General features: G+C 49.2%; 4 protein-coding genes across 6 annotated transcripts in view; 2 read left to right on the forward strand and 2 right to left on the reverse strand.

Annotated features, from left to right (window-relative positions):
- Window positions 1-6,320: 6,320 nt before the first annotated feature.
- LOC137434744 (protein mono-ADP-ribosyltransferase PARP6-like) lies at window positions 6,321-43,138 on the reverse strand. Its single transcript, XM_078785080.1, has 12 exons — window positions 42,657-43,138; window positions 41,954-42,008; window positions 40,096-40,230; window positions 38,930-38,995; window positions 28,742-28,809; window positions 28,482-28,530; window positions 26,143-26,255; window positions 21,666-21,738; window positions 10,532-10,601; window positions 10,200-10,240; window positions 10,039-10,099; window positions 6,321-6,409 (listed from the first exon to the last, which is right to left on the reverse strand). Exons 1-12 carry the CDS (start codon window positions 42,833-42,835, stop codon window positions 6,321-6,323), a joined length of 999 nt encoding a protein of 332 aa, XP_078641206.1. The 5' UTR covers window positions 42,836-43,138.
- A 716-nt stretch (window positions 43,139-43,854) lies between these two features.
- On the reverse strand, window positions 43,855-67,876 carry LOC137435803 (uncharacterized). The gene is made up of 5 exons (XM_078785081.1): window positions 67,752-67,876; window positions 67,296-67,556; window positions 62,739-62,775; window positions 61,439-61,483; window positions 43,855-44,046 (listed from the first exon to the last, which is right to left on the reverse strand). The coding sequence occupies exons 1-5, from the start codon at window positions 67,757-67,759 to the stop codon at window positions 43,855-43,857; spliced, it is 543 nt and encodes a 180-aa protein (XP_078641207.1). The 5' UTR covers window positions 67,760-67,876.
- A 54,199-nt stretch (window positions 67,877-122,075) lies between these two features.
- MRPL49 (mitochondrial ribosomal protein L49) overlaps window positions 122,076-144,179 on the forward strand; it is a 195,079-nt gene continuing 172,975 nt past the window's right edge. The window contains exon 1 of the mRNA XM_078784178.1: window positions 122,076-122,298. Within this exon, the coding sequence (XP_078640304.1) occupies window positions 122,203-122,298 (96 nt within the window). The 5' untranslated portion in view covers window positions 122,076-122,202. The remainder of the gene's footprint in view (window positions 122,299-144,179) is intronic.
- Window positions 126,987-144,179, forward strand: part of HGH1 (HGH1 cochaperone) — a 29,124-nt gene continuing 11,931 nt past the window's right edge. Inside the window, exons 1-2 of one of the 3 annotated variants that reach the window (XM_068129481.2) lie at window positions 126,987-127,082; window positions 130,485-130,869. In XM_068129481.2, the coding sequence (XP_067985582.1) occupies window positions 130,501-130,869 (369 nt within the window). In that variant the 5' untranslated portion in view covers window positions 126,987-127,082; window positions 130,485-130,500. Of the gene's footprint in view, window positions 127,541-130,484; window positions 130,870-144,179 lie in introns of all 3 variants that reach the window. The other 2 variants (XM_068129480.2, XM_068129482.2) reach the window with 2 other exon arrangements.

Genomic DNA, 144,179 nt, shown 5'->3' on the forward strand with positions numbered 1-144,179 from the left:
TGTCTTTTATACAATATACCTCTTTTCCGGTGCTCTGAGCCTGCTGCTCACTCTCCCACTTCTATTTGATTTGATGTTTAGTTAGGCTACATTGTGGCTTGAGTGGGAATTAGGTGGGAAGGTGAGTGAGGCTTTATATTTCGTGATTGGCAAGGATTCGATGATGTGCAATTGGCGCAGGCCTCATGGACCGATTGGCTGTTATCCTCCCTGAGATTTGGTTGTATCTTGTCAAATCAATAAACATTGCGTACACTGGAAGGCATGCCAGAACATTAAGGTTGATAAGACTATAACTGCCCAATGATACATGACACCTTTGTTATGTATTGCATGGGATTAAACCGGAAGGCGGATATAAAAGAGGCGGGGCATACTGCATGGCAGAGGAAGCTGGGCCTACGCTGGGCGCTTGTGGTTTTCCCGGCTGCGCAATAAACGACCGATGGTGCACTCAAACTGTCTTCCCAGCCTGATACTTTACTTGGCGACGAAGGTGGGATCCTGGTGAGCGCGTGCAAAGCAAGCTGAGCTATTGCTGTTAGCTATTGGCCTGCCAACTCGTTATTTCACGGCATACGCCACTTGAGCACCATGTCCTACGGCCGGATTGACGAGTTCAACCCGCGCGAAGGAAGCTGGGAGGCGTACATTGAGCGTCTACACTACAGTATTAATACCAAGCTAACGGCATCGAGGATGATGCCAGGAAGAAAGCAATCCTGATGTCGGTATGCGGCAGCGAGACATTTACTGTTCTGAAGAATCTCGCCATGCCCAGGACCACGATGGATTGAACACACGCCGAGCTTGTGGCAGCAATGAAGGAGCACTGCGAACCTACACCCTCAGTCATTGTGAGTCGATTCAATTTTTACATGTGTCGCCAAACCTCAACGCAGTCCATTTCGGCATTCATAGCTCACCTGAAACACCTTGCCCAGCATTGCCAGTTTGGTGCTACATTCGACGACATGCTAGGGGACTTGCTCATAGTGGGAGTGGAGCAAGATCGAATTCGCCGGCGCCTACATGCTGAAAGGACTCTGACATTTTCCAGTGCAATAGACATTGCTATCGCAATGGAGTGTGCAGACAAAAATGCTGCAGACATTGCACGCTCCATCACTTACCAGCCTAGAGCTGACGTGTCATCTGTCAACCGGGTGGGACAACATCCGACCAGAAAATCCAACGCCAAAACACCTGGAAACTGCTTGGCAGCTGGTGCTGACAAATGTTTCCGCTGCAAATGCCACTACGTGCCGTTTCAAGAATGCCGCTTGCAACTACTGCCACAAGATGGGTCATATCGCCTCTGCGTGCTTGTCTCGAAAACGGAGGGCAAGGAGAGAGGAATGCAAAACCCACCTCCTTGACTCAGAGCATAACCAAGAAGATGTGACTGATGGAGACAGCCCTAACAGCCACAGTGTTCAGTTGTATGACCTTTTCCACACAAAGTCTGGCAGACAGTCTACTCCAATACTGGTTATAGTAGATATAGATGGACGGAACATGGAAATGGAGATAGACACGGGGGCTGCCGTCTCACTCATGAGCAAAGCAGCTTTCCGTAACCTGTGGGGGAATTGTGAACATCCCAGCCTCCATTGGACCCCAATCCAACTCACCACATATACTGGTGAGTCAATACAAGCCCGCGGGTCGTGTGATGTCACAGTAACCTACGGAAACAACACTCACCAATTATAACTCTTGGTCGTCCCTGGGGATGGACCCACACTTCTCGGGCGAAACTGGCTCGATGTTGTCAAACTCAATTGGGAACACATCCACCAACTACAGGCTTCCAAGCCACCAACTGTACTGCAGCACCTCCTCGGGAGATACCCGGACATCTTCAAGGATGAACTCGGGATATTGAAGGGCTTCACTGCCAAGCTCAACATTGAGAAAGATGTGAAGCCAATTTTCTGCAAAGCACGCCCAGTCCCTCTCGCATTGCAAGAAAAAGTTGGCGCAGAATTAGCCAGACTGGAAAAGTTAGGTATCATTGAGTCAGTTCAGTACTCAAATTGGGCTGCTCCAGTTGTTCCTGTTGTGAAGGCAGACAGGTCGATACGCCTTTGTGGGGGTTACAAAATGTCGATCAACAAATGTTCCACCTTGGACAAATATCCAATACCAAGGATCGATGACTTATACGCAAAACTGAGTGGAGGACAGTCCTTTACCAAGCTCGACATGAGATCGGCCTAACTGCAAGTCATTCTGGATGAGGATTCCAAAGAATATCTCACCATCAACACGCATCGGGGGCTCTACAGATACAACCGCCTGAGTTTTGGTGTCAAATCGGCGCCAGGAATCTACCAACGCTGTATGGACAGCCTGTTCGCTGCTGAACCACACGTTGTTGTTTACCAAGACGACATCCTAGTCACTGGCCGCTCAGAGCTTCATCATCTGGACAACCTCGAACGTGTGCTACGTATTATTTCCGACTCTGGACTACGCCTGCGGAGAGACAAGTGCGAGTTCATGGTTCCGTCGGTGACCTATTTGGGCCATCGTATCAGTGCTGAAGGCTTACATCCCACAGAAGAGAAGATCAGAGCAATCAAAGATGCCCCTGCTCCGACAAACATTTCTGAACTCAAGGCTTACATTGGCATGCTGCAGTACGACAGCAGGTATATCCCAAACATTGCTACCATACTGGGCCCACTGTATTGCCTGTTAAAAAAAGGCATCAGCTGGAAATGGGACATTCTGGAGTCAGCAGCCTTCCAGAAGTCAAAAGACATGCTGCGGTCTTCAAATGTGCTAGTTCACTACGACCCAGACAAAGATATGGTCCTGTCGTGTGATGTGAGTCAGTACGGGGTTGGTGCTGTTTTGTCACACAACATGCTAGATCACACAGAGAGACCAATAGCATTCGCATCTCGTACACTGTCTCCTGCTGAGAAGAACTACAGTCAGCTGGACAAAGAAGGACTCGGCATTGTATTTGGAGTTAAGAAGTTTCACCAGTACGTTTTCGGTCGGAATTTCACGATTTACACGGACCACAAGCCACTGATTAGTTTGTTTGGTCCATCAAAGGCTACCTCAGAGGTCTTACCGCCTCGGATCATGCACTGGTCACTTTCACTCTCGGCTTATGATTACGATATTACGTACAGACCTGGCTCCACAATTTCAAATGCAGACGCCATGAGTCGCCTACCACTTCCGGACACAGTGTTTGACCCCCCTGTACCTGGCAGCGTGATATCTCTGATGGACTTTTTGAATGACAACCCAATTGATGCCAACCAGATACGGACCTACACCAGGCGTGACCCACTTCTTTCCAAGGTCATTCGTGCTACTGGGCATGGGTGGGGCCTTCTACACGATGCTGACCCTGAATTGAATTCTTACAAGGTCAGGCAAAATGAACTAAGTGTCGAGAATGGCTGCTTGCTGTGGGGATGCCGAGTGGTCATTCCCCCAAACTTGCGCACAAAGATTTTGGACCAGCTTCACGATTGTCATCCAGGCATTGTAAGAATGAAATCGCTGGCACGGAACTATGTCTGGTGGCCTCACCTCGACTCTGACATCGAACAGTGTGTGAAACATTGTTATCCATGCCAAAGCAGTCGAAACGCCCCTGCTAAGGCACCACTACACCCCTGGGAATGGCCCACTGAACCATGGCAGAGGATTCATCTTGACTATGCTGGACCCATCGAAGGCCGTATGATCCTTGTTGTTACGGACGCTCACACTAAATGGATCGACGCCTATGTAACACATACAGCAACCTCACATGCTACCATAGAGAGGCTGTGCCAGTGCTTTGCCACTCATGGTTTGCCACGCTTGAGAGTCATGGACAATGGGACCTGTTTCTCAAGTTCTGAATTCACTGAATTCACCCGCCTGAATGGTATAATTCACAAGTTTGTGAGCCCACACCATCAAGCTTCAAATGGATTATCTGAAAGCTCTGTGAGTTTTGTAAAGTCTGGTCTAAGTAAGATACACGGCGGAAGCCTTCAGACCAGACTATCACCTGTGCTTTTCGCTCACCACATCACTCCCCACACAACGACAAGGGTGACACCAGCTGAGCTGCTGATGAAACGACGTGTGCGTACACGACTGGATTGTCTAAGACCAGATGTGGTGTCGGTTGTGTATTGGAAGAACCGATTGGTTGTTTCCTCCCTGAGATTTGGTTGTATCTTGACAAATCAATAAACATTGCGTGCACTGGAAGGCATGCCAGAACATTAAGGTTGATAAGACTATAACTGCCCAATGATACATGACACCTTCCTCACAAGAATTAATACCTGTTAAAAACACTTTGCCCCCCTTGTGGAGACGTTTATTATTTTTTAGGGAATGATGGAATGTATGCTGCAGCAGAGGGTCTTCAGCACATGCTCCACCTCAATTAAACTTTTTGCATCTGAAGGTCTGCAGCTTTTCCTCTTGTATAAAATGCACATGAGGATAACATAATAATAATAATGCACAAGTTCCCTACCTGAGGAATTTTGACACAGGAGGACACCATTAGGCCCATCAAGGCCTGAGCTATTTTGCCAACCTCTGTTTTGTTGTCAGTACTCTATCCTTTTAAACGATGAGCATCAAGCAAGGAAGCAGCACGTACAAGGAAGCAGCACGTATTTTTTAAACTCTCTGGTGGGAGTCAGCTGGGGTTCGAACTGTCGACCTCCCAGAGTCAGAGTGGGCATTTTAACCATTAAGCCACCAAAGATGCCATAATATTAGCTAAGAAGTGCATGCATGGAAGGAGCAACACAAATTTGCTTTGTGAGAGATGGGAATGTATATGCCCTTTAAAGCTCAGAATATTCCTTTCCCTTATTATTATTATTTTTGATGGGATATTGCCCGCCACAAAGCCATAAGGCCACTCGAGGTGAGGGCTACAGGGTGGGTGCCTTAAATAAAAAAACGAAATAACATCTCATAAGACAAGAATGGCACTCGGCAGAGTGCCTACCTCCGCCAGGCTGAACATTTTATGTTTTGCATCCAAAGAATAGGCCAGATCTGCATCCGAACATTGACTAACATCTAATGAGCTTGTTCTTGTCACCTACCCAACTCATCCACCAAGGTTTGTCAGAATCCGTCCATAACCTTTTGAGATATCATGCTATATGGACTCGGACCCCGACATTCGCGGGGGATACACTCCTGGAAAATGACGCGGAAGTTGGAACAGCGAATGTGGGGGCATTGTAAAAATTCAATGATAAAAGGAGAGATAGGTTCTGGGCATTTCAAAATCCGCAAATGTTGAAGAAAATCCACGAATGTCAACGAAAATCTTGCGAATCTTGGGACATTGTTTCATTGTGGATAAGTGTTTTCATTCTATGCAGTAACACGTGGGGGATGACATGTTATGCAGCTGGTGGAATATCCCGTGAAGCAATGTTTACCATGCGAATAGCGGGATATCATGTGAAGCAATGTTTACCATGTGAATGGTGGGATATCCTGCGAAGCAATGTTTACCATGTGAATGGTGGGATATCATGCGAAGTTTGCTTATAGCACAGCTAAAATATTTTTATGTGGCCACTAACAGGCATGAAAACACGAAGCGCAAGGCCAGGAATATCAATGCAGGTCATGCTTGCGGCTCGTGGAATTTTTATGTTTTTGTGCCCACAAAAAACCGCGAATTCACCAGACACAAGGCCACGGATGTAGAAGCCGGTCAGAATTTATCAACCTGTGAATACGCGGGGTCCACAAATGTTGGAACCGCAAATGTCGGGGTTAGAATGTATTGTGTTTGACCCGATCTCTCAATGATGAAGAATCACTTCAAAAAATTGAAAACTCTCATATCTGGATCCGGATCTTCACCAAAATGGAATCAAATCGTCCTCATGGCACGGCCAACCTGTCTACCAGGTTAAAATATTTCACCAACAGATATTCCTGGATTTAACTCACCAATATGATTCCCCACAAAAATATATGTATTTTGGAGCCCTGCATGACCGGTGACAGAATCAAACGACTTCTTGACGAAAATAGCAAAACTACACCCACAAGTGACTAAGGAACGTCACACACAGATTAGGCAAATTCAGCCACAACATGTGAGTGAGACCAAGGGGGATCACACTGACGTCATGCGAGACCGAGAGTGGCATCTCCTTTGATGTTCCTGGAAGCTGCCGTTGATCTGATGTCAAGTATAAATGTTTTAAAAGTCCAAATGGAAAAAAAAAAATCAACTTTGGGTGGCCTCAGGTAATTTGGGATCAGCTTTGTATACCTGGAATCACTATTTCATGGATCAGTACTTACACAAATAGAAGGCGGATGCAGATGTGGTGAGGGCGTGAAATACGCCAGACGTTTCCATATTTCTTCAGGGAATCTGACTTGATCACTGATGGAGAGGGAATGCTTCAATGAATAATTCACATAAAGGTTTAGGTGCACATAACAACATGGATAACAAGAACGGCATTCAGTAGATAGCATACCTCCGCCTGGTTGGCCATATCACTCAATGGTGCAAAATCATTCAAAAAAAATAAATAATTATCATATCCGAATCCACATTCAGATCTTCACCAAAATCTAATCTATTTGTCCTTGTCACACACACAACTTGTCCAACGAGTTTCGTCCAAATCCATCCATAACTTTTTAAGATATCTTGCGATGTATCATTTTGGCCCTATCTCTCAATGGTGAAGAATCACTCAAAGAATTTAATAATTCTCATATCCGAATCCAGATTCAGATCTTCACCAAAATCGAAGCTATTTGTCCTTGTCAGACACCCAACCGGTGGTCCATCAAGTTTCGTCCAAATCCGTCCACAACTTTTTGAGATATCCTGCTAAGTATCGTTTTTGGCCCGAACTCCCAATGGTGAAGAATCACTTTAAAAATTCTAGTAGCCGGATCCGAATCCGGATCTTCACCAAAATCGAATCATTTCGTCCTTGTCACATACACCACATCTCTTCCAGAATCCATCCACAACTATTTTAGATATTTTGTTCACAAACAAACAAATGAACAAACAGAAAATCGGTCAGAGACAGAGGACTTGCCGGAATGTACTTTTTTTCAGGAGTGTTGGTTAGAAGGGAACCGGATAATGTTTGACAGTTGTTAGTAAAAAAAACAACTGTTTTTGACCCTGAGTTTGACCTTTCAAGGTCACTCAAGGTCAAAGGTCATGGTGCCAAATGAAATGTTGTATGTGACTTCCTATATGTCAGTAACGGTAAGTGTATGCATATCTCTGGTACTTTTAGAGTTGCTAGGGCATGCCCGTACTATATATATATCTAAAATTATATCCCCCCCCCCTCTATTTACATGAAATGGTTTGGTCCATTCGCAAAGCCAAAGCGAACGGCTTGCGAGTACGGTGACAATCCTCCCCCCCCCCCCCCCTCTATTTACATGAAATGGTTTGGTCCAAAGTGAACGGCTTGCGAGTACGGTGACAATCCCCCCCCTCTATTTACATGAAATGGTTTGGTCCAAAGCGAACGGCTTGCGAGTACGGTGACAATCCCCCCCCTCTATTTACATGAAATGGTTTGGTCCAAAGCGAACGGCTTGCGGAGTTTGGTAAAGAAATCGCCATAGCGTGCACAAACGCGCAGGAAAGCGAATGAATCGCAAATTAGTTTTAATTAGTTGTAAAACATAGTTTAACGCCAACATAGTTTGCCAACGTGAAATAAATGAATACGCTCTCAAATGTGCCGTCCGAGGCAGAGTCTGTTCGCCACGTTCGGCACACGTGATAGCTCGCTGCTCTCTGATTGGTTGAATCGTTTTTTGGACATAGCTCGGTAACCACTTGTCCGATTAATTTCAAACCTTGAAAAGGCACATCCTCGGGTCCCCAGCAATATACCTGGCAAGTTTAAAGTATATCGGACCGGTAGTTGTCGAGAAACAGCGGTCGCATACAGACACACACACACACACACACACACACACACACACACACACACACAGAGATTACTGGAATTATAGATAGATAATGGTTTGAAATATATGTTAAATGAAAACTCGACCCCCCTGATTTCACGTTTTGGGTGACCTGGAGCTTGACCTTGGGCCTAGAGAGTTAAAAATTGGGCACAGTATATTCCAGGGCAAGGCAAATATGTGTGTAAACTATGGCGATGCTATGTGCAACGATGTAGACGTAGTACTGCGCACAAACAGACAGACAGACAAACCAACCGACCAACATACAGACTTGGCAATTAATATGGAATATTTTTTTTTTCTTGACTTTGGTTTACTTTCTTAACTCAGTATATCAATCTAGTGAGTTTCTTTTACACTTTGGTGATTTATTTGTTAAAAGAACCGTCACTGATTGTCTGTTGCAGCAAGAAGTCAACAACAGGATTATATCACAGGTGCCGTGGCAAAATGTACGGACAGGTGCATTTGATGATTGGCTTCACAGTCGGGTATACAAGGGTTGTTGCGTTCTGTATTAGTGGAAAACAACTGCTGCACGTCTCCAAAAGTTATTGCCGCTTCCTCTGGAGATGGTCCGTCAACTCGACAATGCTGTTTGTCATGGAGTGGTGGCTTTACGAAATTACGGCATGAAACAGCGTGCTATTGCTCGGCAGTATGGCATCACTCAAGGTCAGGTGTCAAAGAATCTGAAACGAAATGCTCAGAGGGGTGTCCCTACTCCAATACCGAGGCCAGGATGTCCCCGCAGAACCACAAGGAGGGATGATCGCCAGCTACACCGGTTAGTCCGCAATGGCCGTACCAAGTCAGCTAATCGGCTTAGGGCTGAGTGGCAGCAACTGACAAATGTGCCTGTATCCAGAAGGCTAGTCAACCAAACGACTGGTTCAAGCAGGCTATCGTGCCAGGCGTCCCCTGAGAAAGCCACGCCTGACCAGACAACACCGCCAGCGCCGATTGCAGTGGGCCAGAGAGCACCGTCAATGGCAGCCAGGACACTGGAATCATGTGATCTTCAGTGACGAGTCTAGATTTCTGGTCTATCGTCAAGATGGTCACGTCCGAGTGTGCAGACAAGTGCATGAAGCCTACAACAAAGATTGTATAGTGCCAAGAGTCCAAGCTGGAGGTGGTGGGGTGACCGTTTGGGCTGCTTTTCATGCAGGGGGCAAAACTGACCTGGTTGTTCTGAATGGAAACCTGAACCAGTTCAAGCACAGGGCCATTCTGGAAGAAACATTGCTTCCATTTGCTCATGCAGCCTTTCGAGGAAACTTTGTCTTCCAAGATGACAATGCATGGCCTCATCGTGCTTGCATGATCCAACACTTTCTTGCTGACCGTGGTGTAGAGCATATGGAGTGGCCTGCCATGTCCCCGGCTATGAATCCGATAGAGAACTTGTGGGCAGAATTAACGCATCAAATCGACCACTTGGACCAGCAGCCGACCTCTGTGCGTGAATTGCAGCAGGCTATTGTCACTGCATGGCAAGCGATTCCTGTCCAAACCTTGGCAAATCTCGTTAACAGCATGCCTCAACGTGTACGTGCTCTCCTGAATGCTCGTGGGGGTTACACGAAGTACTGAACTGTAATTTTACTGTCCGTAATCCCAGTCGTAATTTAACTTTTGTTTTTGTTTAAAAAAAAATTGGCTAATGTGCAAAATAAAGAGATACTTCTGGAAAACGTGCAGAAGTTTAACACAGTACTGTCCATGAATTGAGTTCGATATCAGTTTACATCACTTTGAAGGATCAATTTATTTGTTTCGAAATGTCAAATGTGGTTTTTGTTTCTTTTAAAGGTCACATTAACAAAATCTAGAATAATTTCAACATAATTCCAATGAACTTTTGGTTCGAAGACATCTTGAAAAGTAAGTTCACCCCCACAAAAAAAATATTCCATATTAAATGCCAAGTCTGTAGTTGCCGGGATCTATTCCGGCAAGTAACAAACAGACAGGGGTGAAAACATAACCTCCATCCACCTTTGGTGGCGGAGGTAATAAGGAATTCAAATGAGAAGAAAAGTAGCTTACCTTCACATAAAGCAATGCAATTCATGTTGATGTTGGACTTAAACAATTCCTCGCTTTGATACTGGAGTGAAAGGAAAACATTGCGGAATGTTAGTCGCAACGATACCGGCTTACTTTGGAATGACATTAAAACTTTCTATTCAAAAATTCCTCAACATTACCTCGATGGGTCTGGTGTTGGCGATCCGGTTCACATCGATATCTGCACAAAGAAGAAACACAACATTTGAATAAAAGAAGCACAACCGATGTACTTTTGGAATGGAAACGGCAAATAAGAATATTGATGAATATTAACAGATTTCTACTGGAATGATGAAGAAATAAAACGTCATTTCTGCAGATGAATTCTGCAAATTTCTGCAGATGATGTTTCTTCATTTCTTGATGAGTTTTCAACTGGCAAGGATCATTTAGAAGAAAAATGTTTGTGATGTGTGAGCATGAGCGGATATTTGTCATGTCTTCATTTAATTTTAACACAATGACTCACAGGAGTAACGGCAGGCGATATTATAAAGCGGGGACGTATATATACCCGCTCCATACATTGCTCCATGTTTCTAAAGAAGAAAGAAAGACAACAACAACAAAGAACACAATAGGTTAAGCATGGCACGTGTAAAGTTACACTACCCCTCCAAAACCTTTCAATACAATCGCATCACGTCCCTGCAATGCAAGAAACTCACATTATAGGTGGGTTAGACGCCACCTGCGAACTTATTCATGGCCACAACCTCGTTGCAGCTGTCCACCACCCTAAGTATTACATTGCTACCAACATCAAACAGAGACAACTATCGGGGCCGCCTCTTCGTGGTGGTTGTACCCCCCAATGCAAGCCACGGGCCAAATCTTCCCCATTTTCACCTGCTGCCTGGATTCGTTAGGGCAGCGTAGTCACGGTTAGAGTGCCGATCGGTCCCCATGAACCAGCCCTTTCCCTCTTGTCCGTCTCTCTTTTTCTCTCTTTTTTTTTCTTCTTTTTTCTCTCTCTCTCTCTCTCTCTCTCTCTCTCTCTCTCTCTCTCTCTTCCTCTCTTCCTCTCTTCCTCTCTCAATGTTTCACTTAATTTAATTAAACGCTTAATTTTGCTCTTGATGTGGTCATAGCTCTTGCATGAGCATTTCCTTTAAAATTGTTTGTGGTTTGTTTGTGTCTTCACCTTTGGTTTGTAAAAATTTTATACTTGCTGGTTTCCTTTAAATATCCTTTGCTCCTTTTGGTGAATTCATGATCCTTACGAAATGTTTCTTTAAACTGGTTGCTTTGCTTACAACCGCTTTGTGGAATTGCTTGTATTTTTATAATAAAAGGGCACAAAAGTCTCTCTCTCTCTCACCCCCTGCAGGCCGTTTGTGTTGGGCATGGCGTCATGGCGGCTGTGAGCAACTGATCTGTGTTGTAGTGGGTCCGTTGTGAGATTTCCTCCTCTCCTGCCCTCCCCTGCCCCCTTCCCTCTTCCCTCTTCTTTTCCATCCTGTGTACTTTGACATTTTGTTTTCATCCGTTCTACACCTTTGTCTTCGAGAGAGAGAGAGAGGATTGAGAGCGGGCCCATTTTGGGTGCGGCCTACTGGGTTTGACGGCGCTTTGTAAGCCATTTTTGTGCTTGTAATGCACGTTTATTATTTACTTTAGTTCGATTATTTAGGTTTGATACGTTCTTGTCCGGTTCGGACAAGTGGAGGGATGGGGGGTAAATTCGCTGGTATGGCGAATACACACTCTCGTTATGAGGCGTTCGAAAATTTAACACATAAGCATGCATTCGCATGTGTTCCACCTGAAGGAGCTCCTACTGAGGACATTATCCTTGCCGTGGGATCCATCATCGGAGACGGTAATGTTCGAGCGGCATCACGAATGAACCAGAAATTTGTTGTCTTCGTGTCGGAAGAAAAGTTCGTTCATGACGTCGTTAGTACCGGTCTAACCATAAATGGTGGTCATTATATTACGGTATCCCCTATGGATACGCCAGCTACCAAGATAACAATATCCAATGTACCACCGTTCATGCCAGGCGAGAAACTCCTATCCGTTCTGTCTCATTATGGTAAAATTGTTTCCCGATCTCAATGATTCCGCTCGGGTGTCGCAGCGATCGTGTGAAACATGTAATGAGCTTTAGGAGGCAGGTGTACATGATTCTCCCGGATCGCAGAGCCGATACAGGTTTAAATATATCCTTCAAAGTATCGATGGACAATCGGGAATACCACATGTATGCTTCCTCAGCCTCCTTAACATGCTTTAATTGTGGAGAATTCGGACACGTTAAAAGGTTTTGTCCGAAGACCTCTTGTCCAAAGTGTGGTTAATCGGGACATAACGAAAGAGATTGTAAAAAGGCCAATCCCTCCACCGCGCCTTCCGACACCCCGACCGTGCTCTCTGACACCCGGACCGTATCTCCTGTCACCCCTACCGTACCTTCCGTCACCCGGACCATACCCTCTGACACCCTGACCGCACCTTCGGACGCCCCAACCGTACCTTCTGACACCCCGACCGTACCTTCTGACACCCCGACCGTACCCACCGACCCCCCGTCCGTACCTTCTGACACCCGGACCGTACCTTCTGACACCCCGACCGTACCTTCTGACATCCCGACCGTACCTTCTGACGCCCCGACCGTACCTTCTGACACCCCGACCGTACCTTCTGACACCCCGACCGTACCTTCTGACACCCCGACTGAGTTGTCTGACACACCGGTGCTCTCCGATTCCAATGTGATGACACCCACCGATGTGACTGACACAACTAGCATTGCCCCCTTTCCCGAACCCATGAACGAAGAATCCATAGTGTATGCTAAAAAGCGAAGAGCACCAGTGCTAAGCAATTTCGCTGGTGCTGCAAAGAAGGCGGTCATGGGCGGCACCATTCCCGTTGCACATGTGTTCGAGTGTCCCTCTGACATTCCCTCACTAACTGAGTATATGAATACCATTGCCAACGATACCAGCGAGTCTCATTATGTAAATGAGCCGAAAAATATAATTTGTACCTCTCACCTGGAAGTTTCCGAGTGCGAAACCTCTAGTGAAATTACTACCATTTCCGAGCTGGGGAATGGTTTTCCGCTTGTTTCCCCTTTAAATACCGAGCAGACTAAGGATTCAATAAACATTCCCAGTTTACAAACGGGGCCGGTAAATCTGAGTTTGCCGGGATCTCAAACCCAAGCTCCAATCCCAGATACAAAAAATATCCACCAAAGTGTTAACGAGTGCTCACGGGAACACCTTGGGAAACTTGTGAAGGTGCCTCCAGACAAGATCGCGGGGGCAGCAGGTAATACCCCAGAACCTGACGACATGTTATCTGACGTGTCTGAGTCCGAGGATGACATTGAGGCAACCGAGCTGTCACAATCGGTGACAGGTCACTCACAGGTATCCCCTCAACTCATTTTTACCTTCCTTAACGAAACGTATCGTCACCGTAACATCGTAAATAAAGACTATTTCCCTGACTTGGCAGCATTCATTTGCACCGCAAAGTCAATAATCAAAGCACATGAGGATTTTGACCTGACGAGATCTCAATTCCACAGATTAAGAAAGTTTGTTACTCGAGCAGGTACGGAATGTTCCCAAGCACAGGTCGATTTCATTAACACGGAATGAAAAATATCTCCCTTGCGACCTTAAATATGAATGGTGGGGGTGCAAGTCACCTCCGTCAGGCCCAAGTCAAAAACTTGTTTGATCGTTAAAAGGCAAATGTTCTTTTACTGCAAGAGACCCACATCACACCGAACGGGGAACATGACTGGTGCCAAACTTTTAAAGGGCAATGCTATTTTAGCAATCTGTCAGCCTCAACTGCTGGGGTTGGTTTTTTTCGAAAGCCAGGTCTAGCTTTCGAGTCTTGCTATTTTCATGAAGTCATAAAAGGCCGGCTTATTTCCCTTCAGCTTATACATCAAAACTTCCGCTGCACCATTTTTAATGTGTACGCACCCAGTGAGAGCAGGGATCGAAAGGCCTTTTTCACCTCCATGATAAATCACCTGAAATCAGTTCATCTCGACCAATGTGTGTGCATCGGTGGTGACTTTAATTGCACCTTTGACCCTTCGAAGGACAGAAATTCTGCAGAACCTCACCCCGAGTTCCATGCGGACCTGTCCCGTTTCTTTAAGACGGCCGGTCTACTTGATGTTTGGCGATTGCATCACCCCAGCATAGCCCAGTATACCTGGTGTCGATGTGCCAATGGTAGGGTGTCTTCGGCAAGACTCGACCGCTGGTACATTAATGTACCCTTTAGGAACGTCGCGGCCTCTTCAGGTTGTTTTCCGTCATTGTTTTCAGACCACCATATGGCAACCTTAGATCTTTCTTTTCCTCGACCCACATGCAGAAATAGTTACTGGAAGTTTAACGTTAAACTTTTAGAAGATAGTTTATTTACAGATTCCTTTCGTGATTTCTGGGCTGAAATGAGTACAAAAAAAATCTTCTTTCTCCTCAATTAGTCTTTGGTGGGACAACCTAAAGGCCCAAATTCGAGTATTTTGCCAACAATTTAATTCACACTGTACCAATGTAAAACATATCACGATGGCTTGCTTAGAAGCAGATATCTTTAGGATAGAGGGCAAGCTGGCCAATGAGAGCAACGCAGTGAACTATCGGTTGCTACTCGAGAAGAAGGCCCAATTAAGGGATTTGATCGATGAAAAAGCAGCGGGCACACTGGTTAGGCTAAGAATACAGAATATCAAGGTTTCAGATACACTGACTAAGTCTTTCTTTCATCTAGAAACTGTAGATAAACCAACACGACTTATATCTTCGGTTTTGGACCCAGGGGGGAACATCCTTACTAATCCAAGTGATATAAGATTAAATGTAATCGATTTCTTTTCTGATCTTTTCAAAGCCAAAACGGTTTCTCATGAAATGATGAATGTTTTGACCTCTCATCTTCCTTCTGTGACTGAGGCCCAACGTCTAGAACTGGATGCTCCAATTACCCTTCCAGAGTTAACCGGTGCACTTGATGAGATGGAGTCAGGAAAGGCCCCAGGCATCGATGGCCTACCCGCCGAATTTTTTTTGGCATTCTGGGACATTTTGGGCCCAGAGCTGCTCAACGTTCTGGATGCGTCTCTTTTATCCAGAGAATTGCCGCTCAGTTTTAGAAGAGCAGTACTCTGCCTGCTACCAAAGACCGGCGATCTCCGACACCTGTCAAACTGGCGTCCGATCTCTTTGTTGTGCACGGATTACAAACTGTTTTCCAAGGTCCTTGCGAACCGGTTGAAGACAGTTATTGGTGATCTGGTGTCACTTGATCAAAGTTGCAGCATCCCTGGCAGATCCATCTACGACAACATATTCCTAATAAGAGATTTGTTAACCGGTAAATGTGTCAAAGAGAATTTTGGATTGGTGTTTCTTGACCTTGCAAAGGCCTTTGATAGCATTGATCATAAGTTTTTGTGTCATGTGTTACAAGCTTGCGGGCTCGGTGCTAATTTTAGAGCCTACATAGTTTTGTTATATGCAAACATCTCCAGCTTGATCAAAGTTAACAACGAATTTTGCCCACCCATAAAGGTTCAGAGAGGGGTAAGGCAAGGTTGTCCACTTTCAGGTCTATTATTTGCCCTCCCCTTGGAGCCTCTCTTAATCGCTCTCAGAAAAGATATCCCTGGACTTGTTCTTTCTCCAGGACACCCACCTTTGACCCTGTCTGCATATGCCGACGACCTATGTGTCATCATAAAAAGAAAATGCGACAGTGACGCCTTGGCAAAGTGTTTGTTGGACTTCAACCTTGCCTCATCATTAAGATGCAATTGGGGGAAAAGCAAGGCTCTATGGTTCCCTTTTCCCAACAATGACTTACCTGTGCCACCGTTATTACCACCACCCCCCTTCCTGCAGAGCTAGTGTGGGCAAACGATGGCATCAAATATTTGGGCATCTTCCTCGGTCCTCCTCAGTATGTCCAGAACAATTGGGAGAGGATCATTGACCAGGTGGATAAGCGTTTGAGCTGATGGAAAAGAGCCCTACCCCACCTTTCCTCTAAAGGTCGTGTGCTGGTTGTCAACAACCTCGTCACTACCCTTTTGTGGCACCGTTTCATCTGCCTGCAACAACCGGAGGTTTTGCTTCAAGCTATTCAGAGAAAACTGGTGGATTATTTTTGGGGAGGCTTCCACTGGCTTCGACCCAGCGCCATATGTTGTCCCTCGGCCGAGGGTGGACATGGTCTTGTTGACGTGAAATGCCGCCTGTTGGCCTTCCGACTCCGCTCCATCCAACGCCTGCTTTATGCAGAACACTCACCAGACAAGCCCTTGGCCTGCTCCATTCTTCAATCAGCTGGGAGGCTCGGTTACGGACAGGAACTGTTTTTGACCAACCTTCAACACGTCGATGCATCTCTGCTTCCAGTCTTTTATCAGAGCCTCTTGAATGCCTGGCAGGGCGTTTCGATAAGTCGTCAAACAGACTCGTATGGCACTAACATGTTTGCACACGAGCCTTTATTTTTCAATCCACTTTTCCCCGATATCCTGAGGAGACGCGATTTCTGCCAACATTTTATAGTGGCCAACATTTTAAAGTGTGTCATCTCCGGCATGACTCTGGACATGGATGGAAACCTGCGAACGAGCTGGCGGACCTAACAGGTGTGATCCGAAGAGGCCACCAGCTAGGCCTACATTGGACCCAGGATGCAGAGGTTGAGCCCACAGTTCCAAAATTAATTGTGGCTTTTACCCCAAATGATCTGCCCCCCATGAGTACAGGGTCACCCCCCTTCCATGCTATGAGCAGCAAGAGCATTTATAGGTCTCGTGTGAAACTACTTCTTGGGGACCCACCTCTAGCTGGAGTTACCCGGTGGAAAGGACTCTTGCCTCCCAGTCCCCCCTCTGAGCCTTTATGGGATACAATGTATGCTGGACTTATATCTAAAAGAACAGGTGACCTTCAGCGGCGTTTGGCCCACTGGATTGTTCCTTCCAATGCTGTGATTCGTTTTTTTCCCCCCATTTCCGGCTGTTGCCCCTTTTGTCCGGAGAGGGAAGACTTGTTTCATGCCTTCATTAATTGTGAAAGACTTTCTCCTTTGCTTTATTGGTTAAATTTTATTTCCCATAGATTGCGGATTACCTTTTCTTTGAAGGCTTACATCTTTGGTTTTCCTCCCAAAAAGGAAACTACATCTATTGTATTCGGTTTCCTAACCGCTACCGCTAAACTTGCCGTATACCTGTCACGGAAGGCGAAACTGGGTGGTAGACCCATGCAAGAATGCTGTATTATGTTTTTTTTTAGTTCTTTGGTGTCAGCAAGGCTCAAACTTGAATTCAACGATGCCCAAACTGCAAACGACCTTGCAAATTTTATTGCGACCTGGTGTGTTGAAGGGATTTGTAAAGTTCAAGATAACAAATTGATAATTTATTTATAATATATTTCGGTTGTTCTCATACACTGTTCCATGCTTCTCCTTGCCGGCCTTTTTCTCCCCCTTGTCTTGACCTACTCTTTCTTTCTTCCATCTCTCCTCATGTTTGCAAATGCGAATGTAAATTTGTACATATAAAATTAATTATGCCTAGTTCAGAAATTACACCTCGGTTTTCTCCTTGTTTTTTTTTGGTATTTTCGCCTTTTCTGTTGTTTGGATTGCAGTGCACTGATTGTTTTTTCCTTGTGGGATTTCTATGACTTTGCTGATTTTCCTTGAAGAATTTCCTTTGGTGTTGCTCTTGTTTTATACTTTTATAATAAAAAGAGTTTAAAAGTCAAGTCTCTCTCTCTCTCTCTCTCTCGCCCGCGCCCTGCTGGCTGTTTGTGTGTTGGGCGTGTCAAGATGGCGGCTGTGTATGTGTGGTGAGGTGCGAGCTGCTCCGACTTTCGATCTTTCTACCTCCCCCTTTTTTTTGGTCGTTGTTCTCACCTTTCCTTTCCATTTTTGTTTATTTTCACATTGTGTATTCTCTGTCTCCCCCCACCACTCCATTTTCAACAAACCCGGATACCACAACCCTCGTCCTCCCTTCCCATTTTACCTCCCCCCCCCCCCCCCCCCCACCTCCCAGTTCCACGCCCGTTCCCCCCGCTCGGTCTTCCCTTCCTCCGACCGTTCCCCCCATCCCCCCCCCCACTCGTTCCCCTCCTCCCCATACTCGTTCCCCTTCTCCCCCCACTCGTTCCCCTCCCCCCACTCGTTCCCCTCACCCCACTCGTTCCCCTCACCCCACTCGTTCCCCTCCTCCCCACTCGTTCCCCTCCCCGCACTGGTTCCCCTCCTCACCTCCCTTCACGCCTCCATTGCATTCCTCGCTTGTGTTGCTATCTCTATTTTTATTTTTTTCCACTTTCGTTTCTTCACCTGAGATACAGAGAGAGCCCATGCCTTTCGCTGAGATCGAAGGGTGAGTCCATTGGCAGTCTGACGGGTTGTCGTGATTTCTCACCCTTTTCCTCATTGAGAGGTGTGTTTCCTCACGATAGTTTCGATCGTGCTGGTGAATGCAGAGTAGCGCTTTTCCCCTTTTTCCCCCTACTTGCACAGAAAGCTTAGGCCGAGGGTTTTCCGATCGTTGTAATGTCGGCACGTTCCCGCTGCGCGGCCCTTGAGGGCTTGACGCGGAAACATGGCGAGGTTTGCGTTCCTCCTGACGAGGTCACCATGGACATCGTTATTGCGGTGGGTAACATAATGGGGCTTGAGAAAATCCGTGCAGCTTCACGGATGAACAACGTGTGGTTATATTCGTATCTGAAGAGCAGCTTGTGCATCAAATTGTGGCGACCAGTTTGTCTACCGAGAATGGACATTTTGTCCTGGTCTCCCCACTGGACACCCCAGCTGTGAAAGTCTTGATATCAAATTGTCCTCCATTCCGGAAAACGATTTAATTTTAAAAGAGCTTTCTCGGCATGGTACAGTGGTGTCGGAGATCATGATGTTATCTCTGGGGTGTCGGAGATCACGATGTTATCTCTGGGGTGTCGGAGATCACGATGTTATCTCTGGGGTGTCGGAGATCACGATGTTATCTCTGGGGTGTCGGAGATCACGATGTTATCTCTGGGGTGTCGCAACGAGCAGGCTAAACACATCTCATCATGTCCTTCCGGCGGCAGGTGTACATTGTGTTTCCTGCATCCAATGTGGACAAGGTGCTCAACGCGGTATTTACGTTTCGTGTGGATAATCACGAGTACCAGGTATATGCGTCCACGGAAACTTTAAAATGTTTCGGCTGTGGGAACTTTGGGCATCTAAAACGGTTTTGTCTACAAATTGCCCCCGCAGTGGCCGAGCAGACAACACCCCCTGATACTGTGACAGAAAACGTACCATCGACATCGAAAACGTCCGAGAATGAAAACGTTTGGGATGGTTTTACACTCGTCTCCTCTTTGAGAAAGAGGAAAACACCTCGGAATGTCCCTCCACCCCATAAGGAAAAGAAGGTGGTGTTAGACTCCGATGCATTGGACTCAGTAACACCTGATAAAACATCGATGAGTAATCGATATGAAGTATTGCTAAATGTGAATGCAGATCCTCTGCCTGCTGCCGATATGGACCCTCAGCCTAATGTGGAGGAGTTGCATGCGCTCCCTCCAGATGACGTTGGAGTGCAAACTACGTTAAATCCTTGTGCGGATTATGATGAGTCGGGTCGAGACTCGACTGGGGGGCAAAAGAGCAAATTTCGACCCCTCAGTGTTCCAACGCACCTGACGGCGATCATTCAAATCAAATAGTCGTTGTACCGGCCAATTTAGAAAATGTACATGAGCACAATAATTGTCCCGAGGAAGAACCTCAAATTGTGCAACAGGTTGCAGAACACACGACCACCCTCCCCCCCCCCCTCCCCCACATTACCTGGGGTTCTGGTAGAACCTCTCCCTCAACCTGTTCCGACAGAAACAGGGCAGGATGACACCTGCACACCTTACAAAGTATTCTGTAGTCTCAAGAGCCAGGGGTCACAGATAGTGTTTCTGACATGTCTGAGGAGGAATCCGATGACATTAAGGAATTCCCCACATACAGTGATTCCAACGTCTTACCATAGCAAATACTCAAGTTTCTGAACCAGACTTTTAGAAAAAGATATATTGAAATAAAAGATCATTTTTCTGATCTACATGGTTTTATTGAAACGGCAAGGTGTATTATTTGCCGACCCAGTGACCACAATTTCACGGAACCCCAATGTAGCAGGCTTAAGAAACACCTTGTTAAGGCAAAAAACGAATTAAAAGGATGATACGCAGATTTCCCTTTCCTTACCTCTTTTACATCTCCATGACTATTTTTGGTAGCCTCAATATAAATGGTGGCACGAGACAGTCTAGGATGCTCCAAGTGGTCAACCTTGTAAGGTTGGTCAGTCTCGGTCGGTCGGTCAGTCTCGGTCGGTCGGTCAGTCTCGGTCGGTCGGTCAGTCTCGGTCGGTCAGTCAGTCTCGGTCGGTCGGTCGGTCAGTCTCGGTCGGTCAGTCTCGGTCGGTCAGTCTCGGTCGGTCAGTCTCGGTCGGTCGGTCAGTCTCGGTCGGTCGGTCGGTCAGTCAGTCTCAGTCGGTCGGTCTCGGTCGGTCGGTCGGTCAGTCTCGGTCGGTCGGTCAGTCTCGGTCGATCGGTCAGTCTCGGTCGGTCGGTCAGTCTCGGTCTCTCTCTCTCTATCTCTGTCTCTCCCTCTCGCCCTCTAACCGCCACCAAGAACCCCATGAACAACAACAGCAATGCGAAGCTATTGTAGACCTGTGACTATAAACAATGACCTTTCTGCTTTCCTGAAAAATACACTGCACCCAATTTTGTAAACCACTCCATCATGTGCAAGTATGTTCATCATACCTTCAACTGCAAGACTAAATGGTGTCACTCGTGTATGCCTGTCTGAACAAAATAACGACATATTCACGAATTAGAACATGGAATTCAACGCATTAAAGTCCCACACTCTCACTAGCTCATTCCATAAGGATTGAATGGCGAATCATAGGCTACCCTCTGGCTACGGCTACCCTCTATCTCTCGGTGAGGCACAGTATAGGTGAGGCACAGTATAGGTGAGGTGAGGCTCAATGAGAGCTCCATAGCTTGGTGATCAGCCATAACCTGTCTTGGTCTGAAGGATGCTTGGTATTGTCCACCAAGTCCTCTTTGAACCATTTTATCTAATAAGTATGCAAAAAATACAATGGAAATCCAAACAGAATATTTTTCCCCAATTCAGGCTGGTGAAGCTGACTCTCCCTTTATTAACGTTGAGACTCTACCTTGTACTGAAAAATGTCATCTTTCAGCAAAGGGTAGAGCCTCAATGTCTGCTTCTCACTCAGTCTGGGCAGGATGGAGGCCTTGCTGTCCTTTCTCCTCTCTGTTCCATTGTTCTGTTCCATTGTTTTCCAGTTTATGAAACTTCTTTGAATTGGGCTTTATTACTGGGGAAAACCCTGTGGATTATTTTCACCAATCTCAAACAGCACCTCTTTAACATGGGTGTCAAAGCTTCCAGAACAGCCATTGTAGTTACGTCCACAAACAAACACGCGAATCTGCCTTTCACAAGAATATTGCAAACTACTCACGTCATGACGTACTTACCCGCTGTCGGGTGTAAGACTTGACCAACAGACCTTGGTGAATAATGGAATGCAACTTCCCAAAAGATGATCCACTGGAGGGCAGAAACAGTTAACATCAGAAATAAAACACAGCAGTCACCAAGCAAATAATCTGTACATATCACTGCAGGTACTGCATTTTGATGAATTAGAGAAAACAAGTACAGGTATTTAACGTCTAAAAAAAATTGTAAATCTGATTAATAACATTCAAATTTGATTAACAGCAACGGAACAACAAAAATGTAACTGGAAGTGGTGTTCAGGAAGTTTCTTGCCTGACCTATTTAATGACATCTTATGACCCAACAGATACTTATGATTTGATGTTTTACTTTTAAACAGGCTTTTTATGTTTGCAGGTGTACAAACTTGACAATGCGAGTTAGTCATTGGTGTTTTGAAAAATGAAGAAGACTGGAAACAGTGATCAATTACCTCCTTATCAATGACCCTGAAGGAAATGCATGAAAGCAGAAAGGAAATGCAAGGACAACGCTGTGGCCGATTGCCTCTCCCGGTCCGGCGCGAACGCCGTCCACCTGGGTGTGGATTTTGCCCGCATGGCGGCCGACCAAACCGCCGACCCCACGGTGCACGCCCTCCGGACAGCGGACACAGGCCTGCGGTTAGCCAACGTCCCCTTCGAGGACACAGGCACGGTTCTCCTGTGCGACGTTTCCCTGGGCCAACCTCGCCCCATCCTGCCCACCGGATGGCAGCAGCACATTTTTGACGCCCTCCACGGCGTTTCCCACCCGGGCCGGAAGGCATCGCAGAAGCTCGTGGCAGCGAAGTTCGTCTGGCACGGGCTCCGTAAAGACGTCCGCGACTGGGCCAATGCCTCTGTCGCCTGCCAGCGCGCGAAGGTCCACCAGCACACCCAGGCCCCGTTGGCACCATTCGACGTGCGTGCGCGGTGCTTCGACCACGTCAATGTGGACCTGGTGGGACCCCTTCCCTCCTCGCGGGGCTTCACCCACCTCCTCACGATGGTGGACAGGACCACCAGGTGGCCGGAGGCCGTCCCGCTGGCATCAACAACATCCGCCGACATGGCGCAGGCCTTCATTGGCACTTGGATTGCCCGTTTCGGCGCCCCATCGGACATCTCCTCCGACAGAGGCCCGCAATTCACCTCCGAGCTTTGGGGCGCGGTCGCCCAGGCCTTGGGGGTCAAGCTTCATCGCACCACGGCCTACCACCCCCAAGCCAATGGCTTGTGCAAGCGGTTCCACCGCTCGATGAAGGCCGCTCTCAGGGCCAGCCTCCAGGACGACGGTTGGGCCGACAGGCTCCCGTGGGTCCTATTGGGCCTCCGAACGGCCCCTAAAGAGGACCTCCAGGCTTCCACCGCTGAGCTGGTCTACGGCCAGCCACTGCGTGTGCCGGGCGAGTTCATCCCTGACGCCACCGGCCCCTGGTCCGCGGCTCGCCAACGCTCGGTCCTCCAAGACGCCGCCAGGAGATTCGCCCCCGTGCCCACGTCCCATCACGGCTGCCCCCAACCCCACGTCCCCCCAGCACTTCGCACTGCGGAGTACGTTTTTATCCGTAACGACGCACACCGGGGACCGCTCCGGCCGCCATACGATGGACCTTTCCGGGTCCTGAAGAGGGACGACAAGTCGTTCATCGTGGATATCGGCGGCGAACCAGACCACATCTCCGTGGACCGCCTCAAACCGGCCCATTTGGACCTCGACCAACCTCCATGGTTGGCCCTTCCTCCACGGCGGGGCCGTCCCCCGTCAACCAAGCCCCCCTCCCGACCATCCACCGCCACGCCACCTACCAGCCCCACACGAATCACAAGGGGTCGTTTCGGCCGGGTCATCAAGACCCCCCTCAAACTCACTCTCCCGGTGCAAGTTAATTCTGGGGGGGGCGCATGTAGCGGTTGCCGGAAGCATACACAATCACCTTGCACCGGCCGATGACGGCAAGTGAGTGCACACCCGTGGTTGTCACAGAGGAGGTGACCGAGGAGGGGGCACGAAGAGGTGTGTTGGTGAGGTGTACGAACGACGAGTGTGTGCCAAGGTGTGCGGTGGTCAGGTGTGTGACGAAGTCTATGAGTGAACCTGGAGGGTGTGTCAGAGAAGGTGCAATGACAAAGAGCATGGAGACAGCTGGATGTGTGAGCAAGGAACGGGCTGCGGGGTGTAAGCATGCAAGTGGAGCATCGACGGTAACCGGGATAGCAGTTCGATCGACCTGTAGCCGAAGCGGGCCCTCGGTGTATGCCGGGCTTCGTGTGCAGCGGGAACCAGCGGGGATCGTAACCACGGCGGTTTGGAAAGAACCGCCGTTCGCGATCCACGCCGGGCCGCGCTCCGAACGGTTGCGTCCTTGCTCCGCTCAGCGGAGCGGGCGGCCCGGTAGGAAGGGTCGACACGGCGACCCCTTTTGGTTGCGGCGTTCCGGCAGGGCAAGATCGGGTCATCAGGCAGGAGACCGAAAGGCTCCGCGCCGAGGTGGACCTTGGGATCTCGGCATGAGCGAACCCCCTTCCCTGCACCGAATGCCGGACGGATCCAACCGCCGGCAACGAACCACCCGCCTTCACTGCTCGACTTGGCGAAGCCAAGTTCTGAGCATGTAAAGACGCACCGAGGCTCGAGTTAAAGGACATTTGTTAGGGATAGGGAATTTGTAATTGGAAAATTTTGATTGGCTGAAATTGGATGGGCCAAATTGGTAGTGGAAGATACCCGATGTGATGGGATGGCAACTCTGCCATCCCTCACAGAGGGGGCAAAGGAGCAATAGCTATGGGGTTTGGCAGTGAAAACTAGCCCGGGAGGGTTAGGATAAAGTGTGTAGGGATCTAGAGAAGATGACCATAGGTAACGGTAAGGTTAGGAAGCAACATTGGACAGGTAGTTGGGGACATAAAGAGGGTAGTTGGATTATAATGACGAGGGAGCGCAATAGTTTAAAGGGGCGACTGGGAAGCGCGAGTTTCAGAGGGGAGTAGTTAGGTCAGATGATGCCGTGTGAGTGTTGGAGGTGTACTCAGGAGTGTATTGTGAGAAGGTGATTGTGAGTTGTATTGAGCGTGGAAGAGTATGGAGCAGTGAGTGAGGAACAATTGTGATTGCACAGGTGTGCAACTGAACAGGTGTATGGAGCAGTGTATGAGTGAGTGATGGTGATGTGTGTTGTGTTGACCAAATGGTCCTGGGAGGAAGGAGGGTGCAGGAAGCACCAGGAGGAGTGATTGCACAGGTGTGCAACTACAGGTGTATGGAGAATGGTTGAGTGGAATATATGGAGTATGGAATGGATGGTATGGAGTGAGTATGGTGGAAACAGTGGAGTGGAGTGGATGGTGCGAAGGTGCGAATGGGGGAAAAGTGGACCCTATCACGAATACCCGGGGAGGGTAGTTTAAGCGTTAGGTAGAGGGTACAGGTAAATTGTGGTTGGATATTGGCATCTGTGGTGCGTGGTGGAAGAATTGAGTTTGGATGGGTGCATTAGTGACGTGGAAATGGCTGGGCGTGTGGCCTGTTAGTGTGTGTAGTTGGTTGGGCACTCCACCACTGTGAGGATGTCGGCCAGGTGAGGCCGCAGGTGAGCTCTGGGAGCCGGTAGTTGTGGATGGGGCCCGAGGATCCGGAGGATGGACCCGGGTAGCCCAGTGCCAGAGAGGGCACCGAGTGGGGAGAGCGCCAGAGGGCCTTCCCCAGTAGATAGGTTAGGATAAGGAGCAGGTAAGCTCGGAGGCAACTGCAGTGGTGGAGGTGTGCAGGTGGGTAGACCTGCTGGGAGAGCCACACGACCCAGTCCTGAAATTGTGCAAGGGCACAGGGAGTTGAATCGGGGGAGTGAGACCCCAAATTGATGAAGCACCACAGTTTGGTCAATGGGAATTTGGTTCTTAAAACCGCACAGAGTAAGATTGCCAATGGTTTTGCAGGGAAAGACCCCGGGTAGTGTAAAGTGTATTAAAGTCATTTAGAAGATAGTTAGGATTAAGAATCTCCTCGCACCATCTACATCCACTCACCTGAGGTGGCAGAACTCCACACCATGCCATGGATGTTTTGATTCTTTTTATTGTGCAAATGTTTGGAATGTGAGACGCATCATGACATGGGTGTGACATTGTGCTTTGTTGTTCCATCTCTCCCTCCTTATGAGGATTGATGATGAATTGGTGATGGCAAATTTTGAAGTAGTGGGAGTAAAGACGAATTTGGTATAGGGGAGATATGGGGAAGACGAGACAGATAGCGACGGATTTGTAAGGTGTAGGGTAATGTGTAGATTTTTGTAAATATGGGGTAAGGGCAAGGGTAGAGTAGGTAACAGGGGGGGTGACGTACGGTAGGGACGAGCTGTCGTCGTCGTCGTCGTCTATGATGAGACGATAATTAAAATAAGTGTTGACTTTTGAGCAAACGTTTTTAAAATGCAATATAAAATACAGATCAACTCTCCATACTTACTGGAAGGCAAAGGCACTCCCATACTTCCTTCTTGCTGAAATAAATTTCGCTTCTGTATTACTTGGAGCAGTGAGGAACAAAAACTGATGCCGTGTGGACATGAAGAGAAGTTCCTGTGGAATGATTGACAGAAAGAGACGTTCAGAGAGAGGGAGAGAAAGAGGGAGATATGGAGAAAAAAAAACAAAGAGAGAGAGAGAAAGAGAGCGACGAAGGTGGAGTGAATAAATATTAATGTGCAACGTCTTTCCTTTCCCCTCATCAATCATTTGACAAAAAAGTACAAATTACAATATAAGAATATGATCATCAAATCTGCACAGTACTCCCATTGTTCTTGCATTCATCATAACAATTATAATCATTAATTTAACAGAAATGGATTACATAGTTGTACACCTAATGTATAAACAACAGCAACCCAAAAGCGAGTGACAGCTTTTCCGACAGCCCAAATCCCACGTTGAGCTCCGCTCGTCACAGAGAGTATGATCCCGTAAGCCCAGAATCTCTCCAAACGCTGGGTCAACAACCTCGGCTGTGGGCCTATATCTGTAGATCCATGACCTCAACGATGTCAAGGCAGTCAGCCAATCCGGCGAATGCAACCTCGTCATTCAAAATGTACACTTGCAACACATAGCATTACATGTACATGCTTAGCTATTGCTTAATTCACCAAGAACAAGACTGGCGTATTTAGAATACGGTATAAGAAACTTGAATACGGTAGAAGAAAACAACTTTTTACCTCCGCCACCAAAGCTGGATGGAGGTTATGTTTTCACCCCTGTCTGTCTGTCTGGCCGTTTGTCTGTCCGTTTGTGAACAAAATATCTCAAAAAGTTGTGGACGAAATTTGGCAGAGATGTAGCGTATGTGACAAGGACGGAATGATTAGATTTTGGTGAAGATCCGGATTCAGATCCGACTCATAGAATTTTCAAAGTGATTCTTCACCATTGAGAGATATGGCCAAAACTATACATAGCAGGGTATCTCAAAAAGTTGTGGATGGATTTGGACGAAATTTGGCAGAGATGTAACGAATGTGACAAGGACGAAATGATTAGATTTTGATGAAGATCCGGATTCAGATTTGGCTCCTATAATTTTCAAAGTGATTCTTCACCATTGAGAGATATGGCCAAAAACTATACATAGCAGGGTATCTCAAAAAGTTGTGGATGGATTTGGACGAAATTTGGCAGAGATGTAACGAATGTGACAAGGACAAAATAATTAGATTTTGATGAAGATCCGGATTCAGATTCGGCTCCTAGAATTTTCAAAGTGATTCTTCACCATTGAGAGATATGGCCAAAACTATACATAGCAGGGTATCTCAAAAAGTTGTGGATGGATTTGGACGAAATTTGGCAGAGATGTAACGAATGTGACAAGGACGAAATGATTATATTTTGATGAAGATCCAGATTCAGATTCGGCTCCTAGAATTTTCAAAGTGATTCTTCACCATTGAGAGATATGGCCAAAAACTATACATAGCAGGATATCTCAAAAAGTTGTGGATGGATTTGGACGAAATTTGGCAGAGATGTAACGAATGTGACAAGGACGAAATGATTAGATTTTGATGAAGATCCGGATTCAGATTCGGCTCCTAGAATTTTCAAAGTGATTCTTCACCATCGAGAGATATGGCCAAAAACTATACATAGCAGGATATCTCAAAAAGTTGTGGATGGATTTGGACGAAATTTGGCAGAGATGTAACGAATGTGACAAGGACAAAATAATTAGATTTTGATGAAGATCCGGATTCAGATTCGGCTCCTAGAATTTTCAAAGTGATTCTTCACCATTGAGAGATATGGCCAAAAACTATACATAGCAGGGTATCTCAAAAAGTTGTGGATGGATTTGGATGAAACTTGGTGGACCGATTGGGTGTCTGACATGGACAAATATATTCGATTTTGGTGAAGATCGGAATATGGATTCCGATATGAGAATTTTTTTTTAAAAGTGATTCTTCACCATTGAGAGATCGGACCAAAAACGATACATAGCAGGGTATCTCAAAAAAGTTGTGGACGGATTTGGACGAAACTGGGTGGAGAGGTTGTGCTTGTGCCAAGGAAGAATCGATTCAATTTTGGTGAAGATCCGGATCCAGCTAGTATAATTTTTAAAGTGATTCTTCACCATTGAGTTATATGGCCAACCAGGTAGAGGTATGCTCTCTACTGAGTGCCGTTCTAGTTCATTTATTAATTATTGCCAGATGCTCTTGGCTGTTGAGCTCTATTTATTTACCTTGGTCCACAGAGGAAAAAAACCCATGATATTTGGGCATGTTGCAGATAGCGACTCACCTGACTGGCGGGAAGTTTCACGATTGGGATTCCGACGCTTTCAATGACCCTGCAGGAGAAAAACAAAGGAATACATCCCGAATGCCTCATCTTACTTGCAACGGAAATGACCACCAAGTGCATAAAACAGCTGATGAATGCAATTGCATATCATTGGGGAAGACAATATGGGAGAAACATATGCACTTCTTAAAATTAACACAAACTCAAAAAAATCATCACAATTGAAGGAAACATGTCAACAGAAAAATAATTCTTACCATTTCAACAGAGGATACGCCAAAGGATCCTTGTTCTCCAAACGTTGTTTTATTTGCATGGAAGACCACTTAAAAGAAAAATTTTAAAAGCAATGTTATTTTGTTAGCCTTACATCACGTGAGTCGCAGACTCTATGTCTATGACATAGTACAACGGTTTTGGTGAATAATAATATCTCGCTCATATTTATATTAATAATATATTATAATAATATCATATTATATATTAATATCGATATAATAAAATCTCACTAATAATAAATAATAATATTGAATAATAATAAAATAATAAATAATAATATCAATAATAATAATATCTCACACATAAACTCCCTCACTCTTCAATCTCACTCCTCCCTCCAGGCCTTTAAGACAGCTGTTCACCACCATCTCTTATCTTCCCCCATCCAAAAACCTTGATCTTTTCTACCCCTGTTAATTCACCCCAGATCCACTTTTTTGAAATTTCAACTGCTTTCCTGAAAGTCCGAGCTGTGTCCATGTGTTTTATACCTCTCCCAACCCCCCATCCCCCCCTTCCCAAGCCTCCTCCCCCAAGCCCTCTCCCTCCCACAGATCTCCTGATGTCCCTGCTCTCCATCTTGTCTCCCGCTCCCTTTATCATATGTTTTATGCTTTATGTGTCAGTTTGTCTTTTTGTAATCAGTGTGAGCTCTTCCACGAGCCTCGATCTTGTATACAAAAAAACCCCCCAAAAAACGGTTCTGCTGTAATTAGTGATTGAGTGTGGTCAGGTTTCAAATCACTTTGTTAAACCACATTCGACAGCGAAGAAAAACACACTGTGGTAATATGGATCCTCTAAAGTCTAAAAAGCATCATTAAACAACAACGGTGGACATTTGAATAACGTCTGCAAAGATGTTTCAAATCGCTGCTTGTTGGAATTAGCGAGGGGTGCGGCATTCCCGAGAACAGGCTTCATCTTCACGAAGTTGAGAATGTCGTGGAATGACTCGTTATTTAGTATTACACACGACCATAGATGTAATCATTCATGTCTCGCAACACATGACCACGATTGGCCAATCAGCAGAGGATCCTAACAACGATTCTTCTTCTCGCTCCACCGACAATGCAGTGACTCGTTATTTGGTATTACACATGACCATAGATGTAATCATTCATGTCTCGCAACACATGACCACGATTGGCCAATCAGCAGAGGATCCTAACAACGATTCTTCTTCTCGCTCCCCCGACAAGAATATATTGCGGATAAGAAACTTTGGCGCAGGTAGAAGTCATTATTTCGCTCTTTATTTTTCCTTTTTCTTTTCTCTCTTTTTAGCTGCGACGAGCAGCTCTATGAGAGGACCGCGTTGTTGTTCGTGTTGTTGGGGTGCCTTTTTGAACAGCGCATGCGCATACACTCGGACGTGCGTTGGTATGAGGTAAGAACATCGCGGACGAAAATCGGGATTTGTTTGAAGAAACCAGAATAAATTTAGCAACAAAGACAACATGAAAGTTTTCATATCAATCTCGTTTCACAGAACTTGACACAAATTAGGTGTAATTAACATAAATATACATGAAAACAATTTGCACAGGGGCCGAGCCTCGGGGATGCTTAGTCCACCAGCAGAATCCCAGCGTATGCAGGTACACAATACAAATAGACATACAGCGGATTGAGAAATACCAAAGAAGCGACCACAGTGTGAGACTTGGCATATGGTCACACTTTACCGGTGAAATACGGTTGCATGGACATTTACCTCAGACCAAAACAGAACAGAAATAACATTCACGTCCATACATTATATGTAATCAGTTGATGAAGCATGTTGCATCGCAAAACAAAGGACAAGACCAGAACTGAAAGACAAAAACACGTGTATAATTTAATGACTGGTCGAATTTGGTAGCGCATATTGCAACAGATATCCTCATGATTCTACACGTCGCAGCTGGTGACCATACTGTGGTCATTTTTCTCTTTTTTGTCTATGTAGAAGTGAACTCTTGTAAACTACTTTTTGTAAGGCTCACTTATCTGCATCTGGATATGTTTTTGGGTTAACAGCGATTAACAGACTTCGGACTTCCGCTTCCGGTCTTGCCGGCGAGGTTTCGTGTATTCGCAGCTCTCCACGCTCTCCATCGAAATCGAAGTCAAGTAATTGTTCCCATTTGTATTTTCGTTATAACTGTATTTATTTTATGGTGTGTGTACGTATATTGTGTCCCGAGGAAGATTTTCGGTGCAAATCTTTCATACCTGTATTGAAAATCGTGTTAATTCGTGTCGTGTCTTGAGGCCTTGTACAGTGTACAACCTTGAGGCTTTGTTTTTCTCTCAGCGGTCCGTTGTTTGTGCTCCAATAACTTTCGTTCTCTGTTTTCCCAGTCTTTTCACCCCATAGCCTACTTCCTTGTGTAAATCTCAACTCAAAAAAACCAAGAAAACAAAAAAAAACATTTCCTTCTCTGTTCTTATTCTTTGTTCTCATTCGTTCATTCGTTCGTTCGTTCTTCGACCACGTGTTTCTCCCCCATTTCCCCAGATAGTTTTCACTGTTATTAACCTTACAATGTTTACACTTTCCCCTCAAGTTCTGTATTCCATCGTATATTGTAACACCTTTTTCTTCTTCTTCTTGAAAAGGCTGCTTTCGACTTGCTCACCAAATCTATTCATCCCAAAAAAAATTCCATCTCCTATAGTGCCTTTTTTCTACATTCCCTAAACTCTCCTGCACTCCATCCTCCATCCAGCGTCCTTAAACGTATTTTTGACTCGAAGGTCACAAGAAACTCATTTTGCAATAAATGTTCGTTTCCCATTAATCGTACACTTTCTAAAATCCAATCTCACCCCTCCCGTCCAAATCTTCCCCATAACCCCTCCCCTCCAAATCTTCCCCATCACCCCTCCCCTCCAAATCTTCCCCATCACCCATCCCTTTCAAATCTTCCCCCTTTCCCCTCCCTTCCTAATCCTCCCCATCACCCATCCCTTTCAAATCTCCCCCCTTGCCCCCTCCCTCCTAAACTACCCCCTCACCCCTCCCCTCCAAATCTCCCCCATATCCCATCCCTTTCAAATCCCTCCCCTTGTCCCTTCCCTCCCAAACTCCCCCCTAGCCCCCCCCTTCAAATCTCCCCACCCTCATTTCTTCTCAATTTCCCCCCTCTCACTCCCCCTCCTCAAAGCGTCCTTTCACCTCATTGTGCCTTACCTAATCACCATCAAACCTTTTGTCCGCCCCATCCTTCCCTTTCTCCGAGCCATTCTGAAATCTCTGACACACCTTCAACAGCTCTCCCTACCTCTTCCACCTCTTCCACATCTTACCCTACCCCTCCTCCCCCCTGTTCTGTATCCGATGCTCCCCCTTCCTCTTCATTAACGGTATGGACCTCAAACATCCGGGGCCTTCGTTCAAACTTAACTGATCTCTCCATACAGGTTGCTTCTGTCAAACCAGACGTGATCTGCTTAACAGAAAGTTTCCTCCTTCATGATGTCTCTGATTCCTTAGTATCTCTCCCGGGTTACTCCCTCCTCCGGTATGATAGACCTGAGCCTCGTCCTGGAGGTGGGGTTGCTATCTTTATCAAAAACTCTCTTCCTCACTCGCCCTGCACTGCACTCTCTCCACCTCACCCCCAGGAATACCTCTGGCTACGGCTTCCCCTTCGCTCCCACCTCTTGTTCATATGTGTGTTGTACCGTCCACCAAACAGTGATGACTCCATCTACATCTTGCTGTCTGATAATATGGACCAACTTCTATCTACTCATCCCAAATCTCTCTTCCTCATATGTGGTGATTTCAATTGTCACCATGCGAGTTGGCTGGGTGTGGGTACCTCTCTCACCAGCCATGGCTCCTCAGCAAAGGACTTCTGCGACTCACTGGGACTGACACAATCTGTCAATTTCCCGACCTGGATCTCAGTCAACGGAGCATCTTCTCTTCTGGACTTGGTTATGACTAACTTCCCTGAAAATGTCTGCTGCTCTTCTTCTGCTCCAATCGGATCATCTGATCATGTCCTTGTTAAAGTGGACATCTCTCTGACCATTCTCAGGGAGCCTGCTCAGCGTCGACGAGTCTGGCATTTCACTCAGGCCAACTGGCACGGTCTTCAAGCAGCCATCAATCATCTGGACTGGTCTCCCATCTCTACCACCTCTGACATCAACTCATCCTGGGAATTCTTCCAAAGTAAATTGCTCTCTCTCATGCACAGATTTATCCCATCTCGTCTTCAGTTGTCATACCCTTCCTCCCGTCCATGGTACACGGAATCTTGTGGTGAGGCTGTTGCCCGGAAACAACTTGCCTTCGTCTCCTGGAAAGCAAATCCAACGGAAGGAAATCTCATTTCCTTTCACAAAGCCCGAAACAAGTGTGTGTCCACCCTCAGGATAGCCAGGAAACAATATCTCTCCGTTGTCAAGACCGAACTCTCTTATCTGTCTCCCTCTTCCAAATCCTGGTGGCATCTGGTCAAATCTGTTTCTGGTGTTTGTTCCCCCTCCATCCCCTCCCTTACCTCAAACGGCGACACAGCTGACTCCGCACGTGAAAAAGCTGAATGCCTCAACTCTGTGTTTGCATCTAAATCTTGTGTCCCAAACCCATCCCTCTCTGTACCCACCATACCCAGTCGTACCCAGCTGCTCCTGGACTCCGTGTCTTTTCCTCCTGACAAGGTGGAAAAGTTTCTGTCAACCCTTGACTCTGATTCTGCAACTGGACCTGACGGCATCAGCCCACGGGTCCTAAAATCCTGTTCTTCCGCTCTTTCACTCCCTCTCTCTGTTCTCTTCACCCTCTCTTTTGCTAAAGGTCAACTGCCATCTGCTTGGAAATCAGCCAACATCACCGCTTTGCACAAAAAAGGTGCAAAAACTGATCCTAGCAACTACAGACCAATCAGCCTTCTTCCAATTATCAGCAAAGTCATGGAATCCATCATTGCTTCGGATACGAAATCTTTCCTCTTCTCCAATGGCTTGAACTCTGATCATCAATTTGGTTTCAGACTAGGTCACTCTACTCTGGACATGCTGCTTCTGCTGTCTCAACAATGGATGGAGGTCCTCAATGCCAAACAGGAAATTAGAGCTGTCTCCCTCGACATATCACGTGTCTTCGATACGGTCTGGCACCCCGCTCTGCTCACCAAACTCTCCTCCTTTGGTATCCATGGAAATCTCCACGCATGGCTGGCGGACTTCCTCTCTAGTCGTAGTCAACGTGTGGCCCTGAATGGGTTTCTCTCATCTCCTCTTCCTGGTCAGGCTGGAGTTCCCCAAGGCAGTGTTCTGGGCCCTGTGCTTTTTCTGGTCTTCATCAATGATTTCTCTGACTCTCTTGAAAATCCTCTCTATCTCTTTGCTGATGACTCCACTCTCTGCCGCTCCATTCCTCATCCCTCAGATCGGCAGTCTGCAGCCTCCTCACTCTCTGCAGACCTGGACAAAATCACAGACTGGGCAAACAAGTGGAACATGTCTTTCAATCCTGACAAATCTCACACTCTTACGATGACTCTCCGAAAAGACCGACTGGACAACCCTCCCATCTACTTTCTGAATAATCCTCTCCAAGAAGTTCTGTCACTCAAGCTTTTGGGTCTCACTATCTGCCATGATCTTTCCTGGGAAAACCACATTTCCAAGCTGGCCTCCAAAGCCAGTCGCCGACTGGGCATCCTCCGTCGTGCGAAGTCCTTCCTTGGCACACCTCAGCTCCTCACCACATACAAGGCTTTCATCTGCAGCTCAATGGAATACTGCTCTCCCCTCTGGGCTGGTGCTCCTGCCTCACACCTAGCTCGTCCTCACGCTGTTGAAACCAAAGCGTTCAGAATCATTGGAATCTCCCGCGATGACGCTATCTCCGAGGGCCTTTCACTTAATCACCGCAGGCAGGTTGGTAGTCTTTCCGTCTTCTACCGACTCCTCTCTGGCCTTGCTCTCCCAGCTCTCTCTGGGCTCTGTCCCCCAAATATTCCTGCAGGTCGCACAAGATCTGCCTGCAACCCTCTTGTGGTTAAACTGCCAAAATCAAGACTCTCTGCTCACCTTCACTCCTTCATTCCTCTTTTCTCCCGCCTCTGGAACAAACTCCCTCACTCTCTTCAATCGCACTCCTCCCTCCAGGTCTTTAAAACGGCTGTTCACCACCATGTCTTATCTTCCCCAATCCAAAACCTTGATCTTTTCTACCCCCGCTAATTTCACCCCAAATCCACTTTTTTGAGGTGACTTTTGACTTCTTTCCTGGAAGTCCTTGGTGTCCTTGCGTTTTATACCTATCCAGCCTCCCCCCAGGCCCTCTCCCTCCAAAAACATCTCCCGATGTCCCTGCTCTCAAATGTTGTGTTTGTGTGCTTCGTCCCCTTCTCTCCCCATCTTGTCGACCGCTCCCCTTTTTTATATACTTTGTTTGCTTGTTTGTTTGATTTGTTTGTTTGATAAATGTTAGCTCTTTCACGAGCCTCGACTCTGTATACAAAACCCCCCCCCCCACCCCCCCCCCCAGCGAAAACCCAAATCCTATCCAGATTCCTTCTGATGACTCCATCTTTACTTATTCGGGTCCTCATGAGGGCGCCAATGCTGTATTTGGTCTGGTGTTTGTACTGTTTCTGTTGCCACTACCTCTCAAGCGACAATATTCCATGCTTTAACCACTCTCTGATTGAAAGACCCCTGCCTTATTGCTCTCCAAACTCTGCTCCCTTTTTTACTTTCAAGCTATTGCCTGGATCGCCAAACATCGAGTTTGATCATCATATAAAGTTAACGGGTGACTTTTCCACGTTACATACAGCAACCAATTTGTAGGATTCTCAATTTAACCCCATATTTCTGCACTCTGCATACACTGCACTGCACTTATTCAATGCGTCAATGATTCGTATGGTGATGCAGTTTTCACTTTCTTGCCGAGTGGATTGTGATCCTGACGTCCATGTGATCCCGACGTGTGCTACCGAAGCAATGCCTTCGTACAGGTTATACTTGGTGCTTTGCGATTGAATTCACAGCATTGTTTTGTCCATCCGTGCTCGACCACACTAAAATACGCAATTTGATGTCTGTCTGTCTGAGGATTTTTGACTGCGATACATTCGGTCTTTACTTATACAATCTCAACCAAACAAGACAGGAGGACTAAGGGTCACAAAATGAAGGTTGCAGCGACTGAATTTGCCCCTCTCCCCAAGAGACTTTTCCCCGCAAAGGGGGTTGCATGTTAAAGTGTATATCCGTGTTCGGATAGCTTTAGCATGACGATTTTAAACGGTAAACAGTGAAAGTCTAATAACAAATGCAACAACAACACTAAATATAATAGCCTAATATTAATGCTCTTACAAAACAATACTAATAATATCCCATCTCTCCAAGGGTTTTTTCCTCCTTGAACAAACGCCATGTTAACGTGTATAAATAGCTTATCGTGCCGTTTTGGTGGGAGCACCCCAACTAGAAGTGAAAATATTATAAACTGCAAACACGTATGATTACCTTTTGAAACAGTCATTCCTGCTGTTTAACACGAAAATGAAAGGGAGGAAACCTGGGATGTGTTTAGTTTCCAAGCAGCTAGCCAGTGCTTGCCAAGCCATGCGTTCCTCAGCAACGGTTTTGAAAAGAAAAGACTTAAGCCACTTGGTGAGCGCTGTCCAAGAAATTTGGTAAATGAACACACCCCTGATGTGCTTGAGGACCGACCATACAGTCGTGGCCAAAAATGTTGGCACCCTTGCACTTTGTTCAAATAATGCACTATTTCTTCCAGAAAATTGTTGAAATTAAAAATATTTTGGTTTCCACATTTGTATTTCTTTGGCTTACAGTGGAACAAAACAAAAAAGCTGAAAAAACTATTAAATCTTAGCTTATTCCACACAGAAATCCTAAAATGGCCCAGACAATATTATTGGCACCTTTTGGAAGTTGTTAGAAATAATTAGATTTCAAGCAGGTGATTCTCCTTTACTTTGGAATTGAACTCACCTATGGTAAGTTGCAGGTGCCTGCAATATAAAAATCACTCATTCAACCAGTTTAAATGAAGAAAAGGAGTCATTCTGCTGTTTTGTGTCACTGTGTGTACCGCAGTGAGCATGGAGAAAAGAAAGAAAACCAGAGAATTGTCTGAGGAGGTCAGACACAATATTGTAGCCAAACATGGACAATCTCAAGGCGACAAGCCCATCTTCAGAGGCCTTGATGTTCCCGTGTCCACCGTACGCAACGTTATCAGGAAGTTTAAGGCCCATGGAACTGTAGCCAACCTCCCTGGACGTGGCCGCAAGAGAAAACTTGATCGAAGATTGCAGCGAAGGATTGTTTTGAATGGTGGAGAAAGCACCTCGATCAACTGCCAAACAGATTCAAGCTGACCTTCAGACTCAAGGTACGACAGTTTCAACTCACACCATCCGTCACCAACTCAATGAAAGGGGGTTCTATGGTAGGAGACCCAGAAGGACCCCACTACTGAGAGAGACATAAGAAAGCCCGACTGGAGTTTGCCAAAACACACCTGAACAAGCCAAAATCCTTCTGGGAGAATGTTCTGTGGACAGATGAGACCAAATTAGAGCTTTTTGGGAAAGAACATAATCTCTGTGTTTGCAGAAAACAAAATGAAGACTTCAAAGAAAAGAACACCTTCCCTACAGTCAAACCTGGAGGAGGTTCAGTGATGTTTTGGGGTTGCTGTGCTTCCTCTGCACTTGGTGCCTTGAATGTGTGCATGGCATCATGAAATCAGGAGTTTACACTGGCATTTTGGAGCACAATGTTGAACCCAATGTCAGAAAGCTGGGTCTTCGTCAAAGGTCATGGGTCTTGCAGCAGCACAATGACCCCAAACACACTTCAAAAAGCACCCAGGAATGGTTCAAGACAAAACGCTGGACTGTTCTGAAGTGGCCAGCAATAAGTCCAGAACTAAATCCCATTGAACACCTGTGGAGAGATCTGAAAACAGCAGTTGGGAGAAGGCACCCTTCAAATCTGGGAGAACTGGAACAGTTTGCACAAGAGTGGCACAAACTGCCAGTGGAGGTGTAGGAAGCTCATTCATGGCTACAGGAAGTGCTTTAACAACCTTTAGAGGCTTTTTTTCCCCGCAAAGCAGGGGTTGGCCTTTTTCGGGCATCGTGGTCCCCTTTTTGAAGCAATTTTTTTATGGCCAGATGCCCTTCCTGCTGCCAACTCTGTTAGTCACCTCTTGCAGCACACAGGGAATTACCAGTGAACTGGTGCTCAATTTGCCAACCTCAGAAGGATGACAGGCTGAGTCAACCCCCCTGGTGTTAATTCAGCGATCGACCGGGATTCGAAACCAGGATCCTGGGATCCCAAGCCGGCACCCTAACCGCGAAGCCAACACCAGGCTGCACAGGAAGTGCTTGACTGCAGTTATTTTGTCCAAAGGTTGTGCTACTAAATATCAAGTCCAGGGTGTCAATAATTTTGTCAATGCCATTTCTTTTTATTTTCTGATTTAAAGGGATATATTAAGTTCTGAATCAAAAACAAAGGTTCTGTAATATTAACAGTGAAATAAAGAATTGTGGAGACCAAATACTTTTGTCAAGTTCAACTTAATTTTAGAAATAATTGTGAGTTATTTGAAAAAAGTACCAGGGTGCCAATATTTTTGGCCACGACTGTAGATCTACTGTAATCTTTAGACCCCAGAGAGGAATGACCGTTCCTGCCGCTCCCGTAGGGAACTGGTGTACTAGTCCTTTTAAATACTAATCATCAAGCAAGCAAGTGCCATTTTAAAAGTCTTTGGTATGATTCAGATGGGGTTTGGACCACCGAGCACTCAGCCTCAAACTCGATGTTCTCACCATTACATCACTGAGTTACATTCCACTTAATAACTGCAAAAAGATATTCTTGCTTGGTTATTCTTACAACAAGACATGGTCCTCAAAAGAGCGTGACAGAGATTTTAGAATAAGCACTCGTGTCCTAGATCTTTGACCTTTTGAACCTCTAATCTCCATAGTCGATACTATGCAATGGTATCATCCATCATCGCTTGCTCTTTTGATGTTGCTCTTTGTGCTGGTTATTTTATGTATCACGGATTTTAAATGAAAATAAACATTTTGTAAAACTTGAAGCAAGCTTGAGTAAGTCAGGCAAAACTTTTCAAAATCACTTACTTTTGTCATCGTCTTCGGTGATGGAATTATCCAGAGAGTTTCTCTGAACTTTGCAAGTTTTTTTTTCTGTCAACAAAACAGAATTCAGTGTCAGAATGTGCACATTAAAATTAGATGTCGTCATGAAGTGGATTCAACAATGATTGCATATTGGACCGACGGTGAGAATAATAACTAGAACTGCCGCTTATAACTGCGAGCAGTTATTCCGGGCACCGAACGATGCCCGTTCCAATAATGATGCCATCCTATGCCACACATTCTCATGACGATGCCATCCTATGACAAATGCCATCCCACACCAAACATTCCAAGGACCATGCCATCCTCTTTCGTCATTTCTATCAAACTATATTTCTGGCTAGACGATCCCAATGACTGCCAATTATAACTGTGGGCAGTGATTATTTCTACAGGGGAGCTTCCAAACGGCGAGCCACGAGGAATGAAGTTTAAGTTTGACATAATAGTTCACATGGTTTGGCAGCCGGATGAGCTACCAGTCACACATAGAGACAGTCACACACATACAAAGACAGGCACACACATACAGAGACAGAGACAGGCACACAAATAGAGACAGAGACAGTCACATACACACAGAGACAGGCACACACACAGAGACAGAGACAGGGACAGTCACACACACAGAGGCAGCGACAATCACACACACACACACACACACACACACACACAGACAGTCACACACTCAGAGGCAGAGACAATCACACACACACAGACAGTCACACACACAGAGGCAGAGACAATCACACACACACACACACACACACAGACAGGCACACACAGAGACAGGGACAATCACACACACAGAGGCAGAGGCAGTCACACACATACAGAGACAGGTGCACACACACACACACACACACACACATTATATGTGACATACTATACATATTATACACACATATTATGCGTGCACACACAAACAGACAGATACAGGCATACACACACTCAGCCACACACTCACACACACTCACACACACTCACACACACACTATTCGTGACATGTTATACATATTATACACACATATGTGCATACACACAAACTGAGATGGATACTTTGAGACCTGGGCGGGCTCCACTCCACCTTCTGCAAGCGGTAACTCGTATATGGAGATAACAACCAACGACACACACTCACTCACATTCCCAGGGTGAAAGGCCAGAGTGTTGGTCTTCGGGTGAACAATCGTGGGATACGGGACAATCACCGATGGATTCATTCTGCATTTCAGGTCACTATTTGAAACTAAAGCTGCCGCAAGCAGAAGATCGAGCACCTGCGAGAAATGGACAAAACAGGGTTATAAAAGATAGCATGGTGAGGGGGAAACAACTTATTGGCCTTTTTCTCTCATCTATGACGAATTCGATATGAGCTGTTAACGCCATAACAATGTCCCTCAGTCAGTCAGTCCGCCCTTCCTTCCTTGCTTCCGTCCGTGGGTCCATTAACATTTTTCCGTATTCTTCCCTACTCTGCCGAGGTGGCTCAACGGATCGTTTTGAAACTCAGCATGATGATTCATGACGTCAGTGCAGCAAAACATATCATGGAGCCATTTTAAAATTTCCATTCAGGTGGTGAGATTAATTAGTTATATATATATATAATAACCACCTTTAGAGGCCATTTTTCCCTGCAAGCGGGGGTTGGCCTTTTTCGGGAACAGTGGTTGTTGTTGTTGTTGTTGTTTTTTTTTGGGTCCCCTTTTTGAAGCAATGTTTTACGGCCGGATGCCCTTCCTGACACCAACACTTTTTGCCGCCTTTAACGACAAACAGGGAATTACCAGTGAACTGGTACTCAAATTAGCCGACCTCGGAAGGATGACAGGCTGAGTCAATCTCCCTGGCGTTAATTCAGCGATCGACCGGGATTCGAACCCAGGATCCTAGGATCCTAAGCCGGCACCCTAGCCGCTAGCCCAACACCAGGGTTAGAACCCAGGATCCTAGGATCCTAAGCCGGCACCCTAGCCGCTAGCCCAACACCAGGGTTAAACCCAAGTTAATTAACTCAAAATCTAATCCATGTTTGTGTGGCCATCACATATCGCGAGATTCTCGCACAACACAAGGGGTCTCGTTGCTGTTTAATTTAAACCTCTTAATTTAATTTGATCTCGATCATAATTTAATTTATCCTCTTGATTCAATTTTAACCTCTTCATGTCATTAATAGCTTCTTGCTTTAAAGAACGGGAAAGAAAGGGGGGTGGGAGGACAGAGAGTTGGGATGGGGGTTGGGGGGCGAGGAAGGAGGTGGCAGGGAGGGGATAGTCCTTTTTAGTCCTTTTACCCTCAACCCTGAAAACCATTTAATACTATAGACACTATAGACCACAACTACTATTGGAAGGTACCCTTTGGACCTTTAGGCCCCATCAAACCTTTAGACTAGTAGACCGCGTAAGACCATTAAGTCCTCTTTAGGCATTTTAGACCCTCTAGATCAGGGGTGGCGAACCCGCGGCTCGCGAGCCGCACACGGCTCTTATCCAGCTCTTGTGCGGCTCGCGAGACCTCACCCCCATGTCATTCAAAACACCTCACCACCACGTAATTCAAAACACCTCACCCCCATGTCATTCAAAACACCTCACCACCACGTAATTCATAGCACCTCACCACCACGTGATTCAAAACACCTCACCACCACGTAATTCAAAACACCTCACCACCACGTAATTCAAAAAATCCTCACCACCACGTAATTCAAAACACCTCACCACCACGTAATTCAAAGCATTGCCGGGCGGGGGAGGGGAGGGGAGGGGGAAGAGGAGGGGAGGGGAACGGGGGGGAGGGGAGGGGAATGGGGGGGGAGGGGAGGAGAGGGGGGAGGGGAGGTGAGGGGGGGAGGGGAGGAGAGGGGGGAGGGGAGAAGAGGGGGGGGGAAGTACCCGGCAGGAGGGGAGAAGAGGGGGGGATAACTAGCATAGCCTTCGTGAAGGACACCTTGGTGTCTTGAATGTCCACCAATTACCAGTGCCAACTCACCGGTCCTCCGGCCTCACATCCATCAGAGGGATGGTGCACACATTGGTCCCTCACCCTGCCGACAAAACACCAGGGGGACAGTTTATAGCTGGGCCGGGATTCAAACCAGGCTATACAGGTCCGAGGCAAGTGTGAGTAAGTACCTCTACGTCATCCTGCAAACCCCTCGTTTATAGCTGCGTACTGCAAAACTCCAGTAATATTGGTTTAATGTGGTGTAGTTGATTTTAAATCATCTAATCATTTAAATCTTGATTATATTTCTGCACATCTCCCTTCAAGCCTCACATTGACCATTGCCTGTCAGTGACAGTCAGAGTTCCCCCCTTGCCCGGTCATTCCAAATCTTGTAATTTTCAAAATGTTTAATGCTGACACTTGATTAAGTGAAATAAAACTACAACAACAAAAATAAAGTTTCAAAACCTCCTCAAGAAAGTAAACTTTAAACTTCTCACAGCATCTTGTTCCCAACTTTACCTTTGTGTTTCTTTAAAACGTTGGTTGAGCATTCATTTTGTATAAATGAGGTGCAGGATAAGGACATTAAATGGCATCAATGTACATTTGAATAAATTGATTTGAGATGAGTACGCAATGTACATATCATTCATTTGATTTGAATCTGGGCTCCAAGATTGCGAACGAGCAATGTTTGCGTGAGTGTGGGATGCGGATCAGAAATAGAAGAAAGCGTTCTCACTTCAGCACTGGTTGACACCTCGATTTCGGCCTTAATAGGACCTTGCATTCTTTGCGAAGTTGTGTTGCAGGTATCTCTGATGCAGACTGTGGACTGTACAAATTGGAAAAGAAGAACAAAAGGAACAAAAGATTGTCATTCAAGAGGTGTCCCAAAAAAATAAAAACAAACACCGTCATTCTGGCCTTCCGACAACTGTTAGCTTTCCAAACCTTTCACGAGAATTGTGAGCACATTGGCATAATTTTGCTATGGAACCTCAATCGGGGTCGTTGGTGTTGTTGTTGAATAGCCCCGGCCAGTTCTCTCGAACAAGCCCGCAGCACGGACAGCCGATCGATCTCGCAGGAGCAACCCAGAGATCCCCCATATCCAGGATGGTGTACCCTGCCTTCACAAAGTCAGCGCCATGACAGAGTTAGAGGGAGAGAGAGGGGGGGGAGAGAGAGAAAGAGAAAGAGGGAAGGGGCGAGAGAGGGAGAGAGAGGGGGGGGAGGGGAGAGAGAAAGAAAGAGAAAGAGAGAGAAGGAGAGAGATGGGGGGGGGGGGAGAGAGAGAAAGAAAGAGGAAGGGAGAGAGAGGGAGAGAGAGGGGGGGGGGGAGAGAAAGAGAGGGAGGGAGAGAGAGGGGGGAGAGAGAGAGAAAGAAAGAAAGAGAAGGGGAGGCAGAGGAAGAGAGAGGTGGGGGAGAAAGAAAGAGAAAGAGAGAGAAGGAGAGAGAGGGAGGAAGAGAGAGGGGGGAGAGAGAGGGAGAGAGAGGGAGAGAGAGGAGGAGAGAGAGAGAAAGAAAGAGAGAGAAGGAGAGAGAGGGAGGAAGAGAGAGGGGGAGAAAGAGAGGGAGAGAGAGAGGTGGGAGAGGGGGGGGGGGAAGAGAGGGGGGAGAGAAATAAAGAAAGAGAAAGAGAGAGGAGGAGAGAGAGGGGGGGGGACAGAGGGAGGGGGGAGAGATTTGGGGGGGGGGGGGAGGAATAGAGAAAGAAAGAGAAGGAGAGAGAGAGAGAGAAGAGGGAAAGGGCCAGTCTATGGGGACCGATCGGATCGGCGCTCTGACCATGACCATGACCACACTGTCTTGATTAATCTGGGCAGCAAGGAAGAATGGGAAGATTTGGCCCCCGACTTGCGTTGAAAGGGGGTCAGGGGGGTGGAATGGGTACAACCACCACAAAGAGGCATCCCCGATAGTTGTGCAATCAGGGTTATGTTACTCGGCCTTGTTTGATAAAGGAAGAGCGAGTGAAGTGAAACTGTGAAACAAAATGGAGTTTCCGGTTGTAAAAGTCATCCAATGTACTGACCTTCAGCACTTTGTCCTTGGGGATATACGGAGCATCAAACAGCGTGTGGATCCCTCTCAGCGCTTCAGCATTTTTTGTGACATGGTGCATTACCTGCAAGTGCAGCACAATAGGGTTCCAGGTAAATAATGTGTTCCTGACAAACATTATGACTAATGGGTGCTTAAGCAAGTTACTGGTTGCTAAGTTTCATCATCATATTATAATTTAATAAATATTTCTGTATTTGTTTCACTTCTATGTACTCCTGAACCACCACATGGAATGAGTTGAAAACTTGTGGTTGTAGTCAGAGGAAGGATTTAGATGGTATTAAAAATTCATATTCATGGCGGTTCGGGGTGAAGGAGCGCCCCAATTTTTTCGTTGCAAATTCTGGATGCTTTACCACTGTTGCCATGCAATGTTCACCACAATCAATAAACGGAGATTTACAGTGCAATTGACTCAGTTATTGCACGTACAACATAGCACCTGCCCAGAGGATACACTCACCAACTTCTGTGGTGCAAGAGCATCCACTCCGAGTCTGGGAGGGTGGTGGTTCAAAGCCCGGCCATGTCATGCCAAAGTCTTTAAAAATGGTACGTGTTGCTTCCTTGCTTCACGTTCACCATTGCAAAGATAGAGCACAGACAAAGAACCATAGGTTGGTAATAATAGCGCAGGCTTTGATGGGCCCAATGGCCTCCGAATCCATCAAAGTTCTTTGTAAGGGAACTCATATTACAAAGACTATTGAGGGACTCGTGCAACGCACGAGTGGGAGGCCAGAAGCAAACAGGCAATGCAGATACGGCAAATGCTAAAGCACAAAACCAATAAATTCCACATTCTTGTGGCACCTTCAGTCGCACAACAGACATGGACAGCAAGTTGGTGAAGGACTTCGATTAAAAATGTACCCGTTCGCAAACAAACGGGAATGTTCACGTATAGAAACATCGATCGTGGGTCCGTGGCGAATCTGCATATGGTGATCCGCGAAGTTCACGTTCAGAAAGTAGAAACCATCACGGCATGTTGTCATTCACTTAAACTCGATATCTCTTTTTTCATTCCAAACAACATAACTCCAATCACAAATTAATCACAAAATAAACTTTTAACATTGTTAATGTTTCCTTCATTGTAAAAACTACCAAGTCAACAGTTAAAACGGTTTTGGGGGAGGTCACGGTTTTTCGAAGCTGTCCACGATCTTCACGCACGCTCGAAGTTAAGTAATTGTTCACAATTGTATTTTTGTCGAAACTGTATTTATCTTACATGTGTGTACCTCTTGTGTGTCCCTCGGAAGATTCTCGATGTTAATCTTTCATACCTGTATAAAATAGTCGAGTATTTAGTGCTGCGTTATTTGCGGCCAGTTCTTGAAGCTTCCTACCTTGAGGCTTTCTTTTCTCTCAGCAGTCGATTGTGGTCCTTCTACTCTCGTTCTCTCAGTTTTTTCCCAGTCTTCTCACCCAATACTTCCTTGTTTAAAATCTTAACTCAAAAAAAACAAAAAACAAAACAAAAGCCTTTCCTTCTTTGTTCTTTTCGTTCGTTCATTCTTCAACCACGGGTTTCACCCGCATTTCACCACCATTTTCACCCAATTCCCCAGATAGTTTTCACTGTTCAATTTTAAAATGTTTAAACTTTCCCCTGAAGCTTTCCTTTTTCCCCTGTTCACGTGACTCGTGGTTGTCCCTCTAGGTTGTCCCTCTAGGCTCCCTCTCCCCGTTGGTATTTTGTGAATATAAGATTGTTCTTCACGGTTCTGTTTAAATATGTTTAAACTTTCCCCTTCAGTTTTATTCAGTGGTATATTACAACACGCTGTTTTTCTTCCTATTTAAAAGGTTTTTTTCAATTTCCTCTTCAACTCATTCCATTTCAAAAAAAAATACAATCTCTTATAATTCTTCCTCGCTGCATGCTCTAAATTCACATTCATTCTACCCCTCCTCCATCGTTCTTAAACGGATTGCTAACTTGAAAAATACCAACAAACCCAATTTGTTATAAATGCTTGACTTTCATTAATCATCCACTTTCAAAACTCCCCCCTGGCCCCTCCCCTTTAAATCTCCCCCCTTGCCCCTCGCATCCAAATCTCCCCCCTTGCCCCTCCCCTCCCCTTCAAAACTCCCCCCAACCCCTCCCCTTCAAATCTCCCCCCGACCATCCCTCTCCAATTCTCCCCCCTCCCTCCTCCTCCTCCTCAAAGCTGCCTCCTCCCCACTTCGTCTCCCTTCTGTCTCATAACTCCACCTCCCCCACCCTTCTACTTTCCTCTGCCCCCCCCCCTCAAACAACCCCACACTGTGCCTCATCCCATCACCATCAAACCTTTTGTTCTCCTCATCCTTCCCTTTCCTGCAACTCTTCTGTAATCTCTGACACACGATCAACAGCTCTCCCTACCTCCCCCTGTCATCCTTCATCTGACCCTACCCCTCCCCTCCCCTGTCCTGCACCCGATGCTCCCCCTGTCGCCTCATTAACGGTATGGACCTCAAACATCCGGGGCCTTCGCTCAAACTTGACTGATCTCTCCATACAGGTTGCTTCTGACAATCCAGACTTGATCTGCTTAACAGAAACTTTCCTCCTTCAAGATGTCTCTGATCTTAATATCTCTTCCTGGTCACTTCCTCCTCCGGTATGATAGACCTGAGCCTCGTCCTGGTGGTGGGGTTGCTATCTTTATCAAAAACTCTCTTCCTCACTCTCCTTGCACTGCCCTCTCTCCACCCCACCCCCAGGAGGATCTCTGGCTACGGCTTCCTCTCCGCTCCCACCTTTTGTTCATATGTGTTCTGTACCATCCTCCAAACAGTGACGACTCCATCGATTTACATTTCGCTGTCTGACAACATGAACCAACTTCTACCAACTCATCCAAGCTCTCTCTTCCTCATATGTGGCGACTTAAACTGTCATCATGCCAGCTGGCTGGGTGTGTGTTCCTCTCTCACCAGCCATGGCACCTCAGCAAAGGACTTCTGCGACTCATTGGGATTGACACAATCTGTCAATTTCCCGACCCGGATCTCAGTCAATGGAGTATCTTCTCTTCTGGACTTAGTTATGACAAACTTCCCTGCAAATGTCTGCTGCTCTTCTTCTGCTCCAATCGGTTCTTCTGATCATGTGCTTGTTAAAGTGGACATCTCTCTGGCCATTCTCAGAGAGCCTCCTCAACACCGACTAGTCTGGCATTTCACTCAGGCTGACTGGCATGGTCTGTAAGCAGCCATCAATCATCTGGACTGGTTTCCCATCTCTACGGCCTCTGACATCAATTCTTCCTAGGAATTCTTCCAAAGCAAACTGCTCTCTCTCATGCACAGATTTATCCCATCTCGTCTTCAGTTGTCTTACCCTTCCACCCGTCCATGGTACACTGAATCTTGTAGTGAGGCAGTTGCCCTGAAACAACTTGCCTTTGCCTCTTGGAAGGCAAATCCAACTGAAGGCAATCTCAGTTCCGTCCACCAAGCTCGGAACAAGTGTGTGTCTACCCTCAGGAGTGCCAGAAAGCACTATCTCCCCACACTCAAGAATGAACTCTCAAACCTGTCTCCTTCCTCCAAATCCTGGTGGCGTCTGGTCAAATCCGTTTCTGGTGTTTGTATCCCCTCCATCTCCTCCCTCACCTCAAATGGCTACACAGTTGACACCGCACGTGACAAAGCCGAATGCCTCAACTCTGTGTTTGCCTCAAAATCTTGTGTCCCCAAACCCATCTCTCTGTTCCCACCTTACCCAGTCGAACCCAACTGCTCCTGGACTCTGTGTCCTTCTCTCCTGACAAGGTGGAGAAGTTTTTGTCAAACCTCGACTCTGATTCTGCAACTGGACCAGACGGCATCAGCCCACGGGTCCTAAAATCCTGCTCTGCGGCTCTATCTCACCCTCTCTCTGTTCTTTTCACCCTCTCTTTTGCTCAAGGTCATCTGCCAGCATCTTCGAAATCAGCAAACATTACCGCTTTACACAAAAAGGTGCAAAAACAGATCCTTGCAACAACAAACCAATCAGCCTGCTCCCAATTATCAGCAAAGTCATGGAATCCATCATTGCTTCGGATATCAAAACCTTCCTCGTCTCCAAAGGCTTGATCTCCGATCATCAATTTGGATTGAGATCAGGTCATTCTACTCTGGACATGTTGCTTCTGCTGTCTCAACAATGGATGGAGGTCCTCAATGCCAATCAGGATATCAGAGCTGTCTCCCTTGACATATCACGTGCCTTCGATACGGTCTGACACCAGCTCTGCTCACCAAACTCTCCTCCTATGGTAACCATGGAAATCTCCATGCCTGGCTTGCGGACTTCCTCTCTGGTCGTAGTCAATGTGTGGCCCTGAATGGATTTCTCTCATCTCCCCTTCCTGTTCTGGCTGGAGTTCCCCCAAGGTCGTGTTCTGGGCACTGTGCTTTTTCTGGTCTTCATCAATGATCTCTCCGACTCTCTTGAAAATCCTCTCTATCTCTTTGCTGATGACTCCACTCTCTGCTGCTCCATTCCTCATCCTTCAGATCGGCAGACTGCAGCCTCCTCACTCTCTGCAGACATGGACAAAATCACAGACTGGGCAAACAAGTGGAACATGTCTTTCAATCCTGACAAATCTCACACTCTTACGATGTCTCTCCGAAAAGAGCGACTGCAAAAACCTCCCATCTAATTTCTCAACAATCCTCTCCAAGAAGTTCTGTCGCTCAAGCTTTTGGGTCTCACTATCTGCCATGATCTTTCTTGGGAAAACCACATTTCCAAGCTGGCCTCCAAAGCCAGTCGCCGACTGGGCATCCTCCATAGTGCGAAGTCCTTCCTTGGCACACCTGAGCTCCTCACCACATACAAGGCTTTCATGTGCAGCTCAATGGAATACTGTTCCCCCCTCTGGGCCGATGCTCCTGCCTCAAACCTAGCTCGGCTTCACGCTGTTGAAATCAAAGCTTTCAGAATCATTGGAATCTCCTGCGATGAAGCTACCTCCGAGGGCCTTTCACTTACTCACCGCAGGCAGGTTGGTGGCCTTTCTGTCTTCTACCGACTCCTCTCCGGCCTTGCTCCTCCAGCTCTCTCTAGGCTCTGTCCCCCAAATATTCCTTCAGGTCGCACAAGATCAGCCTGCAACACTCTTATGGTTAAACTGCCAAAATCAAGACTCTCTGCTCACCTTCACTCTTTCATTCCTCTTTTCTCCTGCCTCTGGAACAAACTCCCCCACTCCCTTCAATCCCACACCTCCCTCCAGGTCTTTAAAACAGCTGTTCAACACCATCTTCTCTTATCTTCCCCCATCCAAAACCTTGATCTTTTCTACCGCCGCTAATTTCACCCCAAAGCCTCTTCTTTGAAATACCAACTTCTTTCCTGGAAGTCCTTGGTGTCCTTGTGTTTTATACCTCTCCCACCTCCTCCCAAAGCCTTCTCCCTCCCACATTTCTCTCGATGTCCCTGCTCTCAAATGTTGTGTTTGTGTCCTTCCCCCTCTCTCCCCATCTTGTCTACCGCTCCCCATATTTTGTGTTTAATGTGTCGGTTTGACTTTTTGTGTGATTAATGTTAGCTCTTTCACGAGCCTCGATGTTGTATACAAAAAAAAAAAAAAAGAGATTTTGAGCCAATAGATGTTATGGCCTCGGCAAGATCTATGGAGACAGCGATCTGTTGGCTTATGCACCGCCCAAATAGCCATGTGGAATTCTCTCATGTAGAGATTAAACTCACGTCGTTTGAACTTTGGCAGAGGTCATTATTTACTTTTGATGATGTTTATATACGAATCAAAAAGAAGATAATTGGTTTTGGGTGGTCCTTTCTGCATATCTCGTGGGAAGTGGGATTGTGAGTTGGAGAGACGGCCGTGATGGCGGGCAGGGGGTTGGCAATCTCTCAAGCAGGGATTCAACCCACGTCCTTATAAAAGGTCTTTGTCCGAGGTGACCGAGTCCGATTGGTGCAGCCGTTTGTGCAGCACCCGGGAAAATAACGTTACGCGGGAGGCCAAACCTGAAAATGCTGGAGGCCAAAGCTGAAATTGGAAAAACAATATACTAAAGCGCGGCGTTACGCGCGCTGCTTGTGAGCAAGGAGGAAGCGGACAAGCGGTAACATATAAACGTCTTTATTGTAAGAGCACACTGTAACGCTGTACTGTTCTGGGCTGGGCGCCCGGTGTATATCATGAGGCCACGCCTACCCCTGGTGCGTGGCCACCGCCCACTTGGTGCGCGGAATGATGTCACCACGCCAGTGGGCTTTTGTGTCCGCCACACGCGCCCCCCCAGAATTCCCGCGCACCTGGAGGGCCAGTTTGCGGGGCAGACGAATGACCCGGCCGAAGCGCCCCCTGGCGATCGGCGGCGTCCGGGGTGCAGGGATGCCAGGTGGGATGCCCCTGGCTGCCCCTGGGATGGGTGCAGGACCGGGGGGCGGCGTGGCGGCGGGGCTGGGCGGTGCCGGGGGTCCGCCCGCAGGAGGGCGGCCCCGACGTGGGGGTCGGGCCACTGGCGGTGGATGGTCCACATCGAGGTGGGCCGGCTTGAGGCGGTCTACCGAAACGCGGTCAGGAGTACCGCCGATGTCCAGGGTGAAGTGCTTCGCCCCGGTCTCCAGCACGCGGAAAGGCCCGTCGTACGGGGGCCGCAGTGGTGTCCGATGGGCATCGTGGCGGACGAAGACGTACTCCGCCGTGCGAAGCTCCGGGGCGACGTGCGTCGGTGGGTGCCCGTGGCATGCCGTTGGCACCGGGGCGAACCGCTGGGCGGTCTCTTGCAGAGCGGAGCGCTGCTGTGCCGCGGACCATGGTGCCGTGGAGTCGGGGAGGAACTCGCCCGGCACCCGCAGCGGTTGCCCGAAGACCAACTCCGCCGCGGATGCGCGCAGGTCCTCCTTGGGCGCCGTCCGGAGGCCCAGCAGGACCCAGGGGAGCCTGTCGACCCAGCCGCCGTCGCGGAGGGTGGCCCGGAGCGCGGCCTTCAATGAGCGGTGAAATCGCTCACACAGGCCGTTAGCCTGGGGGTGGTAGGCCGTGGTTCGGTGCAGCCGGACCCCGAGCCCCTGCGCAACCGCCCCCCTGAGCTCCGAGGTGAACTGGGGGCCGCGGTCGGATGAGATGTCTGAGGGGGCGCCGAACCGGGCGACCCAGGTGGCGATGAAAGCCTGCGCGACATCGGCCGCCGTTGTCGACGCCAAGGGCACGGCCTCCGGCCACCGGGTGGTGCGGTCCACCATGGTGAGGACGTAGGTGAAACCCCGCGAGGGGGGCAGAGGTCCCACCAGGTCCACGTGGACGTGGTCAAACCGGCGTTCCGGCACCGTGAACGGGGCCAATGGGGCCTGGGTGTGCCGGTGCACCTTGGCGCGCTGGCACGCGAGGCACGTCCTGGCCCAGCCGCGGACGGCCTTCCGGAGGCCATGCCAGACGAACTTGTCGGCGATCAACCTTTGGGAGGCCCTCGCGCCCAGGTGGGACAGGCCGTGGATGGCGTCAAACACCTGGCGCTGCCAGCCCGCGGGCACGATGGGGCGAGGACGCCCGAGGGAGACGTCGCACAAGAGGGCCGCGCCCGCGCCGTCGAACGGCACCTCGGTGACGCGGAGGCCAGTGACGGCGGTCCGCAAGGCCTGGACATCGGGGTCAGCGGCCTGGTCCGCTGCCATCCGGGCATAGTCGATGCCGAGGTGGACTGCGTGGGCGACGGCCCGGGAAAGGCAATCCGCCACCGGGTTGTCCTTCCCCGCGACGTGCTGGATGTCCGTCGTGTACTCGGACACGGCCGAGAGGTGACGCTGCTGCCGGGCCGACCACGGCTCGGTGACCTTACCCATCGCGAAGATCAGCGGCTTGTGGTCGACGAAGGCAGTGAACGCCCGGCCCTCGAGCAGATGGCGGAAGTGCCTGACCGCCAAGTGAAGTCCGAGCAACTCGCGGTCGAAGGTACTGTAACGGCGTTCGGGCGGGCGAAGCTGCCGGCTAAAGAATGCCAGCGGTTGCCAAGCTCCACGCACCCACTGCTCGTGCACCGCGCCCACCGCGTAGTCCGAGGCATCGGTGGTGAGGGCGATCGGTGCATCGGGCGCCGGGTGCGCGAGCATGGTGGCGTTAGCCAAGGCGAGCTTCGCGCCCGTGAACGCCGTGTCCATCTGCTCGGTCCAGGTAACGTCGCCTTTGCCCGGCTTACCTCGGAGAGCTTCGTGCAGGGGGCGCAGGAGCTGGGCGATACGGGGCAGGAACCGATGGTAAAAGTTCACCATGCCCAGGAACTCCTGCAGCCCTCTGATCGTGCGGGGGCGCGGAAACCCCTTCACCGCCTCCACCTTGGCCGGCAGGGGGACGGCTCCGTGCCTGGTGACACGGTGCCCCAGAAAATCGATTGTGGCGGCGCCGAACCGGCACTTTGCGGGGTTTACAATTAGGCCATGCTGGCCCAGGCGTTCGAAGAGCGTGCGGAGGTGGCGTAGGTGCTCTTCGCGGGACGCGCTGGCGACGAGGATATCGTCCAGGTAGACGTAGACAAAGTCCAAGTCGCGCAGGACGCTGTCCATCAGTCGCTGGAACGCCTGAGCCGCATTCTTCAGACCGAAGGGCATGCGCAGGAACTCGAAGAGTCCGAATGGCGTGATGACCGCCGTCTTCGGGACGTCCTCCGGCCTGACGGGGACCTGATGGTAGCCGCGTATGAGGTCCACCTTCGAGAAGAAGGACCTGCCCGCCAAACGGGCGGAAAAGTCCTGAATGTGGGGGACGGGGTAGCGGTCGGGAGTCGTGGCGTCATTGAGACGGCGATAGTCCCCGCACGGTCGCCATCCCCCGCCGGGCTTCGGCACGATGTGCAGCGGCGACGCCCAAGCGCTCTCTGAGCGCCGAACGATGCCGAGTCGCTCCAGGGTAGCGAACCCCGCTTTTGCCACCGCCAGCTTCGTCGGCTCGAGGCGGCGTGCTCGGGCGTAGACCGGTGGCCCGACGGTGGGGATGTGATGGGCCACCCCGTGCTTGACGGCCCCCGCCGAGAAGGTGGGCCGCGTGAGGGCCGGGAAGCTGGCGAGGAGGCGGGTGAATGCGTCCGCTGCCGGAAGCGTACAGCCCAACGTGGCCGGAACCGAATCGTTCGGCAAGCCGCTTGGCAAGCCGCCCGTTGAGCTGGGCAACGCACAAGCGAGCGAGCTGAACGTCTCGGCCTGGACAAGCCGTCTGCGCTTGACGTCGACCAGGAGCCCATTAGCGCACAGGAAGTCCGCGCCAAGCAGTGCCATGGGCACGTCGGCGGTGACGAACGTCCATCGGAAAACCTGCCCTCCAAACCGCAGAGAGAGGCAGCGTTTTCCGTACGTACGGATGGGCGTCCCGTTCGCGGCAAGCAGCGCGGGGCCCCCACCCGCGGCGTGCTTGTCTGACATGCCGGCGGGAATGACACTCACCTGCGCTCCCGTGTCGCACAGGTAACGGCGCCCGGAGAAGGTGTCCGTTATGAACAGCAGGCTGCTCGAACGGCCGGCGCTCATCGCCACTATTGAGCGCCGGCCCGGGCGTTTCCCGACCCGTTGAAGGAGCACGGCGGATGACACCGCCGAGCTTCGTGGCCGAACCTGGCGTGGAACCAGCACCAGGTGGTGGAGCTGGAGGAGCGCGGCTGGCTCCGCCAGGCCGGTGGAGTTGGCGGGTTTCCCCGCGGTGGCGGTTTTCGCCGCGGCGGTGGGCGGGGCGTGGCGGCGCTCACGAGGCGCGTATCAGCATGCTGCTGAACATCAGCGTGCTGTAAAAGCGGATGCTGTGGAACATGCTGCTGAACATCAGCGTCGAGGGCCGTGACGGCCACGCCGACGCTCGCCCGCGTGTCCGAAGCGGCGAAGTACCTGTCCGCCTCGGCTGACAATGCTCGGGGTTCCGTTCGCTCGGTCCCGGCCAACGCGAGGCGAACCTGCGCTGGAAGTTGGCGCCGGAAAAGCGCCCGGAATAGCGAACCGGGGGCCTCGTCGCCCAACAGGGACAGCATATGGTCCATTCGGACCGACGGGCGCGTCTCACCGAGCTCGGGGAGATCCAGGAGGCGGTCGGCACGTGCGTCGTCCGTGAGGCCGAACGTGGCTAGGAGTAGCCGCTTGAGTGTCTCGTACTTGTGGCCGTCCGGTGGGTGGCGAAGGACGGACACAACTCGAGCGGCCGTGCCGGGCCCGAGGGAGGCGACGACATGGCAGTAGCGCAGGTCGTCGTTGGTGAGGCGCCGAAGCTGAAACTGGGCTTCGGCTTGAACGAACCAGACCTCGGCCTGGGCCTCCCAAAATTCGGGAAGTTTAATCGCCATTGCCATGGCGTCGTGTTCGGAAGGATCGCTACGGCAGATCCAACGTCGAGGGTCACCAGTAAAGCGCGGCGTTACGCGCGCTGCTTGTGAGCAAGGAGGAAGCGGACAAGCGGTAACATATAAACGTCTTTATTGTAAGAGCACACTGTAACGCTGTACTGTTCCGGGCTGGGCGCCCGGTGTATATCATGAGGCCACGCCTACCCCTGGTGCGTGGCCACCGCCCACTTGGTGCGCGGAATGATGTCACCACGCCAGTGGGCTTTTGTGTCCGCCACAATACCCTATTTTATTCCAGGAGATCCCGGGATTACCCACCCAAAATATCGTTGCGATCGGTTCAGCCGTTTTTGCGGTACCTTCGAACGGGCGGACAGACAGACAGACAGACAGACAGACAGACAGACGGACGGACATTTGGTGAATTATCGTAAGATATTATTACAATACCAAAGGTACCACGTGTTGTCGGGCAACACAGAGTTGCTTCGTTAAGGGAATATGAAGAGAGGGGGTGAAGAAAGAGACGGGGAAGCCGGGGGGGGGGGGGGGGAGAAAGGAGGGGTGGGAGGAAGGGGGGAATAAGGGAGAGGGCTGGGGACGGAGGTTAAAGAGCAGGAGAGGAAAAGGAGGCGTGGAGAAGGGAGGGGTGGGGGGGAGGAATGGGAGGGATGGAGGGGTGCAGTGTGATGAGGAAAAAAAGAGTGAAATTGAGCGAAATTTCGAAAATTTTGAAAATAAAATTCGAAAACATTTTTCTTTTTTAGAAAATTTAGAAAAATTTCGAAAAGTGAAAAGTAGGGGAAGAATGGGGGAGGTGTTATCAAAGAGAATGATATGTTATGTTTAATGACCATGCCCACATGCATGTGCACGCACACGCACACACACCCATATGAGCGTTTGTGTGTTGTGACCGAGGGAATGCCAAAGGTTTACCTTGAAACAGGCCTTTATTCATCGATCGATGTACTTTCTACTTTTTAAAAGAAGGTGATAAATTAAATAGACTATAGCAGTAGGAGGGCTATGTTATGCTAATTCAATCATTAATTTGATCTATTTTGCCTTCCTAACCCTGGAGATTTCCCCAAGAGAGTACACTGGCGCTACTGCAGAAGCCTCGACGTCAATCCCGCTGGTGAATTATTTTCATTACAATCAATAACGTTCCACTTTGCGCACATTCCTTAATCTTTTCTTCACTCAATACAATTGTTGGAACAGTAGAAAAAGGTAAGTTTAATGATTCGGCAACATGGATGAGGAGGAAGGACAGCCCTGCTTAAAGTGTAGTAAAAGATATACACTTTGTTATAAGAATCGCTAATGTCTTCAATTTTTCAGATAGAACTCCAGATTTTGATACTTATTTGATGTGTGTGATAAGATCCTCAAATCTGAATCCAGATTTCAATTACCGTCGGACACCGCTATGTGCAGTTCCGTTGCTCGCGAATCCTCGTATTCGCGGTTCATAAAATGCGACATGTTTCTGTATTCATGGAAAAATGTCCCCCCCCCCCCCCCCCCCCCCCTCGTTCATGGCCATGTTCCGCTAATTCGTGGTTTTTCAGGGGTGCCAAAAAAAATTCACGAGCCACGAGCTTGACACATTTATAATACACATCTTTTACCAGCCATGCATAAAGCAGCTGGACATATGCAAAAAGCTTCTTCTACGAACCCTGAGCATGACCTGCTTATATAGTACAGTGTGGCGGACACAAAAGCTCACTGGCGTGGGGACATCATTCCGCGCACCAAGTGGGCGGCGGCCACGCCCTAGGGGTAGGCGTGGCCTCAGGATATACACCGGGCGCGCAGCCCGGAGCACAGTCAGTGCTACAGTGACTTCTTTGGAATAAAGAACCAAAACCTTACTGCGTTGTCTGCTTCCTCCTTGGTAGAAAGTAGTGCGCGTGGCACCGCGCTTCATTGGTGACCTTTCGACATTCCCGGTCAACCGTCGTTGACCGCCCGAACACGCCATAACAACATGGCCAACAACGCGGTGAAGCTACCCGAATTCTGGGAGACCCAAGCTGAGGTCTGGTTCGTCCAGGCCGAAGCCCAGTTTCAGCTTCGGCGCATCACGGGCGACGCGAGGTACTTCCACGTCGTCGCCGCCCTCAGGCCCGGCTCAGCTGCCCGGGTCGTGTCTTTCCTGACACACCCGCCGGCCGACGGCAGGTACGAGGCGATTAAGCGCCTCCTCCTCGCCACGTTCGGCCTCACGGTGGCCGCACGAGCCGACCGCTTGTTAGACCTCCCCGAGCTCGGTGGCACGCGACCATCGGTCCGCATGGACCATATGTTGGCGTTGATGGGCGACGAAACCCTGACCGCTCTGTTCCGGGTGTTATTTCGTTGCCAGCTGCCGGCACGAGTCCGCCTCGCGTTGGCGGGTTCTACAACAACGGAACCCCGGGCCCTCGCTGCCGAGGCTGACAGGTTCTACGCGGCGTTGGACATGCAGGCGAGTTTTGCCGCGGTCGTGGCGGCTCCCGGGGCTGTCCCTGCTGGTGATGCACCACACCTCGTGGATCTCGGGGCTGATGCTGATGCACCACCGCTCGTGTCCGCCGCCACGCCCCGCCTTCTTTTCGAAGGTGGACCTCGTACGCGGCTACCATCAGGTCCCTGTCAGGCCGGAGGACATCCCGAAGACGGCTGTCATCACGCCGTTCGGGCTTTTCGAATTCCTTTGGATGCCCTTCAGTTTGAAAAATGCGGCTCAGGCGTTCCAGCGCCTCATGGACAGCGTTTTGCGCGACTTGGATTTTATATACGTCTACCTGGATGATATCCTCGTCGCCAGCGCGTCCCGCGAAGAGCACCTTCAACATCTCTGCACGCTCTTCGAACGTCTGGGCCAGCATGGCCTCATCGTTAACCCCGCCAAGTGCCGGTTCGGCGTCGCCGGCATCGACTTTTTGGGGCACTGCGTCACGAGGCACGGGGCCGTCCCCTTACCGGCCAAGGTGGAGGCGGTGAGGGGGTTTCCGCGCCCCTGCACGATCAAGGGGCTCCAGGAGTTCCTGGGCATGGTGAACTTTCACCATCGGTTCCTGCCCCGCACCGCTCAGCTCCTGCGCCCCCTCCATGAGGCCCTCTGAGGGAAGCCGGCCAAAGGTGACGTTACCTGGACCGAGCAGATGGACGCGGCGTTCGCGGGCGCGAAGCTCGCCTTGGCTAACGCCACCATGCTCGCGCACCCGGCGCCCGATGCACCGATCGCACTCACCACCGACGCCTCGGACTACGCGGTGGGCGCGGTGCACGAGCAATGGGTGCGTGGTGCTTGGCAACCACTGGCGTTCTTTAGCCGGCAGCTTCGCCCGCCCGAACGCCGTTACAGTACCTTCGACCGTGAGTTGCTCGGGCTTCACCTGGCGGTCAGGCACTTCCGCCATCTGCTCGAGGGCCGTGCGTTCACGGCCTTCGTCGACCACAAGCCGCTGGTCTTCGCGATGGGCAAGGTCACCGAGCCGTGGTCGGCCCGGCAGCAGCGTCACCTCACGGCCGTGTCCGAGTACACGACGGACATCCGGCACGTCACGGGAAAGAACAACCCGGTGGCGGATTGCTTTTCCCGGTCCGTCGCCCACGCCGTCCACCTCGGCATTGACTATGCCCAGATGGCGGCGGACCAGGCCGCCGACCCCGGTGTCCAGGCCTTGCGGACCGCCGTCACGGGCCTCCGCGTCACCGAGGTGCCGTTCGACGGCGGGGGCACGGCCCTCTTGTGTGACGTCTCCCTCGGGCGGCCTCGCCCCATCGTGCCCGCGGGCTGGCAGCACCAGGTTTTTGACGCCATCCACGGCCTGTCCCACCCGGGCACGAAGGCCTCCCAGAGGTTGGTCGCCGACAAGTTTGTCTGGCACGGCCTCCGGAAGGCCGTCAGCGGCTGGACCAGGACGTGCCTCGAGTGCCAGCGCGCGAAGGTGCACCAGCATACCCAGGCCCCATTGGCCCCGTTTGCGGTGCCGGCACGTAGGTTCGACCACGTGCGCGTGGACCTGGTGGGACCTCTGCCCCCCTCGCGGGGTTTCACCCACGTCCTTACCATGGTGGACCGCACCACCCGGTGGCCGGAGGCTGTGCCTTTGGCGGCGACGACGGCGGCAGACGTCGCCCAGGCGTTCATCACCACCTTGGTCGCCCGGTTCGGCACCCCCTCGGACATCTCGTCCGACCGCGGCCCCCAGTTCACCTCGGAGCTCTGGGCCGCGGTCGCGCGGGGGCTTGGGGTCCAGCTGCACCGAACCATGGCCTACCACCCCCAGGCCAACGGCCTGTGCGAGCGGTTCCACCGCTCGTTGAAGGCCGCGCTCCAGGCCACCCTCCGCGACGGCGGCTGGGTCGACAGGCTCCCCTGGGTCCTGCTGGGCCTCCATACGGTGCCCAAGGATGACCTGCGCGCATCCGCGGCGGAGTTGGTCTTTGGACAACCGCTGCGGGTGCCGGGCGAGTTCCTCCCCGACCCCACGGCACCATGGTCCGCGGCGCAGGAGCGCTCCGCACTGCAGGAGACCACCCGGAGGTTCGCCCCGGTGCCGACGGCGCACCACGGGCACCCACCCACGCACGTCGCCCCGGAGCTTCGCACCACGGAGTATGTCTTCATCCGGCACGACGGCCACCGGACACCACTGCGGCCCCCGTATGATGGGCCTTTCCGCGTGCTGGAGACTGGGGTGAAGCACTTCACCATGGACATCGGCGGTACTCCTGACCGCGTCTCGGTGGATCGACTCAAGCCGGCCCACCTCGACGTGGACCACCCACCGCCAGTGGCTCAGCTCCCGCGCCGGGGCCGCCCCCCTGCGGGCGGACCCCCGGCACCGCCCAGCACCGCCGGCACGCCGCCCCCCGGACCGGCACCCATCCCGGGTACAGCCGGGGGCATCCCAGCTGGCATCCCTGCACCCCGGACGCTGCCGGTTGCCAGAGGGCGCTTCGGCCGGGTCATCCGTTTGCCCCGCAAACTGGCCCTCCAGGTGCACGGGAATTCTGGGGGGGTGCGTGTGGCGGACACAAAAGCTCAATGGCGTGGGGACATCATTCCACGCACCAAGTGGGCGGCGGCCACGCCCAAGGGGTAGGCGTGGCCTCAGGATATACACCGAGCGCGCAGCCCGGAGCACAGTCAGTGCTACAGTGACTTCTTTGGAATAAAGAACCAAAACCTTACCGCGTCGTCCGCTTCCTCCTTGGTAGCAAGTAGCGCGCGTGGCACCGTGCTTCAACAGTACAGCACCGTACATTCCCTGCTGTGTGCTTTGCGTTTTCATGGCTTTCGCGGGCTCAAATTTTAGCCACACTGTAAGCGAGCTCGCGGGATATTGTCCTCGATCCTTTTTAAAGGATCAATTTACGGTAAAGCATCATCAGAGATGTTACACAATGAAAACGCTTCGGGTGATGTTCCATCAGCGACTAAAACAAGTCATCCTCCACAAGTTATAGAATGCAAATGCTTCATTAAATCTATTATTGAAATTAGCAGATACGTTCGATATGGCATCATCGGATAACATCTCCCACAAACAATGGGCTCCCGCAGACACCCACAATGCTCGCAATGCTACATAATATACAGATTGTGTCCTCGATCTCGATCATTGTTCTCGTCCCGTTGCTTCAACCTGTGGTTTTGACTCGCCGTGCTCATCGTTCAATAATGGCTCCCAAGAGCAAGACCAGTGACGGCGATGCGTCGACTACCAAGAGGCAGAAGAAAGTGATGTGCCTTAGCCAGAAAGTGGAGCTGCTCGACCGGCTTTCGTGAGGAGAGCATGTGGCCTCTGTTGGCAGGCATTATGGCGTCAACGAATCCACCGTTCGCTACATAAGGAAGAAGGAGAAGGCCATTCGTGAGAAAGCTTCAGCGAGCGCTGTATCGAGAACGAAGGTAGTCACCCATATCCGGAATGTCCACATGTAAAGGATGTAGAAGACTCTCAGAATATGGATCGAGGACAACAAGCAGACGAGGGACTTCATGCTGAAAACCATGATGCTGAACCGTTCCCGAAACCCACTCATCGAGGATGACCTGAACGCCATTCCAAAGGTTTCCGAGGAGGAGGAGGCGGTGGAGGGCAGTAATGAGGAAGAGGTGCTTAGGTCCAACCTCATAGTCCAGTTCCTGGGCGAGTTGCTGCAGGACATGCAAGCGATTGTCGACAGTGTGCAAGACACTGACCCAGTCGTGGAGAGGTACCTCAAGTTCAAGAGGACCTTGGATTATGTGCTGCTCCCAGACAAAGAGCTGCATCGAAATGTTGGGCAATGTGTCAGGCAGCTCCCCATCAACCATTTCTTCAGCCCTGCTCCCTCCACCTCAAGATCACCAGCATTCTCACCAGCGTCCTGACCAGCATCGTCACCTTCTCCAATCTCTCCTGGCTCTCCCTTAGTGCACGATTTTGCTGCACCATCATTTGGGTCGCCCTCAAAGTGCGAGGAATTATTGGGATTTAAATTCATCATCATCACCATCATCATCATCATCATCATCATCATCATTTGAAAGTTGCGTGTTTGTAAAATAAAAGTTTAAAACGGTACATGATGGTGTTGTGTTTTTTATTACTTTCACGGTACGGTATGGTTGAGCACTTTTAATAAACTGTAGGCGCATTCCTTCAATAAATTGGAAATTGTACCTGGTGTTGTTGTTTTTTTGTTGTTTTTGTAACCATATTTGCGCAACTGCAAAAATGTGCATTTGCGGTCGAAAACATTTTAAAGTTTAAAAAGTTTCCTCGATGAATCACGAACCGCCGGGAACCTATAACGTATCCCCTCTTTCCCCCATTGAAACAATGCCGCGGCATACATTCACGGGATTTTCATCGACCTTCGTGGGTTTTCTCTGATATAATATACTAATATACTCTGTTATTCCAGAAATGCCTAAATTAATGCATTTATCCTAACTACTGTACCATCCAAATACATAATGAGAGAAAAAGGCAGACATGGCGTCACTAGTCACTTGGTACTGTACCTTCTGTCATCTCAGAACTAAACCAGTTTGGAAGGGAAGTAAAAATGCACCAAGATATGCAAAAACAAACAACCAGTTGGTGTAGCGATGAAGGGGAAGCTGTAATGGTGCGTTCAAGGAATCACACCTTCATGAACCAATGATGGAAGCTTACCTCCAAGAGGATTCCCTGTTCTGATAGTGGGAGAAGTGCATAATCCTGAGTGAGGAAAGGAAAAAACAACAATAACAAGGTCAGTAAAGATAGGCAGGTTTATATGTACTCAAATCTGGAATTTTCATTAAACGGACAGACATTTGGTGAATTATGAGATTACCAAATAAGATTACCAAAGATTACCAAATGTAAGATTCTCTAATGTAAGATTCTGTAAGAAATGTAAGATTAAGATTAAGAATGTAAGAAGGTGTAAGATTACCAAATTATTGAGATTCATCATACTTCTCCTACATTGGACTTAACATTGTGTAGAAACACAAATATATATTACTGACAAATTGACAAATGGGCCTCGTGTTGGCTTAATGGTTCAGGTGGCTGGCTTGAGATATCATGGTCCTGAGTTCCAGCTCCTCTCATGCACTTGAATTAATACCAGATGGGTCGACTCAGCCTGTAATCCTTGTGATGTCAGCAAATTGAGTACCAGCTTATTAGATTGAATGAGCCATTAGAGTATCCTGTGTCGGAGTGGTGACCCGTCCAACATTGTGCCCAATAGCCAAGGAAACTGCTTCGGCAGCCCTATGCATCATCACAATGCAAAAAGGAATGGTCATCATCATCAATTGACAAATGAAAATTCTACTCAAAAGCCAAATGCCCATTGAGAGGATGCGGAGAAACATTCAACATTCTATGCCTTTGCATTCTTGAGATATACAACAGAGTATTCTGAGATCTTCCGAAAGGGTGACTTCAAACAGCAGAAAGGAGGCGGCAGAAGACAGACAGACCACCGACATTTTGTAGCTCTTTGTTCAATTGGCGAATAAGGAAATAACTCAAAGTTTCACACAAGATGTTCTTGTGAGCAAAATTTACGAGGCTTCATCTTTGAAGACTTCACATTTCGGAGATATCGTCACACAAGATACTTTGAGCATTCCTTCTGTGCAGTTCTTTTTTCTTCTGTTGAACATTCCTTCATGTTTGAAGGAATAACTTTTTGTTTGTAAGATGCAAAATGTGCAAAACCTTCAGCTTCATACAACTTTGAGTTATTGACCAGAAACCTGAAGGAATAAATAAGCAAACCAACTCAACCGACCAAACTTATGAGATTGCCTTTTGGAGAACACCAAAAACCAAAGGAATAAAGAAGAAGAATGAGAGAGCGGATATAAGATAAATAGCAGAGTCTTATGGTCCAGTAGGGTCCAAAAATATTGTCTTGTTTGTACCCATTTCGAATCAACAGCAGAAGTCTCACCTGAATGGGAATTATATTTACCTTCTTGCGATTGCGCCGATATGTAGGTTTGAATAAGCTGTGGGATAAAACGAAACGGAATAATTAGAAAGTGTCCTCTGCATATCTGACAAACTAAAAACAACAGTGTAATCTCAACACTGATCAAATAAAGATTAATAAATGTTTACATAAATACATTACTATTTAGGAGTTGCGGAAGACGAGAAGATGAGGCCATTTCGTAGGGTTCGAAGCTCGTTTATTCGAACAGAAATACTCCGCACTGATCTCGCGAACGGAACACGTACAGCTTTTATCAAGCCAAAACCCTCTTCGGAGGGCGTGGCTCCAACAACCGCGCGTACTTCATGTCACACAAGCAAAAGCCCCACAGGCCCGTGCACGTGGATTATGACCAAATAAGGTAACCGCTACATGCAAATAAGGTAACCGCGACATGCAAATAAGGTAAACGCTACATGCGCCCCCCCCCCCCCCGCCACCCCCAGAATGCACTCGCACGGGCGTGTATGTAGTTTGCGGGCGCGCTCGGCAGTGCCGAGAAGGCTTGAGCAGTGCTCGGCCTCGGTCCGCGCGAAAAGGGGTTGAGCCAACTGAGCACTGGTCAAGGCCTCGGGGGAGGCTGCCGAGGTTGCAGAGTAGGAGTAGTAGTTGCGCGACTTGCAGCTTTCTGCACGCGAGCTGTAGCTGTAGTTGTAGAGTTTTCACGAGTTGTAGTTGTAGTATGTAGTTGCGCGAAGGTGACGAGCAGTGCTCGTTGGAGAAGGCTCACCGCTCTGGTCGCAGAGGAGGTGCTTGGCCGTAGTGCGCGCGAAAGCTATGAGCAGCAGCGCATGTTGGAGAAGGCTCACCGCTCTGGTCGCAGAGGAGGTGCTTGGCCGTAGTGCGCGCGAAGGCTACGAGCAGCAGAACTCGGCCTGTGTGTGCAAAGTTACGAGCAGCAGTGCCACCCGCGTCCCATCGGAGGATCCTGGAGAAGGCGCACCCCTCTGTTCGCAGAGGAGGTGCCGCGCGCAGTGCTCATGAAGTTACGAGCAGCAGTGCCACCCTCGTCCCTATCGGAGGATACTGGAGGAAGCGCACTCCTCTGGTTGCAGAGGAGGTGGCGCGCGCAGTGCGCGCGAAGTTGACGAGCAGCCGTGCTGCCCGGGTCAGTGCGCAGGAAGGTGACGAGCAGCCGTGCTGATCGGGTCAGTGTGCGCACAGGAGATGAGCAGCAGTGCCACCCACATCTCGTCGGAGGATCCTGAAGAAGGCGCATCCCTCTGTTTCGCAGAGGAGGTGCCACGCGCAGTGTGCGCGAAGTTACGAGCAGCAGTGCGCACGAGGGTGACGAAGCAGCCGTGCCGCCAACGTCAGTGCGCGCCCAGGAGATGAGCAGCAGTGCCACCCACGTCTCGTAACTGCGTTCCTTCGGAGGATCCTGGAGCAGGCTCGCCCCTCTGGTCGCAGAGGAGCCGAGCGCCGTGCGCGCGAACCACATGGCCACCCGTCGTTCCCAAAACTCTGGCAGTTCAATCAAAACTGGGTTTGCCGTGTTCATTTGAAGCCCCCGAATCCGTTCGGGAGCAGCCAGGGTCACCAGTGTAGGTGTCGCCATGCTCGTTGGAAGCCCTCGAAAACGTTCGCAAAACTCCGGCAGGTCGATCGAAACTGCGATTGCCACGTTCGTTTGCAGCGCCCGAATCCATTCGGGAGAAGCTGGGGTCACCAGTTTAACCTTAGGTATTGCGGTTACCTTATTTGCGGGGAGATTATTTGCGGAGAGATTTGCGGAGGAGCGGGGAGATTATTTGCGCTTATTTGCGGTTTACCTTTACATGTAGCAGTTACCTTATTTGCATGACGCGGTTACCTTATTCACATGTCGCGGTTACCTTATTCGCATGTGGCGGTTACCTTATTTGCGCCCCCCCCCCCCCCAATCACGTCGGGGTCACCAGTTTAGGAGTTGCGGAAGACGAGAAGATGAGGCCATTTCGTAGGGTTCAAAGCTCGTTTATTCGAACAGAAATACTCCGCACTGATCTCGCGAACGGAACTCACACAGCTTTTATCAAGCCAAAACCCTCTTCGGAGGGCGTGGCTCCAACAACCGCACGCACGTCACGTCCACACAACCAAAAGCCCCACAGGCCCGTGCACATGGATTATGACCAAATAAGGTAACCACTACATGCAAATAAGGTAACCGCCAAATGCGAATAAGGTAACCGCGACATGCAAATAAGGTAACCACTACAACTACACATATATAAAGATATGGATAGATAGATAATGTCCATAGTTTGATGGGTTCTCTTTGTTTGTGTGTATTCTATGCACGGCCACATCTTTTAAGTTACAAACTCCAAACTCGGGGTATAAATACAACTTTGTGGGGAGTAACATTGGCTATGCAGCCGCAGCCTCATGCGACGGTGTGTGGGGGCAGCGAGGGGCATAGCTTCTCGACGTGAATGTGTACTGTGTCAACACCTGGTGGTGGCGGCAGAGGGTATTACAATTCTCTTTTTTTACCTGGGCAACGCTGAGGTTAATTCTTCGCACGGGTAAATTTGTCCTCCCTCCCTTTAAATTTGTCCAAACCAGAGGAGCCTATCAAAGCTCCCCCCAAAATATATATGTGGGAGGGTCATGACAGAGGCCGTGGGAGGGTCATGAAGGAGGTGATGGGAGGGTCATGAGAGGCCATGGGAGGGCCATGAAGGAGGTGATGGGAGGGTCATGAAGGAGGTGATGGGAGGGTCATGAGAGAGGTGGTGGGAGGGTCATGAGAGGTGGTGGGAGGGTAATGAGAGGTGCTGGGAGGGTCATGAGAGAGGTGATGGGAGGGTCATGATAGAGGCCATGGGAGGGTCATGATAGAGGCCGTGGGAGGGTCATGAAGGAGGTGGTGGGAGGGTCATGAGAGTGGTCATGGGAGGGTCATGAGAGAGGTGGTGGGAGGGTCATGAGAGAGGTGGTGGGAGGGTAATGAGAGGTGGTGGGATGTTCATGAGAGAGGTGGTGGGAGGGTAATGAGAGGTGGTGGGAGGGTAATGAGAGGTGGTGGGAGGGTAATGAGAGGTGGTGGGATGTTCATGAGAGTGGTGATGGGAAGGGCTATGAGAGAGGTGGTGGGAGGGTAATGAGAGGTGGTGGGATGTTCATGGGAGAGGCCGTGGGAGGATAAGGAGAGAGGCCGTGGGAGGGTCAGGAGAGAGGTGATGGGAGGGTAATGAGAGAGGTGGTGGGAGGGTCAGCAGAGAGGTGATGGGAGGGTCATAAAGGAGGTGACGGGAGGATCATGAGAGAGGAGTGGAAGGGTAATGAGAGGTGGTGGGAGGGTCATAAAGGAGGTGACGGGAGGATCATGAGAGAGGAGTGGAAGGGTAATGAGAGGTGGTGGGAGGGTAATGAGATGTGGTGGGAGGGTAATGAGATGTGGTGGGAGGGTAATGAGAGGTGGTGGGAGGGTAATGAGAGGTGGTGGGACGGTAACGAGAGGTGGTGGGAGGGTAATGGGAGGTGGGGGGGTATGAGAGAGGTGGTGGGAAGGTAATGAGAGGGGTGGTGGGAGGGTAATGAGAGGTGGTGGGAGTGTAATGTGAGGTGGTGGGAGGGTAGAGAGAGGTGGTGGGAGGGTAATAAGAGGGGTGGTGGGAGGGTAATGAGATAGGTGGTGGGAGGAAAATGAGAGGTGGTGGAGGGTCATGAGAGAGGCCATGGGAGGGCCATGAAGGATGTGATGGGAGGGTCATGAAGGATGTGATGGGAGGGTAATGAGAGAGGTGGTGGGAGGGTCATGGGAGAGGTGGTGGGAGGGTCATGAAGGAGGTGATGGGAGGGTCGTGAGATTGGTGGTGGGAGGGTCATGAAGGAGATGGTGGGAGGGTAATGAGAGGTGGTGGGAGGGTAATGAGAGGTGGTGGGACGGTAATGAGAGGTGGTGGGAGGGTAATGAGAGAGGTGGTGGGACAGTAACGCGAGGTGGTGGAAGGGTAATGAGAGGTGGTGGGAGGCTCATGAAGGATGTGATGGGAAGGTCATGAAGGATGTGATGGGAGGGTCATGAAGGATGTGATGGGAGGGTCATGAGAGAGGTGTGGGAGGGTCATGAGAGACGTGATGGAAAGGGCTATGAGAGGTGGTGTGCAGACAGAGAATGGTTGTGATGGAGAGAAAAACCTTTTATGGCTGACCCCACAAGGAAGTGGCATTAAATGGTGCCATTGAAGTAGTATTAGTAGTAGTAATAGTCGTAGTAATAGTAGTAACAGTAGTAGTAGTCATCGTAATAGTAGTAGTAGTAGTAGTAGTAGAGGTAGAAGTAGCAGTAGTTGTAATAGTAGTAGTAATAGTAGTAGTAGTATCAGTAGTTGTAATAGTAGTAGTAATAGTAGTAGTAATAGTAGTAGTAGTATTAGTAGTAGTCATATGAGTAGTAGTATTAGTTGTAGTAGTAGTTGTAGTAGTAGTAGTCGTAGTAGTAGTTGTAAGAGTAGTAGTAGTAACAGTAGTGGTAGTAGCAGTAGTAGTAATAGTAGTTGTAGTAGCAAAGGCATCCCTTCCAGGAATGCGAGAAAAGGTTACCTGTGAGCACGCTTCAGGAATCTTGAAACGATGCGACGACGTTTCACATTTTTTGGGGGGTTAGGGTTAGGGTTAGGGTTGTTCGGGTTAGGGTCAGGGTTGGGGTTGTTAGGGTTAGGGTTAGGGTTAGGGTTGTTAGGGTTAGGGTTGTTAGGGTTAGGGTTAGGGTGAGGGTTAGGGTTGTTCGGGTTAGGGTCAGGGTTAGGGTTAGGAGGAACGTTCGATCTTTTCCATCTCGATGCGAGAAAGGTTTTCAGCATGCTGGTGAGAAAAAGAAGGGAAAGTAGGATTGAGATGTTACTCTGCTCAGCCAAGTCAAAACTTAATATTCAATTACTTTAATTCAGGCGAAGCACTTCAACTGGTTATCGAGATAACCTCTTTAATATTAAGGTAAAGATTATTTAAATTACTTTGGGTGCATAAATTAAAAAAGCAAAACACGCTTGAACATACCTCTCCATCAGGAACAGATTTTTGAAGTAACCTTTATTGTTGGGGTCTATTAACTCAACACTTGGTTCTGCAAAACAAAAACAATGTCAATTCAACAATTCAAACATTAAACGGTAGAACACAACAACAGTGCAATACAGTGCAGTGATGACCAGCACTGTTAATCTGACCAGATCAACCAATAGGAATCCATATCAGCTGCCGAAGGAGTTTCTATGTAAAAGAGAGATCAAGCAAAGAAGGAACTTTGGAATTTGGAAAATTCATACAATTTTATAAATTCCATCCAAAACTTCAATCCATCTAATTTTATCAATATGGAGGGAGGTACTTTAACATACGTATCATCCAACCCTTTAAAGGTACTTTAACACAGGAGGAGGCCATTATACCTTTCAAACCATGTGCTATGACTGCTAACCTATGGTTGTTTGCACTTGCTCAATCCTTTTAAATACCGAGAGGCAAGGAAACAAACAGCATGTACCATTTAGAAACTCTCTGGTTTGACTCGGCCAGGATTTGAAGAGCCAGTCTCCCACTCTCAGGGCAAACGCTCTAATAATTATACCACCGAGTCTGGTAAAGTATAGAGGGGACACCTGCATTTGAACTGGAGACCTCTTCATTGCATTCAAATGCTCTACGATGTGGTGTATCTACAGGAGAAAGATGGATCTCCCACGACAGTTATTACGTAACAAGCTCCGAATCACACACAAAAAATACACCAATTGTATGCAGTTTGATGAAGGTGTGGGAGGGTAATGAGGTGGTGGGAGGGTAATGAAAGATGGTGGGAGGGTAATGAGGTGTTGGGAGGGTAATGAGAGGTGGTGGGACGGTAATGAGAGAGATGGTGGGAGGTTAATGAGAGAGGTGGTGGGAGGGTAATGAGAGAGGTGGTGTGAGGGTAATGAGAGGTGGTGGGAAGGTAATGAGAGGTGGTGGGAGGGTAATAAGGTGGTGGGAGGGTAATGAGAGGTGGTGGGAGGGTAATGAGGTGGTGGGAGGGTAATTTATGTGGTGGGAGTGTAATTTATGTGGTGGGAGGGTAATGAGAGGCGGTGGGAGGGCAATAAGGTGGTGGGAGGGTAATGAGAGGTGGTGGGAGGGTAATTAGATGTGGTGGGAGGGTGATTAGATGTGGTGGGAGGGTGATTAGATGTGGCGGGAGGGTAATTTATGTGGTGTGAGGGTAATGAGAGGTGGTGGGAAGGTAATGAGAGGTGGTGGGAGGGTAATTAGATGTGGTGGGAGGGTAATTAGATGTGGTGGGAGGGTAATTATATGTGGTGGGAGGGTAATCAGATGTGGTGGGAGGGTAATTTATGTGGTGGGAGGGTACTGAGAGGCGGTGGGAGGGTAATGATAGAGATGGTGGGAGGGTAATGAGAGAGGTGGTGGGAAGGTAATGAGAGAGGTGGTGGGAGGGTAATGAGAGAGGTGGTGGGAGGGTAATGAGAGGTGGTGGGAGGGTAATGAGAGAGGCGGAGGGAGGGTAATGAGAGGTGGTGGGAAGGTAATGAGAGGTGGTGGGAAGGTAATGAGAGGTGGTGGGAGGGTAATTAGATGTGGTGGGAGGGTAATTAGATGTGGTGGGAGGGTAATTAGATGTGGTGGGAGGGTAATTTATGTGGTGGGAGGGTACTGAGAGGCGGTGGGAGGGTAATGATAGAGATGGTGGGAGGGTAATGAGAGAGGTGGTGGGAAGGTAATGAGAGAGGTGGTGGGAGGGTAATGAGAGAGGTGGTGGGAGGGTAATGAGAGGTGGTGGGAGGGTAATGAGAGAGGCGGAGGGAGGGTCATGAAGGAGGCGATTGGAGGGTCATGAGAGAGGCCATGGGAGGGCCATGAAGGACGTGATGGGAGGGTCATGAAGGGACGTGATGGGAGGGTCATTAAGGAGGTGATGGGGGCGTCATGAGAGAGGCGGTGGAAGGGTCAGAAGAGAGGTGATGGAAAGGGCTATGAGAGGTGGTGTGCAGACAGAGAATGGTTGTGAAAGAGAAAAACCTTTTATGGCTGACCCCACAAGAAAGGGGCATTAAATAGTGCCATTGAAGTAGTATTAGTCGTAGTAATAGTCGTAGTAATAGTAGTACTAATAGTAGTAGCAGTAGTAGTAGTCATCGTAGTAGTAGTAGTAATACTAGTAGTAGTTGTAGTAGTAGAAGAGGTAGAAGTCGCAGTAGTTGTAATAGTAGTAGTAACAGTAGTAGTAGTTGTAGTAGTAGTAGTAGTATTACTCATAGTATTACTTGTAGTATTAGTAGTAGTATTAGTTGTAGTAGCAGTAGTAGTAATAGTAGTAGTAATAGTAATAGTAGTAATAGTAATAGTAATAATAGTAGTAACAGTAGTGGTAGTAGCAGCGGTAGTAATAGTAATAATAGTAATAATAGTAATAGTAATAGTAATAGTAGTAGTAGTAGTAGTAGTAGTAGTAGTTGTAGTAGTAGTTGTAGTAGTAGTATTACTCATAGTATTACTTGTAGTATTAGTAGTAGTATTAGTTGTCGTAGCAGGAGTAGTAATAGTAGTAGTAATAGTAATAGTAATAGTAATAGTAATAATAGTAGTTACAGTAGTGGTAGTAGCAGTGGTAGTAATAGTAATAATAGTAATAGTAATAGTAGTAGTAACAGTAGTAGTAGTTGTAGTAGTAGTATTACTCATAGTATTACTTGTTGTATTAGTAGTAGTATTAGTTGTAGTAGCAGGAGTAGTAATAGTAGTAGTAATAGTAATAGTAGTAATAGTAATAGTAATAGTAATAATAGTAGTAACAGTAGTGGTAGTAGCAGTGGTAGTAATAGTAATAATAGTAATAGTAATAGTAGTAGTAGTAGTATGCATGTGTGTATGTAGGTATTGTTATGGATTAGTCACTTCCGTCTTTGTTGTTGATTATTTACTTGTAGGATTTTTAGATTCAGGTAATATTGTTGTGAAGATTTTGGTGTGAAATGGAGATGACTTTAGTAAAATGTAAAAATAAATGTTTGTGGAGGAAAAAGAAAAACGCGGCAAGGAACCGGAAGGAGGAGGGGTGGGGGAGAGAAGATGGCCAGAAGAGACATACAGCTGTGAATCGCGTGGAGGTGGTGAGCGGAGAAGATGGCCAGAAGAGACATACAGCTGTGAATCGCGTGGAGGTGGGAGCGGACTTTTTTGATATTGGTCGCAAGTGAGTTGAGGCTTCCCGGGAAAGGGATTGTCCGCTACATCGTCATATATTGCGAGTGCAATTAAACCTGCGTCTCAGGTTTTATCACCAAGTGTGAGCTATTGTTGGAGAGAAATCAAGAGCCTCCATTACAGGCCCATACGCCATTTTGTCCTCGAAGAAGAAGAGGCTGTCTGCTTGGTGCATCTTGTTTTGTCGTTGGGATTCCCATATAGACCTCACCGTGTGGATTGCCGTTGTTTTCCATATCGGCTAAATTCCCATGTCGGACTCTCACCTTGTAACTCCTCGTCTGCCGCCGTGCTGATACCTACCTGTTCTCGTCGTTCTGCACGGTTTCAACAAGCGTAGCGATCCGTGCACAGACTTTGGGGAATGTTACATTCCACTCAGATTTGGCGTGTCATGAGTTTATTGCTTTGAGAGCATTGGGGAATGATGGTACCATCATATTGTTGCGGATATGGGATTTGGATCCATCCATATCCGCTTGTAAATATTCCCCTATTTCCTCAGTACTTCCCAACTATCCCCAATCCCCCATTCCCTAGTCCCATTTTCTGTAAACAACACTCTGTAGACCCGACCTCCCCCTATTTCCCCCATTAAATGTCGCATCCAGGTCCACCGCATCTCACGTAGACAACTATAGGACATCTTGCTAGTTATTCTTAGTCTATGTCAGTTAAGGACTCGTTTCCATTAATTCTGACTCTTCGTTGCACCAGAATGTGATTGTATGGCACCGTTAGTAAGTTTAGGACCTCCCAATACCTCCCCGCAGCTCTTCCTCATGGAACAACAACAACAACAACAACAACAGCGGCGGCGGCGCGGGGAGTGTGCGTCCTCACTCCGGCTTGGTTAGCCGCCATCGAACATGTGCTCGACGGGGTTACCACGTAGGGGCTCGCTGTCAGCTCCTCGTCAAGGGCGGAGCCCGGTAACCCCCCGCACCCAATAGAAGCGGCGGACCAATCCCATCTGGGGCGGAGCCAAGCAGCCGAGGGCGTGTCACTCCCCGCTGAGCATGCGCAGGAAGAGGGAGGTGACGTCAGATGCGCGCTGAGCTTGAAGCGAGAAGGACGCCACCTCCGAGCGCTGCAATACGTCCCCGCATCTCTGGACTGGACCGTGCTTGATTCTGCCCCTGAGCCAAGGTGCACCTTGTGCTATCGACTGCCTGTCCTTCCCTGCCATCAATCCCTGTGTGGGTCAGTCTTGTCCCGTTTGTCTGTGGTCTGTCGGGGATAAGATAAGATTGTGTCTAAATGCCTATCTCTTCTGTGCTTTACCTCTTACCTTGTAATCTACCCCTTTTCTGCACCACCAATTATATCCTCCTCCGGAGGTCTTGAGAACTGTACCCCTTGTGTCGTTTCATTTATCCCAGCCGTTGTGTCCTTTCCTTCATTGATTTAGCATAGCGCGGTTTGATCAACGTCGGGTGGAATCGGGTAAACTGTGCGAACACGGCGGCCATTCCGCTCGGCCCATCATAACATCTTAATCCGCGTGTCCGTAACAATTGGTGTCGGGAAGTGAGATCGGACCCGAAGCGCGCTTCACGCGCTCGAAATTATTAACGGCGAAATTTGATTTTGTTTTACAAAAATAAAAACCCGAATTTTGAAGGTCGCGCTATGGCAGATCAAGACGGCTGGGTTCCGGTAGAGGAGAGTGAGGCAGGGTCGATCCAGGACCAAATTGAGGGACATGAGGAGAGCGAAGCAGTGAGGGCGGCAGGTTCGCAAAATGGCGCCTCGCACATAGCTACGGCGGCCGCACCCGCTGCACAAGTGGGAGGGATGGCCCAAATGCAGGCCCTCATGGAGCAATTTATGGCGCAAATGCAGGCGTCCCTCAACCTGCAGAAGGACGATATGAGGGCTAATAGTGAGCAAATGAGGGCTGATAGTGAGCGATTGGGTGAGCGATTGGAGGGCCAAATGGGGGTAATGAGGGACGAAGCGAGGGGTACCGGTGAGGGGTTAGAACAAAGGATGGGGGCCCAGATCGGAGGGTTAGGGAGTAGAATAGAGGGATTAGACAATAGATTAGGGGAAATACAGGAGGGGTTAATGGGGGTAGAAAACAGAATGGCCGCTCAAGAGAATCAAATGGAAGGGATGCAAAAGGGGTTAGAGGGGTTAGAAAACAGTATGGAAGGCAAATTGAGGGACATGAGGGACCAAGCGGAAAGGGAAGTTTAAAAAATGGGGCAGCAGATAGAGGGGGTCAGAATGGGGGTAGAAACTAAATTGGATGCTCACAGGGAGGAAATGGAGCAGATGAGGGTGGCATCTGGGCAGGAGATGCAAGTGATGGGAGAAGAGATCAGAAGAGGTGTGAGTGAGGAGGTCGGAGGAGTGCGCGAGGAGGTGAGGCACTGTAAGGAGCGCATGGAGAAGGAGGTGAGAAAGGGGACTGTAAAATTGCAAGGTGGTATAGAGGAGTTGACACTGGGAGTAGAACAACTGACAGTGGGACAAAAGGAGTTGGGGGACCAGGTAAAGAAGAACACAGCGGTAATAGAGGGTTTAAAATCGACACAGGAGATGAAAAAGGACGTAGGGGTAATTAAAAAAGTGTCAGACGGTACATGAGGACCTGACGAGGAAAATGAACAAGGTGGTAGAGGTGATGGAGGTTAAAGAGCGGGAGGTGCGGGAGCACATAGAAAAAAATTAAGTGGAGTTAGAGGAAGAACTTAAAGGGGCGCACGAGGAGATGAAGGAGGTGAAGCAGAAATTAGAAGAAGTGGAAGAAGGGGTGAGCGAAATTAAGAAGCGACGGCGAGAGGATAAGAAAGAGATAAAGGAGGAAGTAAAAGAATTGGTCCAAAGTCTGTGTTCGGATCGTGATGATGTGCTCATTAACCGGATGAGGGATTCGCAGGTGATGGAGGAGAAGCGAAGAGAAAGAGGACCCGGTGTAAGTGGTGACCAATATGGTCGTGCGTATGATGCGCCAGGTGATTTAATAAGCTTGGGGGTCGAGATAGACCCGGATGTTCGTGAAAGGCCGAGAGTGAGGTGTATGGCTGGTCCGGAGGGTATGGAACGAGGGTGCGAGCGAGAGGGTACGTCCGGTGATGGGAGAGGTGCGAGGTGTGAGTGAGCAAGGTTGTGGTGGTGTGGAATGGGTAGCGGGTTGCGGAAGTGTGACCCATGCATCGACACCAACAGGGGTAGTTTTTAGAGGGACAGGGGAGGCACGGGAGCCCCTTGGGGGTAATGTACTGTGGGGGCCCGGCCGGTTCGGCCCCGCGCTGACCCCGCAAGGGGCGACGCACGGGGTCCGGCAGGCGGGCAACGACTCGCATACGAGGTGGTCCCACAAGGTCCCACTCGCGCCGTATGACGGCAAGAGTGATCTACGCGCGTACCTGGCGCAGTTTGACTGTGTGTGTAAGGGCAACGGTTGGGGTGAGGACGAAGGTGGAGTACACCTGGTGGCCGCATTGCGCGGCGCGGCGGCGGAGGTGCTGACGGCATTACCACCGGGTGCTCTCACCCTGCCAGCCCTCCGCGACGCCCTAATTAATCGATTCGGCATTGAACAGCAGAGCGAGCTTGTTAAAGCTCAGCTCGCGCTGCGAAAACGCAAGCCCCAGGAAGCCATCGGGGAACTTGCCCACGACATTCGCCGCGCAGTGGGGATCGCACATGCTAGCATGGCAGCGGATTCCCGGGAAAGCCTGGCGCTGGACCATTTTATCCAGGCCCTCCCGGATATTGAGCTCCGGCAACAGCTCGCCATGTGGCGCCCGGAGACTCTGAGCCAGGCGGCTGACGCTGCGGCCCGTTGGGAAGCAGCGAGGCCCCTGGCTGGGGGAGCGAGCGTCACGCAATGGCGGTCCGCCAGGTGGGACCCCCGATGGAGGGCGGACCCCTTAGGGGGCCTGCCCCCGACGTGAGTCATGACCTGGCGGCCATGGTCCGGAGGCTGGTGGACCAGCGCCTGGCGGGACCTGGACCATGGCAGGCGGCCCCGGAAGTGGCTCGCGGTGGACCACGAACGGGTAATCCAATTCGGACCTTCAGGGGGGGGGGATTTGGAATTCCGGAGACAAGCACCTTATCAGGTGAGGTGCTATACTATACTTGCAACCGTCTGGGTCACCTGGCGCGGCACTGTCGAGCCACGCGCCGGGATGATCCCCGGCGGTTGGGGTCCTTAACTCCGCCCAGGGGGGAGCGGGTTAGCCGACCCCAGACACCCCCCCCCCCCCCGCCAGACCCCGGGAAACTAGAAGGCCTTACACCGGCGAGCAGGCGCCCCCGTGGATTGCCTCAGCTTTAGATGCCGAGGCGGGACCCAGTACCTCTGAATAAGGGGGGCTTATTAGTGCCAGAGGACTGGGGGATTGATGAGCGATGGGCCCGGTGGGTAAGGGTGGCATCCCTGCCACCCTTCCCATGAAGTGGGGGCAAATGCGCTATAGCTTATGGGGTGTATGGCAGTGGAAACTAGCCCGGGTGGGTTAGGATATTGTGTGTAGGGATCTAGCGAAGATGACAGTAGGTAACGTTAAGGTTAGATAGTGACTGATACCTGTAGTGGGGACGCAGGTAGATTAGTAGGGATGATAATGACGAGGGAGCGCAATAGTTTAAAGGGACGACTGGGAAGCGCAAGTTTCAGAGGGGAGTAGTTAGATGAGATGATGCTGTGTGAGAACTGGGCAGGTGTGTGGAGCAGTGTGGAGCAGTGTATGAGTAGTGAGTGTTGTGGATCAGCGCAAATGCGCTTAGGGGAGGGAAGGGTGCAGGCGGCACCAAGTATGAGTGCACAGGTGTGCAAGTACAGGTGTGTGGAATACATGGAGTATTGGAATGAGTGGTGTGGAGAGAGTTGGAGTAAGTGGTACGGAGTGGTGTGCATGGTGCGAAGGTGTGGATGGGGGAAGAGTGGACCCCTTTCACGAGTACCCGGGGTGGGTAGTGTAAGTGTTAGGTAGAGGGTATAGGTAAATTGTGGTTGGATATTGGCATTTGTGGTGCGGTGGCAGAATGGTATTGTGGATGGGTGCATTAGTGTTGTGGAAATGGCTGGGCGTGTAGCCTGTTAGTGTGTGTAGTTGGTTTGGGCACTCCACCACTGTGAGGATGTCGGCCAGGTGAGGCCGCAGGTGGGCTCTGGGAGCCGTTAGTGTCAGTGGGTGCCTGAGGATCCCGGGTGTGGATTGGGCAGCCCGTGCCAGAGAGGGCACTGAGGGGGTGAGAGTGCGAGAGGGCCTTCCCCAGTTAGTTAGGTTAGGGTGAGGAGCAGGTAAGCTCGGGTGGCAACTACAGTGGTGGAGGTGTGCAGGTGGGTAGACCTGCTGGGAGAGCTACACGTCACAGCCCAGAAATTGTGCGAGGGCACCGGGAGATGAATCGGGGGAGTGAGACCCCAAATTGAGAAGCACCACAGTTTGGTCAATGGGAATTGGTTTTTAGAACCCATAGTGTAAGTTGGCCAATGGATTGGCAGGGAAAGACCCCGGGTAATGTAAAGTTGTTAAAGTCATTTAGGAAATAGTTAGGATTGATGAACCTGTCGCACCATACGCAGCCACTTACCTGTGGTGATGATGACTCCACACCTGTGTTCCTTTGTTCTGTGTTGCAGGAAATGAGAATTGCTGTTGGATTTGTGAGACGCATCACGACGTGGATGAGACATTGGGGTGATTCCATCTCTCCCTCCTTAGGAGGGACTGATGATGAATTGGTGATGGCAAATTTTGATGTTGAGTTGGAGATGGCAAATTTTGATGTTGAGTTGGAAATGGTAAATTGGATTGGTTAGGAGGGAGAGAAGACGAATTTGGTTTATGGGAGGAACGGGGAAGACAGTAGGGACGTTGTTGATGTGTAAAGTAGATGTTTATGGGTAGTGTTGTGTTTTGTGGATACAGTAAGGGGTAAGGGAGGGGCAATGTAGGTTACCTGGTGGGGGGGGGGGGGGCGTACGGTAGGAACGTACCTGTCTCACCTGGTTCCCATGTGCCCCTAGTGTGCATTACCTAATATTGCGTGCACTTTTGCGCCCTTACCACCTTACTCACTTGTTTTCTTTTGTCTCCCACCTCTGAGGATCTGGCTTTGGGGCAGAGAGAGAGGAGAGAGAGGTGCTGGCTCTGCAGTTGTGGGCCTGTACTTTCGCTGCTTGCTGCATGGATCGATACACCATATGGACCGCAATTTTTGTGGCCGCCCACCATGGACCGCAGTTCTTTTGCGGGCAAGCACCACCCGTGGATGGACCTCTGGGTCAACGTGGCACCTATGCCATACAGGTGAACCACTTATAGTTGGCCCCCTGACGGCCACAATTCAGAAATGGACGCGGTCGGCGCCTTTCTTTATTTTTAAGGAAGCCAGAAGGCCAAGTGCTCCATGAAGGCAAGACCAGCGGCAGAACATCGGCCGGCTGCGACACCACCGGTGACCATGGATACTTAATTGTGCATTTTTATGAACACTTTATTGGTGCACCGGATGGTGCTGACTGTACATGATGGGGTGGTGCTTTTGGTGCTTGGATGGGGTGCTCTGCACATTATTAAAGGCCGTAGGGCCACAGGGCACTCGTGGGTTGGTGTATCGATGCTGGCATGCGTGCTCTCTCTATGCATAACATCTGCATGTGTACCTCAAAGAACAGGTCCTGGATCGTAGTGTAAATATCAGTCTTGTGTAAATAATGCTCCCTACTGGCTGTATGTTTAGTTTGAGGATTCTTTCCGCGATTCGGTTATCCTGTGGGTGTGTTTCTGTGAGGAGAAGGGTGCAACGTCGCAGGGGGACATATTTACTCATTTGTGAACATCTGTAAAACTGTCGCACTCAGGGTTGAGTTAATAGTAGAGGGAACTACATCTGAGTGCCACACTAAAGTAGGTAAAAATTTATCGGGTCGGGACGCCCCGAGGTAGAGAAGGGTGCAATGTTGCGGATATGGGATTTGGATCCATCCATATCCGCTTGTAAATATTCCCCTATTTCCTCAGTACTTCCCAACTATCCCCAATCCCCCATTCCCTAGTCCCATTTTCTGTAAACAACACTCTGTAGACCCGACCTCCCCCTATTTCCCCCATTAAATGTCGCATCCAGGTCCACCGCATCTCACGTAGACAACTATAGGACATCTTGCTAGTTATTCTTAGTCTATGTCAGTTAAGGACTCGTTTCCATTAATTCTGACTCTTCGTTGCACCAGAATGTGATTGTATGGCACCGTTAGTAAGTTTAGGACCTCCCAATACCTCCCCGCAGCTCTTCCTCATGGAACAACAACAACAACAACAACAGCGGCGGCGGCGCGGGGAGTGCGCGTCCTCACTCCGGCTTGGTTAGCCGCCATCGAACATGTGCTCGACGGGGTTACCACATAGGGGCTCGCTGTCAGCTCCTCGTCAAGGGCGGAGCCCGGTAACCCCCCGCACCCAATAGAAGCGGCGGACCAATCCCATCTGGGGCGGAGCCAAGCAGCCGAGGGCGTGTCACTCCCCGCTGAGCATGCGCAGGAAGAGGGAGGTGACGTCAGATGCGCGCTGAGCTTGAAGCGAGAAGGACGCCACCTCCGAGCGCTGCAATACGTCCCCGCATCTCTGGACTGGACCGTGCTTGATTCTGCCCCTGAGCCAAGGTGCACCTTGTGCTATCGACTGCCTGTCCTTCCCTGCCATCAATCCCTGTGTGGGTCAGTCTTGTCCCGTTTGTCTGTGGTCTGTCGGGGATAAGATAAGATTGTGTCTAAATGCCTATCTCTTCTGTGCTTTACCTCTTACCTTGTAATCTACCCCTTTTCTGCACCACCAATTATATCCTCCTCCGGAGGTCTTGAGAACTGTACCCCTTGTGTCGTTTCATTTATCCCAGCCGTTGTGTCCTTTCCTTCATTGATTTAGCATAACGCGGTTTGATCAATGTCGGGTGGAATCGGGTAAACTGTGCGAACACGGCGGCCATTCCGCTCGGCCCATCATAACATCTTAATCCGCGTGTCCGTAACAATATGTATTGTTCATTTGATGCAAGTGATATTTTCATTGTACTTTCTTTGAGAGTGTTATTATTGTGTATGTGAGAGTTATTAATACAATTACTTGTTTTGTTCTACAAGTGCATTGGTGTGATTTTACCATGGTTTGTTAGAACACTCCAAAATACAAATCTTTCTGCCGCATTCCCTCTCAAGATTCTGAGGTGCACCGTAACCGGGGTTTGGGGCAGGTAATACATAACAGTATGTATGTTTGTATGTTTGGGCATGATATAAGTACCCCCCCCCCCTCCCCCACCCCATGAAGTTGGGGAGGCACGAAACATCTTGCAATTTTTACCTCCGCCACCAAAGGTGGATGGAGGTTATGGTTTCACCCCTGTCTGTCTGTGTCTGTCTGTTTGTCTATGAACAAGATATCTCATAAAGTTGTGGACGGGTTGGGATGAAATTTGGCAGAGAGGTAGTGTATGTGACAAGGACGAAATCATTATATTTTGGTGAAGATCTGGATTCCGAAACAGCTAGTAGAATTTTTAAAGTGATTCTTCACCTTTGGGAGATGGGGACAAAAACGATATATAGCAGGATATATTTTATATATAGCAGGATGTATTTTACAGGATATATAGTAGGATATCGTTCATATATCGCAGGATATCTGCCGCTTCCGGTTCTGCCTGCGAGGTAGTGTTCTTCCAAGCTCTCCACGTTATCAAAGTTTAGTGTTTTCTCATTTGTGATTTGTCAAAACTGTAGTTTATTTTACTGTGTATGTGTCTACTGTGTGTTTCGAGTAAGATATCGGCTGTAAATCATGCATATGTGTGTGTAATAGTCGTTTCGGGCCTGGTCCCTTGAGGCTTCCCTGTCTCCTCGGCAGTCATTTGTGGCCTATTTACTTTCGTTTTCTCATTGTATTGCTTTTTTCTTTGTCTCTCTTTTCACCTCGTACTTCCCCCGAACATCTTACCCTTTGTTTAAAGTCTTACTTAAAAAAAAAAAAAAAAAAAAAAAAAATCAATAATTTCCTTCTCTCCTCATGGCTTCCCCTCCCCCAATCGCGACCACGTGTTTCGCCCCACCACGTGTTCTAGTTTTCACCAAACTCCTTCAACCTTTCTCCTTCTCAGATCCACTTTCACCTCACCTTAAATAGATATACAGTATATATATATTCACAAAGAATTTAAAAAGTAGGCCCCTCCTCCCGTACAAACACAATTGCTTATACACCTCCCTGTTCCTTCGTTCTCTGCTCCTCTGACTGTCAATCCCCTATTCTGTTCCTGCTTCTGAACCTGTTCTGGAATTCTTCATCCCCGTTAGCCTCCATGCCCTCACTTCAGGGAATTTCCCAGATAGTTTTCATGGTTTCGTTTAAAAATGTTTAAACTTTCCCCTGCAGTGTTATTCTGTTTCTCTTATAACACGCTTTTCTTCTTCCTCTTTAAAAGGTTGTCTTCGATTTGCTCACCAAATCACTCCATTTCAAATAAAAATTCAATCTCTTACAGTTCATCCTTTCTACATTCCCTAAACTCACCTGCATTCCACCCCTCCTCCAACGTTTTCAAATGGATCTCTGACTTGAAAATCACAAGAAACTCATTTTGCAATTAAAATGCATGTTGTTGTTGTTGTTGTCCAATAATTTCGAAAATCCAAACTCACCCCTCCCCTCTGAAACCCACTCTGACCGGTCCCATTCAAATCTCCCCCCTCGCCCCTCCCCTCCTGAATTTCCCCCCAGGTCTCCCCTCCGAAACTCTCCCCTCACCCCTCCCTTCCTAAACTCCCACCTCACCCCTCTCCTCCTAAACGCCCCAATAACCGCTTCACCCTTAAAAACCCACCCTCACCCCTCCCTTCCCAAACTACCCCTCACCCCTTCCCTCCTAAATTCCACCCTCACCCCTCTCCTTTAAAACTCGCCCCTCTTCCCTCCCCTTCAAATCTTCCCACCCTCCATGTGTCTCCAATTCTCCCCTCTCACCCCTCCTCCTCAAAGCGGCCTCCTCCCCGCTTCCTTTCCCTTCCAACTCATACCTCCAACTCCTCCAACCTTCTTCCTCACTCTGTCTCTCCTCCCTCCACCCCCCCCCCCCCCCATCAAACAACACCTCACTGTGCCTCTTTCAATCACCATCAAAGCTTTTGTCCTCCACATGCTTCCCTTTCTCCTAGCTCTTCTGAAATCTCTGACACACTATCAACAGCTCTCCCTACCTCCTCCTCCTCTTGCTCATATTACCCTACCCCTCCCCTCTCCTGTCCTGTATCTGATGCTGCCCCTTCCTCTTCCTTAACGGGATGGACCTCAAACATCCGGGGCCTTCGCTCAAACCTGACTGATCTCTCCATACAGGTTGCTTCTGACAAACCAGACTTGATCTGCTTAACAGAAACTTTCCTCCTTCAAGATGTCTCTCATTCCTAAGTATCTCTCCCTGTTTACTCCCTCCTCCAGTATGATAGACCTGAACCTCGTCCTGGAGGTGGGGTTGCTATCTTTATTAAAAACTCTCTTTCTCACTCTCCCTGCACTGCCCTCCCTCCACCTCACCCCCAGGAGCACTCTGGCTACGGCTACGCCACCCTCACCCCCAGGAGCACTCTGGCTACGCCACTCTCACTCTGGCTACGGCTTCCCCTCCGCTCCCACCTTTTGTTCATGTGTGTTGTACCATCCACCAAACAGTGATGACTCCATTTACATCTCGCTGTCTGATAACCAGGACCAACTTCTATCCTCTCATCCCAACTCTCTCTTCCTTATGTGGCGACTTCAACTGTCATCATGCCAGCTGGCTGGGGGTGGGTTCCTCTCACACCAGCCATGGCACCTCAGCAAAGGACTTCTGCGACTCACCAGGACTGACACAATCTGTCAATTTTCCGACCCAGATCTCAGTCAATAGAGCATCTTCTCACCTTGTCTTGGTTATGACTAACTTCCCTGCAAATGTCTGCTGTACTTCTGCTCCAATCGGTTCATCTGATCATGTCCTTGTTAAAGTGGACATCTCTCTGGCCATTCTCAGAGAGCCTCCTCAGCGTCGACGAGTCTGGCATTTCACTCAGGCGGACTGACGCGGTCTTCAAGCAGCCATCAATCATCTGTACTGGTCTCCCATTTCTGCTGTCTCTGACAACACTTCCAGGGAATTCTTCCAAAGTAAACTGTTCTCTCTCTTGCACAAATTTATCCCAACTCGTCTTCAGTTGTCGTACCCTTCCTGCCGTCCATGGTACACTGAAGCTTGTGGTAAGGCAGTTGCCATGAAGCAACTGGCCTTCACCTCATGGAAGGCTAATCCAACTGAAGGCAACTGAAGTCTCACAGACTGGTCAAACAAGTGGAACATGTCTTTCAATCCTGACAAATCTCACACTCTTACTATGTCTCTCCGAAAAGATCGACTGGACAACCCTCCCATCTACTTTCTCAACAATCCTCTCCAAGAAGTTCTGTCGCTCAAGCTTTTGGGTCTCACTATCTGCCATGATCTTTCTTGGGAAAACCACATTTCCAGGCTGTGCTCCAAAGCCAGTCGCCGACTGGGCATCCTCCGTCGTGCGAAGTCCTTCCTAGGCACACCCGAGCTCCTCACCACATACAAGGCTTTCATCCGCAGCTCAATGGAATACTGTTCTCCCCTATGGGCCGGTGCTCCTGCCTCACACCTAGCTCGGCTTCACGCTGTTGAAACCAAAGCTTTCAGAATCATTGGAATCTCCCGCGATGAAACTATCTCTGAGGGCCTTTCACTCACTCACTGCAGGCAGGTAGGTGGTCTTTCTGTCTTCTATCGACTCCTCTCCGGCCTTGCTCCCCCAGCTCTCTCTGTGCTCTGTCCCCTAAATATTCCTACAGGTCGCACAAGATCTGCCAGCAACACTCTTATGGTTAAACTGCCGAAATCTCGGCTCTCTGCTCACCTTCACTCTTTCATTCCTCTTTTCTCCCGCCTCTGGAACAAACTCCCACACTCCCTTCAATCCCACCCCTCCCTCCAGGTCTTTAAAACAGCTGTTCACCACCATCTCTTATCTTCCCCCATCCAAAACCTTGATCTTTTCTACTCCCGTTAATTCACCCCAGATCCACCTTGTTTGAAATTCCAACTTCTTTCCTGGAAGTCCTGGCAGTGTCCATATGTTTTATACCTCTCCCACCCCCCCCCCCTTCCCATGCCTGCCCCCCCAAAGCCCTCTCCCTCCCACAGATCTCTCAATGTCTCCATGTCTCTCGGTCCCTGCTCTCAAATGTTGTGTTTGTGTCCTTCCCCCTCTCTCCCCATCTTGTCTACCGCTCCCGATGTTATATGTTTTATGTGTCGGTTTGTCTTTCTGTATGATTAATGTTCGCCCTTTCACGAGCCTCGATCTTGCATACAAAAAAAGAAAAGAAAAGAAAAAAGGCAATCTCTGTTCCTTTCACAAAGCTCAGAACCAGTGTGTGTCTACCCTCAAGAGAGACAGGCAACAATATCTCCTTCCTCCAAATCCTGCGGGCATCTGGTGAAATCTGTTTCTGGTGTTTGTTCCCCCTCCATCCCCTCCCTTACCTCAAATGGCTACACAGCTGACTCCGCACGTGAAAAAGCTGAATGCCTCAACTCTGTTTTTGCCTCAAAATATTGTGTCCCAAACCCATCTCTCTGTACCCAACTTACCCAGTCATACCCAGGTGCCCCTGGACTCTGTGTCCTTCTCTCCTGACAAGGTGGAGAAGTTTCTGTCAAACCACGTCTCTGATTCTGCAACTGGACCAGACGGCATCAACCCACGGGTCCTAAAATCCTGCTCTGCCACTCTATCCCACCGTCTCTCTGTTCTCTTCACCCTCTCTTTTGCGAAAGGTCATCTGCCATCATCTTGGAAATCAGCAAACATTACTGCTTTACACAAAAAGGTGCAAGAACAGATCCTTGCAACTACAGACCAATCAGCCTGCTCCCAATTATCAGCAAAGTCATGGAATCCATCATTGCTTTGGATATCAAAACCTTCCTCTTGTCCAATGGCTTGATCTCTGATCATCAATTTGGATTCAGACCAGGTCATTCTACTCTGTACATGTTGCTTCTGCTGTCTCAACAATGGATGGAGGTCCTCGATGCCAAACAAGAAATCAGAGCTGTCTCCCTTGACATATCACGTGCCTTTGATATGGTCTGGCACCCCGCTCTGCTCACCAAACTCTCCTCCTATGGTATCCATGGAAATCTCCTCGCATGGCTTGCGGACTTCCTCTCTGGTCGTAGTCAACGTGTGTCCCTGAATGGAATTCTCTCATCTCCCCCTTCTTCTTCAGGTTGGAGTTCCCTAAGGCAGTGTTCTGGGCCCTGTGCTTTTTCTGGTCTTTCTCAATGATTTCTCCGACTCCCTGGAAAATCCTCGCTATCTCTTTGCTGATGACTCCACTCTCTGCCACTCCATTCCTCATCCCTCAGATTGGCAGTCTGCAGCCTCCTCACTCTCTGCAGACCTGGACAAAATCACAGACTGGTCAAACAAGTGGAACATGTCTTTAAATCCTGACAAATCTCACACTCTTACTATGTCTCAACAAAAAGACCATCTGGAAAACCCTACCATCTACTTTCTCAACAATCTCCTTGAAGAAATTCTGTCACTCAAGCTTTTGGGTCTCACTCTCCGCCATGGTCTTTCCTGGGAAAACCACATTTCCAAGCTGGCCTCCATAGCCAGTCGCCGACTGGGCGTCCTCTGTCGTGCAAAGTCCTTCCTTGGCACACCTGAGCTCCTCAACACATACAAGGCTTTCATTCGCAGCTCAATGGAATACTGCTCTCCCCTTTGCATTGGTGCTCCTGCCTCACACCTAGCTCGGCTTCACGCTGTTGAAACCAAAGCTTTCAGAATCATTGGAATCTCCCGCGATGAAGCTAATTCTGAGGGCCTTTCACTCTCTCACCGCAGGCAGGTTGGTTGTCTTTCTGTCTTCTACCAACTCCTGTCCGGCATCGCTCCCCCAGCTCTCTCTGGGCTCTGTCCCTCAAATATTCCTTCAGGTCGCACAAGATCTGCCAGCAACCCTCTTCTGGTTAAACTGCCAAAATCAAGACTCTTTGCTCACCTTCACTCTTTCATCCCTCTTTTCTCCCACCTCTGGAACAAACTCCCTCACTCTCTTCAATCCCACTCCTCCCTCCAGGTCTTTAAAACAGCGGTTCACCACCATCTGTCTTCCCCCATACAAAACCTTGATCTTTTTCTTGGTTCCCGTTAATTCACCCCAGATCCACCTTTTTGAAATACCGACTTTTTCCCTGGAAGACCTTGCAGTGTTGATGTGTTTTATACCTCTCCCAACCGCCACCCCTACCCACACCTCTTCCCCTGCCCCCTCCCCCAATCCCTCTCCCTCGCACAGATCTCCCGATGTCTCTGTTCTCTACTGTTGTTCTTGTGTGATTCCCTCTCTCTCCCCATCTTGTCTCCTGCTCCCTTTACTATATGTTTACCGTCCTTTTATGTTATTTGTGATTAGTGTTAGCTCTTACACGAGCCTCGATCTTATATACAAAAAATAAAAATAGAAAATAAAAAAATAAAATCTCAAAAACTTGTGGACGGATTTGGACGAAACTTGGCTGACATGTTGGGTGTGTGACAAAGACGATTTGATTCGATTTTGGTGAAGATCTGAATATTGATTCGGATATGAGAATTATTTCATTTTTCAAGTGATTCTCCACCATTGGGAGATAGGGCCAAAAACGAGGGGTAGATCAGGGTCTGAAAGACTGGACCTAAGGTGATTCCTGTGATTGATTTTGATTAAATGTGATTCTGTATTGAGATTTTCTAGTCTACTCTGGGATACAAAACGTAAACTGTTCATCTGGCGGAGGTATGCTCTCTACTGAGTACCGTTCCAGTCACCTGTACACATGGCATAGTGTAAGTGGTTTAACCAGTGATCTCCACCAGAAAGCCCGCAACCCCCACCCCGTTTTCTTCTAATAAATATTTTCTTGTTAATGAGAACTTGTGTGTGGTCATCAAACATTGGCTTCATATTGCATAGTGAATTGGCAAATTAACAAACATAAAAAAGTTTAAACAACAAACCATGTCCGTCGATGTATTTCGAGAGGGAGAAACCAAGGCGAATGAAGAGTGGAAGGGACTCCTCCATCATGGACACCTTCTGTGGAGACAAGTGTTGTACAATATGTAAGAGGACCAAAATCCTTCCTCTTTCACCAAACTGCACAGTGATTCCACAAGTATCCAATTTGATATTTTGATAACATGGTTATAGCAATACCAGAGCAGCTTTTGATGAGGCCATTAAAAATGCAATTTCCCTATTAGGGGATCTTTCGGAAATTACTGATACAAACAACGACATTACTCGCACGATAATCCAAGAAACGGCAAAATATTCCACATAAAATTTTTTTTCCCATACGTATAATTATTAATTTTTTATTACAGGTACATATATCTATTGAAAAAATAATGTTGTGTTTTGGACCGTTGTGAGTATCTCACTTGTACAACTTTGTGCACACTCGTAAGATAATAAATAAATCACCTGGGCGTTTACTTACAACCTTAGGGGATTTCACCTCATAAGTCTAATTATAGACAAAGGGTAGATAATGCAAGACTATAAAGGGTTGGAATTTTACGGATGTGGTAACCATAATCATCATCATCATCATCTTGTACCATGTTCTAAAACGAGTGTCAATTCTACCAAAGTCGTTCTTTAAGCTGGGGTTACAATCCCTGGGGTTACAATCCCTGGGGTTACAATCCCAGATGGGTCGCCACTCCGACACAGGATACTCGACTGAAGGTGACAGGGATTTGTGATTTGTTCAGGGTTTTTTTTTTGTATGCTAAGTCGAGGCTCGTGTGAGAGCTAACATTTGGAGCATATTGTTGCGGTTTTGAGGACCCAGCACAGGTAACATCATTAAAGGGTTAAAGGTTGCACCCCATAGGTAGGCCACAAGCAACACGTAGGTCACCATAGGACAGCAGTTATTCCTTAGTATGTGTTAGATAAGGCCATCTTCCCAATAGTTGAATCTGCGTTGTGTCAATCCAATAAGGAGTAGGCCCCATTCGTCCATTTTGACAGCCTCCCTCTCCAAGCGACGCCATTAAGCGCGCCCTCCAGTCTGTGCCCCATGGCCCTCCCAATTGTTACGCGTTTCTTCCGCCCAACTGCCACCATAAGCCACGAGGTGAGGCCCAGAAAAAGGGGGCGGAGCGCCAGGAAGAAGGTGTGGCCACGTCACCCAACCATCAGGGCCAGGCCGGTAAGCCATCACCAGCCAACCAGGGCCGTAGTGACATCGCCTGATAGGCGTGGCTTTTGGGCTTGCGGAGCGATCGCTGGCTGGATTATAAAAGCGCGAACGCAAAGCCCTTTTACAGGACTAATGCACTTGATCGTGGTTGACAGGACTTATTGGGAGAGCGCACATTTACAGGACTTGTTGGAAGCGCGCTTGGTAAACGGACTACTGTGATTTTGGAGAACTTACAGCGAAAGCGTGTGTTGAGAGGACTTACTAGCTGGCGCTGATTAAAAGAGGACTGCCAAGGACTGTCGTGATTACGAAGAACTCAAGAGTATATGCGCTTGATCAAAGAGGGCTCGCTGGCATTGGGAGTTCAAAGCAGGACATTGGAGAGGGGGCGTTTGGCGCGAGTCGTGCGAATATTACATACGCCACCAGGATACCAGCCTTCGCCCCCCCCCCCCCCCATGATATAATTGTCCATTCGCGTTACACTGTGAAGAGCTGCCTGCCGGGTTTTCCATCACCTGGACCGGAGCCGGGTTGGAGCCTGGACGCGCTGGTGACCATCAACCTACCATCTCAGCAATCCCCGTGTGAGTGACTGTATGTGAGACGGGCCCGTTTGTCCAGGGAATAAGTTAAGCCTGTAATTAAGACTGCCCTGTGTGCTTTTTCTTCCTCTTTCTTTCATGTACATTTCTTTCGTTTCCTCTTCTTTTCTTTGTACATAATTAATAAACCCATCTGTTCTTCCTATTTTCCTGGTTTCTTCTCCATCCGATCGCATCAGTCTTTTCTCCAATTGGGTAAGCGTGGCACGATCGCAACCGCTATAATCGGGTCGAGTCATTTGTTAACAGCTCGGATCGCGGATTGCTATCCGCTCGGCATTTTCCATCCATATCCGTGATTCCAGCGGGAGTTATTCCCTCGTTTCCTGTTGGCGTTAGTAATTAGGTAGTAGCGAATCCCTAGGCCTAACAAACCCTACTTAACGCCGCGCCGGGAAGGATGTTATAACTTCCAGGACCCACGTCGGCCAGACAAGAGGACAAGGGGATTAACCCCCCCTTGATAAGGGGAGAGCCGACGTCGGAGATCCGCAACAATTGGTAGTCAGGAGTGGGATCTGGAAACTGGGACTAAATTTTTTTTAGACCACATTTTTGACACCAATTGTGCTATTGGCCACAACAATTGGTGTTGTGGAGTGGGATTTGGACCTGAACCAAATTTTCTTATCTTTTGGACGAAATCTGGTCAAAATTATGAGCGGCCGAAATTTTATTAGAAAACATCTAAATTTTAAATCGTACCATGGATAGCCAAGGCGGTCGGATGCCGGTGGGAGTAATGATAGAGGAAAAATTAATAACCCAGGACCCCCGGGAAGAAATGGAAGCAAAAAAGGGTGCGGCAGTTGGCAAAGAAAATGACGGCGCCTCGCACATGGCGACGAGGGCCGCACCCATTGTGCAAGTGAGTTCCAACATGCAGTTGCTCATGACACAAATCATAGCACGAACGAAAAAAACGGAGGATAGTCTGAAAAAAATGAGTGAGCAACTGGACACCCGAGGGGAGGAAATAAAAGAATTTGGGGACAAATTCACCAGGAACATAAAAGAAATGGAGAAAGAAATAAATCGCAGGTCAAGCGGGAAGGTCGCGTCGGTACGCGACGAGGTAACGCGACTTGAGAAGTGCGGGTTAAGCGAGGCTGAGCAAAGCGCAGATACGTGGACTGGTATAGAAATTGCGACACGGGGTATGGAGAAGCCGACGACCGCCAAAGTAGAAAAGAAAATTTTATTAGCGCCAGCGGTCGTCAAGGGAAAGGAAAATGAAATAATTATAGTGGAAATTGGGATTAAGAAGACGGCGGACTAAGAAAAGCACTCGCGGGAGGAAAAGATGGAATGTGTACAAAGTCTGTATTCACATCATGATGCCGTGCTTCGTAACCAAAATGAAAGTTTGCAGCTGCGTGTGGAGAGGAGGATCCCGAAGGTAAGCCGGGCTGTATATGGCGCGAAAAGGTTTGGCGCGAAAGGATTTTTCGCGCGCTTGGGATCCCGGCGTCACCCGGGTGCTTGTGGAAGGTCCATGGTGTGCTGTATGAAAGAGAATGGCGCGCATGTGCGAACGGCGCTGAAGCGCAAGTGTATGATGGAATGTGAGTGGGAGGAGTGTGGAACGGAGTGTGGAACGAAGTGTGATACAGAGAGTGAAATGGATGGAGAGAGTGTGCGAGGATGCACACCGGAGCGTGTTGAGGACTGTGTGCGGGGAAGCACACCGGAGAGGGTGATTGGGTGTGCAATAGAGTGCACACCCGTGGTGGTTATGGAGTACGTAACGGGGGAGAGTGCACGAGAGAAGTGCGGGGAAGAAAGGTGTGTTACGGAGTGTGTAGCAGAGGAGTGTGTGATGATGGAGTGTGCGAGTAGGATGAGTGCACAAGAATGTGCACGAGAGGAATGCATGGAGTGTATGGAGATGCCTGGATGTGCGTGTGTAGAAAAGGTCGCAAGGTGTGGATGTGAGAATGCGACTCAAGTCGACGTTGACCGGGGCAGCGCTTAGGCCGACGTATAGCCGACGCGAGCTCTCGGGGCGTGGTGTTCTTTGTGTGCTGCGGGGGCCGGTGGGGATCGTTGCCGCAGCGCCCTTGCAAGGAGCGCCGTGCACGATTCGGGCCGGGCTCCGCCCTGTATGGTCGGTGCCGCGTCGTAGCGGCGACCGGCACGATTCCGGGGGAGAAAGGCCAGGTCGGACGTTCGCCCCCTGGCGGGCGCGGTGCTCCGACCGGGGGAGGTTGGGTCATCGGGCCGGAGACCGCAAGGCTCCGCGCCGGGATGGACCTTGGAACCTCGGCCCGAGTATGCCTCCTCCCCAGAATCGAAAATGCCGGACGGACCCAACCAACAGGAGACAGACCACCGTATGCATTGCTCGGTTTTTCGAAGCCGAGCAGTAAAAATGTATTCCCGCACCGAGAGGCTTAAGGATAGTAGACGAATATAGGTAGTGTTGAGAAATGGTATCCGATGCAGAGGGATGGCAGCTCTACCATCCCTCACATCTTCTTGGGGCAGAGGAGCTATAGGATTATGGGGTTTTGGCAGTGTAAGCTCGCCGAGGGCAGGTTAGGATAATCGTTAGGGATCTAGAAATGACTTTAGGAGACTTGAGGTTTAAGTAGTGACTTGATACAAGTAGTGGGGACGTAGAGAAATTAGGTGGATAATAATGAGGAGGGAGTTCTTAGTATAAGGGATGACGGGGAGCACGAGTTTTAGAGGGAAATAGTTAGATTAAATGATGCTGTGTGTATAAGCTTGAGGTTTAGGCGCAAATGAGGAATTGAGAGGCAATGCTCGTGAAGGATGTGTGTGTGTAATTGTGGGCACCACCGTGTGAATGAGATTCCTGGTAGTGCTGGTGAGCAAATGAGGAATTGAGAGGCAATGCTCGAGAAGGATGTGTGTGTGTGTGTGAAAGTGTATGAGTGGAGTATTGAGGATGTGTGTCATTGTGTATTGAGTGATTGCCTTGCATAGGGTGCAAGTGAATACATGGTCTGGAATAATGGTCTGGAATGAGTAGTGTGGAGTGCATGGTGCGAAGGAGTGAATGGGGGAAGAATGGACCCCTTCACGAATACCCGGGGAGGGTAGTTTAAAAGTAGGTAGAGGGAGTAGGCAAATTTTGGTTGGATATTGACATCTGCGGTGCGTGTAGTTGCAAAGTAGTGTTTTGTTGGGTGCATAGGTGAAGTAGAATGGCTGGGTGTGTGAGCCTGTTAGTAAGTGTGGTAAAATGAGCACTCCGCCACTGGTAATCTGTCGGCCAGGTGAGGCCGCAGGTAGGCTCTGGGAGACAGGTAGTGTTGTGTAGAGTTCAGTGGGCCCCGAGGATCCCAGGAGAGGACCCGGGTAGCCCAATGCCATGGAGGGCAGTAGTGCGGTGAGAGCGCCAGGAGGGCCTTCCCCAGGTTAGGGTAGTGAGGAGCTAGGCAAGCTCGGGTGGCGACGTTCAGTGGCGGAGGTGCGCAGGTAAGTAGACCTGCTGGGAGAGCCACACGACCCAGCCCCGAAATTGTGCGAGGGCACAGTATTGAAAAATGGGGGGAGTGAGACCCCAAATTGGGAGAGTACCACAGCATAGTCAATGGGAATTGGTTTTTAGAACCACATAGTGTAACGATGGCCAATGGATTTGCAGGGCAAGACCCTGGGTAGATTAAAGTGTTCATGTCATTTAGAAGACAGTTAGGAGAAAATCTCTTCGCACCATCTGCATCCACTCACCGAGGTGATAGGACTCCACACCAGGTTTTGGCAAATGTTTGGAAGGTAAAGACTCATCATGACGGAGTTTGACATTGTGTGTATTCCATCCCTTCCTTCTTGGGAGGGATTGGTGACGAATTTGGTTTAGGGGAGATATGGGGGACGGGACAGTAGAGACAAATTGGTAAATGTGTAAATTGTGTAAATACGGGGAAGGGCAAGGGTGGAGTAGGTGACATGCGGGGTGGCGAACGGTTAGGGACGAGCTTTCTCAGCTCGCTCTCCCACGCCCTTCATGTCGCATTGCCTTGTTTTGATGTGTACCTTTGCGCCCTTGCCCCTCGCTAACCTCTGCTTTGTCTGCCTCACCACTCATGGACCATGGTCTTTTGGGCGAGGGGAGTGTGCAGGTGTCCTGAATTGTGCGGCCGCACTCTTGCTGCCTGCACCCGGCTGCCTGCCCGCTGCCTGCACTGGTACACCCTATGGACCACACATTCTGTGGCCTGGCACCTATGGACCACACGTTCTGTGGCCTGGCACCTTTGGACCACACGTTCTGTGGTCTGGCACCTCTGCTGGGACAGACCATTGCTGCCAGCGGTGTCTTACTTGCGGACCACTGTTTTAAGTGACATCGATGCCATGCAGGCGGACCACCTGAGTTGGCCTTGCTGGCCATAAATAAAAAAGTGGACGCGGCTTGTGCCCTTTTTTATTAATTAAAATACATCAAGCAAGAAGACAGCCAAGATACATCGGCCCAGTAGAGAAGCACAAGAAGACATCATTTATTATTTTAAAATGTTTGTTTTTTGCATTTTCGGTGCTTTTCATGCATTTTTTTTATTATGGTGCATTTTGTGGTACATATGGGTGTATGGTGTATTGGTGCAGTGCATTGCCAATGGAATTTTCCTCTTATCAAAAAGTCTTCTCTTTTTCCCACAAAAGACAGATCCTGGGTTGCAGTGTAAATAATTAGTAGTGTATTGTAAATAATGCCCCCCACCGGCTTAAATGTTTAGTTTGAAAACAATTCCGTAATTCGGTTAATTGTGGGCGTGAGTCAGTTAGATAGGACACAACGCAGCAGGAGGGACATATCTAGTGTTAAAACCGTCACACTCAGGGTAGTAGGTTAAAAGTAGAGGGTAACCACACCTAAGTGTCACACTAATTGTTAAAAGATAGTACTGATGTTTCGGCTCGGAACGAGCCTGGCAAAAGGAGGGGTGCAGTGTTGCGGTTTTGAGAACCCAGCACAGGTAACATCATTAAAGGGTTAAAGGTTGCACCCCATAGGTAGGCCACAAGCAACACGTAGGTCACCATAGGACAGCAGTTATTCCTTAGTATGTGTTAGATAAGGCCATCTTCCCAATAGTTGAATCTGCGTTGTGTCAATCAAATAAGGAGTAGGCCCCATTCGTCCATTTTGACAGCCTCCCTCTCCAAGCGACGCCATTAAGCGCGCCCTCCAGTCTGAGCCACATGGCCCTCCCAATTGTTACGCGTTTCTTGCCAGCAGCGTTCGCAACCTCGCTGGGCTTCTGCCCAAACACCGCCATAAGCCACGAGGTGAGGCCCGGAAAAAGGGGGCGGAGCGCCAGGAAGAAGGTGTGGCCACGTCACCCAACCATCAGGGCGGGGCCGGTAAGCCATCACCAGCCAACCAAGGCCGTAGTGACATCGCCTGATAGGCGTGGCTTTTGGGCTTGCGGAGCGATCGCTGGCTGGATTATAAAAGCGCGAACGCAAAGCCCTTTTACAGGACTAATGCACTTGATTGTGATTGACAGGACTTATTGGGAGAGCGCACATTTACAGGACTTGTTGGAAGCGCGCTTGGTAAACGGACTACTGTGATTTTGGAGAACTTACAGCGAAAGCGTGTGTTGAGAGGACTTACTCGCTGGCGCTGATTAAAAGAGGACTGCCAAGGACTGTCGTGATTACGAAGAACTCGAGAGTTTATGTGCTTGATCAAAGAGGGCTCGCTGGCATTGGGAGTTCAAAGCAGGACATTGGAGAGGGGGCGTTTGGCACGAGTCATGCGAATATTACATGCGCTGCCAGGATACCAGCCTTCCCCCCGTGATAAAATTGTCCGTTCGCGTTACACTGTGAAGAGCTGCCTGCCGGTTTTCCATCGCCTGGACCGGAGCCGGATTGGAGCCTGGACGCACTGGTGACCATCAACCTACCATCTCAGCAATCCCCGTGTGAGTGACTGTATGTGAGATGGGCCCGTTTATCCAGGGAATAAGTTAAGCCTGTAATTAAGACTTCCCTGTGTGCTTTTTATTCCTCTTTCTTTCATGTACATTTCTTTCGTTTCCTCTTCTTTTCTTTGTACATAATTAATAAACCGATCTGTTCTTCCTATTCTCCTGGTTTCCTCTCCATCCGATCGCATCAGTCTTTTGATGATCAAGGTTTTGGATGGGGGAAGATAAGAGATGGTGGTGAACACCTGTTTTAAAGACCTGGAGAGAGGAGTGGGATTGAAGAGAGTGCGGGAGATTGTTCCAGAGGAAGGAAAAAAGAGGAATGAAAGATTGAAGGTGAGCAAAGAGTCTTGATTATGGTAGTTTGACCAGAAAAGGGTGGTGGCAGATCTTGTGCGACCTGTAGGAATATTTGGGGGACAGAGCACAGACAGGGCTGGGGGAGCAAGGCTGGAGGAGCAAGGCTGGAGAGGAGTCGGTAGAAGACAAAAAGACCACCAACCTGCCTGCAGTGAGAGACAGAAAGGCCCTCAGAATCAGCTTCATCCCGGGAGATTCCAATGATTCTAAAAGCTTTGGTTTCTACATCATGAAACCGAGGATGCCAGAAATATCTCACTTACTCTGTGCGAATAATACTGTGGGATCTTTACCCTCCACTAACTAAAACTGGCAGACAAGACGTCCAGTTTAACGTCCTTCCGATGGTTGTCACAACACACATTCATAAATCATGCAAAACACACCCTGCCTGCAAAACGCAATGATAACAATTCATAGCTGGGTCGTGATTCAAACCCAGAGTGGACAGTTCAGAGGTGAGTGTGCTTACCTTTCGGCTATCCTACCAGAAACCAGGCACACTGGGACGTCTGAAATTTCGGATTGAAATAATGTACAATAAAATTTAGGGTTACATTGTCACCACACGTCTACATAAGGTAAACGATATGAAATTGAATTGCAGTAAAAACCTCAAATTGAGGCATCATGATACAGCCTCAAATACAAAATTGCAGTACAGCCTCAAAATAATAAACTCATTCCAGTGAAGGCATCATGATTTGGGGGGGTAGGTAAGAGAATACTGTCGGAAAAGTAGGATTGAATAGGAAATAGCATGGACCCATGGGCGTCGAAAGGTGGGGGTCGGGGGGGACATGTCCCTCCCACTTTTTATGCAGGGATACCAGAAGGTGTTTGGTAACATGGTGCCAGAGGTGCGCCACATGTTTCATCAAGTGGAACGTCTTTTCAGGTTGCTTCTTGTTTGTCCTGCAAGCTCTTGTAAATCTTAGTTCGACAATTTGTCTGTGTTTCATGCTTCAGATAGGCAATGTCCCCCCCCCCCCCCCCCCACCCACCCACCCACATTTTCAAAGCATTCGATGCCTATGCATGGACCGTGTGATGTGCAGGAGAATTTCAAGGTACGAAGTAGGGAAAATGTAGCTTAAGGTTGTGTTTAAATGTCATCATATGAGGGATGATGCCATGTTAATTAGTAGTAGGGTTTAAGGTTAATTTCCCCTGTTCATGATACCCTCTGTGGCCATCCCTAACATTTAAAACAACTGTCGGCCAAGCAAAACAGCAGCCAGCTAGTATTAACGCTCCATGGACACGATACAGCAAAGACCCGCCCAGGAGAGGCGTGGCGAAAATGGTTCAATGGGCGGGAAACGGGACTGGCAGGCCACGCCCCCCGAGTGACGTGGCTAGATGACGTAGGTGGACGAAGAAGAAGCTTCACAATTGGGTCTGGAGCAAGAGCACGAGCGCTTAAGGAGAGGAAACTTTAAGAGACCGGAGAGAAAAAGGGCCGTCTACGCCACTCGCCTCACTCCCGGGCGCCCTCTGCGCTTGGTTTTGACGCCTTTTTCAGAGCTTCCCTCGCAGGTGGCTCCGGGCTCCGACAACTGCAGACCTTCCAAAGGATCCATATTGGGGCCAGCTAAGTGCCAGAGAGGGACTTCTATTTTCTTACTTAACCCTGTGTGCATGTTTGAGTCCGTATGTATGGAGGCACCTCACGTTAGAATTTTTACCTCAGCTTTTTTTCATTATTTTCATCCCGTGCCTTTATTTTCTTGTAAATAATTATCCTTACATTTTTCGTTGTGGTGTTCTTGGTTGGGTTTCGGAATAAACCCGTGTGTTCGTGAAGTTAAACGCTTCGTATTACTTCCATCCCACGTGCGTCATAACCGCCAAATTGGAGATCGCCTCGGGAGTTAAAGCTGATTTGGTTCATCTGTCCTAGGCTGGTGATAACTATCTGCGGACGTGACAATACTATATGTTAATAAAATCCTTGCGAGAACGCTACTGCATAGGCATTCAACTCACCTGCATCACCCAAATCTCCAAACGAAGGTTAATGAAAACCTTGTCGATATCCTCGCATTCCCTGAAGACAGACATGTGATGATACATTAAACACACCAACCACTTGCTGTGATTCTTACCAACATTCAACATGCATACGCACAGTCAACATCTTTGTGTACCTGATGGCGACAACTCCATTCCCGTATTCCTCCTTCACTTTCTTGATATCAGATCTGAGTTGGGGGTGTCTGCGGGATTCTGGACGATCTGGAATTGTCTGCAAAGTGGTAAAGAAAGTTTTTTTTCAGATTTGTTGATGCAATTTCATGGCTTTCAGTAAGAACATTCAAAATAGTGCAAATTTTCAGAGGAGGAGAATATTTTTGTAGAGTGATTAGTCATTTTTAAATGCAAACTCCAAAGCAAATGGAAGAAAAATGTTATGGTTGCCACTTTCCTTTTTCCAGTCAAAATGAAACAATTCAAGTTTTTCCTATTTGTTTCATTCACCATTGCACAATGCCTTGTGCAGTGCTATGAATGGCACTTCTTGATCAAGTACCAAAGCTGAATTTGATATAATTTAGGATATTTATAATTTTAGACTATCAATATCAATACCTAGAAATCAGCAATTTTTTTATTTTTTTTATTTTTTTATAATACCTACAATCAGCACAATTTAGGAGCAGTTGCTATCATGAAATAAAATTTATACTCGTCCAAAAAAAATTAAATGTTTGGAGGATGAATAATGTGACATTCTAGGTGTGGTGACACTGCGAGTGGTCGTTGATGTGTGATGTTTCCTGCAGCGCTGGAGTCTGCAAAGTGAAGGCTACACATGATTGCGTACCAAAGTGAAATAAATAAGTTGGAGGTTGTTGAGGAAGCTAAATCAGGAACCAAAGCCCTCCCGCAGAAACCCCTCCCGCAGCAACCAACAATGCCCGCATGACTACCTATGTGCAGCGTGTCCTGGGTCTCAATCATTCTTCTCGTCCCATTGCTTTGACCGGTGTTTTTGCCTCTCACTCTGCTCATCGTTCGATCATGGCTCCCAAGTGCAAGACCAGTGCCGGAGATGCGTCGACTACCAAGAGGCAGAAGAAAGTGATGAGCCCGAGCCAGAAAGTGGAGCTTCTGGACCGGCTTTCGAGAGGAGAGGGTGCGGCCTCTGTTGGCAGGCATTAGGATGTGAATAAATCCACCAATCGCTACGTAAGGAAGAATGACAAGGCAATCCGATAAAGTGTGTCGAGCATCGTACAGAGCACCAAGGAGGCCGCCCAAGTCCAGGACATCCACTTAGAAAGGGTGGACGTCCACATAGATAGAGGACAACGCGCAGAAGAACATGCCTTTGAGTGGACCACTCATTCGCTCAAAGGCAAGGTTTATTTACGCACATCTGTCTGGCGAGGGTGGCGCTAGCACGAGTGATGCGCTGATAGATGCAGGTACGAGCAGGCCCAGTTCATTCGAAGCGAACAGGGGATGGTTTCATCGCTTCAAAGATCGATATGGTCTCCTCAATCTCAAAATGACAGACAAGCCTGCCTCTGGGTACCACAACATGACCAAAATGTTCCCTGCTCAGCTCATGCAGCTGATCGACGAGAAGGGATACCTGCCAGAGCAAGTCTTCAATGCAGATGAGACTGGCCTCTTCTGGAAAAAAATAAATGCCCAAAATAACTTTCAGCTTGAAGCGCGAAGGGCCAACATCAGGATTCAAGGTCACCACAGACAGGGCATATCTTCTCCTCTGCGCAAAAGCAAAAGCGACCGACTGTATGAGAAAGCCCATGATGCTGTACCATTCCATGAATCGGCGTGCTCTCAAGGGCGAGAAGAAACACACTATTTCATTCCTCTTTTGTCCCGCATTTGGAACAAACTCCCTCACTCTCTTCAATCTCACTCCTCCATCCAGGTCTTTAAAACAGCTGTTCAACATCTCTTATCTTCCCCCATCCAAAACCTTGATCTTTTCTACCCCCGTTAAAACACCCCAAATCCACCTCTTTCAATCTCCGACTTCAATCCTGAAATTCCTGGTAGTGTCCACTTGTTTTATACCGTGTACGGCCTTCATTAAACGCATTCCTTCAATAAAGGAAACGCAAAATATCGAATTCCTTCAATAAACATTGGAAACGGTACCTCACCTCAATGACACTCATGACAGTTGCAAATCATAAAGGAATTTCAGTGAGCATATAATGGTGAAGAATGGAATCATTTGTCGCAGAAAGGATAAAGTTGCGGAGCAAAGAAACTAAATATTATCGAGTCGGCTTGAGGAGAAACTGTGGAATTTGCTATTTTATTAAAATGAAACCTTGCATGTGAATGACATATTTGTTCTTTCTCACAAACGATTGACTAAAAAAAATCTCTTCACTTACCAGGTGCTTCTTCTTCATCTTTGCATTCTCTGCTTGAGTTTCATGTGGAAGTGGAAAAACAGAATGTCCTAAAGAGTGAAAAACTCAAATTAGAAATTATTCCAAATAAACAATGAGAAACATAACACAACATTGCAAATCTTAACACAAAATCAAATTATGCCGTTATGTGATTCATAAATAGACACTTGTGGTGAGTTGAGACAGCACACCAAAAATAAAACAAATTTTCATACAAAGTTATCATTAAAAATTGTCCTGGAAATCTAAATGTAGGCACCTTTTGAACAAATATCACAAGGTTCATTGGTACACATGTACACACCAGAAGTTTTTGCCTACACCATGCAGATATGAAGATGATGACCAAATACCAAGATCTCAAAAATTGGTCAAAATATCTTGGAGGCTGAAGAGAACCAAAATTGCACCAGTGATTATTGGAGAAATGATAATGATGAAGAAGAACCTTATGGAGATCTTAAAAAACCATCCCTGGGAATATTACCACAAGCGAACTTGAGTTGGAGGCTGTCCGGGGCTCGGTGACGATCCTGAAAAGAGCCCTCGGAACAAAACTTTGAGAACAAGAAAACTTCACAACTTGGTCCGTGAATCGTGATCCACTACTGAAATGGTGATGGATACTTCAAGATCTGGGAGGACTCCGTTCCACCTTCTGAAACCCGCATATGGAGATAACACACACAAACACTGTCTGTCTGTCTCTGTCTCTCTCTCTGTCGCCACCTGCTGGCCGTTTGTATGCTGGTTGTACTGTCATGGCGTCTGCTTGTGGAGGCCTGTGAGTGCTCTGTGTTGTTGCTCCATTCCCCCCCTCCCCCCCGTTTTCCCCCCCCTCCGTGTCCTTGTGCCTGTTCGTGGAGTCTTCCTGGTGATTCCCATATACGTTGAGACGGGAGAGAGAGCCGGAGAGCACAGGGTGATCGCTGGTAAGGGTTCGCCGTTTTTGGGCGTCGCCCGATCGGTGTTTGCTCCTTCATCTTAAACCTCTATTTCCTTTTTTTCCTTTCGTTTATCTTTCCTTCAGTTTGTTTTGTTGCCTCCCTTTTCCGAAGTTAGGGAAATCGGAGAGGTCTGATTACTTCCCATTCCCGGAGTTCGGGTAGGGAAGATTATATTATATATTCACCCTCCCCGAGTTGGGGAGGGGTTGTAAGTGCAGCTGTTCCAGCATGGCAGCTGCATTATCTCGATTTACGGCCTTTCAGAGCCTGACCCGTAAGCACGGGTTCTTTTGTGTACCTCCGGAACGTGAGGTTAGTGTCGAGGACGTTGTCCTCGCAACCGGTCGTGTTGTCGGGATCGACAAGGTTGTTGCCGCTTCGCGGATGAACAAGCGGATCGTTATTTTTTTGTCCGACGTGGATTGTGCCCCACAAATTGTCGAACAGGGTTTGACAATCGATCCAGATTTATTTGTAATGATTTCCCCACTAGATAGCCCAGCGATAAAAGTCGTGATATCAAATTGCCCCCATTTGTATCCGACGATGTACTAATTAAAGAATTGTCCCGATACGGTACCATTGTGTCTCGTATCTCCATGATTCCCTTCGGGTCACGAAACAACGATTTAAGGCACGTGGTTTCATTCCGGCGGCAAGTGTTTATGATTTTAAAAAATTCCCAGAAGGATTTAAACCTTATAATAAAATTAAAACATCAACAGAACGAATATACAGTGTACGTGTCTCTTGCTCTTCGGTTCCCTCTGCTGGCTATTATTATTTGTTCTTCCAGATGTTGTCTTTTCTTTGCTGGCGGCCTATTTGTGATAAAACTTGCCCAAACGTGTCCATTTTATTTTTCTTTATTTATGGCCCACAGGGCCGACTACGTGTGGTTCACCTGTGGGGCATCGGTGCCCTGTGATCAAGGTCCGCCAGCACGATTTCGGGCCCTCATGGCCGGTTCCAGCAGAGGGGCCATGCCCCAACCCATGGGGTCCACCAGTGGTGCTCGGCCACAGACATGTGGTCCATCATGTGGTGCATCGATGCAGACAGCTGGTTCTGAGAGTTCCGGGCGCACAATGGCCGACTCACGCACGCTCCCCTCGGCGCCCAATGGCGCACAGGTCATGTGGGAGACAAAAGGGGGAAGACAAATGAGCGAGGGGTAAGGTCACAAGGGTACACATCAATAAGGCAATGCAAGGCGAAATGCGTACGGAGGGTGAAGTGAGAAAGCTCGTCCCTACCGTACGTCACCCCCCCTGTCACCTACCCTACCCTTGCCCTTACCCCATATTTACAAAATCTACACCTTTACAAATCCGTCGCTACTGTCACGTCTTCCCCATATTTCCCCAATACCAAATTCGTCACCACAATCCCTCTATTCAAAATTTGCCATCATCAATTCATCATCAATCCTCATAAGGAGGGAGAGATGGAACATCAAGCACAATGTCACACCCACGTCATGATGCGTCTCACAATCCAAAACATTTGCATCAATAAAAATAATAAAAACAACCTGGCATGGTGTGGAGGTACGTCGTCTCAGGTGAGTGGATGCAGATGGTGCGAGGAGATCCTTCATCCTATCTACCCTCTAAATGACTTTAACACACTTTACACTACCCAGGGTCTCTCCCTGCCAATCCATTGGCCAACTTACACTATGGGTTCTAAAAACCAATTCCCATTGACCAAACTGTGGTGCTTCTCAATTTGGGGTCTCACTCCCCCGATTCAACTCCCGGTGCCCTTGCACAATTTCTGGGCTGTGACGTGTAGCTCTCCCAGCAGGTCTACCCACCTGCACACCTCCACCACTGTAGTTGCCACCCGAGCTTACCTGCTCCTTAACCTAACCTATCTACTGGGGAAGGCCCCTCCTGGCTCTGTCACCCCTTGGTGCCCTCTGGCACTGGGCTACCCGGGTCCGTCCTCCGGATCCTCGGGCCCCATCCACAACTACCGGCTCCCAGAGCCCACCTGCGGCCTCACCTGGCCGACATCCTCACAGTGGTGGAGTGCCCAAACCAACTACACACACTAACAGGCTACACGCCCAGCCATTTCCACAACACTAATGCACCCATCCAAACATCATTCTTCCACCCGCACCACAGATGCCAATATCCAACCACAATTTACCTATACCCTCTACCTAACACTTACACTACCCGCCCCGGGTATTCGTGATGGGGGTCCACTCTTCCCCCATTCACACCTTCGCACCATCCACTCCACTCCACAATTTCCACCATACTCACTCCACGACCATTCACTCCAATACTCCATATACTCCACACTACCATTTATTCCATACACCTGTTCCTCATACCTGTTGTTGCACACCTGTGCACTCACACCTGGTGCCACCTGCACCCTCCTTTCTTCATTTGGTCAATACAACACTCATCACTATCACTCTCACTCATACACTGCTCCACACACCTGTCCAGTTGCACACCTGTGCAATCACACCTGTTCAATCACACCTGTTCACCATACACTTCCAACACTTGCACGGCATCATCTGAACTAACTACTCCCCTCTGAAACTTGCGCTTCCCAGTCGCCCCTTTAAACTATTGCGCTCCCACGTCATTATCATCCACACTAAACTACCTGCATCCCCACTACAGGTATCAGTCACTAACTAACCTTAACGTTACCTAATGTCAATCTCCGCTAGATCCCTAGACACAATATCCTAACCCACCCGGGCTAGTTTTCACTGCCATACACCCCATAACTCTAGTGCTCCTTTGCCCCCCCCCCTCGGTCACCTCCTCTGTGACAATCACAGGTGTGCTCTCACTCGCACACCCAACCACGTGCCTCACGACCAACTCGTGTGCATTCCCACACATGCTCTACCATTCCAAGTGTGCATCCTTCCATTCCAGGTGTACATCCTCTCTCACCCGTCACAACCAACTCACGCTCCGTGTCACTCTCACTACTTTCACCACCACTCTTGACAGCGCACTCACCCTTACTCTCGACAGCGCACTCTTTCCTCATGCACCTGTCTGTTACACACCTTTCTCGCGCACCCTCTTGCACACACTCTCCCATTACACCCTCTGTAACACTCACCACAGGCATGCATTCTCCCTCACTCTTGGCAGCGCACTCTTTCCCCATGCACACGTCCGTTACACACCTTTCTCGCGCATCCTCTTGTGCACACTCTTTCGTTACTTCCTCCGTAACACTCATCACACCGCGCTTCCATGTGCTCCCTCGCACACGCGCTACGACCAACTCACTCTCGACAGCACACTCACTCCTTGGCGCGCACTTTTTCCTCACACACCCCAGAGTCGGACATTTTCGCACACCTCCTCTTTCGCACACCAGACCTGTCGCACACTTCACCAACGGCCTCTCACGAACACCCGGGTCCAAAGCAACCCCCAAGCCGACTGAAGCTCCCCTCACATCATGTACATTTCCTCGTATATCGCCACTCACCTTGGCACCTCGTCTCCTCACCTCCTTCGCCACCTGCAAACTCTTTATTTGGTTAGTGAGCACACCATTATGAGTTGAGCACCGACCTTGTACATATTCCATCACCTCCTCCTGTATTTCTCTCTTAGTTTCTGTCCGTCTCTTCTTAATTTCACTCACCTCTTCTTCCACTTCCTCTAATTTTTGCTTCACCTCTTTTATTTCCCGGTGCGTCTCCTCAAGTTCGTCTTCTAAGGCTATCTTGACCGTCTCTATGTGCGTCCTCACCTGCCGGTCCTTTGTCTCCATTATCTCTGTCACCTCGTCCAACCTCGTTGTCAGTCCCTCACGTACCATCTGACATTGCCTCTGTGTCGCTATCAAGTCATTTTTAATGTCGTTTTGTGTCGCTTTTAACCCTCCTAGTACCGCAGTGTTCCTTTGAACCTGCTCCGTTAGTTATTTTTGTCCCTCCGTCAGCTGTTCCACCTCCTCCGTCAGATCTTCTATTCCCCCCTATAACCTAGCCGTATTATTCCTCACCTCTTTCTCCATACGCTTTTCACCTCGCTTTACCTCCTCGCGTACCCCCGAGACCTCCTCACTTACACCTCGTCGTATCTCCTCTTTCATCTCCTCCCTCTCTTTTGTAGATGCCGCCCTCATCTGTCCCAATTCATCCCTCTGAGCATCTAGTTTGGTTTCTACCCCGATTTTCACCTCCTCTATCTGCTCTCCCATTTGTTTAATTTCTCAGGCGGATTGCTCCCCTATCTCCCGCAATTTGTCTTCCATCCTATTTTCTAACCCCATTAACCCATTTTTCACCCCCTCTATCTGATTCTCCTGGGCAGCCATTCTATTTTCCACCCCCGTTAACCCATGTTTCACCCCCTCTATCTGATTCTCCTGGGCAGCCATTCTATTTTCCACCCCCGTTAACCCATGTTTCACCCCCTCTATCCCATTGTCTAATCCCTCAAATTTAGCTTCTAGCCGTTCCCCCATTTCTCCCATTTTGCCCCCCATTTCGCCCCCCAATCGCTCACTATCAGCCCTCGCTTCGTCCCTTATCCGCTCACCCTGAGCATCCATTTTTGCCATCATTTGAATCATAAAGACTCGCATGTACTCTGGCATCTCTGGCTCGGCTGCCGCGACCACGTGCGCAGCGCAACTTGGTGCTGCTACGGTCACGGGCGCGGCAAAATTTGGTGCCGCTACACCCACGTGCGCGAGGACGCCATCTTGTGCGCCTGATACCCCTTCAACCACCTCCTCCATATACATTACCCCGAGGTCCTGGGTTACTCCTAACCCCTCCTCTAGCTCACCCACCTGCATCCGATCGCCTTGACCAGCCATGGCGCGATTTCAAAATTCGGGTTTTGCTTTAAAACAACACAAATTTCCAGCAGTTCGTAATTTTGAGCGCGTTAAGCGCGCTTCGGGCCTCGTATCTCACTCCCCGACACCAATTTGTTACGGTCCGCGGATTAGGATGTTATTTTTTTACCGAGCGGTGGTATAACCGCGGCCGAACAGTTATTCCCCGACTAAACCCGATTCACCCCAAACTTTGGCCGTATCGCGCCACAGATACTCAATCTGGAAAACTCTAAAGCGACCGAATGCAAAGAGGAAGAAGAAGACGTACAGAAGAGTAACGGGGTTTATTATGTACACGTAAGCAAAAAGGAGCAGTCACGATTATGTACAGGGACATGAGACGCAGGTGACACAGTGCAAATTATTAACTTATCTAACAGGCTTACTTACTACCCAGGACAGAACAACGAAGACACTGACTCACGCGGGGAATTGCTGAGTGGATTGGCTGGAAGGAGGTGTGTGGCTGGAGGGGGAGGACGGCACGGAGCTGGCTGGAGCTTGAGCCCACACGGGACGTCGGGCTGGACCTCGACGGCCGCTGATGCCACCGAGCCTGTCGTGTGCGCGGGATCACGGGTCGGAGCTGCTTGGTGGAGCCGACGCGCTGGTGGGTGGGTCTGGCGGGACGGGTTCCCTTCTCTCTCTTTCTTGGTCCAACCACTCTCTCCACCGACAACTCAACGCAACCACTGACCACCCCCGACGACCAACTCAGCTCTTGTCATGAACCTCTCTACGCGCTCTTTCTTGGACCTCACAACTCAGCTCTTTCTTGGACCTCTCTTTTCAGACTCATCTCCCTCTCTCAGTCAAAGCGCATCTCTCTTGGGAACGCCCCGCTGCGGGTTATATAGGCCCCGCCCCTCAACCTTTGCGAACCTCCCCCAAACGCTCTTCCTCCGCCCTCTCAAACCAAACCCCTCGTGCTCGGTTGGTTGTTCGGGGCTGGCTCACTCCTCCCCTCTATGACGAGGTGGAGACCCGCCTTTCTTCCCCAACCCTGCCTCGTGGTCAATGGCGGCAATTGGAGGGGATGTAATTGGCAATGGCACTCGAGGCCTGGCAATGACGAAAAGGGGAAATGGAGGTTTTGGGAATGGGAATGAAGGGAATCTATCTCTTTCACTGGTGCAATGGAGTGTCATTCTAATGGAAGACAAGGCCTTACTCTAAAACACATAATAAGATATAACTATCGAACAGGGGTATTCTATGATTGGCTGACGTGTATGCTTTTGGCCTAATTATGGGACGCCCTTTGACCTTTATACTACGGAGGTATTTACAAGGAATCATTACATTTTACAGAGGGTGATATTTACAACAATTTACTATACAATACAACACAATAAAAAAAAAACACAATCCTCATATCCGCAACAATATTTAAACAGAACCTTGAAGAACAATCTTATATTCATAAAATTATCAATGAGGAGAGGGCCTAGAGGGACAACCACGAGTCACTTGAACAGGGCAAAAGGTGGAAGGCAAGGAGATAATGGGGGCGGGGCAACACAGCGCACGTGGACAGAAGCACACGATGAGACAAAAACACACATGATGAGACACGTGGAGAAAGGGAAATAAATGTTGTTGTTGGTTTTTTTTGGTTTTTTTGGGGAGGTGGGGTGGGCGGGGGGGGGGGGGTTAAAACGTTAGACAAGGAGTAGATGTTCAGGGAAGTTCGGGGGAGAAGGGAAAAATCTAAGAACCAAACAAAAACAGCGAAGGAAGAAACTTAAGTGAACAAACTTCGACGGGAGACCGGGGAAGCCTAAGGCTACCAGGCTGCACACGCCGGGTGAACAGAAACGATTAATTTATGAAAGATTAACACCGAGAATCTTCCTGGGGACACACTATAGGTTCACACACCGAAAGATAAATACAGTTTCCACAAAATACAATTGTGAACAATGACTTAACATCGAAAACGTGTAACAGCTTCGAAAATCCGTGACGTCGCCCACAAGTAATGCTTACATACAAGTAATATTAATGTTTTCAGAGAAGAGGACTTTGAGGAGGGCAATGGAGACAATATCCCCATCTCAATGACTGCACTGCACTTTGAATCAACTCATACAACAGTAAACTTGGTGGGGGGGGGGGGGGGGGGGGTTTGGAATAGGGTTGCCCCCCAGAATAGGTATTTACTTTCTTCTCAGAAACTACACATACAATTCCAATGAAACTTGACCACAACCTTCATCGCCTGTGATGTACCAAAGTTTTTTCATGAGATTAAAAACAAATTGGGTTCTGGTGGAGCATACAGGGAGGGGGAGGGGGGAAGGGGCTTGGTCCCCCCCCCCCCCAAAACGTACCAGGCCTGAGGCTACCACACACAAATAACTTCGGGCCGCAGCAGGTTGCTAATCAACTGGGGATGCCAACCAGTTAATCAGGTGCTTTAATGTCCACCGGTTAATACCGTTTAACTGAAAGTCACGTGACGGTATGCGCCCTCGGATATGCACCAATTGCATCTTAATTAGACCTTTTAATTAGGGTGGCCGAGCAACCACTTGGTGCAAGCCTGTCTAATGAGCCAATTAGTCGGGGAATGATAATCTCCCTATCTACACTAAGTGTGACAACGCTGGATAAATGGAAGAAAAAACAAGCATGAACAGATTGGAAAGGAACGTCAACAAGGGATTTATTATAATTATTTTACAAGGCACAGGTGGGATCATGCAAAGTGGGAGAGGAGGGGGTGAGGGAACTCAAGGCTTTAATGTCTGTCGGAGGGGAAGGTGGACGCAAAGGGAACATTGGGTGAATGTAAATCAAAATGGACAAACGGTCGCGACCATGAAGGGTGCAGCGATATTGACAAGCGGAAAGAAAAATGGACGACAACATAAACCTTAATCTATGCCTTGTCTGTCACTATTACATAATACAGGGTGCCCAGGAGACATTCATGGAGGGAGAAAAAAACAGAAGATAGAGACAGTGCGAGGACCATGGCCTCTTGCTTACGCGGTGGAAGCGGTCGTGCTTTCATGACCCAACGCTAAAGGAGAGGCTAAAGAGGGAAAATACTTCGGTAACTAGGGTGGATTGAGTGTAGAGGTGCAGGTGAGTGCGTGTAATGTGAAGGACACAAGAGGAAATGCGAAAGTGCGTCTACGTTTGCAAAAGAACGATAACAATAAAAGAAAGCTGAGAAAAGAAAGTGTGAGGGATCATGAGTCTAAAAGTGTGAGGTGAGGGTGAGGGATGAGAAAGTGTGAGGGATACAAAAAATCATGAGTCTAAAATGAATGTGTGAGCATAACTTGGTTTGGACCTACTCAGTTCACTCACACCATACACCCAAGGGCCTCCAGCTCCGACACGCCAATGCGAGCGCCACCCCTTGAGCTCAGATCATTCACCACGGAGAGAGAGCTGCAGGTGGAGAGCGGTGGGTGGAGAGAGAGATGCAGGTGGAGAGCGGTGGGCAGAGAGAGAGCTGCAGGTGGAGAGCGGTGGGTGGAGGGAGAGCGGTGGGCAGAGAGAGAGCTGCAAGTGGAGAGCGGTGGGCGGAGAGAGAGATGCAGGTGGAGAGTGGTGGGCAGAGAGAGAGAGAGCTGCAGGTGGAGAGCGGTGGGTGGACAGAGAGCTGCAGGTGGAGCGTGGTGGGCAGAGAGAGCTGCAGGTGGAGAGCAGTGGGTGGACAAAGAGATGCAGGTGGAGAGCGGTGGGCGGAGAGAGAGCTGCAGGTGGAGAGAGCCAGAGCCTTTGCCCGCAGCGCTTTTATAATCCCTTAGCGAGAGCGGGGCCTGGCAATGCAATCGAGAAGGTTCTCGGCAGAATCTGGGATGCCGATTGGCACATCGCCGCTTCAGCTCACCCTTGCCAGACTTTCACAGCTGATGTGCCCCAGAAGGCACTTCCGACTAGGTGCGGAATGGAGCTCCGCAGTTAACATGGGTGGGAGGGGTAGCGACCTGCCCTCGTCACAGACGAATGCTGGTAGCGCATAAATTTTTATTTTATTTTGTATACAAAGTCGAGGCTCGTGTAAGAGCTAAGAGATGGAGAGATTGGAGCACGCTCTAAATGGAGCGATTTTGTAAAGACAGATGGAGCGATTAGATGTTCACAGGACGCTAATGGCCAATTAACGCTCGTCTGTTTTTGAGGTAAAACAAGGTCCAGCGAACGAAAGTGCCAGCCACTGCCTCCGGTGATCCTGTCTATGTGCCTCCTGCAGTAAACGCTGCTCGGTGGATGAGGTAAGGATGATGGCAGAAGGTGGTGAGCGAGTCGTGTGTAGTTGTAGCAAAGGTTGTGGCAAGTGGTGGGGTTTTCGGGTGGCAATGAATGGTGTGTCCTTATCGTGGATCAATGGGAGAGATTCAGAGATGGGAATACGAGGGGAAGGGGAGATTTGGCATGTGATTCAAACCAGATTTTGGCGCGATATGCAATTTAGAGCATGCATTGTACAGTGCGCCCACAAAGCTCCTGTATAATAATTTATAATTAATATGTTGAATTTACAATCATGAATATATGTTGTTCCCCATGGGGAGTACTTGACAATGAGCCATGTTTCAATTTTTCCCATTGAGCGGTGTCGGAGATTACAGAATTGCAAAGTTTTTCCAAGATGGCGCCCATACCATGTGACCTATGACGTCATAGTTATCATTTAAAAATTCGACAGGAGTCACCGCCCCTATGGTGAAAATTTATTTTCACACATGGCCAACTATATGTCGTTGCGTCCTGCATTTGCCATCCACAAAATATTTGGTTCGCAGTCGTAGCAGATTATGTCGGTGCGAGGAGAGCTCGGCGGGTGAAGTACCAACCGAGAATGAAGGTGTGGAGGTTGAAAGAGGTGACAGTGAGGGAGGCATTAAAAGAGAGGCTGAATATGGTAGAGGATGATGTGGTTGAGCTTGAAAGTGGTTGGATGTCAATGAAAGATAGTCTGTTGGGAGCCGGTGGTGAGGTATATGGATGGACAAAAGGACCACCGAGGCACTCGGAAACATGGTGGTGGGATGATGAAGTTGGAAAGAAGATTGACGAGAAGAGGAAGAAGTTCAAGGAGTGGCAGAGGGCGAAGGGTATGGGGGCAGAAAAGGCAGAGCATGAAAGTTATAAGGCAGCCAAGAAGGCTGCAAAGAAAAAGGTAGCAAAGGCACAGGAGGCATGTAGGAAAATGTTCAGAGAACGTTTGGATTTGGAAGAGGGTCAGAGAGCGGTATTCAGGATTGCAAAGCAGATAGCGAAAGAGAGGTGTGATGTGATGGGGGTGAGTTGCTTGAAGGATGAAGTGGGACAAATCGTTGTGGACCCAGATAGAATTAAAGGAAGATGGAAGAGATATATGGAAATGCTGTTGAATGCAGAGAATGAATGGGATGGCAACATAGAGAGTAACCCAGTTTTAGGACCGGCAGAGAAGATAACCGAGAAGGAAGTTGAAGAAGCGATAAAAGCAATGAAGAGTAGAAAAGCGGGAGGGCCGACGGGAGTTGTGGGAGATATGTTGAAGGCAGCAGGAAGTTGGGGTGTGAAGAGAATGACAGAGATCGGCAATCTGGTGGTGAAAGAAGGCCGCATTCCAGTGGATTGGGAACCGAGTACCCTTGTCCCTCTATACAAGGGGAAAGGTGACCCTCTGGACTGTGGCTCGTATCGAGCGATAAAGTTATTGGAGCATGGACTGAAGGTATTGGAAAGGGTGTTGGAGAGGAGGATAAGGAAAAAAAGTGAAGATCGACGAAATGCAGTTTGGATTTATGCCAGGAAGAGGATTAACAGACGTGCTTTTTATTGTGAGGCAGTTGCAGGAGAAGTATATGGAGAAGAGGAAGAAGTTGTTTCTTGGGTTTGTTGATCTGGAGAAAGCATTCGATAGGGTTCCACGTGAAGAAGTGACATGGGCATTGAGGAAGTTAGCAGTGGAGGAATGGTTGATCAGAGTGGTGATGGCAATGTACAAAAGAGCGCGCACAGCTGTAAGGACGAAGGACGGAAACAGTGGTGAGTTTGAGGTGAAGGTGGGAGTGCATCAGGGGTCGGTACTAAGTCCAACTACTATTTGTAGCTGTGATGGAGGTGCTGGCTCAGAAAGTAAAGGAGGGTTTACCATGGGAGTTGTTGTATGCAGATGATCTGGTGTTGATTGCAGAAAGTATGGATGGACTGAAGGAGATGAACAAGTGGAAGGAATGTATGGAGACAAAAGGTCTGAAGGTGAATATCGGAAAACGAAGGTGATGGCAAGTGGTAAAGCATGGGGTGAGGTGGAAAGAACTGGGAAGTGGCCGTGTGCTGTGTGCAGGAAGGGTGTCGGAGTGAATTCGTTTCAATGTACAATGTGCGCTGAGTGGGTTCATCAAAAATGTAGTGGCTTGAGAGGGTCATTAACCAGTGTGGCCGCTACATTCAAGTGTAAGGTGTGCACATAGGAAGCTGCAGATGGAGGAAGTGTTGAGTTTGATCTTGGAGACGGCGTGAAGCTGGAAGGTGTGAAAACATTTTGTTACCTAGGAGACATGCTGAATGGAGAAGGTGGATCAGCAACGGTTGCTTGAGTGAGATGTGCATGGAAGAAGTTTCGGGAACTGAGTGGTGTGCTGACGAGGAAGGGAGTGTCGTTGAAGCTGAATTTTAAGGTGTATGCTGCATGTGTGAGAAGTGTTATGATTTATGGGAGCGAGACATGGGTAATGAACGTAGAGCAGCAACGAAGGCTGGAAAGGGTGGAAATGCGAATGGTTCGGTGGATGTGTGGAGTATCGTTGAGAGAGAGGAAGACAAATGATGAATTGCGAAAGATGATGGGAATAGAGCCTGTGATGGATGCTGTGAAGAGAAACAGGTTGAGATGGTTTGGTCATGTGTTGAGGAAGGATGGAAGCGACTGGTGGTGAAGAGTGATGGAAATGAATGTAGAAGGAAGTAGAGGATGGAGAAGACCGAGAAAGACTTGGCTAAAGATGGTCGAAGAAGAAATGCGGGCAAGGGGGTTAACAAGGGGAGATGCAGAAAATAGGGCAAAATGGAGAACATTGTCATGGGGCCCGCAAGGCTAACCCCCGCTCTTGCAGGGAAAATGGCCTTAAAATGCATGTTGTTGTTGTTGCAGTCGTAGCAGATTCATTCAACAAAACTAAAAACATATACTGTATAAGAGAAGCGATTTGAATTTTTTGTTGATATAATTTTTTTTGGACGTAAAAATATTTTTGCAAGCAACACTGCAACGAGCTATCCAGTATATATTGTTGCGGATGTGGTATACAGTCACGTGAAAAAGTAAGTACACCCCATGTAAAGTTTTGACTTTTTCAACATATTTCAACATACAGCTATTTCATCTTCATTTCAACAATATTGATAGATAAAGGTGATATAATATAACAAATATCATGAAACATTTACATTTTGTAGTCCATTGTGTAATTTAAATACACATAAATGCAAATTTCGCATGTGGAAAAAGTAAGTACACCCCTACATTTATCACTACTTCAAATACCTAAAATTAGAATCAGGTGCACCAGCTCAGGTGCAAATGATTAGAACATCGTTAGAGAGGATCTTGGAGGAACCTGTCTTATTTAATCCTCAGACATTTAGTTTGGTTTGCTCTTTGTTGTTGAAGTGTGCGGCGTCACCATGCCTAGATCAAAAGAGCCCTCTGTGGCCTTCAGAAAGAAGGTTATAGATGCCTATGAGTCTGGGAAGGGATTTAAAAAGATCTCCAAACAATTTGAAATCAATCATTCGACTGTCCGGAAGATCATCTACAAGTGGAGAAGATTCCAAACAACTGCCAACTTGTTCAGGCCAGGCCGCCCCAGCAAGTTCAGCCTGAGAGCAGACCGCAAGATGCTGAAAGAAGTCTCCAAGAACCTCAGAATGTCATCACGGGACCTACAGGTAGCTCTTGCCACTGTTGATGTCAAAGTGGACGAGTCTACCATGAGAAAGAGGCTGCACAAATTTGATCTACATGGGAGGTGTGCCAGGAGGAAACCTTTGCTGTCCAGAAAGAACATCATGGCAAGACTAAAGTTTGCCAATGAACACCTAGGCAAAGACCAGCACTTCTGGAACAATGTGCTCTGGACAGATGAGTCAAAGGTAGAGCTATTTGGCAACAGTACCAGAAGACATGTTTGGCGAAAACCAAAGACAGCATTTGACCACAAGAACCTGATACCAACTGTAAAGCATGGTGGTGGAAATATTATGGTTTGGGGCAGCTTTGCTGCATCAGGGCCTGGGCAGCTCACCATCATAGAATCCACTATGAATTCTTCATTGTACCTGAAGGTGCTTGAGGATAATGAGAGGCCATCTGTCGGAGAAGTTGAAGCTCAACCGAAGTTGGACCTTGCAAATTGCAATGACCCTAAACATACCAGTAAATCCACCAAGGAATGGCTGAAAATAAAGAAATAGAGGGTTCTGGAATGGCCAAGTCAAAGCCAGGATCTAAATCCCATTGAGATGTTGTGGGGGGATTTGAAATGAGCTGTGCATGCAAGAATGCGAAAGATAGCGAAAGAGTGGTGTGATGTGATGGGGGTGAGCTGTTTGAAGGATGAAGTGGGACAAATCGTTGTCGACCCAGATGGAATTAAAGGAAGATGGAAAAGATATATGGAAATGCTGTTGAATACAGAGAATGAATGGGATGGCAATATCGAGAGTAACCCAGTTTTAGGACCAGCAGAGAAGATAACTGAGAAGGAAGTTGAGGAAGCGATAAAAGCAATGAAGGGTAGAAAAGCGGGAGGGCCGACGGGAGTTGTGGGAGATATGTTGAAGGCAGCAGGAAGTTGGGGTGTGAAGAGAATGACAGAGATCTGTAATCTGGTGATGAAAGAAGGCCGCATTCCAGTGGATTGGGAACTGAGTACCCTTGTCCCTCTATACAAGGGGAAAGGTGACCCTCTGGAGTGTGGCTCGTACTGAGCGATAAAGTTATTGGAGCATGGAATGAAGGTATTGGAAAGGGTGTTGGAGAGGAGGATAAGGCAGAAAGTGAAGATCGACGAAATGCAGTTTGGATTTATGCCAGGAATAGGAACGACAGACGCGCTTTTCATTGTGAGGCAGTTGCAGGAGAAGTACATGGAGAAGAGGAAGAAGTTGTTTCTTGGGTTTGTTGATCTGGAGAAAGCATTCGATAGGGTTCCATGCAAAGTATTGACATGGGCATTGAGGAAGTTAGGAGTGGAGGAATGGTTGATCAGAGTAGTGATGGCAATGTACAAAAGAGCGTGCACAGCTGTAAGGACGAAGGACGGGAACAGTGGTGAGTTTGAGGTGAAGGTGGGAGTGCATCAGGGGTCGGTACTAAGTCCACTACTATTTGTAGCTGTGATGGAGGTGCTGGCTCAGAACGTAAAGGAAGGTTTACCATGGGAGTTGTTGTATGCAGATGATCTGGTGTTGATTGCGGAATGTATGGATGGACTGAAGGAAAATATGAACAAGTGGAAGGAATGTATGGAGACAAAAGGTCTGAAGGTGAATATCGGAAAGACGAAGGTGATGGCAAGTGGTAAAGCATGTGGTGAGGTGGAAAGAACTGGGAAGTGGCCCTGTGCTGTGTGTAGGAAGGGTGTCGGAGTGAACTCCATTCAATGTACAATGTGCGCTGAGTGGGTTCATCAAAAATGTAGTGGTCCGAGAGGGTCATTAACCAGTGTGGCAGCTACATTCAAATGTAAGGTGTGCACAGAGGGAGCTGCAGATGGAGGAAATGTTGAGTTGGATCTTGGAGACGGCGTGAAGCTGGAAGGTGTGAAAACATTTTGCCACCTCGGAGACATGCTGAATGGAGAAGGTGGATCAGACTCGGCAACGGTTGCTAGAGTGAGATGTGCATGGAAGAAGTTTCGGGAACTGAGTGGTTTGCTGATGAGGAGGGGAGTGTCATTGAAGCTGAAGGGAAAGGTGTATGCTGCATGTGTGAGAAGTGTTATGATTTATGGGAGCGAGACATGGGTCATAAACGTATAGTAGAGCAGCAACGAAGGCTGGAAAGGGTGGAAATGCGAATGGTTCGGTGGATGTGTGGAGTATCGTTGAGAGAGAGGAAGACAAATGATGAATTGCGAAAGATGATGGGAATAGAGCCTGTGATTGATGCTGTGAAGAGGAACAGGTTGAGATGGTTTGGTCATGTGTTGAGGAAGGATGAAAGTGACTGGTTGAGATGAGTGATGGAAATGAATGTAGAAGGAAGTAGAGGACGGGGAAGACCGAGAAAGACTTGGCTAAAGATGGTGGATGAAGAAATGCGGGAAAGGGGGTTAACAAGGAGAGATGCAGAAAATAGGGCAAAATGGAGAAGATTGTCATGGGGACAGCAAGGCTAACCCCCGCTCTAGGAGGGAAAATGGACTTAAAATGCGTTGTTGTTGTTGTTGTTGTTGTTGTTGTAGTAGGCACTTAAAAACAATAAATTATGAATTCATGTTTATATATTGTTGCGGTTTTAGAACCCACACTTTTGTAAATAAATAATCACTTGTAAATATGACATTAAAGGTTGCACCCCTAGTTAGTCAATAAGCAACACGTCGGCCACCATAGGAACTCAGTTATTTCATTATTATGTGTTTTAAATAAGGCTGTGTTTCCAATAGTTGAATCTGCGTTGCATCAATCAAATAAGGAGTAGGCCCTTCCATCCATTTCCCAACCTCCCTCTCCCAGCGACGCCATTACGTGCCCCTCCAGTCGGTGCTTTATGGCTCACCAAATTGTTACGCCTTCGCTGCTGCCCGTGTGCTCGCTCAAACGATGCCATTAACCATGCGGTCGGCCCGAGGAAAAAGGGGGCGGAACGCCAAGAACAAGGTGTGGCCTGTCAACCAGCCCTCAAAGGCGTGGCCGTTAAGCCCTCACCAACCAACGAGGGCTGAGGTGAGATCGCTGGCGGTCGTGGTTTTGGAGCGCGCGGAGTAATCTTGGCTCACATTATATAAGCACGAACGCAAAGCCCTTTCACAGGACTATTCAGCGGCGCTCATTGCAAACGGACTTCTTCTTTTGGTGGACTCGCGAGAGAGCGGTGCTATTGAAAGGACTGGTGGGAGATTGCGCATTGTAACGAACTTGAGGGCTTGGGTGGACTTGTTGGGGGCGTGCGCGCTGAATAGAGAAATTGAGAGAGAGAGAGAGAGAGCGGGACACGAGGACACGAGCCTCCCCCCCCCCCCCCCCGCCATATGTAAGGTCCGGTCGTGTTCCAACGATACGCAGAGCTGCCTGCCGGATTTTCACCCGCGGAACCGGAGCCTCACCTGGAGCCCGGACCCCATCACCGGATCCTCTACCTGGACCTTTCACCCTACCAGCTACAATCCCCGTGTGAGTGTGTATGTTTGTCTGGGGTCATAAGTTAAGACTGTTTTTAAGACTGCCCTGTGTCCTGCTTCTTCCTCTTCCTCTGTATATTCCTTTTGTTTCCTCTTTCTTTCTGTATATTTGTAAATAAATTACCTTGTTCTTTCTTGGTTTTCCCTAATCCGATCGCATCCATCCTTTCTTCCATTGGGTAAACGTGGCACGATCATAACCGCTATAATCGGGTTTAGTCATTGCTAACGACCCGAGTCGCGGCTCGCTTCGCTCGGCGTATCCACTAACGCTGCGGCTCGGGTGGGAGGCTATCTCCTTGCTTCACGGTCGGGGTTGTTAATTAGGTAACAGGACCAAATTGACCAGCAACCCTAACTAATACCGACCGGAAGGAACGGGGTAACTTCAGGATCACGTCGGTCAGTCACAGACAAGGGGATTAACCCCCTCTTGGTAAGGGGAGAAGGCCGACAAGGAGATCAGTAACAATATATATATATATATACACACACACACGTTTTGTTTTTGGGGTGAGTCTCGGATGTTGTTGTTGCGAATGTTGCGAATGTTGCGAATGTTGCGAATATGGAATTTGGCCTCCATATCCGCTTGTAAATATTCCCCTATTTTCCCCAATACTCCCCAACTATCCCCAATCCCCCATTCCCTAGTCCCATTGTCTGTAAACAACAATCAGTAGAGCCGACCTTCCCCTTATTCCCCCATTAAATGTCGTGCCCAGGTCCACCGCACCACACGTAGACAACTTTCGGACATCTTGCTAGTTATTCTTAGTCTATGTCAGTTAAGGCCTCGTTTCCATTAATTATGACTCTTCGTTGCACCAGAATGTGATTATATGGCACCAGTAGTGAGTTTAGGACCTTTCCCATACCTCCTCCCATCTTCTTCCCCGTCTACAACAACAGAGGGGCACGGCGCTGCGCGGGGGGGAGTGTGCGTCCTCCCACCGGCTCGGTTAGCCGCCATCGACAATGCGCTCCAGACAACGCGCTCCAGACCATGCGCTCCACGGGGTTACCACAAAGGGGCTCCTTGTCAGCTCCTCGTCAAGGGCGGAGCCGGTAACCCCCCCGCACGCACCCAATGAGAAGCAACGTGCCGATTCCACGAGGCGGAGCTAACGAGCCGAGGGCGTGTCACTCCCCGCCGGATATACGCGGCCCCGCGCCGGATGTGAGGAGAGATGCGCCCCCAGCTGGAGAAAGAGGTACCTGCGAGCGCTGAGTCAGATGCGCCCCGCCTGAGAAAGAACGTTGCCTGCGATCGCTGAGAGAGAAAGACCCGCCTGAGAAAGAACGTCCCCTCCGAGCGCTGTGACCTCCCCGCATCTTTGGACCGGACTGTACCCTGCTTTGAGCCAAGAGTGCACCTTGAGCCATCGCTATCTGCCTTTCCTTGCCATCAATCCCCGTGTGAGTCAGCCGTTGTCCCGTTTACCTGTCGTCTGTCCGGGGTTAATATAAGAGTGTGTCTAAGTGCCTGTCTTCCTGTGATATACCTCTAGCCCCTGTAATCTAACCTTTCCTTACGAATATAATTGAGAATCGAAACATTGGTGTCTGTCATTATAACCCAGCCGGGTGTCTTCTTTTTCCTTATTGAGCCAGCGTGGCGCGGCTTCGTCAACGTTCGGGTACAATCGGGTAATTTGTGCGGACACGACGGCCATTCCGCTCGGCCCACCTTAACATCAAAGTCGTGTCTGTAACAATTGGTGTCGAGGAGTGAGATTGGGACCCGGGACTAAATTAGTTAGGCCCAAATTTTGGGAGGGAAAATCGAGCCGGAGCGCGTACGGCGCTCGACCGAATCGATTCGGAGCGCGGTCCCGCGGTTACTGCGCTCGCCGAAATTATAACGAAAAAAAAAAAAATTTGGATTTGTTTTACGAAACTCGAATTTTGCAAGTCGCGCTATGGCGGATCAAGACGGCTGGGGTCCGGTAGGGGAGAGTGAAGCAGGGTCGGTCCAGGACCAAATTGAGACACGTGAGGAGAGCGAAACAGCGAGGGTAGCAAGCACGCAAAATGGCGCCTCGCTGGTCACCGCGCCGGCGACCATGGCAGCGCCCCCGGTGGATTTGGAACTGTTTTTTATACAAATGAAGGCCCTTATGGCCCAGAATAATGAAGAAATGGAAAACAGAATGGGGAATCGGATGGATGCTCAGAGTGAGCGATTGGAGGGCCAACTGGGGGTAATGAGGGACGAAGCGAGGGCTCGGAGTGAGAAATTGGGGGTAATGAGGGACGAAGCGAGGGGTACTGGTGAGAAGGTAGACAAAAATTTTGAGGGGTTAGACAATGGGATAAAAGAGGTGAGACATGGGTTAGAGGGGGTAGAAAATAGAATGGCTGCCCAGGAGAATCAGATAGAGGGAGTGAAAAATGGGTTAGAGGGGTTAGAAAACACCATGGAAGGCAAATTGAGGGACATGAGGGACCAAGCGGAAAGGGAAGTTAACCAAATGGGGCAGCAGATAGAGGGGGTCAGAATGGGGGTAGAAGCCAAACTGGATGCTCACAGGGAGGAAATGGAGCAGATGAGGGTGGCATCTGGGCAGGAGATGCAAGTGATGGGAGAGGAGATCAGAAGAGGAGTGAGTGAGGAGGTCGGAGGAGTGCGCGAGGAGGTGAGGCACTGTGAGGAGCACATGGAGAAGGAGGTGAGAAAGGGGACTGTAAAGTTACAAGGGGGCATAGAGGACCTGACGCAGGAGGTGAGCAGCTGACGGTGGGACAGACGGAGTTAGTGGAGCAGGTTCAAAGGAACACTGCGGTATTAGGAGGTTTAAAGGCGACACAGAAAGAACTAAAAGATGACTTGGTAGCGACGAAGAGGGAATGTCAGATGGTACGTGAGGGACTGACAACGAGGTTGGACGAGGTGATAGAGGTAATGGAGACGAAGGACCGGCAGGTGAGGACGCACATGGAAACGGTCAAGGTAGCCTTGGAGGACGAGCTTGAGGAGACGTACCGGGGAATAAAAGAGGTGAGGCACAAATTAGAAGAAGTGGAAGAAGGGGTGAGCGAAATTAAGAAGCGACGGAGAGGGGATAACAAAGAGATAAAAGAGGAGATAAAAGAATTGGTCCAAAGTCTGTGTTTGGATCGTGATGTGCTCGTTAACCGGATGAGGGATTCGCAGGTGATGGAGGAGAAGCGAAGAGGAAGAGGACCCGGTGTAAGTGGTGACCAATATGGTCGTGCGTATGATGCGCCAGGTGATTTAAGAGGCTTGGGGGTCGAGATAGACCCGGGTGTTCGTGAGAGGCCGTTGGTGAAGTGTGCGACAGGTCTGGTGTGCGAAAATGGAGGTGTGCAAGAAAGTCCGACTCTGGGGTGTGTGAGGAAAAAGTGCGTGCCAAGGAGTGAGTGTGCTGGCGAGAGTGAGTCGGTCGTAGCGCGTGTGCGAGGGAGCACATGGAAGCGTGGTGTGGTGAGTGTTACAGAGGGTGTGACGGGAGAGTGTGCGCAGGAGTGTGCGCGAGAAAGGTGTGTGACGGACAGGTGCATGAGGAAAGAGTGCGCTGTCAGAAGTAAGGAAGAGTGTCCACCTGTGGTGAGTGTTACAAAGGGTGTAATGGGAGAGTGTGCGCGAGAAAGGTGTGTGACGGACAGGTGCATGAGGAAAGAGTGCGCTGTCAGAAGTAAGGAAGAGTGTCCACCTGTGGTGAGTGTTACAGAGGGTGTAACGGGAGAGTGTGCGCGAGAAAGGTGTGTGACGGACAGGTGCACGAGGAAAGAGTGCGCTGTCAAGAGTAAGGGTGAGTGCGCTGTCAAGAATGGAGGTGAGAGTAGTGAGAGTGACATGGAGCGTGAGTTAGTTGTGACAGGTGAGAGAGGATGTACACCTGGGATGGAAGGATGCACACCTGGAATGGTAGAGCGTGAGTGGGAATGCACGCTGGAGTTGGTGGTGAGGCACGTGGTTGGGTGTGTGAATGAGGGCACACCTGTGATTGTCACAGAGGAGGTGACCGAGGAGGGGGCGCGAAGAGGTGTTTTGGTGAGGTGTGCTTCGAACGAATGTGTGCCAAAATGTTCGGTGGTCAGGTGTGTGACCAAGGCTGTGAGTGGAATGAGTGTACCTGGGTGTGTAAGGAAAGGTACGAGGAGCATGGGCACGGCTGGATGTGTGAGCAAGGAACGGGCTGCGGGGTGTAAGCGTCCAGGTGAAGCATCGACGTTAGACGGGATAGAGTTTAGAACGACTTATAGCCGAATCGGGCCCTCGGTGCGTGCTGGGCCTCGCTTTGAACGGCCGCGTCCGTGCTCCACTAGGCGGAGCTGGCAGCCCGATAGAAAGGGTCGTCATGGCGACCACTTTTTGGTGAGACGTGCCGGCAGGTCTAGATCGGGGCATTGGATGGCTCCACGCCGAGGTGGTGTGTGGGATCGCGGCACGGGTAAGCCCCCGTCCCTGCACCGAGTGCCGGACGCATCTAGCCGCTGGCACAAAACAACCAGCATCCATTGCTTGGCTTTACGAAGCCGGGCTTTGGACAGGGATTGGCGCACCGAGAGGTATTAGTGAGTCGACTGGGTGATGAGGTTAGTGTTTTGGACCCAAAATTGGAGAAAAACAAAATTTGATGATTGGCAAGGGATTGGCAGTAGTGATTGGCAGATGATGGGTAGTGATTGGCAAATTTTTGATTTATTGAAATTTGATGTGCAAAATTGGTAGTGAGAGACCCCCGATGTGGTGGGATGGCAAATCCACCATCCTTCCCATGTGGGGGCAAAGGAGCAATAGCTTATGGGGTGTATGGCAGTGAAAACTAGCCCGGGTGGGTTAGGATATTGTGTGTAGGGATCTAGAGAAGATGACCTTAGGTAACGTTAAGGTTAGTTAGTGACTGATACCTGTAGTGGGGACGCAGGTAGATTAGTATGGATGATAATGACGTGGGAGCGCAATAGTTTAAAGGGACGACTGGGAAGCGCAAGTTTCAGAAGGGAGTAGTTAGCTGAGATGATGCTGTGTGTGTGAGAATTGAACAGGTGTGATTGCACAGGTGTGCAACTGGACAGGTGTGTGGAGCAGTGTATGAGTAGTGAGTGTTGTGGATCAGCGCGAATGCGCTTGGGGAGAGAAGGGTGCAGGTGGCACCAGGTGTGAGAGCACAGGTGTGCAAGTACAGGTGTGTGGAGAGAGTTGGAGTAAGTGGTACGGAGTGGTGTGCATGGTGCGAAGGAGTGGATGGGGGAAGAGTGGACCCCTTTCACGAGTACCCGGGGCGGGTAGTGTAAGTGTTAGGTAGAGGGTATAGGTAAATTGTGGTTGAATATTGGCATTTGTGGTGCGGTTGCAGAATGGTGTTGTGAATGGGTGCATTAGTGTTGTGGAAATGGCTGTGCGTGTAGCCTGTTAGTGCGTGTAGTTGGTTGGGCACTCCACCACTGTGAGGATGTCGGCCAGGTGAGGCCGCAGGTGGGCTCTGGGAGCCGGTAGAGTTGTGGATGGGGCCCGAGGATCCGGAGGACGGACCCGGGTAGCCCAGTGCCAGAGAGGGCACCGAGTGGGGAGAGTGCCAGAGGGCCTTCCCCAGGTAGTTAGGTTAGGGCAAGGAGCAGGTAAGCTCGGAGGCAACTGCAGTGGTGGAGGTGTGCAGGTGGGTAGACCCACTGGGAGAGGTACACGCCGCAGCCCAGAAATTGTACGAGGGCACCGGGAGATGAATCGGGGGAGTGAGACCCCAAATTGAAGCGCACCACAGTTTGGCCAATGGGAATTGGTTTTTAGAACCCATAGTGTAAGAGGGCCAATGGTTTGGCCGGAGAAAGACCCCGGGTAGTGTAAAGTTGTTAAAGTCATTTAGGAAATAGTTAGGATTGATGAACCTGTCGCACCATACGCAGCCACTTACCTGTGGTGATGATGATGATGACTCCACACCTGTGTTTTCTTTGTTTTGTTGCAGGAAATGAGATTGCTGTGGATTTGTGAGACGCATCACGACGTGGATGAGACATTGGGGTGATTCCATCTCTCCCTCCCTAGGAGGGACTGATGATGAATTGGTAATGGCAAATTTTGATGTGCAGTTGGAGATGGCAAATTTTGATGAGAGTTGAAAATGGCAAATTTGATTGGTTAGGAGGGAGAGAAGACGAATTTGGTTTATGGGAGGAACGGGGAAGACAGTAGGGATGTTTGTTGATTTGTAAAGTAGATGTTTATGGGTAGTGTTGTGTTTTGTGGATACAGTAAGGGGTAAGGGAGGGGCCATGTAGGTTACCTGGTGGGGGGGGGGGGGCGTACGATAGGAACGTACCTGTCTCACCTGGTTCCCATGTGCCCCCAGTGTGCATCACCTTACATTGCGTGCACTTTTGCGCCCTTACCACCTTACTCACTTGTCTGCTTCTTTTGTCTCCCACCTCCGAGGATCTGGCTTTGGGGTAGAGAGAGAGGAGAGAGAGGTGCTGGCTGCGCAGTTGTGGGCCTGCACTTTCGCTGTTTGCTGCCGGGATCGATACACCATATGGACCGCAATGTTTGTGGCCACCCACAATGGACCGCAGTTCGTTTGTGGCCAAGCACCACCCGGGGATGGACCTATGGGTCAACGTGGCACCTATGCCATACAGGTGAACCACTTTTAGTTAACACCAAGTGCACCACAAGAAGAGCAAGAGACACCTGCAGGGTTAGGGGTTGTCGAATTTATTTTTATTCCAATGAACAATGGTGACTGCACCGATTGGTGGTGGGGTGGTGCTTTTGATGCTCGGGAAGGGTGCTCTGCACGTTATTAAAGGCCGTCGGCCACAGAGCACTCGTGGGTTGGTGTATCGATGTTGGCAAGCGCGCTCTCTCTATGCATAACATCTGCATGTGTTCCTCCAAAAACAGGTCCTGGATCGTAGTGTAAATAGCAGCGTAGTCTTGTAAATAATGCTCCCTACCGGCTGTATGTTTAGTTTGAGGATTCTTTCCGGATTCGGTTATCCTGTGGGTGTGTTTCTGTGAGGAGAAGGGTGCAACGTCGCAGGGGGACATATTTACTCATTTGTGAATATCTGTAAAACTGTCGCACTCAGGGTAGAGTTAATAGTAGAGGGAACTACATTGCGTGCCACACTAAAGTAGGTAAAAATTTATCGGGTCGGGACGCCCCGAGGGTAGAGAAGGGTGCAATGTTGCGAATATGGAATTTGGCCTCCATATCCGCTTGTAAATATTCCCCTATTTTCCCCAATACTCCCCAACTATCCCCAATCCCCCATTCCCTAGTCCCATTGTCTGTAAACAACAATCAGTAGAGCCGACCTTCCCCTTATTCCCCCATTAAATGTCGTGCCCAGGTCCACCGCACCACACGTAGACAACTTTCGGACATCTTGCTAGTTATTCTTAGTCTATGTCAGTTAAGGCCTCGTTTCCATTAATTATGACTCTTCGTTGCACCAGAATGTGATTATATGGCACCAGTAGTGAGTTTAGGACCTTTCCCATACCTCCTCCCATCTTCTTCCCCGTCTACAACAACAGAGGGGCACGGCGCTGCGCGGGGGGGAGTGTGCGTCCTCCCACCGGCTCGGTTAGCCGCCATCGACAATGCGCTCCAGACAACGCGCTCCAGACCATGCGCTCCACGGGGTTACCACAAAGGGGCTCCTTGTCAGCTCCTCGTCAAGGGCGGAGCCGGTAACCCCCCCGCACGCACCCAATGAGAAGCAACGTGCCGATTCCACGAGGCGGAGCTAACGAGCCGAGGGCGTGTCACTCCCCGCCGGATATACGCGGCCCCGCGCCGGATGTGAGGAGAGATGCGCCCCCAGCTGGAGAAAGAGGTACCTGCGAGCGCTGAGTCAGATGCGCCCCGCCTGAGAAAGAACGTTGCCTGCGATCGCTGAGAGAGAAAGACCCGCCTGAGAAAGAACGTCCCCTCCGAGCGCTGTGACCTCCCCGCATCTTTGGACCGGACTGTACCCTGCTTTGAGCCAAGAGTGCACCTTGAGCCATCGCTATCTGCCTTTCCTTGCCATCAATCCCCGTGTGAGTCAGCCGTTGTCCCGTTTACCTGTCGTCTGTCCGGGGTTAATATAAGAGTGTGTCTAAGTGCCTGTCTTCCTGTGATATACCTCTAGCCCCTGTAATCTAACCTTTCCTTACGAATATAATTGAGAATCGAAACATTGGTGTCTGTCATTATAACCCAGCCGGGTGTCTTCTTTTTCCTTATTGAGCCAGCGTGGCGCGGCTTCGTCAACGTTCGGGTACAATCGGGTAATTTGTGCGGACACGACGGCCATTCCGCTCGGCCCACCTTAACATCAAAGTCGTGTCTGTAACAATATATATATATATACACACACACACGTTTTGTTTTTGGGGTGAGTCTCGGAGGAGTTTCATTTTTCATGATTACCAATCATACTCAGTATTTACTCATTTGATACTCTCCAAGAATCCTCTCATCTTTTCAATCCCATTTTATCGATTCTTCAAAAAGTTATTAATGCTCAGATGTGTGTACAATAGGCGAAGGGCCGTTACAAGTTATGCAATTCCTCAAACTAGAAAAAGGAAAACAAGTTCTTACACAAATGAGAAGTATAATCATACTATATTTTGAGTGGTGAAAAAACAATGTTAAAAACATTAGACAATATTTGACAACAATATGCCAGCACATGACTTCTGTTGCAAAATGCATAAGACCGTTAATAAACATTCAAGCTAATAAAAAAATAATTAGAGACCATCAATTTATTAAGTATGCATAAATGGCTGAACTGTTTCACAATTCCATATACTCCATACTTTCCCCTTTTCTTAACCCCATAACCTTCTCTCACACATCCTCTCCTCCTTCCCTTTTTTTCTCTACTTTCTGCCACCCACCCCTCTACCCTCCCAGGTGTACACTACATATATATATATATATATATAAACACACATGGTCACTTATGAAATGTTGCTCGAATTATTTCAATGCACTTTCACAATAGACCTAATTCAAGGTGGTCCTTTAATCACTATAGCAACCATCCGCACCCCTACAGGCAACGCCCGCGCCTGGTTTGGCAGAAGTGATCGCGTGCCTTCCGCATTTGGAAACAGCAGAAGTAAGGCAGAGCAGTCAACTGTCGATGGCAGTGCGACTACCCCAACAGCTTGCTTATCCGAAAGGTATCCCTCAAGGCCAGCCAGGTGCTTTGCAGGACTAGCATTTTGTCTGGGAAGTGATGTTACAACAGACATCACACAATATCCTGCTTCACCGGCCTGGCCGATCCTCCGTTCAACTTCACCAGCAAATCCATTGCCCAGCAGTACCCGGTGTCCGATGGTGAGGGAGGGCGTTGAACTGGCTGGAAGCAAATCACGAGCCAAGCTTGGATCCCCAGTCAGCAAAAGCAGTCTAGCCGCAAATAATATATTCTTTAAAACAAACTGCCCTTCCCATACTTCCAATGGTGGCTCTTCCGCAGGTTTGGGCTGAGTTTCGTTGACTTCCTGCGATGCGGTTTTGTCAGTGTTCGTTGCACCGTTGTCCTGGCAGGTGGACCCCATGGCCACAGTGATAACAGCATTGTCCAAATCCCGGTGGCCTCCTTCATCCACCTTCCCAACTTCGGTCCGTCGACGTAGTCGCTGGTCTCCGTCTGACCCAGCTTTTGCCTTGTTCGGAGGCCGACCCTCCGTCTCGGCCTTATTCTGTAGACTGCGCTCCAACACCCGACACCTTGCCAACAGGTCGGTCTCGACTTCGCCCTTTCCTCGTGCGACACCTTTTTCTTTGGTACCGGAAGAATCCTGGCTACCAGACCCAGCACGTGCTCGCCGGCGCTCAGACCTTTTGGCTCTACCACCGCCAAACTCGGGCGAACTCCCGACGTCTTCAGATCCCGAACCTCCACTACTTCCCGAGGCATTTGTCGAAACCCGACTGGACTTCCGGCTCCTTCCGGTTTCAGGCGAGCGACGGGGTTGCCGTCGCCGCGTCTGCCTCTCCCGCCTGTCACGTCTTCGTCGACCATCGTTCCCAGCAATTTCCACCCTGAGCCTATGTTCGGATCCTCCAAGAGAGGAACCGCTGAGCTCACCTGCAGCAGCTCTCGCAGCTTCTCCACTTTCAAACTCTACCCAGGCACAGGTTTGACCCGGCACGTAGTCCAGCTCCCGTATAGCACCAAACCTGTCAAACTCGCGGAGCAAGGCGTCGTGCAACACCCAAGGTCCGAGACCACTGACGCAAAGTCTGCGTGAGCTATGTCTGCGCCTCCACTCGGTCTCTGAAGTATTGGGCTCCACGGGTCGAGAATCTCCGTGTTGGTGTGGACTACTGGTCCTCCCACAATGCTGGCTCTCCTGACTCGCCGGTATCCCCAAACCTTCAAAGACACGGCGGGATGTTATGTCCGGGTATCCGGGCTCCGGCAGTAAAGGAGCTAATAGAGGAGGTGAAGAAGAAGCAGAGGTCGACGAGAGATCCCGGATCCACGGGTGGTGGTGGCGCAAGCGAGAGGCCAGTCGGAGGCTCTCGGAAATCTCCGATTCTGGGTCGGGTTGCGCCAACATCCGCCCGTAGCTGCCGTGCGTGTGTCGAGGGTCCGGCGCCTCCCGGACCCCCCATGGTTCGACCCAAGGGTCCGGCCAATGCTCACGACCCTGCCATGACTCCCAGGAATCCCGGCGATCCCGCACGTCCCAAGAGTCGTTCCGGCACCAATCAGGACTGGCGCTTCGCTCAGCTCTACGCGACGCAGAGACCGGAGAGACCCGTCGCCGTCGACGTCTTGGCGAATGATCTTGCTGCCGCTTCATTCTGAACTCACATTCTCTCGGTCAAGAAAGTTGATGCTCAAGCGGAAGTACATTCACCGTTTGCACGTTTCATCCCATAACCGAACTTAATTTTTAAATTCCTCCCAAGGTTCAATAACTAATTTAACGCCCAGCAAAATAGGTTAGAGACTAGTGCTTCGTAAGCCCGCAACCATACACCGCCTAACATAGCACCGCGAGCCGAACGTCCTTCTGCGATAATGTCGGCGTAAAGGAAATGCATTTTAAAATGATTGTTCCGCAAAGGTAAACCTCGAGCTCGTGCTAATGTCAAAATTAAGGAGATCTCTAAAACAGTCTACTTCACCCAGAGTCTATGACGTGCCTGATTGACATGGATGGTCTTAAATAGCTTAGAGTGTCTTGTTTAATAAATATACATTCTCTTGCGATATACTATTCATATGATATTGATAAATATGGTATTTATTTTATTGATTACACTAATGTAATTGAAACAGTGTTCAGGAGGAAATGAGGCGGTGTATGAATAAAATAAAATATAATCAGGTGGTGTATAGGCACTGTGTTCGTATGGGCTCTTCTTTGGACCGGTTTGAGTTCATCAAATTCAAAGGTGTGTTGTAGTTGTAGAGGTGGTGACCAGTTAGTCTGACCAATTACATATTTACATCTATTAAAGTGAGAGTACAGATATTTGATTAATCTTCAAACTGTATATAATTCTTCAACAGACGGGATACAAATAAAGAGGGGGCACGTACAGATGTGAGGTAATATTGATAGACACGTGTTACTGTTACTTGGCCTCGTGAAATGGATGAACAATTAAATATGTGCCGTTTGAGCAGGACGTGCTCTCTCCTCGAGAGTCCAGTGTTATATCTACAGATTTTAATCGAGTATATCTATGTATCACTATCAGTACCACAAAAAAAGCGCATTTTGCTTGTGGTAATGGCTGGGATATTTGTGCTGGGAAGTTCACGTACAGTACGGTAGTTTGTTTGAGAAGGTATGAACGTTCGAGTAATTGGCGTTATCGCATCGGAGGCAACACTGTTGGGACACACGGTGAGTATTGTTGTGGACATGCGGTGAGTATTGTTGTGGACATGAGTATTGTTGTGGACATGCGGTGAGTATTGTTGTGGACATGCGGTGAGTATTGTTGTGGACATGCGGTGAGTATTGTTGTGGACATGCGGTGAGTATTGTTGTGGACATGCGGTGAGTATTGTTGTGGACATGCGGTGAGTATTGTTGTGGACATGCGGTGAGTATTGTTGTGGACATGCGGTGAGTATTGTTGTGGACATGCGGTGAGTATTGTTGTGGACATGCGGTGAGTATTGTTGTGGACATGCGGTGAGTATTGTTGTGGACATGCGGTGAGTATTGTTGTGGACATGCGGTGAGTATTGTTGTGGACATGCGGTGACTATTGGTGTAGACTTGCGGTGAGCAATGGTGTAGACTTGCGGTGAGCAATGGTGTAGACTTGCGGTGAGCAATGGTGTAGACTTGCGGTGAGCAATGGTGTAGACTTGCGGTGAGCAATGGTGTAGACTTGCGGTGAGCAATGGTGTAGACTTGCGGTGAGCAATGGTGTAGACATGCGGTGAGCAATGGTGTAGACTTGCGGTGAGCAATGGTGTAGACTTGCGGTGAGCAATGGTGTAGACTTGCGGTGAGCAATGGTGTAGACATGCGGTGAGCAATGGTGTAGACTTGCGGTGAGCAATGGTGTAGACTTGCGGTGAGCAATGGTGCAGACTTGCGGTGAGCAATGGTGTAGACTTGCGGTGAGCAATGGTGTAGACTTGCGGTGAGCAATGGTGTAGACTTGCGGTGAGCAATGGTGTAGACTTGCGGTGAGCAATGGTGTAGATTTGCGGTGAGCAATGGTGTAGATTTGCGGTGAGCAATGGTGTAGACTTGCGGTGAGCAATGGTGTAGACATGCGGTGAGCAATGGTGTAGACATGCGGTGAGCAATGGTGTAGACATGCGGTGAGCAATGGTGTAGACATGCGGTGGGCAATGGTGTAGACATGCGGTGGGCAATGGTGTAGACTTGCGGTGAGCAATGGTGTAGACTTGCGGTGAGCAATGGTGTAGACTTGCGGTGGGCAATGGTGTAGACATGCGGTGGGCAATGGTGTAGACATGCGGTGGGCAATGGTGTAGACTTGCGGTGAGCAATGGTGTAGACTTGCGGTGAGCAATGGTGTAGACATGCGGTGGGCAATGGTGTAGACATGCGGTGGGCAATGGTGTAGACATGCGGTGGGCAATGGTGTAGACTTGCGGTGAGCAATGGTGTAGACTTGCGGTGAGCAATGGTGTAGACTTGCGGTGAGCAATGGTGTAGACATGCGGTGGGCAATGGTGTAGACATGCGGTGAGCAATGGTGTAGACATGCGGTGAGCAATGGTGTAGACATGCGGTGAGCAATGGTGTAGACATGCGGTGGGCAATGGTGTAGACATGCGGTGGGCAATGGTGTAGACATGCGGTGGGCAATGGTGTAGACATGCGGTGGGCAATGGTGTAGACATGCGGTGGGCAATGGTGTAGACATGCGGTGGGCAATGGTGTAGACATGCGGTGGGCAATGGTGTAGACATGCGGTGGGCAATGGTGTAGACATGCGGTGGGCAATGGTGTAGACATGCGGTGGGCAATGGTGTAGACATGCGGTGAGCAATGGTGTAGACATGCGGTGGGCAATGGTGTAGACATGCGGTGGGCAATGGTGTAGACATGCGGTGAGCAATGGTGTAGACATGCGGTGAGCAATGGTGTAGACATGCGGTGAGCAATGGTGTAGACATGCGGTGAGCAATGGTGTAGACATGCGGTGGGCAGTGGTGTAGACATGCGGTGAGCAGTGGTGTAGACATGCGGTGAGCAATGGTGTAGACCTGCGGTGAGCAATGGTGTAGACCTGCGGTGAGCAATGGTGTAGACCTGCGGTGAGCAGTGGTGTAGACCTGCGGTGAGCAATGGTGTAGACCTGCGGTGAGACATGGTGTAGACCTGCGGTGATCAATGTTGTAGACATGCGGTGAGACATGGTGTAGACCTGCGGTGATCAATGTTGTAGACATGCGGTGAGCAATGGTGTAGACATGCGGTGAGCAATGGTGTAGACATGCGGTGAGCAATGGTGTAGACTTGCGGTGAGCAATGGTGTAGACCTGCGGTGATCAATGTTGTAGACATGCGGTGATCAATGTTGTAGACATGCGGTGAGCAATGTTGTAGACATGCGGTGAGCAATGTTGTAGACATGCGGTGAGCAATGGTGTAGACCTGCGGTGATCAATGTTGTAGACATGCGGTGATCAATGTTGTAGACATGCGGTGATCAATGTTGTAGACATGCGGTGAGCAATGTTGTAGACATGCGGTGAGCAATGGTGTAGACCTGCGGTGATCAATGTTGTAGACATGCGGTGAGCAATGGTGTAGACCTGCGGTGATCAATGTTGTAGACATGCGGTGATCAATGTTGTAGACATGCGGTGAGCAATGGTGTAGACCTGCGGTGATCAATGTTGTAGACATGCGGTGAGCAATGGTGTAGACATGCGGTGAGCAATGGTGTAGACATGCGGTGAGCAATGGTGTAGACCTGCGGTGAGCAATGGTGTAGACCTGCGGTGAGCAGTGGTGTAGACCTGCGGTGAGCAATGGTGTAGACCTGCGGTGAGCAATGGTGTAGACCTGCGGTGAGCAGTGGTGTAGACATGCGGTGAGCAGTGGTGTAGACCTGCGGTGAGCAATGGTGTAGACCTGCGGTGAGCAGTGGTGTAGACCTGCGGTGAGCAATGGTGTAGACCTGCGGTGAGACATGGTGTAGACCTGCGGTGATCAATGTTGTAGACATGCGGTGAGCAATGGTGTAGACATGCGGTGAGCAATGGTGTAGACCTGCGGTGAGACATGTTGACATGCGGTGAGCAATGTCGTGATGAGTTGCTATTCCCACAATGCTCTATTTCTTTTCCAGAACAATCCCTGTTTGAATGGCGTCGGATGATGAGCAGCACGTTGATCACCTCCAGGACGTGCTCTACATCATCCGCACACTTGAACGAGACTCGCAGGATGACGAGGTGGACCAGAGATTGAAGGAAGAAGCCGTTTTGGGACTCTTGGCCTTGTCTGGCTCCAGTGAGGGTCATGAGCTCATAACGTCGCATCTTGACGTTCTGGCTGTTCTTTCCCGAGCCCGACAAGGTGTAGGTAATGTCGCAAAGGCTGCGTGGGACATCCTCGTGAACCTGTCAGCCGGTACGACCAAAGGAGGGTGCGACTGTGAAAATGTTTTGAAGTTGATGGACCTGAACAGGATTGTGAAAGAATTAAAGGATCGTCGCGAATTTTCTGATAAGGTAGGTGTCGTCGCCTTTTTCCAGGAAAGGTTTCACTTATAGCCCAGCGGCTAAGTCGAAAAATATGGCAGTATATTTCACTTTGTGGAGAAATTATGAAACTTTGCACACAGGTCGGGGACCCCAGTAGGAACATTTTTCCATTGGGACCCAACTCAGCATAGGCCAAAGGTCAACAACTTTGTCAAATTTCTAAAATCCTCAATTTTCATCTGATTGACTTGAAATTTGAAGAGCATTTACATATCAGGTCACTGAATACAACCACCAATTATTTTTGAGGTCAACATAGGCCAAAAGGTCAACATAGGCCAAAGGTCAACAACTTTGTCAAATTTCTAAAATCCTCAATTTTCATCTGATTGACTTGAAATTTGAAGAGCATTTACATATCAGGTCACTGAATACAACCACCAATTATTTTTGAGGTCAACATTGGCCAAAAGGTCAACATAGGCCAAATTTCTAAAATCCTCAATTTTCATCCGATTGACTTGAAAAGGAACGATCTTGAATGACCTGGACATGGTTTATGGTTTTCCACCTGTAAAAGAAAACATGCGTTAATACAATAATGATAACGAACTTTGATGTCTGCAAAGAACTTTATTGCATAAAAAAGGAAATCTTCTGTCTTAACCTAAACTAATGCAAACAGATGGCAGCACTGAAATAATATGGGGTGCTAAGTAAAATCATATGGGGTGCTAACTGATCACCTGTTCACCCAAAATGTCATGGGGGGGGGGGGCGGGGGGGGGGAGGGTTTAGCCACTGCAATCGTATTTCTATCGGCCACCAGGGGGCGTTTCAGAGTTGGGTCCTAATCGAAAAATGTTCCTACTGGGGTCCTCCACCTGTCTGCAAAGTTTCATAATTTCTCCACAAAGTGAAATATTTTTCGACTTAGCCGCTGGGCTATTAAGGAATCAGGACATCTTATTATTCACCTTGTCGGATCATTGAATAAACCGTCATCCAACTTGGCAGTTTTTACTTCCGCCACCAAAGGTGGATGGAGGTTATGTTTTCACGCTCCTGTCTGTCTGTGAATAGGTTCAAAAAGTTATGGACAGATTACGACAAAACTTGGTGGACGAGTTGGTTTGGTGACGAGAACAAGCCGATTAGATTTTGTTTCAGGTCCGAATCCAGATCTGACCTATCAGTGGGATACAAAACATAAACTGTTCACCAGGTGGAGGTATACACTCTACCGAGTGCCGTTCTAGTTTCTGATTGTCACCTGAAATCTGTGTAGCACCTTTCTACAATGTTTGCCTTAAAATCGGTCAAATACTATATCGTGTTGGTCTATTTTGAATTTTAATATGAACGATAAATTAATTGATTATTGTTTTGTTTGCACACATGTGGACATAATTATTTTTCTTCCTTCCCCTCTATGCCGAGAGCATAACAGTCCAATGGGATGGTGTAGAGGTAGCGCAATTACCTTTGAACTCTAACCTGGGTATCGTCGACGCGGACAGGGCCGCCCCAGAGCAATACCAAGTATCGGGCCCCTTTCAATTTTTTTTATTTTAATCAACCTATAACTATGGAGGCTTCCGTATTTTCGTCAAAATAAGCACGTGCCATGGTTAGAGGAAATTGTGGTGTTATTCATTTATCAGCTGATAAAGCCTGGTGTTGGCTTAGCGGGTTGGGTGCTGGCTTGGGATCTGAGGATCCAGGGTTCGAATCCCGGTCGATCGCTGAATTAACGCCAGGGGGGTTGACTCAGCCTCTCATCCTTCTGAGGTCGGCAAATTGAGTACCAGTTCGCTGGTAATTCCCTGTGTGTTGCAAGAGGCCGACTAACAGGGTTGGCGGCAGGAAGGGCATCCGGCCATAAAACATTGCTTCAAAAAGGTGACCCCGGTGCTCAAACAAGGCCAACCCCTGCTCTGCGGGGTAAAATGGCCTCTAAAGGTGGTATATTGATTTATTAACTGGAGTGCCCAGCGTTGCCTTACCTGTTGGCATTTACAATAAATCAATGTTAGGTGCTTAAAACACTCCCCTACCTGCACCCAAGAAGGAAAATTTATATTTAATATATGATATTACACACACACACACACACACACACAAACACATAAACACATGAACATATAAACACACACACAAAAACACACACACATATAAACACACACACACACACACACACATATAAACACAAACATAAACACACACACACATATAAACACACACACACATATAAACACACACACACATATAAACACACACACACACACACACACATACACACACATATAAACACACACACACATATATATAAACACACACACACATATAAACACACACACACACATATAAACACACACACACATATAAACACACACACACACATAAAAACACACACACACACACACACACATATAAACACACACACACACACAAATATAAACACACACACACATATAAACACACACACACACATATAAACACAAACACACACACACACACACACATGTCGGATTGAGACTTAGGACTTGGGACTCAGAAGAACTCAGAAGAAAGGAGCAACGGATATATTTATTGGAACTCGAGTACTCAAGCTTGAGGACAGCAAAGTTGCATTGAAACTCACAAGGAATGACCAACAGTACAACAAGATGCTCTGAAATAATTCAATTAACATTGCTTTATATAAAGGAAAGTCAGGGGTGGAGTTAGCTCACAAGACACAGAGACAGAATGGGCTCATTGGGTCCCCCACCATAGTCCCATCCTGTTGTTCAGTTAATTAAAGGAAGTTCATCCAAGGCCAGTCATGGGTTAGCTTCTGATAAGGAGATGGTCAGCATTATGTGACAACATGTTTACAACTTTCTGTATAGCAGCTGGCTTGGGAAAGTACAAAGGGGAGTGGACACTCGTAAAACTGTCAACTTGCAAGATAATGGCAAAATCAGGAAACAGGCAAAGAGAGATAAGAGTTGCCTCCAAGGCCTGGAAAGGGGAACTAGAGATTGCGCCCACGCAGGCCAGAGCACAAAGGCAGAGAACTCCTTATTAGGATATTACACATCCTCAATGCAGTAGAAAGAACTCAGTATCATAAAAGAGTACAGTAGCAAGTCAAAACAAAACATATAATTGGTTATACTTGGTAATTGGTAAAGCAGCAAGGATATACAAAGGGGGAGGGGCATTACAGCTCCCTACATACCGCCCTTTTGGATCTAAGATACAAAGTTATCTACGAGCCAATCAAAGGCCTTTATTTCAAACAAAAACAGAAAAATCATTCAACATATCACGCGAAGGCAGCCCCGTAAGAATGTCCCGTACCAAAGCACCACACAAACTCAGTAGGATGATTCGCGTCTGTATGTGAGTATGCAATGTAAGGCCGTAAAAGCAGAGTGATCAAATGGCACACAAAATCCACCAAAAGAGGTGGGAGAGAGAGAGAGTGTAACTAAACGTAACGTACCACACGAATGCAGCCCAGTGAGCATGTCCCGTACCCAGTACCGCACAACGAACCCAGCAGGCTGATCCGCGGGTGTGTGGGTGCAAGTGGGTGTAAGTGGATGTATGATGTAAGTCGGGTGTAGATGGGTGTATGAGGTGAGACCGTAGAGACATGAAGATCGAATAGCGCGCCAAATCCACAACGAAGACCTCTGGTTCCACCGGGGTCCACACCCAGGAAGATCTCCGACCCACCCTTGGTCCACAGAGGTGCAGCCGGACTCCTCCCCAACTGGAGCTCGCCCAGGCTTCCCCAAGTGAAATCCTTGTCGATCTTCAGCGCTCAATCGATATTCATGTTCATGAGGTCTCTTACGTGCTGGTGATCTGGGGAAGACACAACATCGTCAGTATCAGGTGGCTCAAACCTATGGCCATGAAATAAAGCATAACGATCCAAAGGTGGGAGAGAAACTTCCTTTGGGTCAAAGTCGAGATCGTCCGAGGCGATGCTGCTTGCTTCGCTGTTATTCAAGGGCGAATCTCCAAAACAATCAGACTCGGAACTCAGAGTATTTTCACGATCGAGTTCCTCTCCATCCGGGCTTGGGTTCACAGCTGGGTCCAAATCCCGAACTGGGTCAGTGGCGTTTGACTCACTGTGGGCTTGTGAGACATAAAGGTGAGCTCGTGAAACATGGAGAGGCAGAGCCTGCATTGAAACATAAACATCAGCCGGGGACCCTCGCAAGTGGCCCACATCATCATTGGTAACATCATCAGTAACATTATTTTCAGGTGGCGTAGGCCTGCGGAGTGGACGGCCCATAGTCATAGCCACGGCATGGCATATCGTGAAGAAACGAGAGGAATCCTTCAGGAAATCGTCGATTTCTTCTTCCGACGTGTCGGGGCCCAGTTTAAACGGCCTCCTGGTAGCCTGAAATGCTTCGAGGTCCGCATAAGTGTACTCGACGTCATTATCGGTAATATCAACAATGGAAGAACAATCTTCGGAAGCGGAGATCTCATTGTCGCGGCCCAGTGACTCGTTCAGGTCGTCGTTCCAGGATCCGCGACTGGCAGTTGAGTTGACAGCTGGTGTGTCATCCGGACCCACGGTCAGCTTTTCAAGCATCACCATGGCCCTTTCTGTTGTCGTCTTCAGTGTCCATCCTGTGGAAAACTTCCTCACACACGCAAGGACTAAAGCCTTGATTATTACACAACAAACCACGATTCCAAGGACTATTGCCAAGGCGGTTAGTACCCACTTTACAATTGTGCCTGTCCACCCCTTGAACCAGTCGGTAAGCCACTGGTGGGAGGCTTCCCGATCCAATCGATCCCTTGTCAATGAGTGAGCGCTTTCCCTTAACGTTATAATAGCAGCACTGACACCCTGTGAGGGGTCAGGAATAAAAGTGCAACATTTACCCTCAATTATCCCACATACCCCTCCTCGTTCTGCCAATAGCATATCTAATGCAACCCTATTTTGCATAACCATTGTACGCAGATGGACAACTGTGTCCAACATTTCGTCGTGTGCTGTAGCGGTGGCGTTGGCCACAGTTTCTAAGATTAACGCAATTTTGTCAATGCGGTAACTGTTCATGACCGTCCCAGCCCATGGGAAGAAGAAGCTAACGGCTTTCTCCCAATCAGCGCCGTGTAAAGTAGTGGTGTCGTCGTCGTGCCAATAGGTGCTTCGTTGTGTCCTTATGAGTGCGGTGGTATTATGCAAGTGCTGTCGCATTTCCATCTCTGGGAAAACTGATCCTAAATAGCAAATTCCTCCCCAATTATCAGGTAAATACGGGTAAGCTTTATTCCCGCATACAAACATGGTCCCGTGCGGGGCCACTAAATGGGTGGTCATGCAAGTGAGAAGACCTGGGATAGTGTTTGTCCCGTTTTCCCCTTTCCATGCCAACTGGAGGTGTGTGAGGTTATGCAAGGGCGAGCTTGTAACGTTCACTAGGAGCGTGTGTTTCCCTTTTCTCGGGTCCGCGGGAAGGGTATCTCTACACACGGATTTGCCTACCATTACTTGGCCCTTTCCTTCTAAGCAGAGGGCCCCCCATGCCGGCTTGACCCAAACCGGCGCCGGACGTTCCTCAAAGTGTCGGGACAGGATGGGAGGGGAGTACTGGAAAACTCGTTTACACGCGGTTTCATCAGAACCTTGGCTTGTCAGAGTTGTACTAATGCATTTGGTATCTAGTGGCTTTGAGCACAAATCATTGAGTGATAGGGGTAACACTACCATTGGTATGCCTGCTGTGCTGGTGCGGGGAAGGTGCATACACATCCAACACTGTGTCCTATTCTGTACTGTGGCCATATGCCGTGCGACCTTCCAGTATGTGTTCTCCTCTGGCTTCCTTCTTACTTCCTGGGCAGGAGGGGGTTTAATGACGTAGGCGGCACAACTAGGCCGGAATTGGTGTTGGGTCTCTCCCCTCTTTTTGTTCCTTCTAATCAGCGTGCGCGGGGGCCATATTCCACATTCAAGTATTATCGTGGTGTGTGGGCCGACGAGGGCATGCGACAGTAGGAGAGTAGTATTGTCGATGCCCGTGCCCCATTGATATCCTGCGGCGGCGTGACTATTCACGGTCCCAGTAAACCTTCCATTTTCCACCTGTCTAACTTTAGTTAAGACTATGCGTGGGGTTGTCATGCGTGCCTGTGGTGTCCCATTGTGTACCACCATGGCTTCCATCCATCTTACAGATAACCACTTGAAATGTGTCTCCAACTCACAGCAATGTACTACTATCCCCTGTCCCCGGGGAGCCGTTATGTATTTGACGGAGTAAAGTTTAAATAACGTGTAGTTGTCGTGTCCTGGGTATTTGGGGAGATCCTCTCTCAGTGGGTTAAACTGCAGAAGCCTATCCTTGGCGGGGTTTGTTAGGCAGCTGCCCAGAATTCCCATCATCATGACCGTCATCGCCGCCCTTAGGAGACTGTGGTGCCCTAGACGGTGCATTGTCTTCAGCGGTGTGAGGTGTGGTGTCTGCAGCAATGTGAGGTGCGGTGTCTTGTGTGGCTTGTGGTGCGGGGAAGGACAACTTACAATGGGTGGCGTGGATCCACGAAGGTTTACCCTCGCAGAAGACTGCCGTCGGTGTGACCAGTAGCACCTGGAATGGTCCCTTCCACCGTGGCTCCAAAGCAGCCTTGCGGGTGAAGTGCTTCACGAGCACCCAGTCGCCGGCCTGAAAGTTGTGGATGGCGTGGCCTATTGGTTCAGGCAGCGCCTCTCGTACTCGAGCATGGATGCTGCGTGCCACATTCGACAAGCCTATGCAAAATCTCAAAAGCATGTCATCCATTACTGGCAAAGCAAGGGTGGACATGTCTGTTGGTGCTGAAACGGGCAAGCTCATAGGTCGTCCCATTAATATTTCGTGGGGGGAAAGGCCCGTAGTGCGACCCGGGGTGGAACGAATGCTCATCAATGCAAGCGGAAGAGCCTCTGGCCACCTCAAGCCTGTGTCTGCGCAAAGTTTCGCTAGTTTATTCTTTAAAGTCTTGTTCGTTCGTTCCACAAGTCCTGAGGACTGTGGGTGGTAGACGCAATGGAAGGATTGTTTAACGCCCAACGCCTTCAGGATGCCCTTAACCACCTGCGCCGTGAAATGGCCTCCTTGATCTGACGAAATTATCTGGGGAATGCCAAATCTGCACATAAAATCCCGCACGAGGCGCTTCACTACTGTCGGAGCATCGGATTTGACGCATGGGTATGCTTCGACCCATTTGGTGAACGTATCTACGATTACCAACACATAGCGAAACGACAAGCTTGGTTCCAATTCTGTAAAATCGAACTCAATAGTTGCGAACGGCCCACTTGGCGGGGGCCGTCCCCCATCATGTGCATGTCTCGGCGGCGCCCCTCTATTGTGTTGCTGGCAGACCACACACGATCGGCACACTTCGGATACAATCCGTGACAGTCCTGGCGCTGCCCAAGTGTAGTCTATCTGTCCCATCACCCCCCTCTGGCACACATGACCATTCTGATGAGCCATGCGTGCCAGCCAAGGCAGTAAAGCCTGGGGTGCTATAGGTTTTTCATCAAGGGTCCACATTTCCCCTGGCCCAGGGCGTATTGCTCCTCGTTTGAGCCAGACCTCGTGTTCGGCCGTCGGTGCAGCATTTTGCAAATTTATGATATCGTCCTTAGTTGGTGTGGCGGGTGGTCCCGCAGTCGGTATGTCAGCAATCTGTGCGGCTGTCTTCTGTGCTCGTGTCACCATCGGCATGTTGCGTTCTATCTGTTGGTTGGCGGCCTTTCCTGCCGCCTCGTCCGCCCTTGCGTTGCCCCGGGCAACGTCAGTGTCCGCCCTTTGGTGGCCACGACACTTAATTACCGCGATAGCGCGGGGAAGTAAAATGCTTCGGAGGAGCCCTTCTACCAGCGCGCCGTTCTTTATCACTGAACCGGCAGATGTGAGAAAACCTCTCATCTTCCAGATGGCTCCTTTATCGTGGACTACGCCGTGAGCGTAGGCCGAATCTGTGTAAATGTTGACGGCAAGGCCTTCCGCCAAGCTGCACGCTCTGGTCAAGGCGCACAGCTCCGCCTGCTGTGCGGAAAATGTAGGTGGAAGACGCCCGCTCTCTACCGTTTCGCTATCCGAGCACACGGCGTACCCGGACAACAGAGACCCGTCCCATGCGCGCCTAGCTGATCCATCGACATAATATATACAGTCGGGGTATTCTAAGGGATTGTCCTTTAAATCCGATCGCACCGTGGAGACTAGCTGCACAACGTCGGAGCACACATGAGGTTCGCCCTCCTCAGGAGTGGGCATCAGTGAGGCTGGGTTGAGCGTCGTGCAACGTTCGATCGTGATGTTGGCTGCAGTGATCAGTGCGGATTCGTATTGCATTAATCTAGTGTTAGACAAATGCTGTGTGCTTCGCTGTAACAACAGCGAAGTGACGCAATGTGGTACCCGTAGCGTTACTGGGTGTCCCATAACAATGTCCGCTGTTCTTTCTACTGCGTACCTGGCCGCTGCCACGGCTTGCAAGCACACCGGAAACCCTTGTTCGACCGGGTCTAACTTTTTACTAAAGTAGGCCACCGGCCGCTCCTTATCCCCATGGGTCTGTGTCAAAACTGACTGGGCGAAACCTCCCACGGCGTGAGTGTAAAGGGTAAATGGTTTCGCATAATCCGGGAGTCCTAATGACGGTGCCGTAACCAGCGCCTGTTTCAGCCCGTCAAAACATCGCCTCAATTCATCCGTCCATATCAATAGGTCCGGGGCATTTGATTTGGTCGCCTCGTACAGTGGTTTAGCCAGCAGCGCAAAATCAAGTATCCAAGTGCGGCAATATCCCGTCATACCTAGGAAGCGCAGCATTTGTCGTTGCCAGCGAGGGCGAGGCAGCTCCATGATAGCGGTCACCCGTCCAGCATCCAATTCCCGTTTTCCATGCGAAATGGCGTGTCCCAAGTAAGTTACAACCTGCCGCACAAACTGAAGTTTTGGTCTGCCTACTTTGTGGCCTTTGGCCGCCAAGGCCTTTAATAGGGCCAAAGAATCCATTTCGCACGCCTCCTTTGAAGGGGAGCAAATCAACAAATCGTCAACGTATTGCAGCAACACTGACCCTCCCTTCAATTCCACATCCGCCAGGTCGCGGTGCAGCGCCCGGGAAAACAGAGTGGGGCTATCTGAAAACCCCTGAGGTAGTACTGTCCAAGTATACTGGCGCCCCCTATGGGTGAAAGCGAATAAGTATTGTGACTCAGGCGCGATGGGCACAGAGAAAAACGCAGAACAAAGGTCGATGACCGTGAAGTATGTTGCGTCCGGTGGAATTGACATCATGAGGGTTTCTCCGTTTGGAACTAGTGGGTGTATGCCCTGTATCACCTTGTTCACCTCCCTTAAATCCTGTACAAACCTCCATTTGTCCTTTGACGGCTTTTTAACTGGCAAAATTGGTGTATTACATGGGCTGTTAGTTTCCACGATAATCTTCTGTTCCACTAGGGATTGAATCACTGGTGCTATGCCTACGTCGGCCTCAGGTCGTAGCTTATACTGTTTTACATTTGGCAAGCGCATCCCCGGCTGCACTGCTATCACTAGAGGTTCGGCGTCTCGCATCCGTCCAACCTCACCGTCGCTTTTGGGCCATAAATTGTCTGGCACCTCCGCTAGGAGGTAATCTGACTCACCCGGGTCCGTCAGCACTGCCCTCATGGCATAGGTGCCCTTAGGAGGCAACTCTGTTGCTTCGAACGTTCCATCCCTCCGTTGTGTCTTGAAGTCAATTGAGAACCCTTCGCCATTTTGGAGCCGTTTCAAAGTCCAACGGCCCTTCTTACTCCGATAACCTTGTAGGGGAACTTCACGTAACCTCCCTACCATCCAACCTACACTTTCCGGCGGCCACCCCTTGGCAGTAGTGAGGGTAACATGGGCGGCCGCTCCTTCGGGGTATCGGGTCAATGCACGCTGACTCGAGGTTAGGACTGCCTCGATTCCTATTCCCTCGCGGCCGATCCACATCCGTGACAAGTGTAGAGGCGTGCGCTCGCCCAGCTTTTCCTTAACCTTTTCTCGATAATTCTCGTCGTCGCCCGTTGCATCATAGTACGCAGTGCAATGGGGTGGACTATCCTTTAAGGTTTTTATCGAAATTTCGTGCAGTTGTAGCCAATCTCGCAGAACTGCGTTGTCCAAACACACATTATCTATGATATGCGTCCAGGTAGCCAGAGCCCCTTCATCCATGCGCCACCAATACACGGTGGGGCCGGGCCGAGACAATGCCGTCATTACCAAGTCGCGTTTAGATTCCGCGACGTCTACGAAAACTCCCTCCTCGGTACATGAGATCTGACAGCCCAAACGGCACAATAAATCCCGTCCCAGCAAATTCGTCGGGGCGGTAGTGGTCATCAAAAAAGCATGTTTAGCCTCCAGCGGGCCGCATGTTACTCGCACTTCCTCCGAAATAGGAAGCGCTTGGGGTAAACCCGAAACACCCAGTATTTGAACGTTCCTGGCCGTAGGGCGCAAAGAGGGCAATTGCCCCTTGTTAATTGTGCTGCGAGTCGCGCCCGTATCTACGAGAAATTCTAATTGTCTTCCCTCCACGTCCAACATCATGGTTGGTTCCTCTGCCGGTGTCATGGTCAAGAGAGGACACTCCTTGGGCGACTCGCCAGCGTCCCGTCAATAGGCCCCTCTATTGTATTGGGGCTGAAACCCCTTACGAGCCTTTGGGCAATCACGTATCCAGTGTCCCATCTGCTTGCAATAATGGCACGGTTCCTGCGGAACCGGTGGTGCGGAGGGCATAGGTCGTCCCTCTACAGCGCCCCTTCCGCCCTGCCGGCGTTCTGGCGGCCCCCAATGTGACTGGTTCACTGGTTGCCACTGCGGCGGACCCCGAGGCGGGGCCCAGTTCCCCCTTGGTCCGTTCTGCATCCCACTATTGGGGGGTGGTCCGGGGTTTTGGAGAAGGGGTCTTGGTGGATACCAATTTTGGGGAGGGGGCCCTTGCACAGTCCAAGTTTGAGGGTTTTGAGGAGGAGGGGGAAGAGGGGGTGGTATTGTCCATTGTTGTTTCACCTCGTTCATATTAATTAGTCCAAAATCTTCCTCAGTACAACCGTCGCAGTTCTCATTTTCGTTGTGGATCCACTCTCCGTTGGGGAATTGGCCCTTATAGAAAAGAGGATAACAACTCCTCCTATGTTCCTCTGGACCTCGAACAGGTCCCCACTTCTGGCACTGTTCGTGTATGTAGTTCTGACTCTGATCCCCCTTTTTATTCTGATTAAATTGAGCCCGTTTCTCTTGGACAAACATTTGCAATATTTCCTCCTTAATATCCTTCTTCTCCTCTAGGGAGGAGCCCGGGCATTGTTCCAGTTTGTCGCATAATTCGTTGGTTGTCATTCCCTTCCAGCCGAAGAGGACGGTCTGTACCTGTTTCTTTAACACCGGCCGAAGCCCCTCGATTAGATATTGATTTACCAATGGTTGGGGTAGCCCTCCCAGCTGCATCGGACCCAGTCCTCCCCAGCGCGCAATGGCCTTTTCCAACCTTTCTCGGTACTCTCCAATTGGTTCTCCTGCCTTTTGTTTTATGGCCCCGATCTTTCCCCAATCCGGACCTCCTGCTGGCAACAGCGCCTGCTCAATAGAATCTAGCAGCAGGACCTTTTGAGCATCCCATTGCGCTTGTGTTAACAGGGGGTTTGCACCAGCCCTTGGGTCTGCCACCGGCCAGTGTGCTCTTTGTCTAGCCCTTTCCCATACCTTGGGTGGGAGCACGGACACTCCCATATGGGTTATGTCTCGATAGTCGCACTCGCCATCCAAAACCCAATTCGACATGGTCGGCACTATCTGCCGTGGATCCTCAATAAGCAAATGTTGAATCCTTGCCCGCATTACAGTTAAAGAGGATTCTTTCCATGGTACTCTTTCCCGAACCCCATGACCTGCTGCGTCAACCCCGATAACTTGTACAGGGCACAATGTTTTCCTTTCCTCTATTTCCTGACATTCCGATGGGGTAGTTTGTGAGGTCCTTTTCCCCTTACAACCTACCAGTGAGGGGTATAACCCATCCGGTCCTATCGGTGGCGGGAACCCTGCGATGTCGGTCCCGTCATCTATTCCGTTAGCCCCGAGTTGTGCAAACGGCCTTCCCTGGCTCGGGTGGTTCTGGGGTATCTGGGGCGCGATGGTAGCGGGGTTATAGGGAGGTGGTAGCGGGGGCGCAGAAAGGATAGGTGGTGCCTGAAACCCCGGGACAGAGCTTAGGACTGGGGCTGGGGAGGGTAGATTGGTCACTGCCTCCCCTCTCGCGGGGTCTGGTTTTTCAACGAGCGGCATCAGTCGCGCGTTGGCCTGCCTCTCTATTTCCTTAAGCGCTTCATCCTGCTCTTTATTCGCCTGTTTCCTCAGACCCTTGAGTTTTGTTACCTCACCGGCCAAGCTGGCCTGTTTCGACTTTGCGTGTCGCTTCATCGCTTCTTCCTTCCACCAGCCAAAGACTTTCCAATAGTCAGGCGGAAAGTGTTTCGTGGCCTGTTCGAACTTTTCTAATGTCTCATACAATACGTCCAATTTTTCCAGCGCAAAAGACCCTCCTTCGGGCCACGGTTCTCCTAAATCCTTCGTCAATGCAACCCATGACTTCCCTGGTCTCACAGCAGCATAGCCATACCTCTTAAACATAAAAAATGCTGGGGTATGTCTAAGCGGTTCACCTGCCTTTACTGTCTTATTACCCATACTGTTACCCATCCTAGGAAAATTTAGTTTACCGACGTAGCCTTGTACTCGTGAGGATCGCCCGCCTCGCGTTTACAGCCGTCTACCTAACTCTGAGAGGCTCGCAGTCTTGTACTCGTGAGGTTCGCCCGCCTCGCGTGGTACGGCCGCGCTACCTACTCTCCTGAGAGGCTCGCCCGCCTACACAGCCGTCTATCCTACCCTTACTGCACTTTCCTGGCGTCCTACGCCCGTATAATAGTTCTGATCTTACTTAAAATCCCAACGTCTCCCGGGTAGGCCTCGGATCGGGACGCCGCCCTTATCCTTACCCTCACAACCCAGAGATCTATTACCCCTTAACCTCAGGCGCCCAACGTGGGGCACTTCTCCTTACGTAACGTTACCCTAACGAGTCCATAAACAATCAGTTGCTCCAGGACCCAAGCGGTCCGTAATTAAATTTAGGTTCGTGGAACAGGTATGAGCAGGGAACGGAACGTACGGCGACCGAGCAAGAGAGAGTGGGTTACAATTTGGACTGACCCCCGGGCTAAAAAGGAAAAAACAAAAGAAAACCACAGCTCA

Source organism: Myxine glutinosa, chromosome 9 (genome assembly GCF_964187855.1).
Source record: "Myxine glutinosa chromosome 9, kmMyxGlut1.1, whole genome shotgun sequence".
Classification (NCBI taxonomy): Eukaryota; Metazoa; Chordata; class Myxini; order Myxiniformes; family Myxinidae; genus Myxine; species Myxine glutinosa.

Bases quoted from the DNA above. Each gene is read 5' to 3' on its own strand.
- LOC137435803 (XM_078785081.1), bottom strand. The intron at 62,776-67,295 runs GTAACCTTTTCT...TTTATCCCACAG, and splicing joins TTCCTGAAGCGTGCTCACAG to CTTATTCAAACCTACATATC. The intron at 61,484-62,738 runs GTAAATATAATT...TTCCTCACTCAG, and splicing joins ATCGGCGCAATCGCAAGAAG to GATTATGCACTTCTCCCACT.
- LOC137434744 (XM_078785080.1), bottom strand. From the start codon at position 42,835: ATGACGGTGTTTGTTTTTATTTTTTTGGGACACCTCTTGAATGACAAT. The intron at 40,231-41,953 runs GTGAGTTGGCAC...CATTTCTCGCAG, and splicing joins GATGTGAGGCCGGAGGACCG to GTGCTCGATCTTCTGCTTGC. The intron at 28,531-28,741 runs GTAAGAATTATT...TTTCTCCTGCAG, and splicing joins GCGTATCCTCTGTTGAAATG to GGTCATTGAAAGCGTCGGAA.